A 143,710-nucleotide genomic window follows, 5' to 3' on the forward strand; every position below is an offset into this window, starting at 1 on the left:
GTGCCCATGCAGTCAAAGCACAAATGGCTCTTATGTGTAACATCTAACTATTATGGTTTCTAACACAGGGATGAGGGTAAATACTTCCTTTCTTGTTCTAACCCAGTGTGTTTAATTTGTATTTTTGAAAACAGGCAGTTTCCTTGGTGGGCTGCTGTGTGACTTGCATGTCATGTTGTGAAGAACAAACACGTATGGCAGTCTCAGGTTGTGTGTGGGATTGCTTATCAGTAACATGCAGCAGATCAGTGTGTATATTGATAAGAGGCCAAGGGTGGAAAATGGATTGACCTACATATGTTGATATTGCATAATAAGGTCCTTCAAATATTAATAGGGTAAACAAAGTTCAGGCTTTTTTGGTTTTTTTATAATCACAATATGTATTAATATTATAAATTATTGAAATTAATCATAGGAATGCTGTGTTTCTGTATAGAAATGTATGCCAGTCCTCACATAAATATGCATTGCCTCCTTTTTCCTTTTCTTTTTAAGAGAAATACCAGTCGTCAGACAAAGCCATTGAAAGTACAAGTTATGCATTCATCTATTGTTGCCCATCAGAGCTTTGGTCTCAAGCTCCTAACTTGGCTTGGAAGTGTTATTGGATATTCAGGTGGGCAAACTTGAACTTTTTTGAGTAAGAGAATATTTATGAGACAAGCTGATTTTCTGAAGCAATTTTGTCCACTTAGTGCAGATATGTAATGTATAAGGCAAAGCTATTAATAACTTGTCAGACTCCATTCTATTTTCTCTTGCTGGAGTGCTGTTCTGAATTCTAACTTCCATGTGAAAGTGCTACCAGTCTTAGGTAGTCTTTTCTGTTTAGTTGCTGCTGAACAGAAGCTGAGACTTGCTGTCAGATGCAATATGCCAAAAAGCTATTTTTCGGTCCCCGCATTTTTAAATGAATGCAGTAAGCTGAAAATAACCTGTCTGATTAGATAAAACAAAATTATTCAGAAGTAATTTGATGAATGATGATGAAAGTGATTGCTTCAGATTTTTTGCTAAGTAGAACAACAGAGAAAATGCAAGGATGTGTGGAGGGTTTTGGTAAGTATAGAAACCAACAAAGTATTAATCAGATTTTTGAAAGTTTTCTTAAAGGAATCAAGATGCACTGTATCAGTTCTTATGGAACTGCTCTGTGCTTGTTTTGACTTGGTTCTTCCTTTGTCCTGGTAAATCTTAAGGTTGTGAAGGTATGGGGTATGAGGGGAAATAAAAGGAAAAGTGTCAAACTGCTGATATGTAGAAATGTAGATACAGTCCCCCATGCATTTTATGTTCTATGCATCTGAAAATGTTAGCAAGAAGTATTAGGAAAGCACATGCAGCTGTAATATTGCATATATGTTCTGCGTAGGTGCAAGATTTCTTCAGAGACTATATCTTTTATTAGACTGGTAACTGGAAGGCTAGTCAAGATTTTAGGCACAGGGCCTCTACTATGTTCTTGTTTTTGTAAGATAAGTAGTTTATGTTTGTAGAAGTTAATTTTTAAATATACATAAATCAAACATTTGAGCAAAAGTTATGGTTGCAGTTTGTTAAACTATTTGCCAATGTTGCTGGCAAACAATAGGTATTAAAAGAAAGGAGTTATGAAGATAGTTGATTTCTATGATAAATTTTCCTTTTGGTGAAACATGGAGGCAGGCACTGTCTTTCTAATTTTTTTTAAGCCCAGTTTTGTGCCATGTCATTTGTGCCAAGTGACAGTCACTAATTTTCAGCACTAAGTGATAGTTGCAAAAAAGTAACTTGAATATGTTAATGATGTCTCAAATTACAGAAAAAAGTATTGAATTTAGTTTGACTTGTGCGTGTAGTGTTTCTGAAGTTTGAAGAGTTCACCTCATTAAATGCTGTGTTCTTTATGATGCAGAAGAGCAAAAAGCATGTTTGATGGTAAACAGCACACATACATTCTGTGTGTGACCTGTGCCCTCAAGGACTTGAACCACCTTACACATCTGGGGCCGCAGGCTTGTAGTGTACTCCTGAGCCTGGATTTTTTTTAGCTTTTTAACAAACACACTCAAACAACTAAATTCTGCTCAATCTTCTGTAACATGGGATGATAGAGTTGCACTACTTAAGTCGTTACACTTACATGTCCCTGAACACAGGGCGATAGCAAGTAAGGGGTCTCCTGCTGTGCCACGGAATTAGGTTGGATGATTGCTGTGAAAGGATTCTTGTCATGAAAAAAAGGGAAAAAAACCTTTCTATGGAACTTCATCAGGAGTTTGACTTCTACATCCTTCCTAGCAAATGTCAATTCTTCAGGAATAAGTGTCTGTTTTATAATTGTTGAACAATGAAGTGGTTTCCCTTAATTTGTTATCTTCTATAACACTAGTTGGAATTGAACTCGGTAAGGCAAAAGGGAATAACCCCAAACTGCTCTAGGGGTTCTCAGACTATAGAACTGTACCATGGTATGGTATACACAAGCACTAAGCCACTGCCCACTCTACCTAAGAAGCTGAGAAGGCCAAGCAGCATGTGGAAATAAGGGCTCTGTAAGCAGTGCAAAGCCAGGTTGAACATTCTTAATATGAGCATGTCTGGGTTGTTCTCTGTTGCAGATGCAGGCTCGTCTGCAAGCATATAATAACTTACATGTTTATATAATAACAATTATTACTGCTTTCTGTTAGAAAAAATATGTAGAGAAGGTTTGAAATGATAGCAGCTCCTAAGTGTAAACAAAAACTCATATATGAGTAATTTCATTTATGAATTATATTTTCCTTTTGATAGGGCACTAAACAGGAGAATAAAACCCAGAAAATTAGCCTCCTATATAACTCTTTTTTATATAATAGTAAGTCAACAGCACTTTTAAGGAAACACGTTTTTATTTGATAACTTTGAAACAGATCATTGTGTTTGGCAATTTTCACAATGTTCCTTATGTTCCATAAAAGGCTAGTGTGAAACTTGCAAGGTACGAAATGTTTGTGTGTCTATCAGCAAAATATGAGCGGTGTTATTCACTTGTCAGGAAGAAGAAGGATGTGTGATAACTTCTGTGTTTTATGAAAATTTCAGTATGTCAAAATAACGTATGTTTGTGTTTAAGCTATAACTAACTTGTATCATTTCTCTTCATTAAGATGGCCTTCGTCGAATATTGTGTCAGGTTGGTTTACAAGAAGGGCCAGATGGTGAAAATTCCTCTCTTGTGGATAAGTTGATGCTGTATGATTCTAAACTGTGGAAAGGTGAGTTTTCTCAAACTTCTGGAAAATGCTAAAGATTGCTGTGCATAAGTTTTCCCTTTGCTATATCTGCTAATGTTTAATCAGTTTTACTGGGGTGTATTATAGATAAATTTGCCTGATTTGTTATAATCCATCTGTCCCTTCATGATACACTCCCAAGTATATTTAAGAGAAGAACATAGACCATTTGGAGATGAGGTCGGTTTTAGAGCTAATTTTTCAAAGTGGTCTGAAATGAAGGCTGACTTGAATATGCAGATGACAGTGATAGTTAAGGGAAACTGAGTGAAAAATAGAGCATTTTGGGGTTTGTCTGCCTTATAGGATCTCAGCATCTGTATCGTATCTACCAAAATGCCTCTTTTTAAGAAATAGGGCAGTGGTTTTCTGCTTTGACTTGTGTTTGTGTTCATGAGGTATTTTTAAGTGTTCTGAGAACATTCAGTGAAAACTACTGTGCTGTTATATTAGAGCCCTTGAAAATTTAAAAACCTGACTGATAAAATGGGAGTGGCTAGAAAAGTTGTAATTTTGAGGAAGGGGAGATAGTGAATTTCTTTTTCCTCATGGATTCTGTGTCTGTTTTGGTATGTCTGTCTCGGGAATTTCTTGGAGTAGGAATAAAATAAGTAAAAAGTAAAGTGAGTAGTGTATGTAATACGGAGAAAATTATTATTTTAGGTTTTGTTTCTCTAATCCCTTTGTCTTGAGAATGAATTCCTGACACTGCACATTTTGTGAGTTGAAAGATACTGCTTTTGTGGAGCATTACAACATTTTAAACACAGATTTTGTTAGGATAATGTCTTTCATGGAAGAAGGAGTAACTCTTGCATTTCTATTTCAACATTAGTATTTCTCTACTTTTTCTTGTATTCCATAATTCCTCTGCATTAAGGAAATAGTGTAATAGCTTTTGACTTAAAAGTGACCTACAGAAGGAAATGGTGCATATGTGCGTTTGTATCCATGCTACATACAGACAAATTGCACTCGATAATATTTTCTGGGATTCTGTTCAGACAGACTAGAAATTCAGAGACAGATAAACTGATTATTTTATGGAGATGTTCATAACTAGCAAAATTTATTGCACACTTGTCATAATAGTGTGCTCTTCTTTTCCCTGGGCCGTCCAAATCCCCTGTTTATCCTGAGGAGGAACAAAGTTCTGTTCTTGCTTTGCTGACTTCACTTATATTTGAAGATTTATGTTCCCATTCAACAGTGTTATCTTATACAGGAGTAATAAATAATGCCTCTTGAAGAATTTTGGTTTATGTATTCTTCATCCTTTGCTACCACCTGACAGACTTAATCAAAGCAGCTTCTACTCTGAAATGAACACTTGCCTCATTCTGTAGATGCTTACTTTTCTAAATGTTTCCATAATATGTTGATAGAATATAGTAACATGCAATATTTCATTCACTTTTCTTGACAGGAGCTAGAAGTGTGTATCACCAGTTATTCATGAGCAGTCTGCTTATGGATTTGAAGTACAAGAAACTTTTTGCTATCCGCTTTGCAAGAGTAAGTATCTTTCTTAAAAAGAGCCATTAAATGCCTAAACTGTCCAGTGAAGAGAGTTTAGTTAGCATACAGTATTTCAAATGAACTGTTACCCGGTTTTTTTCCCTTTTTTGGAAGTGAGAAGTTGAAATGAAATGCTGACAACTTTATTTTTGGTCTTCAAAATATTAGTTATAATGGCATCTCATCTCCTGAGAAGGAAGTGAACTTTCAGACTTCCCAATACTAAAGCGGTTTAGATGTTTTTGTCTTCACCATCAACTGTGCAGGCTATCACTTCTTAAGAGCTAATCGCTTCCTAGTGTTTGAGGTGTAAGCTGTTACAGTACTGCTCAGAAACAGTGCTTACATTTAGTTATGCTGATTAGTATTTCTGCAGTAACTAGTATTTGAAATGCTTTAAATCAGCACTGCAAAATTCTGCTCACTCTCCTGCAGACAAATAATTTTTTTGAGCAGAAAATAAAATGCTAGCCTTTACTGTGAAAATGAGAGTGAGTAGATCTCACATGTGAGCAGATTAAGTTGTCATATTCTTTGTACAGAATATCCATATAATAATCCTTAAGAGCTACTCTTCCCTTTATCATGGCATTAGAGTTTCCCAGAGCAGACATTTAAATTTAAAAATCAGGTCAGTGTGGATTAGAGGTGAATCTCCCCTTGTTGTTTAGAATTACCGGCAGTTGCAGAGAGATTATATGGAGGATGATCACGAACGGGCAGTATCGGTGGCTGCTCTGTCTGTCCAACTCTTCACTGTACCTACTCTGGTGAGTAGTGCCTGTCTTTCTTTTAAAAACTGATAGTTGGCACTCCTTGCCTTTTTTTGCCTCCTTCTTAATAGAACTATGAGCGATTGCAGAGTGATTTTATGAAAGATGACCACGACAGAGAGTTCTCAATTGCTGACCTCTCGATACAGATATTCACAGTGCCTTCTCTTGTAAGTACTAAAAGACCAAAAAAGGAAATCTTTATTTATTAAAAGCCACTCAAGGTTCATAAATCAAGGCTTCAGATTTCTTTAATGTTACTGTGGAAATGCAGAGCAGTCAGACTGTTTACATACATTGCTATGGGTTTAGAAGTTAAAGCATTCAGCATTGCAAAGTTTGAGTCTAGCTTCCCAGAGTGAGCTGGGTGGTTTTGGTTTTTCTTTTTATGTTTTACATATTTTAGAAAGGTACTTTCATGTTTATTTAGAAACACACACACATAACATTTCAATTCCTCATCATACTGAGCCACAGTTACTCTTTGTAGAAATCTGTATTGTGGTTTGCATATCATGGTTTCAGAGCACCATTCTGGTGCAGTTTTATAAATGATCCACTTTATGTTTTCCAATCTACACAAGAGCAAGCAAGAATTGTCTCGTGATATTCCCTGCTTCCTTTGGTACTTTGAGACTCAGACAATGCCGCCTTTTAGGTTTCCAGGTAATTTTTGTTGCAGTGCTTCAAGCACTGTGACTTCTCCCAGCTCTGCTGGTCTTTCACCAGCTTAGGCTTGTTTGGGAAGCTTTTTTATTTCCTTGCTCCAGTCTCCAAATAAGTCTGTCTTTGCTTGTATTATGAATTAGACAAATTAAACTGTGGAGCTGTACTGGAAATAAAAGCCTGATTTTCATACCCAGAATTGTTTAAAAAATCAATGCTTCTGAATCCTCCCAAATTTAATCAGCTTAATTGAACTCTAAAATTCAATAGTAGCATGGCAGTCACAATGCTGAGAAAAGTTGTTCTTCAGTCTCCTAGTGGCAGATGTTATTCCTGGGAATTCAATAGGACCTCAGGATTTTGTTCCCATGGTTCAGGGACAATAATATGTTGCCTCTTTTAATGTTGGTGCTTTCAGTAAGAGTTATTCAGACTTAGACTTAACAAACTAGTATTATTCAGATGGTTATTGGTGGTATTTTTTCCTTTGGCAGATGGGGTGGTACAGTATGTGAATAAATAGATATTTTTTAAAAAAGTAGTTTCGAACATTTCCTGAAGCGGAATGATTGCAATGTCCCTTTTACATGAGTTCTATTTTAAAAGATGCAAAAAAAGTAAAGCAAATGGTTTTTTACTCTTTTGCAGAATGACAGAATAGACTGATGAAATGAAAGTAGTTAAGATAAGTTCCTATCATATGAATTAAGTATTATTTTTATATGTTTAGAGCCATTCATTCTTAAGTAAGTTGAAGAATAAACCACCCCACTGCCCTCCAGTAACATGTTCAAAATGGTATTAGTACTTTAACTGAGGTTTTTTGGCTTGAGGGTGGATGGGCAGCTGTGTTGGTGATGACTTTTTTTGGGGAAATGTTAATCACTAGATTTCTTGTTCCCCCTGCAGTAGCATTTTAGAAAGTATTTCCAAGTATTGTTAGCAACTGTAGAACCCAGAAACTCTAGCCAAGAACCGCAGTGTCATTGGGGTAGAACAAAGTGGCCAGTCTTCTACAAGCTACCAGCCAGATCCAAGAATTGCAAGGCTCACCCCATTTAACCTGGAGAACCAACAGAATGGGCGAGTTCTGGAAGTGTTCACAAGTAGGAGCAGGCAGTGCCTACTTAGTGCCCCCTCTGTTGTGGAGTTGGGTTAGTTTAGGCTGGGTGTGGAAGACAATCTTCCTCAGACTTTGCCTGTTGATTTGTTTCATACAACACGTGGAAGTACGGAGTAGCCCTTGAGGGGAATTACAAGTAATTTTGCGTAATTTCCATGTGGAAATTGCACTGTACAGTTCCTTAGCAGTTCAGAAGATGCTCTGTTCACCACAGCTCTTGACAGTTTGTAAACAGAAAACGAAAGAGCTCTCCCTCCCCTAAAGGGCTCATACTTAAATTATATGAGAGGAGACAACGCATACTTAAAGGGAGGTACAAGTTAATTATAAGACACATAATAACATGTGTCATAATTATATGGGTTAACAAGAGCCTTTCCATAGACAACCTTCTGTACAGAAGGGATCTGAAAAAAGATCTGGATTCTGATAATTTTTGGCTAGCTTACTTTTTCTTTTCCTTCTGTGATTCTCTGAAAAGATTGCCTTTAAATGTTCTGGTTTTATTATTGATATAACTATTTTGAATAAAAAATAATATATTTTATAAACTTCATGGTGCAGTGTGAAAATCTTGTTAGCTGTGTCTGTTAATTACAGCAAATTTCAATGTACTTTGACATAGGCTCGAATGCTAATAACAGAAGAAAATCTCATGACCACTATCATCAAAACTTTCATGGACCACTTAAGGCACCGTGACATCCAGGGCAGGTTTCAGTTTGAACGTTACACTGCTCTGCAGGCTTTCAAATTCAGACGTGTTCAGAGCCTTATTTTGGATCTCAAGTAAGTATATTAACTATGTGCTGATTTGATAAATGGAGCTTAAAAAAAAAAAATCTAAAATTAATACTTGCATCTTACTCATCTACCCAGGTATGTGTTGATAAGTAAGCCAACTGAGTGGTCAGATGACTTGAGACGCAAGTTCCTGGAGGGTTTCGATGCCTTCTTAGAATTACTCAAATGTATGCAGGTATGTAAATCTGGGAATTACAAAATTTTGCAAGATTAAAGCAGGAAGTTAGCTATCATGATGTAAAAATGGAAGAAATTTAATATACTTCTCATTTTATATCTTCAGTATAGTATAACTTTTGGAGTCGTCATGTTTTCCTGAAACATAACATCTAACTCACTTTTTAAAATTTAGTTTGTGGTAGAGGGCAATAAAGTGGAAGCGCAGCTCAAAAAGAAGTGTAATTTGGGGCATATTTTGCAGTTGTAGAGGCACAAGGCTTTTAATTGTGTGAGCAAAATCTGGTCCATCTTAACTGTCAGCAGAGTTGCTCCTTATGTATTGAGGAATATATTGTTCAAGACACACAAACAGACCTCTTCACTTTGTTTTTTTTCCACAGCCTTTTCATGTACTTATCTTAGGAGGAGCATTTTAAAAACAATGCAGCTTTTACAAGGGCAAATTGACTGTATGATCAGTAAGGTGTAAGTCAGAATCACTCCCATTTTTCAGTACTTCAGTAGCATACCTTTCTCAGTACTTAGCTTTCATTAGTTGATTTTTGATAGTCAAAAATTTTGTAATCCTCAGATAATGCTGGGTTTTTTTCTTCTTAAGATAAGAGCTGATTATGTATTATAGTACCCAGTATTTAATTAGTACATAATTGCATGTAATAGCACAACCCTAGAAAGTGTATTCAGAAACCAAAATGTGTATGTAAGATATTGTATGTATGCAAACATTGTTGGACTTCTCATAGTACTGAAATCTCTACATTTGTTAACAATAAACACAGCTCATTTCCAAAACCTTTCTTGATATAGTGTTCTACTCTCCCAAATCCCATTTAATATTCTTGTTATTACTTTGATGTGTTTCATTCCCTTTCAGATGGTGTCAAGTTTCTTTTTACCTGTTGCAGAAACAATATGCTTATAAGGGCAGCTAACCACTGTCTCACACTCATGCTAATTTTGTCAACATATTTCAGTTATACATTGTTGAGATGCAGAATTCTTTTTGTTTTAGGGTATGGATCCAATAACTCGTCAAGTAGGACAACACATTGAAATGGAACCAGAGTGGGAAGCAGCCTTTACATTGCAGATGAAATTAACCCTTGTTATTTCAATGATGCAGGACTGGTGTGCATTAGATGTGAGTTCCTTCTGAATTGTTTTTCTGTGTGAAGGGAGATAAAACCTAAATATTAATACACGTAACAATTGAGCTAAACACATAAATTCACCATAAGCCAAGAACATCTTCTCTGAGTGAGTGCAAACCTTTTCTGTATTTAAGCACATCTTTTGTTGCTTGTACTGACCAATTCATGAGAATGTGGTTAAGCCTTTTACAAAATATTTCAGAGAGTTTTGTCACACATCTGATAGTTGTGATCATCACAACACTGTCAGGTTATAATTTTCAGAGAAGGAGGAATAAAGGAGAAGACCCTGGATCTACCACATACTGCGGATTATAGATGATATTTCTACTCCATAAGTGTTTCGAATTTTAGGAGTACAGAACTTGAGCATTGTAAAATATGGCTGTGGAGTAAGTGATTGTAGAATATTTGAACATTCAGGCTGGCTTAATCTCTTACTGTTATTTAATGTATTCGGGTTTTATTAGCCTAGCATTATCATTGCTCGGAAAGTTACCAGAACCCGAACCCAAACAACATACTAGTGGGTATTTTTCTAATCAGACATACCAGTATGAGTTTTACAGTCTGTGCCCCCCTTAATTTGGCTTTTTTGTTGGATTCCTTATCTTAATTTTGCAGGACTGTTGTTATAGGTAAAAACCACCAACCCTTCAGTCTTTTTTATGTTGGCTCTATTATTTTTTGCAGCTCCGCTTTTTTTCATAATCTCTGTAAACTCCAATCTTTCTTTTAGGAAAAAGTGTTGATTGAAGCTTACAAGAAATGCCTGACTGTGTTGATGCAGTGTCATAGTGGGTTTACTGATGGAGAACAGCCTATTGTTCTCAGTATGTGTGGACATTCAGTTGAGACCATCAGATACTGCGTTTCTCAGGAAAAAGTTAGCATTCATCTCCCAGTTTCTCGTTTACTTGCAGGTATGAACTGGTTTAAAAATATTTCAGGAGATAAAAAACATTGTATAAATGTGATTTGTATTTGTGTGTACATGAAGAACCACGCAACTGTTGCTTAAGGCCTGAATAGGCTTCATTTTGGCCATTTTCTAGCTGTTTGGTAGCATCTAGGCCAAATGTTCCCAAGCACTGGAGGCCCTGTTATTGTTTCAGGCCTGGTGGAGATTGTCTTATACCTTTGGATTTGTATTGTAGGCTGCTACTGCTGCTTTTGCCACTTGAGCAATGCAAAAGAACTGCAGCAGAATATGCACTGTGGTTGAATGTTTTGGAATACGTTTAGCTGTTAGAGTGAATAGACTGATCAATATTCTGTTAGAGAATAGATTTATCAAGCAGATGTGTCACCAGAAACTTAAGCTATGCCTTTCTCTTTATATTGTACCTATCTTGTTCAACAGTTGTGTTGAAAAACACGTTATGAATTTTAGTTTACAGAATCAGAAAGCCATATGATAAAACAAAGTTCACAAGTAATGAAGTGAAATAGGTAATTCTTAGATAAAATACTGTGCAGCTCAGGATCAAATAACTTTGAATATTTGAATCTTTGAGCCAAGTCCTTGTAACTTTAAAACAAAGCAAAGCAGAAAACCCTCATATATTTTGTAGGAGCCACATTCTAGTTCCTGAGGTATTTTATGAGGTATTTTATCTAAGAATTGATAAAAAGGATGCAGTATCTGTTGTTGATTGTCCTGATATACCCAGGACTCTTGGCTGAGAGGGTATGACAGAATCAAAAGAAAGGCAAAAATCTTACTTGTACTGCAAGTTTTACACAGTTACAATGGGAAAACTTTAATTATCTCAAAATGTATGCTTTTAACATGTTTCTTCATGAAATAGCTGTGTGGCTCCACGGTGATAAATCTGCAGATTTGTAGGTGTGTCCAGAAAATGGTCTGAGTAAATTAGATGACCTTTTTTGTCCTGTTTGAATTATATAAAATATTGTCTGTAATATTGTATATGTTTTTTTTTCTCATGTATTTATGTAGGTTTGCATGTTTTGCTGAGTAAAACTGAGGTGGCATATAAGTTTCCAGAGCTGCTACCCCTGGTATGTAATTAAATGTAGCATATTCATTAAATATAATTAGTACTTAACGTGAAATTGGTCATGTAAATGTAGGATATTATTAAATAAAACAAAGGATCTTTTTACCATAAATGCTACTCAGATTCTCTTTAGCAGATGAAATTGTCTCTTAAAAGATTAGTATCTAGATATTCTTTTTGTAGTAGAAACTGTTTTTAGGAACTTGAGGCAGGATCTGATTCCTTCTCCTTGGCCTGGGTTCTAATTTTCTTCCCCAGGTGTTTCTTGCTTCCCTCATGTTCTTACTGATATACTGTTTCTTTAGGGGAAGTTTAAAAAAGTAGGATAAAACAGGATAAAACCTAACTGGGAGAAGAATTTCAGTGTCTTTTGAAAGAAGTAGTACTTAACCTTTGAATGAAAGTCAGTGTTGACGTTTTAAAATATGAAACCTGCTGTCTTTAGGAATAAACTAAAGCCCTTGTGTAGTATTTTTGTGGAGCAAAGGGAATGTAAGGGTAACATTTGACTGGAATAGGCTCATCAAATTTTCCTGTTGGATTTGCTTCTCTTTTGTATTGCTGAAATATTTTAATTATCACAAATACCATCCTCCTTCATTTCAGTCCCATTTTCTTTTATTTTCTCTGTATATATCAAAATATTTCATTTTCTTAATGCAGAGTGAGCTTAGCCCGCCTATGTTAATAGAACATCCTCTACGATGCCTAGTCCTATGTGCCCAAGTGCACGCAGGAATGTGGAGAAGGAATGGGTTCTCTCTTGTTAATCAGGTGAGTACATAGTACCTGCAGAATCACTGTTCTCTGGTAAGTCCCCCAGGATGATTTCAGACCTCAAAAGCTTCCCTTTCTGTATTGATTCCAAATGTTACTTATGTAAATCTTACGGCAGTGCGAAGTAGGGGTTTATGTCAGCACGCACATCATTTGAATATTTATGCTTTTAATCTGATCTTTGATTTTCTTTAGTCAGAAGTTGCTTTTTTGTTTCAGGGCTGCTACAGGGCTCAGTGACCTTAGTGCTCTGCATGTAAAGAAGTTTTAGTATAATGCAGTTAATGACTCCTAGCCTTTTTATGGTATGTTGTCCAAAAGCAGTATAAAGTGCAGAATTCGATCTGTGCGTCTTCAGTAGCGCATTCATCACCTCCACATAAAAATGTCTCAGATATAAAAATATGCAGCCTTAAGATATTATGGCTATTTATATTTAAAAAGTAATTGAAATCCTAAGATCCCACAGAAGCATTAGAACCAGTGTAGAACTGAGTGTTTCTTGGCTTCTAGCTCTCATACTTATTTTATACTTCTGGAGACTAGCTTCTTTCATCTCCAAACTTATGTTCTCTGTGTTTGTATGAATTAGATGTTTCAAGCATAACAGCTATAAAATGGGTACTGTGGTGTCAGTACCACCCACCAGGGTGATCGTCTAAAGTGATTTTCTTAGCGAGACTTACATTACAACAGGAACAGGATTTAATTCTGGGAGGTGTTAACTTGATCTATTTGCAAGAAAATTCTTTCAGTCCTACTAGCCCTCATATTCGTTAGATAATTCAGTCTCCTAGTACACATGCACTGCAATTAAGCTGTTCAAACATACTGTATTCTGACACTTCTTGACTCTTAAAGGATCTTCTTAAGGTGATGTCCTTTACTGTCATTATTAAAACAAAAAGAGCTCTAGTTATGTAAAATTATAGCAGTGCCCATATTGCTGAAGACACAGATCAGATCTGGAATTTCAGTGTAGCTTTTGGTGGTAAAATAAGTCACTGTGTTGATTTCCCCTCATTGTCAGTATTTTGAAGTTAAGAACATGGTCTAGTTTAGATAATAAGGTTCCCAGAGTCAGCAAGTCCTTCCTCCTTCCTATGGGTATGAGAGCTTCTTTTGCATATTTTGCCAGACAATAGGAATGGGCATGTCTTTATGTGGATTATTAGGGTGGGGAAGAAAGGGAAGGCATGCCTAGTTGTCTTCCATGTAATTCTGGTGAGAAATGGTGTGTCTGTAGAGGAAAGATTGGCATGGTGAAGATTGCTCCCAGTCCTAGGTAGAAACTTGTCAGCCCTATTTATTTTTCCTCAATTATGGTAGAACTAAACTTTCCCCCATTCCAGTGCCATGCAGTGTTTGCGGTGTGGCTGCTGCTTGGTGCAGTAGTGTTGAGTTCATTCTCAGGGTGGTTTGGGTTAAGTCTAGTTCCATCACAGTATTAATGTTTTGCTGACGCTAGCAATTCCTGAAAGATTGTATCTCAAATAATCAAAGATCAATTCAGGAAATGAAGAAGAAACATTTCTCGAACTGCAAGGGCTTTCTCTCCTGTGAATTTCAAACAATTAATTGCTAAACAAATAGATATATTAATTCATAAGCCAAGGAGGTCAAAAATATTTTCCTTCTAAGTTTATGCAGTCCAGACATTAGATCAATACAATGCAACCAGCAACTATTTTGTGCTATATAAAAAAACTTTTTGCATACAGATACAATTGTATCATTTTTTCAAGTCACAGGTTCATTTTTTGTTTACTAACACTGTATAGCAAAGTTAATTTTTTCAGAATTAAAATCATTTTAGATTAGATATGATCTTTGTTAATGATTCTAGTGTTTGGTTTTGTTTTTCAGATTTATTACTATCATAATGTGAAGTGCAGGAGGGAGATGTTTGACAAGGACATAGTAATGCTTCAGGTAATCACATATACCAGTTTGCATTTTTATCAAGCATTTTCAGGACGTGTGTGTGTTTGTTATTAGCTTCATCAGAACTTTTCAATGACAAGGAAAAAAGTCAATTTTTTGTGGAAAGACTTCAATTTTCTTATTGTAGCTTTATCATTATGGGATAATTTGTAAAGGAAATAACAATTGTTGTAATCCTTGTTTTTTAACTATGCTTTGGAAAGTGCAGAATTTTCTATGTAACACATATATAATGCTACTTCTTCAAGAATGTAATATTTTAACTAATGGGTTGTGCTGTAGTAGCAATTGTGTGAGTCTGCATGTCTTCAGTCATGTACTCAGGGTATGTGTTGGCTCTTTTCTCTCTCTTCAAAGTTGGTGTTTAAAATACTGGGCAGAAAGTGAAACCCCTTTGATTTATTTTTCATCCTTCAGAAGAGATTTTGCAAATCTGCCAGTCTATTTAGCTCTGACGCAGATTCAATACTTCTGCGCTGAGAGCAATGTAAGCTGACATTTGCAGCTCAGGGTGCATAGTTCACATGGGCAGCAAAATATATTCTCAGGAAGTTCCTCAAATCTTACCTAGAGTTAGCAATACCCAGTAGGATACAAATGCCCCAAGTTACTTCTGCTTTCAGACATATTTCACTGAGGCTTGATCTGCCACTATTTTTTAATGATCATCTGCAGCTGCCCATTTGGATAGATATACTTTAGCTGTGTTGGAAATTATTCTGTCTTAAAGATGGTCCCATTAGCAATAGTGAACTAACAACAAATTTTTATAATTGACTAACTTAGATATCTTGTTTAATAAACAGAAAAAACTTTAGCCAGTAGTTTTCAGAAACGGAAGTCAGTGTTTGTGCTGCGTTAAAACATTAATATTTTTCTTTCCAAGAAGGTTTGGGAAGTTTTGCTATAAAATCTTCAGCCATTCTTTTGAGGATTGGAATTTGTTTTTAAAATCTTCAGTGTTATATACTAAGTGATATTATGCCTTAAGTTGAGCCAGCAGGAGCAAGATTGGAGAGAAAAAGCAAACAAGTCTTTCACTGAATTTTATTTAGACTGTTTCAGATAGAAGGAATAACCCTGAGTATTTTACGTGATGCCTTTAAAAGAGCATCGGGAATTACTGATAAAGCATAGGATTCAGCTTGTCAAATGTGCTGACACTTCTTGTTTTGGAGTCCTAAGGGTGTAAATTTAAGTCATTAAGTCTTCATGCCCAAGATTGAGAAAGGAATGAATTTCATAAAGAATATGCTGTGGACATCATATAGAAATATACAAACACGCTATAATAACATGAAATCTATTTTCTGCTTATAATCTTCTTTTCTTTTAATAGACAGGTGTGTCTATGATGGATCCAAATCACTTCTTGATGATAATGCTGAGTCGCTTTGAACTTTATCAGATATTTAGTACTCCAGACTATGGGAAAAGATTTAGCTCAGAAAATACTAACAAGGTATTTTATGTATTACTGCTATAGAAAACTTACACTTTTTTTCAAAGTGTATCAGATGCTGTTGTGCTGAGACTGAGCGATTTCTTGATAAAAAAGCAAAACCTATCCTATTTTAATTTCATTTGGCTAGTTTGAAATATACATAAATATTTTTACCTGTCAAACTGGTAAATGTCAGAAAGTGTTGCATAATTTTTGCACTTACGATTGCAGTTCAGCATAGCTTAATTTGGGAGTGCTAAGGGTGAAAACAAGCAATGTTTTGAATCAGTGAAAAAGTATTTTCAGTATATGGAATAATTCTTTTAATTGAAAATTATAAATTCTTTTTTTGATTGTTTCAGGATGTTGTTCAACAAAATAATACTCTTATAGAAGAGATGCTATACCTCATTATAATGATTGTTGGTAAGTTCAGAATGTATTTAATTAATTTTTTAAATTTAGTCCCTTTAATGGTCTGGAATGAACATTCATCGTTTCCATCTCAAGTTCATTTCTGTTGTGGGCTTCATGTAGTTCTGACTTCTTTCCTAGGAGAAAAGCCTCAAAACTAGCTTAGATTAATGTAATGAATTTTTGAACCCTGGTGTATGAACACAAGATTCTACAGAAGGTGGCCTATTTTCCAGCCTTTAACTTGCAGAAAAAGACAAAAGAAGTTTAAAATCCTGAAAAAAATGAAGTATTTTATTTCTACAGGTGAAAGATTCAGTCCAGGAATAGGACAGGTAAATGCAACAGATGAAATCAAACGAGAGATCATCCATCAGCTGAGCATCAGGCCAATGGCTCACAGTGAATTGGTGAAAGCATTACCTGAAGATGTAAGTAACTTGGCCTGGAGGAGGGAAGCAACTTTACTTTTTAAAGCTGATTGCTGAAAATTTTCCTTACGCAAGTTCATTTCACTTAATGTGGGATGGATGGAATGGGAGCAGCATGATTGTGCTCAGAGCAAGGTTAGCATAAGTACAGAGTAATAATTCTCACGGAGAAGGTAGGAAAGAGATAAGGAAGGAATAACATATGAAAGAGGCAGGAACCTGAGAGCTTCTTCAGCTCCTTTCTCTTTTTAATGCTGTTCCTTATCTGGCCATCTGGCCGGCTGTCTCTGCAGGCTGCTTGTAAACCCTGAATTAGATGTATGGAAGTGGGTTGTTAGAACTATCCAAAAATATAAGCTGTTATATTTTAATGCCTAACAATAAGTGAAAAGACATGGAATCAGACACAGCATTATGACTTGTGTAACATGAATGGTTCATTTGCATGAACAGAAGCACTTATGTGAATTCTATTAGGAGTGCTTCTGTAGGATAGCAAAGCTTCCTTTTTAATATTTTTGAAGCAATCTTTTAAACATGATTTCTGAAGACAGTCAGAATTCAATAGTTTATTTAACTGTACAGATAGATTCTGAAATACTTTTCTTTGTTCTAAATATCTTAAAGAATTTGAAAAGTTAAATTTTAAAATTATTTAAAAATAATTTAAGGTTGGATGAAAGAGCAAACTGGGATTTAATTTAGAGTTCCAAACTGTATTGTCAGTCTTTTTTCCTTTGCATGTTAACTGCTGTGAATATGTATTGCATGAAGGGAATGGGAATAGTAAAAGGCAATTTGTGTATGAAGTAGCGTTACATATTTGAGCTGATGTCTCCTGCTGCCTTTTGTGGTTGTTTTATCATTTTTCAGTAACTTGTTTTTTTAGCTTGCCTATATTTATTTCAGTTTAAAGGCCTAGAAACCAGAAATACTGACTGTGTATTCCAAAGATAAGCTCAGTATGCTAGCTTCAGGTTTTATTTATTTATTTATTTTACATCCAAGTTCATTATGACAGGGAAAAACAATAAAAATTAAGCACTTAGAATGACATGACTTGTTAAAAATGTAAATGCAGAGATGGTATTCCTGACTGTATTTTCATGTTATGTGCTTTAGTGTTCTCTTGGGTGCCAGTAAAATGACTTTGCACTACATTCATTTTGCATGCTTACTGTAGTATTGTATGATATTTGAACGTGTTTAATCCAAGAACTACAGTAACACACTGTCTTGCCTTTTCACTCAATTGTAGGAGAACAGAGAGACAGGAATGGAAAGTGTGATTGAAGAAGTGGCATGTTTCAAGTATGTTTCCCTCTATTCTAATATTTCAGCTTTAGAAATGGAATGGCTAAATTAGTGAAAATGAGAGAATAAAAGAAAGAGGGCTGGGTTGTGGCAGTTTCTCATGGCTTTACTCACATGCAGAATTCTTAATCCTGTTACTTACTTGTTTTCTAGAATGCCTCTTGAGCAGTGGTTTTTAGCTGTTCTACTTAACTGTTTATTCTCAGATGTTAATAACCAATGGACATAAGGTGTTTGGTTTGGTTTTTGGTAGGAAACCTGGATTAACAGGCAGAGGGCTGTATGAGTTAAAACCAGAATGTGCCAAGAACTTCAATCTGTATTTCTATCACTTTTCAAGGGCAGAGCAATCAAAGGTAACTAGTAATTTAATTTTCTGGGGTTTATTTTGTGTCTTTTTTTGTTTGTCTTTTTCCAAAGCTTAGTTCTGGGAAGAAGTGTTATCAGCTATATATTTGAGAACGTTAACAAAATTGCCCAAGATTTTGCTGTGCCGCTGGATCCTGTGCCCTATACAGAGCTATTGAAATCAGTGGGCCTTCAGGAGCTTGTCTGTGGCTTCTCTTACATCTTATGTTACTGAAAGTATTTAAAGCAACCTGTTTTTCCCTTAGATTTATGGAAATTGCCGCTTTAGCTCAGAGTTGTCTTACAATCTTATGCTAGAAAAAGAGTCCAGGCTGGCTCAGGATGAAAGATTAATTTTGAAGCTTCGTGGCCTACTTTACAAGTAGAACATAAATTGAAAAGACATGAAAGCTTTCATGTTTATTTAAGGCTGGGAAAAAAGGGAAAAAAACAGTAACAATGGAGTAAAGCATGAATGCTTTTTTTATTAGTTTTATATTTGTATGGGTTTTGAGTAATGCTGGCATTGTTCTTCTATTTCAGGCAGAGGAAGCACAAAGAAAGCTGAAAAGACAGAACAGAGAAGATACAGGTATTTTTTTTAAGAGAAGATGGTAGAAGAAGGAATCACATATTGAGCTGTGTATTGCCCTGAAACTTAAGACTAACAGCCTGTTCCTGGGCTAGAGTAGAAATTGGTTGAAAATGTAGCAATTTCCCTTATGTCTCCCTGGCTGTAGACGGGGATCTCATCTTTCATGGAACTCGCCTTCTGGAGAGCTTATTCTTTTGGCTTTTCTGTTACATGCAAGCTACATGGAATGTTGTAGCCTGTTATCAGCAATACTCTTTATCAAGCAATTGAGTTCTACCTTAGGATCGTAGAATGGTTTGGGTTGGAAGGAACCTTAAAGATCATGTAGTTCCTACCCCCCTGTCTTGGGTTAAGCTGTTCAGTCAGACATTTTATATGGGTGTTGCAAATCTTGGAGAAATGTCAAACACACAAATTTCCCTTTCAGCACTTCCACCACCAGCTCTTCCTCCTTTCTGCCCACTTTTTGCCAGTCTGGTTAATATTCTGCAGTCTGATGTGATGCTGTGCATTATGGGAACTATACTGCAGTGGGCAGTAGAACACAATGGCTATGCCTGGTCGGAGTCCATGCTGCAAAGGGTATGGGTTTTTTGTTTAAAATAATGCTTATGCTAATGAGGGAATATTTATTTTAGCACTTTAACATGGTTTTATGGATAAAAGTTGTTTACTTGGTATCTGAAATATACAGAATACTCTGAATGAGAAATGGAGGGTGTTTGCTGACATACAGAACTAGGGAAACTCTTCTGGCTCCAATGCAGTTTATTTTTAAAAGTTATTAGAAGGCCCAGGTAAATTTCTAATGTGATGCACACAAGAGGAGAGAATTCTGCTTGAATCAGTTGAAATAGTGTTCATTGTGGTAGAGAACCAGTTAATCTGAGTTATTGCATATTAAGTAGACATTGATTATTTTTTTTTTTTGATGTTCATTTGGTTATTTCAGTTTAAGCTAAATCACTTTAAAAAAAATCATAGAAGTGCACAAAAGAGTTTTCTAACTTGACAATGTATCAGCTTTGGGAAACTTGACTTATTTTTCTCAAGTCAACTGCTCTTGTCTTGGAAGATCATGCAAAGGTTGATATGAGACATCTGCAAGAGGAAATGGCCCATATCCAATGAGACCTTGTTAAATAGATGTGATAGACTGAGGAAAAATTGACTGTGTAATTAAATTTTAAAAACTTCAAGACTCTCATCAGGTTTTACCAGTTTTTCTGTAGATGCTTAGACTGTTGCATTCCAGTTCTGTTAAAAATTTTCAGGTGATTATCCTTTCCTTATGTGGATTTCATTATTGAGTCCAGGCATTCAGTAATGCTTTATGTCTGGAGCATCCTGCCAATTTGCATAGGGTTGCAAAATGGCTGATTCAGCATGACAGAGTTCACCACCAAGATTGAAGTATTTCAGCTTTAAAATACCATTCGGACTGTTAGAGTGCTAAATTGGAATTTCCCCCTTAAAGAACAGAATTTCCCTTACTTTAAGTGCAAGGGGATTGCAGCTTTTCACTGACATAAAAATTAGCATTATTTTAAAATGTGTTTCTAGAGAGAGAATTCTGTTTAAAATGTCTAAGTTTTTGTCAGTAAATTTTGTATGTTTAAAGGATATAAAGTGTGCATCGTGCTTCTGTCCATAGACTTGAGATAATAACAAGCCATTGCCAGGGAGAAAGCTAAGAAGCACTGACTTCTCCCTCACTAGTCAGGACAGCAAACAGAAAGATACAAGTAGTACAATGTGGGTTTTATGTGGTAAAGTTCCAAACAAACACTATTGCTCCTGTGTAGCTTTGGAATTCTGTATATGGAAATAACTGCAAATATATTCTTATTATATAATTGTATTGTATGACTTCCCTGCCTCTTAATTAATTACCCAAACTGTATAACTAGATTATATGAATTATTTAAGGAAAGAACTAAAATTCGTAATTTGTACCTAGGTTTTGCATTTAATTGGAATGGCTTTACAAGAAGAAAAACAGCATCTGGAGAATCTCAGTGAGGAGAACGTTGTAACATTTACCTTCACTCAGAAAATATCAAGTATGCTTTTCTTTTCAAATTTATGGCAAATCTGAAATAACTGAAAATGCCAGGATCTCGTATTTTATTCTTCTGAAACGGCATTTACCAGAAGAGTATATTTATTTATCCATCAAAATTTTACCAAGTTAACTATAGATCCATGCTTTACATATGTGTAGATTCTATGATGGTAGCAATTCTATGATGGTAGAAATCCGGAAGTTGAATAATTCCCACTAAACCTAATTGTTAATATCTTTAAGCAGCATCTCAACAAAGATTGCTGTACAGGATTAGATGCAATTGCAGAAACAATAGTTGCATTCTTAAAGATTCTTTTAATCTTGACTCTCCTTTGTATCTTCTGACTAGAGCCTCTAGTTTTGCTAACGTATGAAAGTTGCTAAGACTCTTCCATTTAAAATAACGGGAAATAAAATATTGGAAATTCTACATAGCAGCTCCCAAGATGAAAACAGCAAGGGAGCACATACAGTGCATTTCTCTTGTAAGAAAATATAGTCTGTAAGCAAGACTTTCAGGATTTAGAGGTTTCCTCTAACTTTTCAGGATTTAGAGGTTATTCGTGAAAATGTTTGCAATGGGGGGAATTAAAAGTTATATTGTGCCTGTTTGCTGAAGGAATTCTTCAGCTACTGAACAAGTGTTGGTGATTTTTGTTTGTAATGTTAATGAATGAATAATTTGTTGAGTAATGGTATAATCAGTTGTCATTGTAATATTTGTCTCAGAACCAGGAGAGGCACCTAGTAATTCCCCTAGCATACTAGCTATGCTAGAAACACTGCAAAATGCACCTCATCTGGAAGTGCACAAGGACATGATCAGATGGATATTGAAGGTAAATGTATTTTATATTACCCCAAAAATTATGGGAGTAAGATTTTTGCAACTTTCCTAATTATATTGTAATGATTTCCTTATTTCCCGTGTTGATTTGTTGTAGCTACATTTTTCCTCCTCTGGAATCCAACATTGCATGTTATCTGGACAGCATTGTATTATACACAGTTATATTCTCATGTCACAAACAAATTAAATGTTGTATTCTTTCTTACAGACTTTTAATACTATTAAAAAGCTAAGAGAAAGCTCTTCTTCGAGTCCCGTGGCCGAAACAGAAGGCAATATTATGGAGGAGGTAAAAGCAAGCTGTAACAGTTAGCTGATCTAGAACATGTCTGGGTTCTGACTAGCAAAGAACTGTATTTCTAATTGTAGCTCTTAATCAAAGGTGGGAAACATCAGTGATTTCTGAAATTCTGTCTCACAGCTCAAACCCATTTGTTTGAAAGGCCTATTGGTAGAGTTCCTGGGCTGTTTTTGTTTGTTTTATATATTGTAGTCTCCAAATCTTCTGCAAGTTTACCCCTTAGAATTGTTTGTATTACTCATCACAGCATGAAATGTTTCTACTCTTCCCATAATCTCAAACTGCATGGAAAGTTGCTAAAAGAAATAGTATCTGTGTACTTTTACCATGCAGGTTATTCTAGGTAAGCTCTGCCCATTTGTTTAGCTCAACATGACACAAAGATGTCTACACAAGATACTACACAAAGACCTTAGTTAGGAGTACAGGTAGTGTGGAGGGAGAGTAATACTAGAGACGAGACCTGTCACTTCCTTACCTTCTTGTCTTATGAATGACTAAAGGGAAGAGAAATACAAAATACAGTTAAATGTTGAGGGGAGGAGGTTACCCTTCTGGATCTGCAGTTCTGCCTGGCACTGAACATGAGCTAAAGAAAAGAGGGCACAAAATAACTCTTTGGTAGACTTTTCTTGTGTCTTTTTATGAGATTTTCATTGTTTGGAGGTTAGTACAAGTTACACATAGCAGTAGCTAAAATTTGGAGGTTAGTCCATTACACCAAGCAGTAACTAAAATAACTTACCTGTTGCAACAAGATTTTAAAAATGGCTGAATGAACAATACAATTTCAGAGTTCACGTGATAAAGACAAAGCTGAAAGGAAGCGAAAAGCTGAGATTGCCAGATTGCGCAGGGAAAAGATCATGGCTCAGATGTCCGAGATGCAGCGGCACTTCATCAATGAAAACAAAGAACTCTTCCAGCAAACTTTGGATGAGCTAGATACATCAACCTCCGGAGTACATGAAAATAGGTAAAGGAATCTCATTTAAATGTTTTCCCCCATTGACTTTAGCATAAAATTGTCCCACTGTTACTGCTTTAAAAAGCTCTTTTTTTCTTTTTGTCTGGATGAAAAACTATTCATAAGTTTTTGAGACAAAAACACAGTAGTAAATAGAATGCTTTCCTCCCCTTCTCTGTCAAGATGGTGGGATAAATATTGATTCCTCCCTTGTCGCATCCTCATAGTGCTCAACATAAACAGGCAAATAATTCTTTGTACAAAATCATCCAGCAAATGATTAATGACACTGAAGAGACTATGCTATTAAACATAGTAAATTGGAAATAGCTGATTATATGTTGGTTGAAGATCTGGAAGAAAATCTGCTTGTAGCTGGAAATATGAACTGAAGTATGCTAATGATTTGTGGGGAAGTGGAAAGTGTTTTCAAAATTCGTGTCAGACACTTAAGGGATGGGGATGACGGAGGACTACACATTTAATTTCTGTGTTACACTGGAGTGGGTTATACTATTGGGAGGGTATGAATTTTTTTCTAGAAAGTATGTGCTATTTCTGGGAACATAGGAATTGTTTTATAAATGCCCAAACTGTTTTTTGTCAGCATTTATCATAAATCTAGAAAACTCATTCATCACACTTAAATCATGATCTGAATTGGAATGTTTTTCAAATAATTTGCTTACTAATATTCTTTCAATATTGTAGCCCTGTAATTTCAGATGCAAAACTCACAGCCTTGGGACCAGAGCAAACTAGAGTAGCTGAACCCAGGCAGGTTGTTATGTGTATATTGTGTCAGGAGGAGCAAGAAGTTAAAGTGGACAGCAGGGCTATGGTCTTGGCAGCATTTATCCAGCGATCAACTGTGTTGTCTAAAAATAGAAACAAAATTACTCCAGACCCTGGTAAGAACTGTTCATAGTTGTCTTTAATGTTAAAGAATGTTGGAGTCAGTGTGACAACCTCACGTGTTCCTTTGAGACAGTGACATAGCCTTCTTATGTTAACTGTGTGTTTGTGGAAGGCTTCTTTGTAATCAGTAGCAAAACTCCCCATCTTTTTAGTGAGGTAGAAATGTGTGTTCTAAACAATGTAAATCACTGCAAAGCATGATCTAAATGTTCTGCCATTCATTTGTGACAAATTATTTATAACTGTTAAAAAACCCTTAAAATCAGAAGTGTTTGTTCTTAAACGATGCCTGTAACATTAGAGAGAGAGGAGGTGTTGATGTAATGCTGTAAAAGCACAAGATGTACGTTTTCTTCCTCTCAGTTATATCCTCTGAAATGCCACTTAGCAATAATAAAAAAATCTTGGATTTAGGTACTTTGTAAAACAGATCACAGTGAGCAATAGAGTTGTTAGAAAGGCTTCTCTGGATTATGTATGTGTAAACACATAGAAAAATCTATGCCCTGAATTGTTTTGCACTCTCGCTCTGAAAATTAATGTTTTTGAACTCATTGTGTGGTGGTACCGAACCACCAAAACTGCAGGTAAATCTTAGGGGTTTTACCAAGGCCTCCAAAAGCTTGGTTTGAATTCTTAAGTACAGCACACACACACACTCAAAACAAAATTTACATGATGCTTGTAAATGATCTAAACAGTTTTAAGCTGTTGTGGATTAGTAATGTGTTCTATGCTTCATCAAATGAGTTACAATTCTGTGATAAAGTTAAATAATAATGTGATTGTGGTAACATCAATTTGCAGTTAAGTCGTTTGATAAATGTTTATTTCAAAGTTGTTTTGTTTTGTTTTGTTTTAAATACAGAAAAGTATGACCCATTATTCATGCACCCAGATCTGTCATGTGGAACACACACGGGTAGCTGTGGGCATATTATGCACGCTCATTGTTGGCAAAGGTAAAAGGCTATATTTAAGTTTTTAGTCCAAATAGCATGTTTGTTATGTTATCAGTTTGCCTAATAGCACTCATTTTAATGGCAAAATTACTACCATGTAGTAAACGTAAAAAGTAATTTCATAAAGTGATTAAAACAGCTTTCTGTTGGAAAAAAGAAGTAGAAATCAAATGCTGTAAATATGTTCAAAATAATTTTCATTTGCTGTCTGTCATCTCGGTAAAGAAGAATCCAAAGCCATACATGGCAGCTTTCATTCCATTTGCTTGTTTATCTCAATGCATAATTCCCTGTGGTGCACATGTATCTGAACACTGAAGCTCAAATTTTTTGCAGTTCACTGATAGACATGTTTTTGCTGCTTCTTTTGCTCTCTACTGGAGTTTTAAATGACAGTGCATCTCTTGCACTCTTAATTCCTCCGACATGTTTAATTTGAAGTAGAAACATCTGCAACCTAGTTCAAGTTCATCTTCAACATAAACTCAGTTTTGTCCTTTGTTCTTAGTTTTTTAATAAAGCTTTTTCTGGTTATTTTTATTCTTTGATTTTTGGAGGTGTATAAACATGCTTCGTTCTGTGTGGGGCCTGTGCCTTGTGACAAATGCAAACCGTTCAAGCCTCTGACTTGGATGAGGCTCTTGCTTTGGTCCTTGGCATGGCTTCTGAAGTGCCTAATTTCAAATTCTGCCTTGTGTGTGAAGAGTGTTCGGAGCTCCCAGAGATTCTGTGGCTATAACCACACACTGGTTTCATTTGTCGTGTTTGATATCACTGCTCACAGTCCTGTGTGGGTTCCATTATCTCCTGGAAACGTCCTTAGAGGCCTGTACAGATCATTTGGGGGTCGTTGGTTGGCATGGTTTAAACCACATCATAGGCTTCTGGAATAGGAGTTGCATTTAGCAAAGCAGTGAATTCAGTTTCTTTTCCATAGAGGATTCAGCCACCAGTTTTTCCAGTTGCTCCTCTGTTTTGGTTGTGGCCTATAATGAAATATGCCCACAGATAATGCTCATGCTCCCTAAACATTTTATGTAAAAATGAGGCTTTTTTTTTTTTCTTTTAATCCTTCAACCTTCTATCTACCTCTTCCTCTGGAAATTGCCAAAGTCTTAAACATGATTTTAACAGCCCGGGGAACTTCAGCACTTTGGGGGATTTTGGCACCCAAAAACTGGGGATAGCTGGAGGTAGTAATACTTAATCAGTCAGAGGGTAGAGCTTTTTCCTTCAGATAATTCTCTTACCTATATCTGGGAAAAGGCAAAACTGTGTCTTCCTGAGAATTCTTGAATTTTTATGTTAAAGTAATGTTTTAATAATTTGCCACTAATGTCTTGCTGTTTTCTAAAGGTATTTTGATGCAGTCCAAGCGAAAGAGCAACGAAGACAGCAAAGATTGCGAGTACACACAAGTTACGATGTAGAAAATGGTGAATTCCTTTGCCCACTTTGTGAATGCTTAAGCAATACTGTTATTCCTCTGCTTCCTCCACCGAGAGTTTTGTTCAACAGGTCTGTTTGCTTTATGAATGTCCTTTAATAAATGTAAAAAACAAGGTCCCAAACAAGCTACACCCCAGAAAACCCTCCTGAATGTTTATTATCCTCTGTTTTGATAAACTCAAATGGATTGCCTGCCTGCTTATTTTGGTTTATGGAATTTACTTTGTTATTGTGTGTTACGGAATTTAGAGCATGAAAGGACAGGAAAGCATAGGACCTGCAGAAAAAGAACTGAATGTAGAAAAATACCTGGGCAGCAGGGAAAAGAGCCTGTTGAGAAACAGAAGAGCATAGAATGCCTCTAAAATTGTAATTCTGTATATAAATTGTTTTTAATTGTTTGTTGGGATTTTTTTTGACAGGTTAGACTTTTCAGGCCAACCAAACCTAACTCAGTGGATCAAAAGAGTATCCCAGCAAATAAAAGCACTGCATTTGCTTCGAAATGAAGACTCTGCAAGTAAGTCAGAAGAAATCTTTATATTTATATGTGAAGACGTTATAATATTCATGGAAAAGAAGCGACCATATCCGTTCTACCAGAATGGAGTTAAGAGATGATGGCATAAGTGGCAAGAACAGCTTGGAATTTCAGTTTCTGATGTTGTGCTTCCTCACCTTTCTATAATGTAAAAATCATGTATAGATGAATAATCAGTGATTTACTACTTTTTGTTTGTACAGGTCATTCTGGTCATTCAGAAAAAATGGATCAGCTACAATTACCTGAAGGATTTAGACCAGATTTCAAACTGAAGTATGTATTTACATCTTAATAAATTATTAAAAATTCATCATGAAATGATAATATGAAAATAGAATGTAACTTCTGTGCTAGGTCTCAATAATTAAGGCAAATATATGATTTTGTTTTAATTAGAAAAATTAATTATATTATTATGATGGTATTGAAGTTCAACCCACAAGTCCAAAGTAATGCAGTAGAATTTGAAGAGATAAATGTGGTAAGTGGTTATGCAGAGAACATGCTGTACTTTTTTTTCTAGCATGAAGGAAGACTATGAAATGGAGAGTATGCTAATATGTAATTTCAGCTGTTATGGTGTGCTTGTATTTGGTTCTACCCTTTCTTGACTTGAAGAGAAAGTTATAAAACTTATTATATGGTACAGACAATTGTCTGCCAGGTGGACACAAAGATGTGAGGCATCTGTCCCTGCTGACAACAGATTTAGCTATCAGTCACACATATTTCTTGTAATTTAGCCTTAACTAAATAATTTTTGAAGACTAAATATACTTAACACTAAAAAATGAGATTGGTTCCAATCAAATAATCAAAATGATAATTAGGAATATATCTGTCACAAAAAAAGAGGTTACTGAATACCAGATCCAAGGAAGGATATTGGAGTTGTCACTTAAATTTTAAAAATCCAGTAGGGGATGAATGCTTATTATTAAAGTACTATGCTGCCAGTGGAGACAATAATGAATTAGTAATATTGTTTTCTTTGTTTCAGGAATCCTTATTCTGAGAGCATAAAAGAGATGCTGACAACTTTTGGCACGGCAACATACAAAGTAGGCTTGAAGGTTCATCCAAATGAAGAAGATCCCCGTGTACCTATAATGTGCTGGGGAAGCTGTGCTTACACGATACAGACTATAGGTACTGATGTATTCATTTTGCTCCTTTCTACGTGATTTTCAGAATTTAGTTAAACTCACAAGATGGAATTTTTTTTTTACAGAACGAATTTTAGCTGATGAAGATAAACCATTATTTGGCCATTTACCTTGTCGACAGGTAAGGATCAAATAGCAATTCCTCTTTGAATCGGAAAAAAGAGGGAATTGTGCTTCACTAGTGAAATTTTAAGTTACAGTTATTTGATAGTTTTATTTGTTGGATCCTACTGTTGAGTCAATCTGTATCTGATTTCTTAATCTATTTAAAAATCAAATCTAGAAAAACTGTTACTTTTTTTCCTATAAACACATAATTTAGTGAGGTTGTGGTTTCTCATGGTAACAGTCAAAATAATAATACTGAAAGGAACTTGTGTGTATCTGCATAAAATAAGTATCTGTCATACACTTACACAGTCCAACTGCTCCCATAAACTACAGTTGAGAAGCCTGAAAAAAATGCAGTAAGTCAAAAGGCCTTTCTTTTCATGTCAAAAGGCCTTTCCTCTTTTCATGAGGAACTTGGTTGACTGTGTCTCTTATTTTTTTGTTTTTAAAGGATGACTGCCTTACGTCGCTAACAAGATTTGCAGCAGCTCACTGGACAGTTTCATCTCTTTCAGCAGTACAGGGTCACTTTTGTACTCTATTAGCATGTAAGTTCACCACCTTATGCTGGTTTTTTTGCAAAGATTCAGATACAGAAAAATGCTTTCAGAACGACTGTTAGTATTGATTAGAAAATTATTTTATGTACTGGTTTTAAGGAACAGACCGAGAGCTGGTATTTCCACCTATACATGTCATACCATGGAAAAAAGAAGAGACATTTCTTTTGGTCTGCAGCTCCAAGATACATTTCAAGGGAAGCATGGATATTTTGCTGTGAAGGATTTCTATTGATTCTTCCTTTTAGAAAGATACCTAGAGCAAAGGAGAAAGAAGTGTGGCCCTTCACGAAAGGGATGCACTGGAAATCTATATTTGAAGAAATTAAGATTAATATAGTGTGGAAAGGAAACAGGAGGTCTGTAATATATCTGCAAAATTTTCTGTCTTTGAAAAGTAGAATCTGTGGGAAGACAGGACTTAGTATGTGATGTCCTATGTTCATTGTGAATTTTAATGAGAACAGCCAAAATGTTCTAAACTTGAAGCATTAGTAGATACAGACGAGCAGTCTGAAGCTCAGCCTAATGCAGTAATTGTCCATGAGAGGAGTATTCTGAAAGGGTATTATGAAATGGGTTAACTTTAATGTTTCCAGTCAGTAGAGCGGGGAAGCTTTTAAAATGCATTCGTATACTGAAAATTACGGGTAGATGGATACCACCTACTTCAGCAAACAGTTGGCAGCTTTATGGGGAAAACTTAATTGCCATCAGTCCGTGGCAGTAATGGTTGAGCCGTTTTCTAAGTGAAGCAGGACAGCAGATGCTGCTAGCTATTTGACTGGAACTTAGTGGTATATGGTGTTCTGCGTGGTTTGGGTACTCTTGAAAACTTGAATCAATGTTTCTTCAAAGCTCTCCTTCCTTCCAACTGACAGAAGCAACTGTACTGCTTTGACTTGTGTGAAGGAAAAAAGTTTCTGCTGTTTTATTTTTCAAGGCTAGGAATAAGGAAAATTATTAGCCTTTGATCTGTCAGTATTCTATAAACTATACATAAAGATGACTTACTGAAAAGAAATTTGGTTTAGTAAATCCCTTGCTCTGGTCACGTTTTTGATAGAAACATTTATTACACTTTTGGGTTGAGTTCTGTGGCTACATGCTTACAAAAGGAAAACATTTAAAATCTGAGTAGTGATGAAATGTTTAGTAATAGAAATAGATTCAAAATGTCACATCTTCAACTAATTAATTTTTTGGCCAGCACAGCAGTAGTCTTCAACTGAAGTATTTTTAAGTTCTTATGATGAGACTATTTTTTACTGTAGTAGTGTTTTTAAACTTGGCAGCTTAATGCTTATAGCTGCATTGTAAAACTATACCCATAGCTGCAATTGAAACTCTTTTATTATAAATCAGATTTTACTGCTTGGAGCAAAGAAGTCTGCAACTGTTCCTTGATTGTTACTTAAAATATGTAGTAACATTTTCAAAACAATTTATATTGTTTGCTTTTAGATGGAGGTGCTTGGAATTTATTGTGTGTGAATTTCTGTTGTCAGCTGGAGTGCTTTAGTTAATAATTTGTGGTTCCTGTGAGTACTACAGAGGTGGAGAGACCAACATCTCACTCTTTCTTAATTAGAGATAAAATAATGTATGTATATTTTTGAGTCCATAAGGCAAATTATTTATGTAGAGCAAGTTCACTGAATCTTGTCAAGTTAAGCAAATTGCACCTTTGAGCAGCTGTCTAGCAACAATTAGTTGTCCTATTTAATCACTAGTGTTTGAGCTTATTTCTGCCTCAGAGCAGCGTTTTAGATACTTATTTTATCTCCCACTGGAAACCCAAGAAATGAAACAAAGTTACTATAGGAGTAGCAAATGGCTACTTTGTTTCATTTCAATAGAGTAAAATAGGCAACAGTCTTTTCCAATAGTGTTGAACAACTCCTGAATTGATTCCTTTCTGTCCAAAACAAGTACATTTGTATTTTTTTAAGCATGTACATGAAGGAGATGGCTCTCATTTTGTAACTGAAGTACACTAAAATATTTTCATATATAAATGTTCAATTAAATTTTTTTTTCCTCTCCAAAATATTTAGCACTGGTGCCTAATGAAAAAAATGGAAATCTTCCTTGCATACTTGATATTGACATGTTTCATTTATTGGTATGTATTCCATAATATGTATTAATAATGTTTTGATCAAGTAGGCACTATGTAAAAATTATTGAAAACTTTTTCTTTAAGTTAGGAACCTTTCAAAATGTTCAGGTTTTTAATATTTTTTCACTACTTAATAAATTTTAAAAATTTCTTTAGTTTAAAGTATTTCTATATATATATATATAAAAGGGGTAGAATGAGGTGGAATGTATGCTCTTTGGCTGTTAAAAAAACCCCCAAAATAAATAAAACCCAACCCCTCCAACAACCCACAAACAAAAAATAGGGGCAAAAAAGACCCCCACCAACAAAACAACAAACCCAAAAAACCCAAACTTATTCAAAACTCTCCTGATAGTTAATCATTGTTCTCTTAAATAATGTCTGTGTAATTAGCTTCAAAATTAGCCTTAAGTCTGCCTTCAAAGGGTAGCTTCATAGTTGCAGCATGAACAAAGAAAAGGGAAAGATTCCAAAGGAGAAGGAATGTACCGGCTTCCTTGTTTTCTTTTACAGGTAAGCTTGGTGCTCTCTTTCCCTGCCATACATTGTCAGGATTTTTCAGGGGTTAGTCTTGGCACTGGAGATCTTCACCTGTTTCATCTTGTCACTATGGCACACATAATACAAATTTTACTTACCTCATCAACAGGTAATGCTACTTTCTTTCAACTTTTATTGAAATGATTCCTCAAATCTGTACTTAGGAAAAAGCTACAATGCTGCTGGTAAATGTGTGCAGTTTATAGTTGCAAAACACAGTTGTTGGTGCTCTGTCTTTCTGTCCACAGAGTGTATATATAAATTGTACTCATGCAAGTTCAGTCATCTTGTCTTTATTGCTCAACACTGGAGGTTTCTTGGAGCATAGCTAGTCATGAATCCTAGCTTTCCAGCCAGTATGTGGAAGTGTTTATGGCAGAGATTTGGCTTAGGCATTACATGATGAATAAGTTGCAGTTAGCAAACTAAGGCATCAATGTATCTTCTGGCAAGAGGAGCTGGATAAGGCATGGTGTGCCAAAACCAAGGAACTCCAAGCAAGTACATTGGGAAACCCAGCCAATCCAAGAAGTAAATCAACACCTCACTGGAGCTGACAATAGCATAAACTTACCACATAGGATGTGCAGCAGAAAACTTTTTTCTAGTACATCCTATTCCATTCCAGTGAAATATTTCACTTAGTTTGGGCATTTTTTATCAAAACTTGAAAAAAATGTATTCTTGTTCTATAATCATGCATATATGAAACAGCTTGCTTATTTATTTATTTCTTCTTCAGAAGAGAATGGCATGGATCAAGAAAACACTAACAGTGAAGAGGAAGTAGCTGTGCTTACACTGTATAAATTTCTTTGCCAGTGTACAGGAAGGTAAAAGAGAAAATTTTGTTATATTTTTCTCCCTCCTCGACTCAACTGAGGAGTTCTGAGTTGAGTTACTGAGTTGAGTTATTACTGACTAAATTCTATGTAATAATGAGGTCAAAGATGACGCTTTTCACTTGGGAGCTCTTGTATCTTGTTTCTTATCCAGTACTTCTAGATTCACTTAAGTAACTATTCCTATAAATTTCTCTGTGATCATGAAGATACATGCTCATGAAGATTGTTCTCTGGAACCATTTTTTCTTTGGTTAGTTTGCAGAATCTGGAATTGGCAGTGTCTGAGTACAGAAAATTTGTTGGGATAGGAATGGCTCCAAAATGGAAGAGAATAGGTTTAGATTAGTGATTAGGAAAAAATTCTTTACTGTGAGGGTGGTGAGGCCCTGGAATAGGTTGCTCAGAGAAGCTGTGGATGCCCATCCTTGGAATTGTTCAAAGCCAGGTTGGATGGAGTTCGGAGCAACCTTGTCTAATGGAAGGTGTCCCTGCCCGTGGCAGTGGAGTTGGAACTAGATAATCTCTATGGTCCCTTCCAACCCCAACCATTTTATGATTCTATGATCTGAAATGTTCATGCAAAATTATCCTTAATGTACTGTCCCTACTGGTTACATTTTTATGGATCTCTAGTTTATTGTTTTTCTTGGAGTTTTCTTTGAAATAAACACTTTGCATAATGATTGTTTCAACTGAAGTCAGCAATTTAATATGCAATATGACTGAAGGCTTACTAAATATAGCTCTCAAACTGAAATGATTAAATATAAGCAAACTTTTTTTTATTGTTTTCTCTTAAGTGCCTTGAAAGAAATTTCCTCAGGCTGGCACCTGTGGAAGAATCTAAAAGCTGGAATCATGCCTTTCCTGAGATGTTCTGCTTTGTTTTTTCATTACTTAAATGGAGTCCCGGCACCCTCAGAAATTCAAGGTACTGTCTGCTTGGTATTAAATCAGCTTTTTAAGACATAAATATTAATGATCAAAATAAAGTACATTTAAACTCTTTTTTCTGAAGGAACCGATTGAATGAATGTGGACTTGTTACCAGTGCAGAATCATATCAGCATAACAAAAAAGACCAAAAAAAAATAATTTGTTTGTTTTAAAAATGTGTTTTTAATATAGAGGTAAACACTGTTCTAGATTACTTAAATCGGAAATTGATGCTCTTCTGTTAATAAGGGAAATTTTGATTATTTCAAAGCTCCTATAGATTACTATTTTCAAATGAGACCACCGTTTCCTTGCATTGATTTCATTCAATCAGCATCCGCTAATAATTAATATCAAGGCCAGGCTGGATGGGAGTTTGAGCAACTTGGTCATCTGGTCTAGTGGAAGGTGTCCCTCTTCTTGACAGGGAGGTTGGAAGTAAATTGTCTTTAAGGTCCCTTCCAACCCAAACCATTCTATGATCTCTCCATAAACACACTGCGTTATGTTACACCCCAGATAATTGATGTTAGTAACATACTTCACTGCCCTCCACATATGGCATGTGTAGGGACAGAATGTAAATCTGAAGATGTTAATAATAAGTAAGTTCACAGCACATCAGGACTGCCATGTTAAAAACAAAGTCTGATACTTGGTGCTGAGCTGACATAAGAATGGTGGTTGTCTCGTCATGGGCGTGTTTGTGATTTGGTACTTTCAGAATGTTTCCTTGACAAGGTGTGTGTAAATTGTAGATTTTTTTATTGTTTTTTGTTTAACAATCACGATACTTCATCAGTTAGGCCAAAAGACAGAAACCTCTTTTCCTGAGGTTTTGTTTTCTGTAAAAAGGTTTCTCAAGTTCATAGTCTGGACCAGTAGAGATCACTTGAGTTCTTTGTTTATGGTTACTTTAAGGTACAAAGTGCAGATGTACTTCCAGGCAGTAGGTCTATGGGCCTTTAAAGAATGTGTTGTAAGAGAGCAAAAAAGAAAGGCTTTACTTCATTTCTGTTTTACAATCCTCAAGCCCCAAGTGCTTGGATGGCCCTGCAGTTTCCCACCACTGCGAGACGTTCTGTTCTGGCAGTGTCCCGTGACACTGGGTGTTTTGTGTTCCTTTCCCACTCCCCTGCTCCGGGATCCACGGATCCCACAACTGGCTTATATTCCTTTTCTCTGGTGTTTTACTGGGGATTGCAAACCAGAAATTACTTGGACATGAGAGAGAAGTGAGTGCAGCTTTTATTCTAATTCTCTTCCCTCCTCTACTCAGAAGCTAAAGAGGCTGTTCCCCAGAAGAGGTACTGGTATGCTTTTTCCTGAAAGTTGGGAGAGCAGAGGCCAGGAGAGTCAAACCAGTAGACTAGTGTGATTAGGGCAGTCTGGGGCTATGTCCTAGATATTTTAGTAAAGTTTGGCATTGCAGGCATTTGCAATTCCTGTATTTCTTCCTGAGGCTGTGGTATGCTGCCTGTCACTGACTGCCTGTCTTGATTCATGTCACAAGAAGCATGAAGTAGCCATTTATTGGGCGACATTGAAACAAAGACATATTAAGTTGTAAAGGCTGTTCAGCTCTCAGTTGTGGTTCTTATATGACTATGCTTGAAACATGCTTAGGGAGGAAATTTTAGGAAAGGTGCTTTTCTTTACTGGCAGTTTTCCAGCATAGCTGTCTGGTGCCTTTAACACTTTCAATCTTCATGCCATGTTTTGGGTGCTGGAGAATACAGTTTTGAAAAAAAGGAAAAGGATAGCTGTTCCATTACTTAGAGCTGTATTTAATTTATTGTAGTTAATGTCATTTTTAAAAACATAGTTATGAGAATTACACTTTTTTCTTTTTCAGTAAATGGAGCAAACCAGTTTGAACACTTATGTAGCTATCTTTCCTTGCCAAACAACCTCACTTGCCTTTTTCAAGAAAACAGTGAGATTCTGAACACTTTAATAGAAAGGTAAGTTGTGTTTTTATGCTTAGTTTAAATATAATGAGTCCCGCACAAGATAGTAGTATAAGTATTCTCCCAGGAATGCATATATGGAAGCAAATTGTAGATTTTGAAAACTGTTTGTGAAATAAGTGTTTTGAAAGAAATAATTTTGGTTGTAGAGTTATTTAATATATGTATTGTGGATTTTTTTCTTACTTGTTTTTTTTATCATCCATTGAAGTTAAAATCCAGTTTTTTTCTTTCTTGTAGTTGGTGCAGTAACAATGAAGTAAAAAGGTATCTGGAAGGCAAGAGACAAGCTATCAGGTAAAAATGGACATATTTCAAGGAGAGACAGGGGAAAAAACTTTAATGTTGCTGTTTTCTTCAAATTTTTTTTGTAAAGGGTGTTTATAACAACACAGTATCGGTTCTGACGAAAATATTTATGGGATAAGCAAAGAGATTGGGAATTTCATGACAAAAGTAAATATTGCTAAAATTAGTAGATTTTAAAGCTGTACTATTTAACTTTGCCTTTGTTTAGAGTGACCCACAGTAATCAGAGGCCATAAAATTTCTTCTCACATTTCCTATTATTTTGTACCTTCCGATTCAAAATATATGCTGTTGCTCTAAGACATATATAATCTTTGTTTAAAAATACAGGCATTGAAGAGGTTTTTAAATTATCTTCTTAAAGAATCCAGTTCCTTCAGTGAAACCAACACTGAGTCAGTTGCTAAAAAGAAAATTCACTCTTCATAAATTTTTTTCTTGCTAAGCAATTATTTTGAATTTAAATCATGTTTATTACTTTGTGGGTGTAGAAAAGCATTTTGGGTGTTGTTCTTTCTGAAGGCTGGGTAAAAATAGTGGTTAACAATTATTCAGGTAGTTATAAATGAATGTGAGGTTCACAGTGCAGTGATTGTAAACATATCCCTGCATTTTAATCTCCTGTGCTAAATACATAAAGTTAATCTTTCAGCATTGTACACAGAATAAGCCTAAGTGACAAAAATAAAAATTAATCACTTCATCTGTTAAACACCAGACTATTAACAGAATCTTATACAATAAGAGTACTGTGGCTGTGTAATTGATTTCCTGCTACTTGTAATTGTTGGGATTTTTTCCATGTTTTACTTTTGCTGATTCTTAACTGCTCTTCCCAAGATTATGTCTGACTTGATAGTGATTTTTTTCCCTCTCAGCACGTTCTTGTACATTGTTTCTGTTACAAACCTCTGTTTATGTTTCATAGTCTAATTTATATTATTCCTAGACTTGAAGATTATTAAAATTAAGTGTATAGTATCTGTTATTTTTAAATATATAACTATTTGGTATTAAATAGATCCTTTTCATTGCATGAATGTTTCATTCTCTGCAAGATAGAAGTTCTCTGAACTTGAGAGTCAGACTATTTTCCATTCAGTATTAGTGACTAAAGAAAAATAGAAAGCAAACTGATAAGGGAGAACAAATATTTAGTTAAACCTGTAGTGACCTCATAATGAGGTTTTGCTGAAAGTATACATGTGACATGTATTTTTCTGATTTTCTGCCTCTTTTTTGTCAAATTAATAAAAAATGTGACAAAACAGGAGGTGGCTTAGTTGAAAGATGTTGTGAGTTCCTTTTTAATGTGTTCCCATTTCACTCTGAATGGCAGAGAAGAGGAAAACTTTAAAAATTTAATTATTCACAGATGCTGTATAGATGGATCAGGAAAACACGAAAGAGTTTGATGAATTCACTTGTGTATTATTCACTTGTGTATTATTCATTGAAATTTGAGTGGTTGATTTGATTGTTTTATTCTAGCTATGCAAGAGAATCCAACAAATTAATAGACCTTCCAGATGACTACAGCTGCCTCATTAACCAAGCATCCAATTTCTCGTAAGTTGAATGCAATTACAGCGAGGACCCTGAAGTCTTCTGCTCCTTTTAATGACCTGGGAAACCTCTAACCTGAAAGTTAATCCTCTCAGAAAGTTGCATGGAGAATCATAAAGTTAATGGCACATAGCATTTGTCAGCAAAACTGCCCTGTATTTCAGTGAAGTAGAAACTTAACTTTTGAATCTTTTTACCATCTAGAGTTAATACATACAGTGAATTTCTTTTTGTTTTGGTTTGGTTTTTTTGCTTAACAAAAGGTGTCCGAAATCAGGTGGTGATAAAAGCAGAGCCCCAACATTGTGCCTTGTGTGTGGGACCATGCTGTGTTCTCAGAGTTATTGCTGTCAGACTGAATTGGAAGGGGAAGATGTTGGAGCCTGTACTGCACATACATACACTTGTGGTTCTGGAGTGGGCATATTCCTTAGGTAAGGAGCTGAATGCCTCTACACATACTGCTGGGTTAGGTGGTGTGTGTAGTCATGAAATTAGGAGTTCTATAAATGTGATTGCAGGGGTGGTTTGTAAAGGTAGTGTTTTGTTAACAATAGGGTTCCCTAAAACTAGAGTGTATTTGTCTTCCTATGCTTTGGTATAAGGTTAAAAGGCTGTTTCTTTGAAGTTAAATTTCATAGAAAATCTGAATTTTATTTTCAAGTGAATTTGTTTTGTCTGTGCATTTATTTCTACTTAAGTATTACAGAATGATGAAGGTAAATACTTTGATTTTGTTATTGCTGCTGCTGCTGCTGTTAAAACCATGAAAATTCACTTTAGCTGTCTTGCTGCATACAAGAAAAGATTAGATAATGTCTATTTTCACTTTGGCAAAGATTAGTGGGAAGTGAAATTGGGTTTTTTTCTTGCTGTGGTTTTGTTGAGTATTTTACACAGACTGCAAATAATGTGACATGGAACTACATTGTTTTTAACCACTATGGAGAAGTTATAACGGGAAGAGAATGAGGTCTTTAGTTTAAAAAAAAAAGTACCGTTAAAAATCTGTACATGCAGATTATACAGAATGAAAGTAGGTAAGAACTGGAAAAGCAGTGTTTATGGAAGTATAGGAAACTAATAATGTAAAAACCAATACCTAAAAACTTCTCTGTGGTTTTTCTCTAGGGTAAGAGAATGTCAGGTGCTATTTTTAGCTGGGAAAACAAAGGGCTGCTTTTATCCTCCTCCTTATCTTGATGACTATGGAGAGACAGACCAGGGACTCAGGTAAATATTAAAAAAATGCATCCTTTAAAGAGAGGAATTTTGAAACTACCTGGTTTCTAAAATACACTTTTTATGTTACCACTTTATTTTAATTATATAGGTAACATATTTTGATGTTCCTGCTGCATCTAATATCTTCAAACATTTTAATGCTGATATATGTTTTTAGGTCCAAAATATTTAATGGAAGACCTTTTCCAGGTTATAAACGGTTGTCCTGAAGTGTAAAAAATTTAAATCTTTTGAGCATCTGTAAAGTTGCCTAGAAACTAAGGCTGAAAATTTGTATCTAGTGCATTTGTGTGGATAACCTGTGTTAATTTAATACCAAGTAAAAATACTATGAGATTGTTTTATTTAATGAGGTAGTTCTCTGTCTTAACTCCCGTCTCTGCTTCCTATGAGAGGATAATTTGGGGACATGATAATGTTAATGCTTGCTACTTTTGAAACTGGTCAAAATCAGAAAATGTGAACTGGTTCAGCCTGGAAAGATTGCTGAAAACATACATTCCGAGGTCTGTGGGCTTTATGGGAGGTTCCCAAAGGCTGGAGGGAACTGTTGAGCTGTAAGGGTGGGGCACCAGACAAGCTAGCGCCACAGTTTACTAATCCAAATATCTGTTGATTTGCTCTGATAAGAGAATGATGTTAAAGGGTTATCTAAATATTGTAGTATTTTAAGGGGTATTATCTAATACTTAATATATCACACCTGAGTGTTTGTGCTTAGCTGCAGTGGTTTATCATTCCTGATAAGTGTTATCTCCTTTTCAGACGTGGGAATCCCTTACATCTGTGCAAAGAGCGATTTAAAAAGATTCAAAAACTCTGGCAGCAGCACAGTATCACAGAGGAAATTGGACATGCACAAGAAGCAAATCAAACACTAGCTGGCATTGATTGGCAGCATTTATAATGGTTATCTGCTGAAGACTGGAACTTTATTAAAGATTTTTGTAATTCAGTAAGCTTTTCAAAGGCGGGATAAGGAAAAAAGTCTGAGGAAAAAAACCCCAACAAGCTCAAACCTGTTATTTAATCTTTGTTTTACAATGTATTTCATAAAGATACCAGTTAACATTAATCAAGTAAACTTCTTTCTATGTAAGCAAGTTTTATTAGTCCTATAATTTGCACTGTGCTTCCTTCACAGAAATGTCTTGGGTTATAAACCTGGGCAAATGAACTTAAGTTTCTGATAAAAAAAGAATGACTCTTTTTGGAAGTCTGACTATGATTTTTCTTATAAAATGCAAGAGAAAAAGACTGCTGAAACAGAAACGAGATAGAGCACAATTATGGATTGTGTTTTGCCCCATGCTAGTAATCTGAGCCGTTTTATTTATTATTCTGCATTTTAATACTTAGCTGTGTGTACATGCAATGGAATGAAGTAAGAAAGCAAATAATGTAGCAAATGGATGTTTCTCTCTGCATCAGTGGATAATTCACTCCTTCACTTGGTGTATCTAAAATGATTTTGTCATTCGTACTCTTGCAGCTTTCTTGCTTCCAGTTGTTTTTTAACTAAAAAAACTAACACTAGCTTTACAAGTAAAATAATTTAAAGCCTTCTCCAGAGCATTGCACTCCTTAGAATTATGTGGGTTTTAATTTGAATTTAGCTGGGAAACCCTTTCACTTTCAATTAGGTGATTGGTTATTGGTATTCAAGGGTTGACATTGTGCTTTAGAAGTTATTTTAAGATAACAACACATAAAAGTCACAAAAGCTAATTTTATGTTAATTTGCAGAATCACAGAGGATATTTTCTTCATTTTTGTTAACAGTCAACTTTTAAGGTGCAAATCCCATCTCCTTTTTGTTGCAGACAAAAGGAATAGTTTCCTCTGGCTTTGAAGGGCCACAATCACACTGCCCACATTTTTGCATTGATTCTTTTTTTTTTTTCTGTTGTCCCATCAAGTATATTTACTTTTGGCTTGATTTAAAGCTCTGTAAAGATGTTTGCATATAGTATATTTTATAAATATATTCTATAACTGCGCAGATTTGCACTTGATATGAGGGTGCCTGAAGGCAGTGAGTTTTCTAGTTGTATGTAATTAGACCTCCAACGTGTCTCTAAAACGTCACATTATGCTTACTGATTTAAAATAAAATTCTCTCTCCTATCTTCTGACAAATTAGTAAAATCTTAATTTACATAGTTCTGTTTCCTTAATAATCTGTGGGGTTTTTAGTTAAGTCTTAATTTCTGACTACGTCTTCTGCCCAGATAAGCAATTCCCTTTACTGTCTGCCAGGTCTTCAGTTACACTTGGTCTGACTGAATTGTTCCTATTTTTACAGATTTAATGCTTCAGATAAATTTTGTATGTTCATGGTGTACAGGACAATTTTTCAAACATTCAGTAACAGTATTGAGTGAAGATGTGAAGTATGAAATAAAGAAACTTGGTGAATGTGGATTTCCTTTTCTTAAAAACAGTACAGACTACTTTTGTCTCTACTACCTGTTGTAGATTGAATCATTTATATATTGCTGTCACTTCTTATGAAGAGACATGGAGCAAAGGATATTAATGCTTTATCTCTGGTTACCCCTACTGAAGCTGGTTGACGTATCAACAGTTTTCTGTGCATGGTACTTAGAAATCCCACTTTTCTGGTGACGTTACTATTCCTTTGCAGAGAGTCTTGCTTTTTGAACTATGTGCCACAGTTTCAAATAATGTGTAACTGCATTGAAAAACTCTTTTCCTGTAAGCATAACATTAAAAAGATAATTGATGATACTGATAATTGATTCTCTGTGCAAAGCAAAATATTGACAGCGAGAAGGATTTTTTTTCCCTCTGGGATCAGAGTTGGAGACTGCAACCACAAATAATTGCAAAGTACACAATTTATGATTTTTTTGCAATTTGGTCATTCTTTACTCAAGACTTCTACTTTCTGATTTATTTTGCATGTATTTATATTAATGTAGAAATGTTTATATATAACATTGTTTCAGTATCAGGGAAATAATATCTGTAATAAATTGGCTATAACTTTAATATTTATGAATTATGTGTACAATCTAGAATGTATTATGTGTTTGGGGGGAGAAAAAAAAAAGAACAGCAAAGCTACACAAAATTCCCAAACATAAAACCATCATAACAGAATACAAAACAAAGCTAAAAGCACCGAGTAAGTGCTTTTCATGTCAGCATTCAATAGGTACTTTCTAAATGTTGTTTTTAGAATTTTGCTGAGCTTGTTCCTTCAAGTGTGCACCTTGTTAATCACAAGCTGACAGAAATACCTGGATGTGCAACATCTGCAATTCCCTGGTTATAAATGTAAGATGATTATATTATTAGTGTCACTTGCTTCAGTCAGCTAAACCTTTCTTGACCTCTACCAAAAAGTCTAATCGTCTTTTTAAAGGATTGTAATTTATATTTTGTAAAGGGGTGAGGGTTGAGGTTCACATCAGTAATGTTTTTTACTCTGTTCGTACTTGAAGATAAACACTTCTTACTCTCCCCAGTCTGCCACAGGAGGCTCTTTCTTACTCTGCTGGAAATACATAACCAAGATAACAAAAACCTGGTGCTGTCTGACTTGTGCCAAGAGCCAGTGCTCCCCACAGTTCTCTAACCACTTCATCTGTAATGTCTCCTGGAGTTTGTTGGCTGAGATTAAGTGCTTGTGGATTCTCAGACTGCTGACATTTACAGCTCTCCTCTGCTTCTCTACAGCTTCCTTCCCTGTCCCTCAAACTGGTCTTCAATGCTGATGACTAAGCAAGTGAATTTCAGGCCTTCCTACTGTAGTCCTGGGAACAACCTGGACTGGAAGGGTTCAACGTGCTCATTGCACTGTACAGTTCAGCTCTTTCCCTGGGACAGTGGACATGGCACATGCAGCCTCACAGACCCTTTTCTGTCCTTTTGTATTCGACATTAGGCCCAACCAGCTCTCATGCTCCAGCCCTGTCATCTTGTGTTAGGTGCATTTTATTTTATACTAAATGACTTGGTGTTTTGTTTAGAAGCTCCAACATTGTGAGAATTTTCCCTATGACCTGAATGTGTAGAGGAGAAACTGGATGCTCGACCTACTGTGCATTAAATCCCTACCTTTAGCATTAAATCTCAGCTGTTTTCCTTTCTGAAAGATTAAATTGCAGAAGGGAAGTTGCATCTCAAATCTCTTGACAGTAGTGTTGTGTTGTGATCAACTGAGTTTGCAATCTGCCTCCATTCTGCCCTGGACTCGTCTCTGCTCCTTTGTAGGAATTGCCTTCAGCAGGAAGCGGTGGCTCTCTATTTCCATACTGCTGTTGAGATTATTGATTTTAGAAGTCAAACATGACTGTCTGGAACAGTTTTGGCTTGAATATCAGCCCGTGGGGAATGCCCTTGTAACTGGTTGGCTTCCAACTGTTCATTGCCACCCTTTGAACCCGAAAATCCAGCCAGGATTCTGTCCACTTTGCAGTTTGCCTAGTTTGCATCTCCCCAAATTGGTTATGAGGATGTTGTCTGAAATCATATTGAAAGTTTTTCTGAAGTAAGACATCTGTACAGAAAAAGTGCTTTACAATAGAAAATATACAGATATACACAGGGAGGCCACCTCTGGTAACAGCAAGAGATCCTGGATTCATCTTTGTAGGGGTTCTATGGGTCTTGTGGTCTTAGTATTTTTGCATTACAATCTGCTTGGCTTTTGATGAGCCAGGACCATTGCCTGGTCAATCCTGCATCATAGTGGGAGTGAGATGGCGCTTTTCAAATCTTAACTCGTGTTAAAGGAAAACTTGCGTAGGGAGGCATCTACTTACATTAGCTGTTCAGTTCCTCAGCTCCTCGCGGTGATTGTCCCAGAGTCCTACTGCATGCTGCACAGAGAAGGTTGTAGAGTTAATAAGAACAACACTGGATTCAGTTATTATCAAGGCTTGCCTTCTGCAGGAATGCTTCCAGGTGCTCAAGGAGTGATGAAAGGCAGGGAGCCTGCCAGCCACACCTCTGTGTGCACAGCTAACACACTGCCATTTATCTGCTTTCTCTAGGTAACTGGTTCAGCTGTATGAAACAGCTTCTGTGTATCCCTGGGGACAGGCACAGAGAAAGGTTGCTTAGCAGTGATGGGAAGTCTTACAAACTGTCTTTAGGAAAATGTCTCTCCTTACCATGTATTTCTTTTTTAATCTTGGGATTTAAATGTTGAGGAATTGGAAAGAGAAGAGTTGGCTTTTCCTTTTGGGCTGTGTTCATGCAAAGGTGGGAAGAGTCTCACAGGAAGAACCTTGCTAATAGGTATTGCTGAAACCAAAACTCCATCTTTTGGTGCCTGATGGAAGCCATGTTGGATGCACGGATGGCACATTTTCATCTCCGGTTGCTGATAACTTCCAGTTACCAGTAAGCAGCTTCACCTTGTTGGGAGTGTCATTTGTTGGTTTGGGGGACCAGCGGTGACTGATGGAGGGGCATCACTGTAAGCCTAGGATAACTAAGTAGCAGCGAGCGTGCACGCCGCAGGCAGCTCCAGAGCGTGGAGTCATGGCCAGGGGGAGCCGGAGCCTCTCTGCCTCTCCTTGCTGCCAGCCAGAGTGCTCATGCAGTCTGGGGTTTTGCTGTCGAGGAAGTTTAAACTGTTGGGTCAGGGACAGGGAAGAACTCCATGTCAGGGGGGTGGTTGGAGATCCCAGGCTTGGCTGAGACTCTTGACCTCTCAGTGCTTTCTCCCAAACCACACTCTGGAAGCTCATCCACTGGAAAACTCTTAGAGGCGAGACTAAAAGTCCTGCAGAGCTGTGCTTTTCAGACAGTTAAGCAGCTTTTTCCAGTAAGGGGAAGAAGGGGTTTCATTATCTATTTTATTCCAAGGCTAAGGGTCAGGAGAAATAGTGTTTCCTGGTTCTGTTCTGGGAGAGTCGTCTCACTGAGGGCTAACTCAGGAATGACTTTTATACAACAGTATTGAGCTTGTTTTGTTAGACAAAATTTTTCATCTTATATTAGTCAATATGTACTTTGTTAAACATGTTACAGGTTGATAGAGGAATATAAACTGCAGTAAAATAGTTCAGGTTTTTACAAAGCAGGGCCCTGTGAATACCACACGTTGGATGTGCACTGTACCCGTCTGATCATGTTGGGAGTGTTTTGATGCTGTTCAGTGCCCCTTCTCACCAGCTGGCCCTGAGAAGTAGCTGAGTATTTATGATAATGTGTGAAAGCTTTGTCCTAAAACATCCCCTCACTTCAGCTTGAGACCCTATAGAAGGACATGGTGATTTCATCATGGTAAGTTCACTGTAACCACCCACATGCTTGATCCCACAGGCACCAAGATGTGTGTGTCCAAGCAGCCTGGCCAGGACTGTGTGCTACAGAGGACAGGAGCAATGGTTGCTGAGTCCTCCCTACATTCTGCTTGCTTGGTGATAGCAAGCTGGCTTTTGGATACCTCTTTTGTACCCTTTGGGATTCAGCAGGACCTGTGGTTCTGTGTTTTGTCTCAGCATCCTGCTTCACCCTTCATAAATCTTAAATAAGGCTGCCTGTTGTCTTTTCCTGGTTTGGGGCACCTTGGCTGATACAACGTGAAGAGGAATGGCACACACCACATTCTCCCTCTTGCTACCAAAGTGCAGGTCTGCTGCTGAGAAGGCAACTGTACCATGGCCATTTGGAGCTCAGGCTTCCTGGGCTGGGTGGAAACAACACAATTCTCAGCATCTTCCCACTTCATTGCTGTCAGTCACATCCCTCTTTATCCATACGTGCTGCTCTTTGCTCAATTATTTCTTCTGCTGTTTTATACATGCATGTTTCTATTCATACTTCATTTGTAGCAGTTTTCACATTTCTTCTACCAATCTTTGTTCCGCATATAAAAACTGCTTTGCATATTCTTATATTGAGGCTTTTGCATATTCATCCTCTATTTTTTCCTGCTCTTCTGCCACCTTTCCCCCTCTCCTGGCATGCAAACAGTAGATGACCAAGTCTTGTACCTTTGATGGAGAGATTTGCCAAATGCTCTTTTGGAGGAAAAAAGAAGAGGGAGAGTATGAGGCATTTCGCAGTGCATCAGGTGTAGGAGCTACGAAATGGCAAGTACTGATCTTGGTCTCCATGACAGCAATGATTAAATGTTACTTTTTCATCAGTTTGTGAATATATATTTTCACAGTCTCTTTTCAGACAGCGTGAGCTCGGAGGTGGTAAGTTTTCCAGCTTGTCCTTTGCGTAGGATCCTGGAAGGAAAGCCAGACTGGGTAGTCAGCCCCGGGCAGGGTGGGACAGCTGAGCTTGGGTTAGGGATGGCATCTGTGCAGACCACTGCGGAATGTTTTAGTGACTTATAAAACCAGGGTGTTGATTTGAAATCAGCCATGTATTTGAAGAACAATGTGTGAAACATATTTCTGTACTTGCAGCATTCTAAATGTGGAGGATGGTAAAGTGTGTTAATGAATTGGAGAAAAGATTATATAAAAATAACAAATGTGAGGGGATCAGCAATATGTTCACTGATGTCATTCACTGGTGTCCTATAACCAGAGATGTCTGCATTAGAGAGGTAGTGTTTGCTTTTGCTCCCCATAAAGACAGCTCCAAGGAGCCTGCATTTTCTTGCAATGATTATAATCAGAGTCCTTTAGAATGAATGCGCAATTCGGCAGAAACTACACTAGAAGAAAAAAAATCTGCAGTAATTGCTGGGCATCTATTTAATGCTGTTGAACTAGTCAGGCACCTCATCTGTGTATAATAAATCTTTCCAGGTCAGGTTTTGGTAATTCATAAAGTGGTCCAGTAGCTGAAAGCTTGGGACACAGCATGAACTCTGAAACAAAATACTTCATGTTGTATTTTCTTTTTCTGTGTACTACTTTGTAATGTAGGCTTTAAACTCTGCTCTGTCTCTGCTGTCAGCTTGAACAGGATGGAACTGAAAATAAGGAATTTTGAGTTGTTTTTTTTAACAGAGTAGTAAATGCTGTACGCTAGCAATGTGTGTCACTTGGAGCATGCAGAAGCCCAGGGTGCTCATCTGGGAGGCTGCGGGTGACTGCTGCTCATGCCAGCCTGTGTGAGACACTTAAACATTTCCGTGTGAGTAGCATTTCAAATTGTTGGGTGGGTGTGCAGTAACAGTTATTCAGGGCGTTGAAAGGTGTCACGTGCAAGGCAGCAAACCCAAGAGCCAGTGTGGTGGCTTCATTGCACTGGAGCAAAGCGGGTGCTCAGGGTGGGCAGCCCTGTTCCAGGCATGGGGAGGGAGGTGCATCTGGTTTCCCAGGGCTGCAGAAGCAGTGGTTGTAGTGAAAGGAGGATGGGATTGAATCCTGCTCTCCAGAGCTTCAGAATCCACTTGTAAGCCTTCACCAGTGACAGAGGCCTAGCTGTGAAATATTTGAGGAGGGTATGTGGCACGGGGAATGTCTCCCTGTGGGAGCAGCACTCCTGGTTGAGTGCCACCTGCAAAGAGGGAGGGGACAGAAAGTTGTTTTATCCCACTGGAGTCAGGGATATGCTGTGGTAGTAATTATTTGTAATCTAGACATACCACTGCGAGTTTTTTCCTGAACAAAATGCTTCTTGAAATGCACTTAATCCATTTTTAACATTACCTAATCTCAAGAATAATCTAAAGTACTCTAAAAAAAAAATTAGACAAATAGAGAAAAATTTTGAATTTTAGGTTCAATTACATTTAAAATTCTGGGATGAAAACAAGAAATGCTGTCATAATTTACTTAAAATATGCCTACAGCAACATTACAGAATCAATTTTACTTCTACTCTTGATTAATTTATGTAATTAATGCAAGATTCATTCATATGAACTTGTGAATTCACCTTGCCCTCATTTGTATTTTCCCCCTGTGGTTGTTTTGTATCTTTAACCTTAGTCTGTTATTTGTGTTTAAGAAAATGCATGTACTAATGGGAAAACTCACATCCATTTGAAAAAGTGTCTAAGGCAGAGCTGTGCTGCCCTCTGAACATTACTTGGGCAGCCAGGAAGGCAGGAGGGGATTTGTGTTTAGGGACTGATGAATGCAGTGAGCATCTCCTTCCAGCTTGTGTATACTGACAGTGCCTGAGGCACACACAGCTGGGAGGGACAGTGGTTCTTGGATGCAGCTGTTAAATTCTGTATTGTCACATATTTCAAAGTGACTTCTATGGGGCTTTTTTCAAGAATTAAACTTCATTATCACCCTGTTAACAAGACGGTCAGTCTGTGGAATTGTGTGCCTCAGACTCAGTGCTTTGGTCTCCTCCTTTCATCGCCCCTCGAGCTGCAGTTGTGCCTTATCACGTTTCACATGCCCAAGTCTCCCCATTTCTGATTTGCGATGCTTGACCCTCCTGCCCGGGAATGTGACGTACAATGCCTGGAGGTTTGGTCGCCTGGTGTGCATCAGTCCGAAGGCAGGCTGCAGACCTGCCCTTTGGTCCTTGTTTTGCTCTTTGACTGGTCCCTCTGATTCCCACACTGCCCTTTGCTCTGGAAAGGTTTGAGAACAAACCATGGAAATGCAGTTCATCATGAACTTAGTAGTTGTTTTATGTTTATAGACTATCCTTCTTTTTACTAGAAACAGGTTAATCAGGCAAGACCAGTTCTACTAGTTCTGTGTGCTTTGGGAGGAGCTGGTGGGGTGGGAAGTGAGAGTCCTGCTCAGCCCTTCATCTGGCACGACATGTGAGGGGAGGACTGCAAAACAGAGGTGTGTTCCTCAGGGAAAGGTGCTGCCAAGATGGTGCAGGTAATGGAGAGCCCACAAAGCTGAGCTCCAGGCCAGCGTTTCCCACCTCACAAATGAGCTTTGGATCCAAATTCAGTAACACCTGTGAAATTACACGAGAACAGCAAATGCATCTGCATTTGTCTACTTCAGTGTTTTAGTCAGTCACTGAACATTATAGGTCTGACATAACTCAGAAAAAGTTCCACATACGCATTACTTCAGATTTGAGATAGCTGCATTGCTGTTGCCAGAAATAAATTTGCCTAAGCCTGTGTCTTCCCCACAGGGGGCTGTTATCACATGGTTCCATTCTATTTTTCTGGCCTTATCTCTTAATTAACTAATCTCTAATAATGCTCTTTCTTTTTTTTTTTTTTTTTTAAATAAGCATTTGTGATCCGTCCCCATTTTCCATTGATTATGCTACAAGAAGTGTCGTCTGTTTTTTACAAACCAACCAAGTCGGGTGTAAATAAGTAACTGTTTTGCTGGGATCCTTTTTTCTTTATATCAGCCTTTAAAATCTCCCCAGGCCATTAGCTAGGAAGTACGTGTGGTGCCTGTGAGCCCGATATAGCATTCCCATGCGCTTTGCTAAGCTGCACACATGTATTTGTGTGGTATTACAAAATGCCCAAGCTCATGTAATGCATGGAGGCTAATCTTATCAATTGTATTAAGGCTACTTAAGAACTAATAGCTTTAAGGAAGCTGTTTATATTTCCTCCTTTAAAGCACTTTAGTCAATGTTCTGTGTCCCTTCAAATAAATGTCACCAGTAAAATAGTGTACTTTTTGTCATTTCTTTAAAAAGTGATGTTTCTTAGGAGTTGACACTTCAAGGCCTTGGGCTGGCTCTCAGATCTGTGTACTTGGATTTAAGCTGGTAATCCATATGGAGGTACCTAAAAAGAAGTGGCCTGGTTTGCATGAATTAAGCTCACATCCTTCTGAAGTTTATTAGTTTGAAAATCAGGGCATGGCTCTGGAAGTCGTCGGATTGCTGCAGGCAGATTTGACTGTGGGAGCTTTAGACTTAAATTTAAAATAAGAACAATGTGTTCTTTTGAATGTTCATTGCAAGTTTGATTTAAATGGGGGGGGCGGGGAAAGAGGCTATAAACCCTGCTTAGCTGATTGTCAAAGATCCTGAGGATGTCAGTGGTTTCACTGGTGGAGCATGACCAGGAGACCATCTCCATGGCTGTGAAGATGTTTTAATTCCTATGTACTGCAAAAGGATGTTATTCAAATAGTACAGCAAATTCGTTTCTAGTAAGAGGCAGGTGATTTAGGAGTCCATTTGCACATCCTGACCTTAGCTGGGTACATGAAAAGAGGAAAGTTTGCTTTCACTTAGAGCATTACATGGAGGCAGGGAAAACCTTCCCACCCACAGGAACACATAAAACAGGTCCAAAAAATGAATTCAGAAGGAAAAAGGCAGTAGTAATGCAAATTAGAGAAATCTGTATTAAACTGTATATATTTAAACATTTTCTTTAAAGAGATCTTTACTTGCCATACAATTTTAATACCTAAATTTACATTTGCAGTCAGCAGAAATATCTTTATCTAGAACAGCATTTGCAGTGTCACAAGAAAGTATATGTAAGATCGGATGAGTGATATATTACATGATATATTTTACAAAGCAGTCGTATAACAGTCTTGTGGTAATCGTGTTACAAAGATCTCCACCAACCAGGAGGCTTTATTTTAGACACTGTTTTTTCCCTGGTTCCAGTACTGTTCATCATAAACCTGTCTCAGATGGTCTCTTTACCTGACTAATACCATTGCTCTGGGAACTGGCTTCTCAATGCGGTGTTGAAAGAATAATTTGACAATTTGTTATGTTGCCGTAGCAGCAAACTGAAAAAAATATAGACCACAAATAACTGGGGAGTCCTGTCTAAATTAATGGCCTAAACCAGATTTCTAGGGCAGCAATAAATCTAGATCTCTTTGAAAAATCAGATGTCTAGTCAAATAACTGGTATAGATCACAGCACGCTGAAGTCTCACAAGGAAAAACTGTAATTAATCCTTGTAACGCAGCTCCTATCCACACGTGACTCCTCTGAAAAGCTCTTCTCTGATACATGTGGGCCACATCGTGTGCCATCCACAGTCCTGCTCTTCTCTAAGGTCCAGCTGGGAGGGGCAGCCGGCCATAGCAACGTCTGACTGAGAAGGGAGGAGTTGCTCTGGTTCGTACGGTTCTGCCATGCAGAGTGTCCCTCAGCAAAACAAGAGATGATAGGCTGTGGTGAGTAGCAAATTGGCTTTTTGTCGGTGCCCATGTTCTAGACAGTCTTATGCACAAAAGAAGAGAGTGACTTTAATTTATTGTAACTAAATTCGTTATCGTAAGTTTAAAGCTTTGGCCAGCTTTGAAAAAGTGAAAGGACACCACAAATACCTGTCAAAATCAAACCTTGCATGCAGATGGCCTGAAACAGCCTGGCCACTGAGATAGAAACTATGGCTTGATGTTCAGACACGTCCTTACCTGTCCTGCCTTGAACTGGTCTGTCCATCCTAGAAGGAGTTTGAACAAAAGCCAGAGAAGCTGAGCACTGCTGGGGCAAGTGCACAAGTGATTAAGAACAAAAACCAGTGGGCTGTGCAATGATTAGGCAGCTGCAAACATGGCTTACTTTGAAGACCAGCCAACGGAAGGGACCTACTGAGAAACCTCTCCGAGGTACACCTTGGAGCAGTAGAGGGTTTTCCCATCCAGAGTAAAAATAAGCATGGTGCCTGGCTTGCAGCAGAGGGACTGAGGTGTCTGCAATAATTTGTGCATGACTGGGGCTTGTTCTCTTGGGTTTCTTTCCCTTTAGCTGAAGTTATCTGGCAGCTGAAGAAAAACTCAAGATGATGCTCTGTTGCCTTACTAGAGGCTGTGCACCACAGCAAACTCTTTCCATGCTTTATTCCAACATGGTATAATGAGAACAGGATCCTCCAGCTATGAGAGTATGTTTAGAGAGATGCAGACTCAAAATGTGCCTTCCCATTGATTTAAAAAATATAATGGCAGGTACCCTATCACCGATAGAAAAGTAAAATTTGCAAAATTTTGCACACTGAGGATTGATTTAAACTTAGTTTTCCCTGGCCTGAAAGTTTGAGGCTTGATGTACTTGTGGATCGATGGTATCCATTTTCCAGGACCCTGAAAAACATTTAAAGTGTGAGTTCCAAGGGGCCATTTTGATTTTGGGTTTCTTTTCTTTTCTTGCCTTAAAAATAGTTGGGCTTGAATATTCTGGAGCAAGCTATGAGGTTACATACTCTGTAAAATGTCCAGAGTAACAGTAACTGGCACATGCTCATAGCACGGATTTGACCCACTACAGAAAGAATCTTCTAAGCTTCTGTGTAGAATTTAAATACAAGGTGCAGCGTAAGTCTACAACACATGCATTCAAGATATACAGCCTGCAGAAAGCCCTGAGAAACAAACCCCATGAATCTTACCTTAATGTTGTTTTCATGATGCTTGGCTGCTTCATTAAATTATGATTTTTTCTTAGTGTATAAATTCTCAGCATAAGTTTGCATTTGTTCTATGTACATCTTAAGAATACAGCAGAAAATACCATTGCTTAGCACATTAACAAAAATCACATTATATGAGAGGTTTGTCAAAATACCTGTATACTAAGTTATATACAATTCTAGAAATCCTCCTTCCTTTCAATTCTAACATGTTACTCTCCAGAAACCCAATCTGTTTGTCTTTAAAAGCTGAAATATAGAAATTGTACTGATAAAACATCTTGAACAAAAAATATTAACTTTTCAAATTTCACTTTTAATTTCAAAATAAGGTGGAATGGATCACTGTGTGATGCCAGCAATTTTTTTTATTTTTTTTATTTTTTTTTTAATTTTTAAACTAACTTTCCCTGATATGAGAACACGTGAATATTGTGAGTCCTAGTTGGGATCATATCCCCAAAAAGATATGGATATGGTGTACTCACATTGCGGATAAGAGTATTATCCCAAGGTGCACTATGTTGTATGCTCCCATATACAAAAAAGAACATGCACAGAAATGTGTATTCTGATGGTTGATACATAACTTTTAAAATGTAGATATTCACAATTCTCAGTTTGTTTTATTTTTCTCTGAGGAAAAAGTCCACATCAATTAGCAGCTCAACTGACCGTTGTGATGGCTGGCGTCTTCCCTCCTTCCTCTCCTTCGGCCCCTTCGGCTCCTGCTTCCACCTGATTGAACTTACCAAGCTTTTTCAAATTCTCCAGTGCAGATTTAAAAGTGTCCTTCAGGCTGTTCTCCAGCACCCACCCTTCACTTTCACATTCAGGGTCTTCGGGGTTTGGAATGCTTTCCAGAGAGGTGTGTAGAAGGCGCAAGCCAATCATCACCGATATCTGTGCCAGGCAATGGAAGACAGAGAGTGTCAGCCAAACATGGATACTCCTCCTCCATCCTCACTGTCCTCTGCTATCAGCAGCCCTGGCTGGTGGTGTGAACCAAATGCCAAAGGAACCAACTTGCCACAGCTTAAGGGCTGTGAGAATCCTCTGAACAAGAGGAGATCCTGAGCAACCTTCCCCCTTGAGATGCCCAGGAGGAAAATGTCCCTTCAAGAGTAGGAAAGAAGGTGGAGTTCTGAAATGGGTGAGCACCACGGGAAGCATGACACTCAGTCAGCAATGAGTGGAGGTATCACCTTATGAAGGAAGTACGTGCTGGCTGCTGTGGAACAGCACCTTTGAAGGGCCATGTGCACAAGGGACCATTCTTCATGGCCCCTCACAGGGTCAGTGCCTCCTGGGAGGTTTCAGTGCAACCCCTGCTCCTCTACACTAGATATCCATAAAGCAGTTTTTATGTGGAACAACGTCCTTTGCCACCATCCACTTAATTTTAACTCTAAATATTTTTACTTTGCATTGACCTTAATATGTTTGGTGAATATATTAAGCTGATCAAGGAAATATTCATGAATCAGCATCTCTGCAGAACAGAGCAGCATTAGGATTTGAGCCATCACTGTCTACTTCAAATTCTGGTTTTGTTTTTATATAGGGATGTGCATATAAGGAAATTAAAGCAGCAGGGGTATCTCTCACTGGTTCCATCTAAAACTCATATCTATTTCAGTTAAATATTACCAAGTCCCAGCAGCCCTGAATAAGGTGGTTTTTTCTACTGTATTTTGCTGGTGTAACACCTCTGACACTGGCAACACCCCACACCTGCCTCCAGAGAGAAAAAGTGGTTTTAACCAGTCTCCTCCTTTCTAACACTGTTCAGAACAATCTGACCTCCACTGTTGTGGTGCTTATGAAGAAAAGTAATCAATCAGATTGAAGCAGAGAAAAAGAAAAGGCAGTACCCAGAAGAGCCAGCCTGGTGACGTGGTAGAGCAGGTGGTCAGGATGGGACAGCAGTAAGATTAGTTTAGTCTTTCACATGCTGGGTAAAGCTAAGATTGAGAACATTTAATGTTGTCCATGACCTCGTAGGATTTGTTCTGTAAGGGAAGTACAATGCCCCCACTACCCTATCCAAATTACCACAGAACTGATTACTTCTGGTCCTCCTAAACCCTAATGGCTAAAGAGGGCAGCAGATTTGAAGTTGGGATTCAGCCACATAGCATGGCCAATGGCAGTATTCACATCTGGCCTTTGGCCTCGAGGGACTGCTCAAGCATGTGCTTCCACGGACCATTCATTAGCCTGTCTACTGTGGTCATCCTACTTGTGTAGAATCAGTGTCTCTAAACTCTTGGAAGACCAAACTACACTTGGTTACTCTCAAAATTTGCAGATGTTCGTATTTCTCTGTCTTCGTTCAAGATCAGAAAGGGAAAAACGTTGGTCAAACAAACAAGCTTCATCAAATACTTCCATATCCAAAGGCAAATTTTCATACTTTCTAACATAATGCATGACTTGCCACACACTGGTCCTCAAGGAAGTTTCTAGTGGCCCTCACTCTGGAAATAATCTTATCTAGCCTATACTATGATGACTTGAATTAGTTGAAGCACTATTCCATAAAAGTCATCAGAATTGACAAATCCCGTCACATTAGTCTTGAGATTTAAAGTCTTTGACATCTTCCTTCCTCTCTGAGTCACAGTTTTCCTGTTCTCAGTCACAGGACTGATATCTTCGAACTTCAATGCTGTTGCCAGTACAAAATAACAGGGCTGGATGCAGAAGGTGGCCTCCATGTTGCTCTCTACTTGTGCTGCCTCACTGCATGTCAGCAGGAGTTTTGTTTTGTGATTGACTTGCCAAGTCCCACTATTTGACAGCTGAAGTAGCTGTTCTTGCAGGCTTCCTGGCTGGCTCTAAGTCACTAAATATGGTCCTGCTTTATAAAGGGAATGTGCCTGTGCAGCAGGGAGCAACTGACCAGCCTTCAGATGAGATTTTGTGACATTTTCTCTCAGTTTAAAACATTGTTTTCTTAAAAATCTTGCTTAGAAAGATTTGGGGTCCCTGAAGCTGAGATTCCTTAAAAGCAGTGCAAAACGTTTGGGCTCTTGTCACCTCCACTGACCCGAGCCTGAGGAGAAGAGAATCCAGGAAGTTTGAGACAAGTATCTGGTAAATTTTTCTGTCTCCTATATGATCACACCAGAGACTTGGACTTGGACTTGGACTTGGACTAACAGTTTTGCTGAAGTCTTGCACCAGGGAAGGCATAACTTGATGCACCAGTATATGCTGGGGGTGACTGGCTGAAAGTAGCTTGGCAGCAAAGGACCTTGGGGTCCCGGGGGACACCAAGTTGTCCATGAGCCAGCAGTGTGCCCTTGTGGCAAGTGGGCAAATGGTATCCTGGGCTGCTTTAGACAAAGAATTGCTAGCAGGATGAGGAATGTGATATTTCTCCTCTACTCAACCCTGGTGAGGCCACAGTTAGACCTCCAGCCTTAACCAGTCTGTGACTCTGAGCTGTAAAGCTGAGCTTAACTGCAATCCAGCAGAGAAGGCCGGGGCATCAGGGCCCCAGCGCTGGTCCAGTCTTGCTGAGTGATGATTTCCCTGGCCAACAGACAAACTGTCATGGAAACTCTTGTCATTTTACATCAACTTTAAAGCAGCAGGAAGAACACAGCCACAGTGTTTCTCCAGGGCTAGGGATGGACAGGGTGAGCTGGTGTATCCCCTGCACCACAGCAGGCTCAGCCCCTCAGTCTGGGCCAACAGAGCGAACTGTGTCCATCTGGAGTGTCCCTGCTGCCCGTGGCCTGGTTTTGAAGATTACCAGTTCACTCTCCAGCACAGGACGTGTAATGTGCCTCCTGCTCGTGTCACTGCTCTCCTGGAGCTCAGTGCTGGGCTCCCTCTGTGGCACCACATGTGAGGTGAATTGCAGGGTCTTGGCCTTTGCAGTAGCTGTGACCTATTGCAACCCATGTGTTTGTACAGGTGAAGGACCTGGAGCATCTCAGGAACGAGCCTCACTCTATTCCTTTTGAAATGCTCTATTCAGGGCACCCTTGAACCCCTCATTTCCTCTTTGCTGGCTGAGGTGGGTCAAGAAGACATCCAGGCTTGCTCTGCTTGACCTTCTGCAGTGAAGCCCATCTGTTTGCCAGGGTTTAGCCTGAGGCGGCTTAGCTAGAGCAGGGTGTGATCTTTTTTTGTCACCCTCATGACCAGTTGTCACTCATGGGAAGCCTACAGCTTTTGTTAGTAAAAGCAGCATCTAGATAATACATTATCATTCTTTTCAAATAGAAGTTTTGATATTCCAAAACAGGTTCATTCTTCCTTGCCCTTAATATAGAAAGGTTAAACGTGAACGGCCTTCCCTGAGATCCCTACACGTTTGGCACATTATGTTTTCCTACAGCTCAAAATAACAGCTGTGATTAGTGTTTCCCTCCACGCTCTGCCCCCTCCCCACACCGCAATACCAACAACCCTGCTGGAGGAGTTCTCTGCGGCCCTCGGAAGGGCTTTGCTGGCTTGAACTCACAGTGGCGCCAGGTACAAAGCAAACCAGGATGCTCCTTTGCTTCTGCACTTTTCTGTAACTTCCCAGAAAGTCAGTCCAAGGGGAAATGAGAAGCACAGAGCCAGCACAATCACTGCCCACTGGACATACCCTGCTCAGATCCAAACTTACCTTGGCCAGGATTTGGGACTTCTGCTGCCCTCCTACTCAGTATAAAATTGTTTCCTATCTTGACTGGAATGTACTAAATTATGTCTGCTTCCTGCTTGGCTTCCTCCCTTCAGTTTGCCTTAAAAGCAGAGGGAGTTTGAGACCCAAATCTGGACCCTTTATGGAGGACTATCAGGCAAGTCATAAATATTTAGGAGAGCAAGTTATTATAACCCAGGATTGTGTTGTTTGTTAAAAGCTTTGCCCTGAGAGTCCTCTGATTGCCTGGAAAAAAGTCTCATCTACTATTTTGAAAAAGATGAAGGAAAGAAGATATCTTATTTCTCATTATGCCACAGGTTGAAAAAAATACCCAGATGTACTTTGAAGAATTACACATAAAATACTGCATTTTTATCACTGCTATTAATGTTAACATATCACTGTCATTAACCTCTTACAAGTCAGCAGAGGTATGTTACAGGTGCCTAATCAAGACTTTTTGCAGCTGGCATTAGTATTTTTGTGCATTTTTCCCCTGAGTTTTTGAATTTCTTCATGATTTTCACATATACCTGAAATACCCTTCTCTTAAAGTACTCTGCCCTTGAATCTGGATTGAAATATGAGCTTCTTTTTTTTTTTTACCAGAATAACAGCATTACAGGGAGGTAGTACAGTTCTCTGCCATTCAGAGTAGTTATTTTTAAAACAACACAACACAGAGTAACTTTATGTTTTTTTTTTTCAATTTACAGATTATCTGGGTAGGTGTTTATTTTCTAAAAAGAATCTCCATTCCTGGAAGGCTGTATCAAAACATAGTGCATCTTTTTTCAATTTGCATGTATCTAAATATTTTAAAAGCCAGCTGAATCATTTAAAATTGGCAATGCCACTTGCAACAGCCATTTCAAGGATTGGAAAGGGTCTGCTGCACTCTGTGTCACACAGTGAGCTGTACCCTCACCTCTGTCCTCTGGTCCTGCCTTACCTCCTCATCCAGCACCTCACATGCCAACTCTTGTGCCACTGCCAGCCCACGCTCCCTGAGTATTAGTATTGATTAAACCCCAGCTAGAAAACTGGCCACCTCCCAGAGGCAGGAGGGCATGTTTTCCTCACACTGAATCAATAGTATTTCAGGAGCAAAGCCGCACTTTGGGTTATGGTGCCCACAGACACCAGCAGTATTGGCAGCTGTTTGCATACGCATAGTGGTTTTGAGAAGCAGAATAAAATAAATTTAATCCACCTGCTCCGCCTAAACCACTTTTTCTGCCCAAAAACCTTGGTGGATCTGATGAAAGACCTTAAACCAAATGCTGCCCTGAAGCTGGACACTGTGCATGGCTTTAGGTCTTATTTTCATCAGCAAGTAAACCTCTTGATTGCACTTTCCGTTCCACAAATTACTGCCAACATTTTGTGTATTTCTCATTCCCCACAAATGATGACACGTGAAATTAATGCATCTGGACAGCAGAGCCCCCACTGTCTCTTCCCTGCTCAGCACCTTATATTTGGCAGAAAATCAGTCCCTTTTTCCCCTCTTGCTGTGGGATGCTTGAGGCTCTGGCCCCTTGCTCTGCAAGGGAGGTATGTAATCCCACACCCACTCTATGCTTCCCAGCTCTGTCTCCAGTCTGAGACCTTTTGGGCCTTATGCAGATGTTCACTATTAGATGTTCACTATTAGAAGTTTTCTCAGCTGGTGATTTATTTTAAATAGATTTGACCTTTAACTGAACAGTCCACGCTGAAAAACACTCTGCTCTGCCAGAGCTGGTGCTTCAGCGAAGTGGGGCTGAGAGGAGAGGGTTACCTCAAAAAGCCAGACGAGGAGGGTGACGGCACCCATGGAGCTCATCATGCCGCTGTAGTAGTTCAGGAGGGCTTCCCGACAGCCACGGTTCCACAGGTTGAGCTCCTCCGTTTGGTAGTCGTAGCTGTAGTGAGCTGAGTTGTTGGTGACCTGGTACTGGATGCAGGGTCTTGGGGAGCTCGGGTTGCAGCAGCTAAAGGGGACGCCGTCCACTAAGTACCTTCCGTCCACGTTGCTTTTGATCCGACTATGGGCAAGGGCAGAAGGAAGCGTGAATACACACATACAACACACACACCATACAAAGATATAGGGGAGCAAACTTGCACGAAGAAGGAAAGCAAAGACAAGGAGAATTTTCCACTGTGCCTCCTGACCATGCCATTCCTTCACATCCGCTGTTCATATGGTGGTGTTTGTCCTGGGTATTTCTCCTCTCTGAAATCCTTTTCTATGTCAAGGCTACACTGAGTCTGTAAATAACTCCTCATGACAGAAACGTGTGTTCTTGGGTCACTTCTTCAAAGAAATTAATTTTTAGCAAAAGTAAATGGCAGAGAGAAACTGTAGTAGGGGCAGTTAGAAAAGAGTGATCACAGCATAGTTAATGTGGAAGGGAGATGCTGGAAGTGACCTGACAGCCTTAGGACCCACCATATCCAGCTAGACCATTGATCCAGCAAAGCTAATAGCTTCTCTTTGATGATAGTAGCTCCAGAGAGGGGTTATGCATTTATTCTTGGCTTGGGAAGACAGCCAGTATTTGAAACATGAAATGTGCTTCAGCAAAAGGACGTTGCAAAATTTCCCAAATTCCTTGCGGGAACTTCCCAGCTACTGTTCATTTGACACTGTGGTTGTTCTCCATAAAGAGTCATTCAGTCTGGTGCCTTACAAGATGTTTAGGTAAGAGATACCTTAGAAGGCAAATAGTTCCACTGGCACTACATAAAAAAACTATAATAAGAGAACTGCAACTCTAACACACACCATTTTCCTTAGAAAATGACAGAATGGAAAGCTGCAGTGATCTAGAAAGGTGAAAAAAAATCTGAGTGTTACTTGTAGCTTTCTATATGGATAATATAAAATTGTGTCAGAGAGAGAGTGATGATTGCAACAGTCCGATAAAGGAAAATTCCACCTTGCAGTCATGACCCAAATATATCCAAACACTTGCAGTTGAAGTTTTATCTCTAGATGGAAAGTGTGCTCTGAATTAGGTCTAATTCACATTCATGTGTAAATGCTCCACCAGTTTCAGAGGGATTGGATCAGGCCTTCACTCTACAAATAATATAAAGATCACATTGTGGGGGACAGACTCCCACCTTCCCTGGAATTAAGGAGCGCTTTGCTATTGATTTCAAAGGGGCGGGACTATCCCACCAGGAATGTGAGCAGAGATTGTGTACCACCACGTAGTACAAATCTTGAATTCACTGACATCCATTTGTAGATTTTTAATGCCCTACTTCCTGCCTCAGTAGTACAAAGAAATTACCTTGAGTCTCAGTTCCAAACAAGGCATCAATTATTAAGGACAGTATAACCTTGTTTTCCCTCTGTGCATTGCCCTTCCACTGCTGCTGGATTAAGTTACAGCTCTCAAATCTCCATATAATGCTGGCAAGTTTTTTTCAAGGAGTTATTTATACCCGTGGGCGTATCTTCACAATGGAAATGCTCCGTTATTAAATAGAGAATGTATTTGTTACAACCCTGCAGTGCAATGGGTTAAGTCTGTAACAGTTTTCACTATGAAGTCCTCCCTCAGAATTGCAAAAACAACCAGACCACCCAACAAGTCAAAACAACATGCAGAGAGACACACAAGTGAAATACCACTTACACAATCAGGCCCGGACCCCAAGAGATACACCAAGCTTTTTTTAAAATTAATTCAGACATTTTTGACACAGGCAGTACATTTAAAAGGCACATTGCTTCCAGTTTACAGGACCCATTGTGCAACCATAGAGTATGAATGTTACAAGTAATGTTCCCAAAGAACCTTGAGTAACCATCTCTTTCTCTGATGCTTAATTTTTTAGAAGGTTGCGGGTATTTATGCCCAATGCTAATTTTTTAATTTCAAAGGTGCATTTTGTTCTTGTGTTTATTTTCTGCTTGAGCTTACTGCACCTAACCTGATTTTGGGATTATAGCCTCTTTGGGCAGTGACATCAAAGCCATTAAGGTGTTTCTGATCAACAATCTGCTCTGGTTTGTATAGAGGAAATAAGCGCTGGTTTCATGTGAGGTTTTAAAAAATTAGGCACAGGAGAGAACTTAAAATGCATTTGGCTACAAGGGCCACTGCGTAAAGCTAGGAACATCAATAGGTGTTGATGCTCAGTATTATCACAGTGCTGAAGCAATCCATCAAATGAATATAAAAACAAAATTCTAAATATTAAGGATCTAAACCACATAAATTATCGGTAAACTGTTACTGCTTCTATTTATTTCCACTAGACTGATTCATTGCCAATATCTTAAGTGGAGTTTTAGAAGTGGTATCAACAGTACATATCCAGGGAATTCTTTTTTTTAGGAAGTTAATAAATCACATCGAAATCTGCCTTAGGACAAGTGAACTTCTGATACTTTCCTATTCATTTTGGGAGTTGGTATGTGTGGCTCAACGTAAAAAGACAGTAAAAAATATTAAGTCTGTTTACATTGAGCTGAGTAAGAATATGCTTTATATTTCATGTTCTGGATAACTTCAGAGGAATTTGTCAGGGGAGGAGGCAATCTAGCTGATCGCTTGGTATGCTTATTATGCAAGAGCAGAGAAAGACCTCATTTCGTACAAATCCCCTTCCAGTCAGTGCCTGGGGGGACATACATTTCTTGAGGATAACACTGATCAAATAACGATGCTATGTGATACAAACCCCACTAAATCACTTACTCTTTCACTTCTTTGGAGCTGAAGTCCAGATATCTGTTGCTGATCCACTGAATTTCGAACCAGTCTTTGTAGCCGTTGTTCCCACAGCATTTGAACTCAATTTGGAGCATGTCGATGGTCTTCTTCATGAAGCATCTTCCAGGGGTGTCTGTGTCCCGGTAGAACTTCATGCCATTCTTGAGCCCTTGGGCCAGTGTGCTGTCCAGAGAGCCCCGCATGAGAAAGCAAATCAGAGCAACGAAGAAAACGAGGATGTTAAAGATGAAGCATAGTGCCAGGTAAGGTTTCAGCATAGGCTTCCACTTGGCAAATTTAGCGGGATCCAGAGAATCGTAACAAATCTTTCCAGCAAAACCATTGAAGGCGCAGGATAATATACCCATCAATATCAAAGAATTGGGCACAAAGTGGCTTTCATTATTGTCCATCACTTCGCTTCGCTTCCGGAGTTCAATTTTGAGGAACAATCCCATGCTAAAAACAAGGATTCCAGCAAACACTGAAAACCAGTTCATGAGCCATAGTCCCTGCGCTAGTTTTACCCGTTTCTTCTGATTGAATTTGACTTTCAGCAGTGCCATCTTTGTAATGGGAGGTGTTGGAAGATTTCACAGCCTGGACCCCTCTTCTCAGCGTAAGCAACTTGAGGAAGAACCATTCAGGCGTTGGAAGAGACCCCAAATGGCACATCAGGAAGCGAGCCACTGCAGAGTCCTTCCATCTTGAACTCCCCTGGTTAGGATTCAAGCAAGTAAAATATTCAAAGGTCCCAATTAACAACTTCACATTAGTGAGAATAATGGGCAATTAGCACCTACAACTATTTCTGGTGGTTTCTTCCAAGTAAAGGAGAAACGGTCTCAAGGTTTCAAATGATTTGATCTGGATCTGCAAGACGTCATTCTAATACCTTTAATCATTTGATCCAATTTGGAGAAATGTCTGTCAACAGATGAGTGGAAGTAATCCCTCATTTTACTATTTAGTAGATTTGTGCTCTCTTACGATAGGCTGGGCAGAATATGAAAACCCAAGATATAAAAAGATCTTTGTTGCCAGAAGAATATGGATCCTTTGAGGAAAGAGGAAGAAGGCTCTGGGTTAAAAAAGAGCCCTTAAAAAAGGCTGCTTGTATACAAACATATACTCCCCCAACATGATCCTGATTTATTCATATCTACAGCCAAAAACAACTTTCTAGTCCTTATCCTTCTGTGTTGACTTGAAATGACATCCTGTGGCTTATGTGTTCTGAAAGCAGATAAGCGTGTAGTTTACGGTGACCTAAAAAAACTAAGCTTGGCATTTTCTTGTACCATCTTGGGTTGTACCATCTCTGGATCTTGGCAGGAGAGGAGGAGAAAGGAAAAGTGCAGAGAAACTCAATAAATAAACCCTGGGCTGAAATCTAGAGGTGCTTTTATAAAAAGTGAGCTGGTACGAGCAGCTTACTGGATAATCACCAGGCCAGGGAGAGGAGCAGGGCTGGCCAAGGAGACCCCCCTGGGAGCTTACACCAGGGAGGAATTCAACTCAGCAGCTGGAGAGACACCTCAGGGGTCCTTGGGGTCTGCTGAGGCACTTGAAGCCTGGCTCCACTTTCATGCTGTAGTGGGCAGAAAAGGATAGGTGCAATCCTCTTCTTTGGCAGTGGCCTTCCTCCTCGTAACACACAGCTGTTTCCAACAAGCTGAGGTGCTGGGCTTTCACTCTCCCATTGCTTGAGGAGTTTTACTCGATTTGAAATATCATCTCCCACTCCCCCCTTGCCCCATAGATGTTCAGAGCTACTGGGAAAATCCTGAGGCTGGCTCACCTCCTGCCACCACAAAGCAAAATTAACCTCAGGCAACCTCCAACAATGGAAAATTAACCTGCAGGTGTGTGAGGACATGGGCGCTAATGCCGCAGGGGAGAAAGGAGCAGCCCAAGAAGGAGGACTGGGAGGTTTTGCTCCAGCCCTTCAACCAGACCTGCTGATGCCACAACCAGGATACCCTGGGGGCATCCTCTAGTGGCTGCCAGCAGTATGGCCACCAGCCTTCAAGAAGAGACAGGGGAAGGGGACCTGCCCAGGAGGAAGGCAAGTGTGAAAAATAATAGTAATAATTAAAAAACTCAAGCACTGAAGAATAGTATTTTGATGTCTGCTGCTGTGTGGTACTATGGGTGCTGCTCAGCTACCACTTGAGATCCTGGAATGCTCAAAGTCCTTTCAACAAGGACAAAAGCTAGGAAGCTGCTACTTCTTCCTATGCTAACAGAAGGTTTTTGTGGTGGACCTTTCCTGGCCCATCCTCGTGCTATTGCTGAGACCTGGAGAGCAGCTGGTAACTGGGATTTTTCTAAAGCAAGCCTGGTTGTTCACATTGCTGCTGCCCTTGCTAGTGAGCGGTGAGCGTGTAAGGGAAAGGAGGAAGGTGATTATCCATTGAGGCTGTTCTCTCTGCTTGCTGTGAAGTGGATAAGTGCTGTTTCTTGAGAGAGCCCATTAAATGTTTTTGAGCAGTAAGCCATAGTGCTGAAATAACATCTCTCCTGACTTCTTGGCAAAACATCCCACAACCATGCAGCACATGTTACGTTTTACTGACTTTTCAGGGCTCAGCTAAGAAACTTGAGGTAGTTGGAATGTGTATCTATCTGACAGCCTAAAGTTAATTCGAGATAAAGGAACTTGAAACCATTTCCTTTCTTGTCAGTGATGACATAATGAAACTGCAATTATAAGTGGAAAGAATTTTCTATCAGGTCTGTGGATCATGAGGATATGCAGTGAAATATGTCCTGCAGGACAAAAAGTATTAAACCTGCCTGCAGCTAATGTAAGCTTGGTGCTGCTCTGGATATGGGTAATTTGGTATTCAGGAGCACAGATGACAGTCTGAATACCCCCTACCTTAATGATTTAACATTCAGATATCCATGATATGTATGATGCAGCAAAGTCATCTAATTGTATCACTATGGTGTTTCCTATTAATTCAAGAATAAAATATTTAAATAGAACATGCAGCATATGCTTCAGGGCTCACTCTTCCCTTTACTCTTCTGCTTTAAACAAAGGTAATGGGAGGGGTCCTAATAAAGCAGTCCTAAATAGTTAGTTAGTGTTATCTGGGAGATGATCAGTAATTCACCTGATGTTTAGGAAGGAACATTCAGGGCTTTAAGACTTCGGGTGGTACCTTTAAAGTCATCACAGAGCAATCACCACAACTAAAACAACCCAGATGAGGAAATGTGCTGTTTATTTAAGTGGTTTCAATAGTCCAATACGAGCTGGAGATTTAGAGTGGCAAAAACTACCCCACCCATCAAGTTAACTCACCGTGCTCGGAAGTTTTAAAGGGGATTGGTGGCAGTAAATCACGTGCAATACTCTGACACTTCGTTCAAAAAATGAAGTTAACACTTTTTAAATTGGGAGTTAATGCTTCCCCCCTATCCCAATCACGGGATAAACCCATGTGCAAGCTTCAGCACAAACCGATCAGCCGAGGGCTGTCTCTGGCAGCACAGCCAACCTAAGACACAGAGAAGGCTACGGGGGATCACGGAGACGAGGTTTGGGCAGTTTAAATAAGAAAACTGCTTTTGCCTTGCATCTCCTTTTTTTACAAAAATTTATCTTGGCTGTGGTTCACCTTTAATTTGGCACTTACTGCTGCTTTCTGCTTCAAACAGAAAATACTGAAACTGATCCATAGCAGATAAAAGCTAATTGCTGTAAGAGTGTTTGAGTTAATGGTCTCCTCAGCGGTAGCCTATTAAACTCAAATGCATAATTCATATCCCATTTTGGAGGAAAAAAAGGTAGAATAAGTTATTTAAATTATTATTGATCTCACCATTACTGTGTTCAAATTCAAAATATTGTTAAAAATTGTAATGTCTATATATAACAATACAATATTGATACCTTTCAAAAAAGCTATGCCTGCTAAAACCTAAATATAAACCACAAATTTATCAGTGAAGAGAGAGGAAAAAGGTGATTTTAATGCAGACAATTTAATCTGGTATTTGTTAAACAGTCTGCTGCCCAATCCCGGGCCAATCTTAATCTTTCCATCTTCAAGAACATGAGATATAAAATATATATATGCTTAAACTATGGATATGCCCTTAGCCGATTAAATAATTTCCTGGCCCAAACTTTCTTTCACACTGCTCTGTGATACAAAACGTGCCTTTCTGAGGCTTTTTTCCCTTTTCTTTCCTTAGGAGTGGTGAGGTTTCACTGCAGGAACAACTATACCTCATTTTACCTATGATGGGAAGCTACTGTGTGCTCATGCAACCTAGCTTATAGTTTTGCTTTCATTCGTAACTATGTGGTGTGTCCAGGGAAACTCCTGAGGAAAAATGTGATAAAATTGATGCACCACACTGTATGACAAACAGGTGGAGAAAAAAAGTCTGATTTATGACTTTTTTTCCCCTCCTTACAGGTAACTTGGTAGGCTCCTGTTTTTGTGGCATATGAGGTAATTGCAGGTTCTGAGGCTGGAAATAGAGGCAAGTTGGTCAATTCACTGCTGGGTCTGTTGTAAACCCTGGGACCAGTGATTTGGCTCACTGGACCCTGTGGCTCCTAAACTTCACTGGGACACACTGTGGAGCTTTTAAGGTGGTTCTGGTCTGGGTAGTTCCCAGCACTTCAGCCATCAATATCCACGTGGTGTGTAACATGTTCAGAAAACACAGCTTTTCTCTGATCTCTGAGTTGTTAATTTTGAGTATTTATTTGTATGATTGTGATGGGCTGTAGTTTTTGCTGCTGAAAGAGTAGGAGTTAGAACTATCAGTTTGTACTTGCAGAAACAGGAAAGAAATATGTTGGGAATTGAAATCTTACAAAAGGCTCATGATTGTCATTACTGTTGGAAAACATCTCAGCATAACAGGTGGGTCCCCAAGTCAGTCAGATAAATCAGATTATGATGTGAATGGAAATGCTGAAATCTGCAGGTTGCAGAGATTCTTTTCTTGGTATTCCTATCTGTCCTTGTATGTGATAAAACTGGCTCTTTAGTAAAACCTGGAGCAATTCCAGGTAAAGTAACTAAGATTTGATCCTTCTCTATATACAGCTATTGCTTAAGTAAGAAGAAACTTAAAAAAAAAATCCAAGCCCTCAGAAATATAATGTATAAAAGTGTGTAAGAAATTGTGTTATGTATGTATATTATACCTGTCTTTTTACACAGTAATTTGGCCAGAGTCCCACCAGAATCTATTTAAATGAAAGAGGGTTGGATAAAGAAAGAAGGCAAATAACTCTGCTTTTGTTCCTGGTATTCAGAGAAGCAGGGGCAGACAGAGGGAAATGCCTGGACTCCAGCAGGGGGTACATATTTAGAACTAGAAATCACATTTAGGTATTTGTCTGACCAAAAAATTTTCAATCTTGCTGTTCTCAGATTGAATATCCTTGTTTCCTGCTGTGCTTGAGACCAAGAGTCAGTTACCTGTTTTGTATTACAAAGTTACCTGTTTTGTATTACAATGATGAATCTTTAAGGGAAAATAATTGTCTGGAACAGTCTGGAGTCATGTTCCTGAAGAGTACTACCTACTAATTTTGGTTTGACAAAAGTTAAGTACTTGGAGGAAAGAAAACATTATGAACTGGGATGTTAATAACTTGACTTCTGAAAAACGTCACCAAGAAAGCCACTTCAGAGCAAAACTGAAGCCTAAACTTCCTTGTTTTGACTCATGCTCTGTTTATTCAGGCAATACCGCATGCTGTGGACCAACAGCTAATTCAGAACCGCACTTACATGCCAGTGTGAACTTCACTGAGAAGCCTCAGTACATCTCTGGTATCAGCCTGGCAGGATCCCTCCACTTCCAGATCTGCCAGTGTCCATCCTCCTAAGCAAGCGTGAATATTTAGAGCTTTGGGCGAGCAGAACAAAAGTGTTACTGTAGTTCTCACAGGCTGACCAATTTGCAATCCCAAGACCAGAGGATGCTAAAGGGATTTATCTGTCACTACCAGGATCTGTGGAGAAGAATGATGGAATACTAAATCAGGTTCTGTACTAGAATGGATGTGTTAAAACCAAGTTCCCTGAGAGCCTCAACTGATCATACCCCTTTAACAAAGGATATTAATTATGTACATTAAAGCAAGACTAAGGGTGTATTCTTTACATCATTTTATGATGTTATCATGCAAAGAACGTAGTAAAGGGACAAGTGAAACAATTCTAAACAAATATATTTGAAATGCAAAACTCAATTCAGTCAAAAAGTATATATTAACAGAAGTAAACAAAACAAAGTTGTGAAGAATATAAAAAAAATCCCTTTCCCCCTCCCCTTTTAAATTAAATATCCTGAAAACAACTTAGATAAAAGTTTTTTCTGCTCAAAACCTGTCAAGTGAAGTTTCAGATATTTCTCATGGCAGCAATGCAGCTTTTGATGGTTCAGCTAGCATTTACTGTCTGTTAGAGGCACATATATGATGGCAGAGCAGCAAAAATATTTTGCAGCTTTAAAATAAAGCTTTATGCAGATTCTAAGGCAAGATAAACAATTATGTCTTGTAAAATGTCACAAGTTAAGGAGGGGTTTCAGAAACATAGAACTGCAGTGTATACTTTATGTATGGAGAGTGGCCACTTCACCACCACTAGCAGGGCACTGTAAAGACATTGTATTCCACAATGCTGCTACCTTTTTATTATTATTTAGCAGGAGTGAAAAATGGGACTTAAGTCACTGTGCACTTTGTGCAAGATAACATGAAATTCTGGAACTGGAATATAGCACCTCTACTTTAGTGATTCCCTGTCACCACTGTACTTGGGCAGTAGCAGAGTGCTGTAAATTAGGATCACAGCACACAAAGCCTTTTGTCTGGTAGACAGATGGAACAACTAGTGGGACATACTTAAACGTCTCTGCCCTTTAGTTTCAGACTGCAGAGGAGCAGTTTACCTAAATTCTGCGATGTTCATCTACACTTGCTGTAAATGACCCTGAAAGCATACTCAAAGACTCACTTCAAGCTGTTTACATAAGAAGCATCCTTTCACATAACATTTTCAGATTGTGAAGGTTTAGTATTTATACAGCCTCTACAGATTTGTTGATTTCAAACAATCATTAATATATCAGGAAAGCATTAAATGTTTATTAGAATGCTTTTTTTCTTTTGGCTTATCTTATTTAAAATAAAAGCCTAAAGACAACTTAGACTTAAAACATATCAAGAGAAACTGGCTCATTGTTATATTACAGTCTAGGATTCATCTCAGTCTGCTTACACTGTGCAGTTACAAACTCCTCCTTTAAATTAACCTTTTGTTCCCATTACCTCATGGAATTATTCTCTTGCACTCTCCATAAGCCATAGTGTACAGTTGTCTGCAACTTGAGAATAACAAAAATATGAAAAATCTGGTTATTTGATCTTTCCATTCCAGGACAGCTTGCACTACTTGCAGCTAATGCAGATTCTGCCTGGTAGAGTGAAAGCAGCACTACAGCTGCAATAGAGGCTCACTGTTGTTTGTGTATCAGCGGCCCTTGCTCCACCTTAATTAGGAAAAACTCAGCAATGAGGTACCGCAGAAGTTGGCAAATCTCACTGTGATATATAAAGATTATAGCAGCAGCTTGTGTAGACAAGTAAACTCTGTTTGATCGGTATTCTTCAATTTAAAAAATCCAGTCATACACTGCAATTCACAACTTAAATACCAAACGGAATCATTTAATGGCATAGCGGAGACCAAGTCCCGCAGTTTGTGAATCCATGCGTTTACACCAGGATCTCTTCCACAGCACAGAGCTGCCTCCGCAGTCAGTCCCAGCAAGTGATTCTTTCCTGCTCGGGGATCAGGCTCCAGTTGGGCGAAGGCTTGTCAGTCGCCAGCCAGTCAAAGTCATCCACCAGGTTCCAGTTGTTACTGTCTCTGTCCAGCCCGGACGACTCGAAATCCTTCTCGATACCCGGGTAGCTCCAGTAGTAAGGGGCGAAGGAGACCTCAGAGCAGCCCTCGATGACGGCCCGGCTGGTCACCTGCACGTAGAAGCGGCAGCCGCGGGTGCGGTGTGTGCGGAGCTGCTGGCAGGCCAGCGTCAGCAGGCAGTCGCTGCAGCCGTCCACCAGCACGGAGGTAGACACGGGCCCGCAGAGCACGGTGCAGCCACGGCAGTCGCGCACTCGCAGCGTGTTGGGGTTGCCGCGGAGCCGCACCCGGCAGCCGCGCAGCTCCGACAACAGCACGTCCCGCTGCCGCAGCTCCGCGGGGCCGAGCTCCAGCTCCGCGTCCTGGGCGCCGCTGAACCCGCACAGCGGCTCCCCGCCCGGCTCCCCCTCGGCCAAGCCGGGCCCGGGCGCGGCGGGGGCCGGCGGGGCGGGCTCGGCGAGGCGCGGGGCGCTGCCCGGGGCCGCTTCTTTCTTGAGGGCACGGAAGGCGAATTTCTTCTTGGGCTGCAGCTGCTGCCTCCGCGCCGCCAAGTCCCCCTGCAGCCGCGCAACGGCCTCCTGCCCCTGCCGCACCTCGTAGGGCGCAAGGAACCGCACGCTGCCCGTCAGCAGCTTCTGCAGCGCCTGCAGTCGGCCGGCCGCCTCCTCCAGCGCCCCCGCCGCCAGCAGCCCCTCCACGGCCTCCCGCTCCCGGGCGAAGGCGGCCAGGAAGAACTCGCTCTGCTCCTCCTTCACCACCTGCGCCTCCTTCTTCTGCCGCTGCCGCTCCACGCCCTGCTGCCGCTCCGCTTCCCGGCGCTGCAACCGCTCCGGCAGCACCACGGCGGCGGAGCCCGCGGCCACCTCGGGCTGCGACGGAGCCCCCACGCCCGCCGCCTCTCCCGGCGCCGCCATCTTGCCCGCTCCCCTCCCCTGCGGTCACTAAGCCACGCACCGATTGGCTACCGGCAGCCCCGGCTGCGTCGCCGCCGCCGATTGGCGGGCCGGGGGGCTCGCGGCGGGAGAGGGCGGGAGGGCCAGGGGGAGGGGTCTCCCGCGGTCTTAAAGGGGCCGCCGCCTCTCCGCGGGATGGGGTGAGTGTTCGTGGCAGGTGCTGCGCGCCGTGGGTTATCCCGCTTCCCAAATTAGCGCCCGGGATATAAATAACCCCATGCCCCGCTCCCTGTCGTGCGAGCGCGTAACTGCCTGCTTCTTCCCGCCCTTCTGCTGCCTTCCCCCCTGGCCGCCTCCTCCCCCCCGCCGCTCTCAGGCCGCGCCCGCGACGGGGAGCGGGGCCGGCCCTGGGCTTGGAGCTCCCGCGGGCGGGGGGGCGCGGGGAAGGGGCGGCTCGGAGCAGGGGCGGGCGGGAGGCGGCAGGGCCCAGCTCAGCGCTCCACCTGCTGCCCTGAGCCGCCCCTGTGCCCTGGAGGCGTCGGGCGGTCCCGGCCCCTGCCCGGGTGGGGTCCCTGGGCAGCTTCACAGGGCCAGCGCCTCGGGGGGGTTGCGTAAACGCAGTGTGTTAACAGACCTTCCCTGTTGTTCCCCCCTCTCGCAGGGAAGGGGCTGTAGAAAAGGCTGCTAATCCTTGCAGGTAACTGCAAAGGTGCTGCCGGGTGCATCGTTTCCTTCTTAGCGGCTTGTTTGTTTTCTGGAGTGTTTTGTTTCAGAAGAGAGTTCAGTTCTTGAGGGGGAACGTGGGAGCAAATGCCTATGGATTACTGTGCTCTCGAGGGAGGACTGTGTGAGTAATCCACAGAGGCCTATATGGAAACACAGGAAGGAAGACTTTGAGTGCCTTTTATAATTGGTAGATGTATTTTAAGTAAATTTGCAGCAGGGACCAGAAATGAAGTACACCTGGCTACAAAGTAAAAACAGTGACCGTCATTCTGCCGTATTCATTTGAGAACTGCTCTTCTATTTACTGGAATGTTAACTTTTGCAAAGAAAGTTAACGCAAAGCACTCTTTTTTAAACATATGAAAAAAAATTTAACTCCTGTCCATTTCTACAAATACCATCTCCCTTCCCTGGTCACTTCAAAGTTAAAAATTAACATAGGACCTAAAACTATCAATTGAAACAAAAAGGTGGTAAACCTAAAGTAGATAATCTGAATTTCAGTTACTGTCCTCTGTTTGGTAATAGCATGAGTTTTTTGCTTAATGTTCTTGTTTGGAAGTATAGGTTGTTATTCCCTTTAAGGTTAGCATTTGGAGGTAGCCTTAGCTTGAAAGTAGACATTTTCTGTTTCCTGAGAAATGTGGTTAAACACAATACTGTTAGAGTGTATGGAGTACCTGAACCTTATATGTGATAGTGTCAGCCCAGTTAGGTGACTGAAGAAAACCAGTGAAATGTCTTTAATCCTTTCAGTGCATGAAGGACTTGCCCTAAAATAGAGAATATTCCTTCCTTAACATTGTTAAAATATAAAATAAGGAGATTGAAAGGAATTGTTGTGTAACAGTAGCACTTTGGAGCAGGTTGGACGGGCAGTAGGATGGGTAACTTTGTGGCCGACGCACTACAGCTCTTACAACATTACACCTGTCACAACACTGCAATGTTAATGGTCCAGAATTTTGCTTAACTTGCAGAAGGAGTATGTTCAATCATGAAAAAGGAAGGGTATCTTGAAATATTGTTGCTTGATTTTTTTTTTTTTTCCTACCAATGTGTTTATATGAAACTTTTAGTAAGTCTTAGGCATTTTTTTCTAATAAAGTCATATCTGCTCCTGCAGTAATTGCAGCAATGTTCCATTAGACAGGCATATGGTGCAGTTAATTCACTGTAATAAAAAAAATAATTCCTTATTTCCATGGTGTTTTGTCAGAAAGATGTGTAAGTTTCCTTTTACCTAGCAGGCTTTTTTTGCCTCTGTGCTCCCATGAGACTAGGTAATACAGGTGGTAACAGTGATGTGCTTATCCCACAGAATATTATTATGATCCCATATAATTAATATTATTATTTACTCCATAAATAAGAATATTGACAGAAAAAGACTTTTGCTGTTTCTCACTATGCATGAATGCTCCTGGAATATGGCTTTGGTATTGTTACACAGATGTGACCCAGTAGATGAAATGCAGCGGGTAAGACAACTTTATATATGGGGAGATTGCAAGCAAACACTGGTGTACACAGCACAAAATAAATGTTAAGTATTTTATGCTGTAGTATAATAACTTATTATTTTACTTGGGCACTTAGAAAGCTAGGCATTCTAAATTGGTCTTTTTATAGGTGATTGGAGGATTAATGAGGACCAGATACCCTTGTAAATAGGAGCTTCTGGGAGCGACTGGAATCTTTTCACCTTACTAGTGTGCACAAAAAACCCCCAGACATAAGAAGGTGAAACATATGACCATAATGAAAAATTAAAAAGGGAGCAGTAACATTCTTCCAACTGCTTCATCTTGATTTTCCAAAATTACTTTCCACACTTACAATTTGAGGTTTTGGTATAATTGATATTGGCATGGATATATCTCTATATATTTTTTGTGGTCATACAAAGACTCAATTTTCTTCCTGACTTTGCTAGCAGTAACTTCTATGTTTTCAGGCTGCATAGTGTGCTCCATTAAAAGCCATAGGGAACAGAAGATTTATACACTTTCCCAAACAGTAACCACGTGAATAAAATGTAAGCCTTGTAGCTCAGGCTTGGACTCATTTGGGTAAGCTGCAACAAGCAGTTTGGCTGTTTGAGGATATTAGATAAAAGTAAGGTACAAAATTCTGTGTTATACTTTTTTCCTATTTTTTTGTCCCCTCTTGTTCCCCTCTGGTTTGCAAGTAGATAGTAGTCATTTCAGTAAGGCTTTTTACCATTGTTTGGACTGTACAGTGTCATTTGTTTTATGTGAAGTTGCAGGTTGCACTTGCTTACTTTGATTTAGCGCTGTGAAACTCCAAAACGTAAGCTCCGTTATGTGTGCTTCCATGTTTAAATCTGTGTCCCATGGTTGTCACTCTTGACTGCTACCTACCTGAAATATTTCGTACTGATTTAATATAGCTCAACAGTATTAACTTACGGCCTTTTCAAGTGAGATGTATTGTGTAGTTCAGGTGAAGGTTCAAGATCTTGTCTTGTTCCATCATTATTTTAAGAAAAGTGGGGAGTAAAAGCAAGATCCGCAAAGGCAACTGGGTGTCTGGCCTCATAATAATGGATTCTTACACCTGAGCTTGTAAAAGTCCAGAATCCCATAGTTGTGGTGTGATCTTGAGATGTGGATTTGGACTCTCTCAAGCAGAGGAAGTCAGTAGAGTTATTCCTTATCACCTGTATGTATTCCCAGCAGGGACGACTTTATTCCAAAGTGTGTAACGCATGTGTGTTGCACTGTTACACACCCAGAAAATGCTATTTTGTCTTTTAGCTGTGTTTTCAAGAAAAGCAGCAGGCTCTGTGCCTTGCATGGAGCTCTTATCTGATAGATGCGATCTCTGCCTGTTAGATTGAGTTTCTGCAGAAGAGATTAGCAGGGTAACGCAATTACTTCTGGCTACAAAGTAGGTACTTCAGCGGCTTGCACAACCACGGTATTCTACTGATGGTTTTAGTAAGGGCGCTTTGAACTTCTCTGGCACTGTGATCAGGCATTAAAGATGTAAGCCATATTATGATTCATTTAAGATACTAGGCTGCACATTTTTCACGGTGGAATAGGGCTTCATTAAAAGTGAATGTTGAGTCACTGTATCTCTGTTCTTTTGGAAAAAAAATAAATTCCTTTAACGTTACGTTTGGCATAATGGTTGTTTCTTAAAAAGCTTTTGTTTGCACACAAATTTTGTGCTTTATATATTTGGCCATGTGGAAAGGCAAGACAATGTAAAATACATGTGTTTTTAAATCACTAATTAGAGAGAGCTAAAACTATAAAACTTATTTGGTGCAACTTAATTGCTGTGAGTAATGCAAAAGCTTTGAAATGTAATCCTTGGGAATGCTTAAGATACTAATTATATTCCGACCAATCAAGGTGCACTTGTTTTGAAACTAGTCTGAGCTGGTCCCTTCTGAGAACCTGGTATTTCCAATGCCAAAGGTAGAGAAACAGTAATTTATACAAAAATGAGTTATCCTTCAAAACCAGGGACAGACTTCAAAGCATAATATTTTATGACAACAGGCACTTCCAGATGAACAAAGCAAGGCCCAAATATGCTAAACACAAGAGCTCGGGAGCAGAAAATCACTTAGGTTTGGTCCAGGCCTAGCTGCTGACTGATATTTAGAATCCTAACTTGCTAATTGACTGTACTTAAATTCTGAAGACCTAGCATGTAAGCTACAGATGCTGTTTTATGGACTCTCCTTTTGGGGCAATTCTATTAGTTATAGAGTTTTTAAGAGATTTTTTTCAGTGCCTCGCTTTACACTTCAGATGCTTTTACAATTATTTCTTTTTAATGCATTTCAAAAAACTAAGATTATTGGAGTAAGCAGTTCAATGGACCACCGAGGTTCAACAGCATATCAAAATTTTCCATTTGGAAATTGTGAATCTTGATTGCAAACATATTCCATTTCTTTTTCTGAACAATTTAAGTAGAATTAACTTCAAGTAATTGTATTCAAATTTTTCTATTAATTCTTCTGTAGTATATTCCTTAATGGATAAAACTAAACTTGTATTCTTTTGTCATTTATTCACCTTACAAAAAAGTCTGTCAGCTATCATTTTGAATGAGGGAATCCCTCCTCCTATTATTAGCATTTGTTCTTCAATCTAAATCTGAGCATAAATTCCAGTCATATTGATACACTTTCTAGTGATAATACAAAGACTACTTTTACATCAGTCTTCATTCGTATCCAAACCTTAGCCAGTTGGTTTCATTGCAGGGACTCAGAAATGTCCAAGTAAAACTATTTTGTCTCAAAAGCTGTGACTTAGGTGGTGCTTTATTCATAATGTCCCTTCTGTTCCTCCTTTTTGTCTTGTCCTTATACAAGAATAGCTTAGCATGTTTGCGTTTCTGTCATGAACACAAATGCTTTTTGGCTCTTCCACTGTGTTTCTGTATCCCTGTAATGCCTCGTATCATGTTTTAGGTATCCCTTTTTTTGCTTAGGTTCCTTCCGTTATTATTTATTTGATTTTTAATTTTTTTTTTTACATCATCTACAATACCTCAGTTGTATCAGGAATGGTTCTTTTGTTACTTTCATTGCTTGGGTGCTGTTTTTAATAACTACTAGTTTTAATTAAAAAAAAAAACCAACCAACCAACCTCGTGCCCATCTATTCGTTAACATACTCCTTCGTATTTCAGTATCCTTACCTGTTTTTTTCCTCATTCATCTATCCTAGCCAAAGTAACTATGAATATTATAGAAGGTTCTCCCAATTTCTGCCATCATTTTTAGTTCAAATTCTTCTAAAAATTTTGGTGGTGTTAGTTGTGGAAGATTATTTCTCCAGGTAAAGATCTCTCTCTAGAGGTGGGGTTTTTTTTCCTGATACTTTTTAATGGCTGAATATCTTCAGATTATTCTAACTTGGAAGTGAAAGCTATTAATCTTTCAAGCTTAACTCTCCTTTTTAAGGTATTCTAAGCTGAAGAATATGATACTCTATTTAAATAACCTAGAGCATGATATAGTTATTCTTGATCTGTTCCAGTAATAATTTTGAATTGCCATTTGTTTCAATGGGAGCTCCAGTCACCATATATTCTGTCATTTTATTTAATTGTCTTCCATATGTCAGATCCCCATTTCAAAGAAGCACAGTTCTCCAAAATCTGTTCTTTAGATTCATCACAGAACAGCCCTGTTGGCCTTCACCCAATCTCCAGTCACTGAAACCTGTCTGTCTTCTGGTGTTGGTGTACATCTCTTGTTCTGAGGTTCATTCTTCGTTACCTCATCTTACTACTTACATATTAAACAATCACCCCTTAAGATACCTATTGGTTACATCTGTCTTTGGTAGGATGATTGATACTGGAGTCATACAGCTTTACAAGTTACATCATGAAATTGTGGCCCAGGTTTTGTAAGTACTGTTTTGTGTTCGCAAGGCATGGTATCAAGCTGAACCTCTTAACGTTTAGATAATTTTTACCGGTGAGTCATCAAAATATTCGTGGCAATTGTTCAAAATTTGCTACAGATGTTGAGCTTAATTTTTCATGTGGATTGTTACATTTATATTCCAAGTTAAAATCCTTCGTGCCACTGTATTTGGGTGCCCTACTTTTCAAGTGTGACCTCTGCATCTCTATTGCGCTTGTACCCTTTAATGATGACCTATTTGTTCCTGTGCCTTCAAGCTTAGAGTTATTTATTCTTATCTAAGTTAGTAATTAATAAAGCAGTATGTAGATAGATAAATGGTGCGACTGGTGATGAGCTGACACAAGACACATGTTAAGGGATGGAGAGATAAAGAAACATGGGAGGAACAAGTGCCATCAATAGAGGTGAAACACTCGGTCTGAGGAAGCAAGGCTGCAGTGGAGTAAATGGTGTTCTTTTCTGTCCAATATACCTCAGAAGGGATGCAGCAAGTATGCATGCAAGAATCTTTGGGATAACTGTGGAATTAATTCCTCTAATGTACTAGCTTAGTTCTTAAATTCTTCATTATGAATCTACTGCTGTTTAATCTTCTTTTGGGGTACTAATTTATGATTGCACAAGAACTGGAATGTGTGTGATGCAGACCTGGAGAAATGGGCTGAATAACAATAAAGTGACTTGATCTAGGAGAAACTTGGAGACAGAATGAATGAGAGTGTTCTGTACCCCCTTATTTACTCCCTCTCAATATCTAAGTGTAGTTTTCACTTCTTCACACTCTATCACTTCAGGGTGATGTATCTCAGATCACTCCAAATGTCATTTGGTGTCTTTATACACCTATGAGAGTGGTATTTGCCAAATAGCATGGTCACAGTTTGACAGCTGATGTCAAAATACAGCCAAATAGTAAGTTGTGTGACGGGTGCACATGACGTTCCTGGTAGCTGCTATTAGACCAACGTCTGTCTTCTAAGATTTCTCTTACTCCTTTTGACACTGGTCTTGCCTTTCTTCTCATGCTTATTTCCCCTTACTCCTTATGAAGCTGCTACAGGAAAACGAATTCATGTGATTGTGGAAGTTATTAAGAGAGAGCAACTGATTGTGCATTATATGTAATTGGAGAATAGGACTCTGGTTGAAGATGACAGTTCTGAGCAGATAGCCTTGGGGCAGAGGAATTTTGATGTATAAGGGTCCCTTCTATTAATGCAGTGAGGCAATGAGAAGAGGGGCAATCTCTTGGGGCAATGACACCCAGTTCAGAAACACCAAATGATCCTCTTAAAGTGTGGTATCTCACACCAAAAAGAGTATTTCTTTACACACAGAGTCTGGAAAAATCTGTAGTACATCAGAAAGGGATAAAATTACAGCTGATGACTGCATTCAGACCTTTTAGTATTAAAGGTGACATTAAGTGCATATTTCAATATGACTGATAAAGTTACATCCATCTCTTTCTACCTAAGCCAATTTTGTATCTGAACAGATATAGCAAATACAGATACACATGCAAATTTACTTTATAGACTGTACAGTGTGTTCTGGTTTGGTTTTGTCCACTCAGGGGCAATGTAAAGGGTTTCCATTCTTTCCATTCACCGACTTGTGTGGATCTGGAGAAAGCTGGTTGCTGTAGGGTGCTTTATTGTATAGATGATATTAGCTCTCCTTCCCTTTTTGTACTGTACCTGCTCAGTAACATTATTGTCAATGCTGCTTTGAAGCATCATTCAACGAAAGTAAGTGTAAACTATGGTACCATCATGGAAAATTTACGTAAGATTCGTTTGTGTTTCTTATGATAAGAGAATGTATTCAAAATCATTTGTCCTCCTTTCTCCAGTTCCTTCTTTGTATCGTATTGCCTACTTCCTGTTGTGGTTTCTGCAGGACTGGGAGAATAATAATAATAACATACTGATCGGATGTTCTGCCAAAGTCCCTTCCTGTAAATCAGATCAGAAGAATGCTTGTGGTGTCCCTCCAGCTCACAAATTCTCACTTGAGCAATATTTCTAAAGGCAGTGATGCTGAGTAGGCTTGAATTCAGGGCAGAGTTTGACCCCTTGAAACACATATGCTGAAGTTAGGGATCTTGAAGTTTGGCTTTTTTGATTTTTCTAATGCTGGTGTCAGGAGTATAGGCTTACAGCTCTTAGAGAGCTCTTTGACATGGGGTGTTTACATCCATATTGTTGGCTATTTGTGTCCTTGCTGTATTTGCGAAAAGGGAAGTTAATACACTGGCTGATGGACTGGGCACTGCCACGTACGTGTTCCGAATGTCTGGGCTGCATAAAGGATCTGTTGGACTCGTGCTAAGACTTGTTTGCTTGGCCCAACCCTTCCATTTAGGGAGTGATTTGCAACTTCGCCTCAGTTTGCTACTGTGGGCATGCATATAAACAAGATTACTTAAAAATATAATATAACCAGATTCTAATTGAAAAACAATACTGAGGTGCTGAGGTGTTTTGTTTTTTTTAATATAAGAAGTTTGGCCAACTTCTTTAAGAAGGTCTACTTAGCACCCCGCCCATAACCATTTTCATATAGTTGTATTTAAAAACTAAAACCTGTGTTTTCTTTGAGCTGTAAAGCTAATAAAGAAGGATGTGCTCCTAAATAAAGTCTTCAAATCCTTGTCTCTAAGGAGTTTTAACAAAGTTACTTAGGAATAAAATAGAAAAGTCCTTCGGAATTATAACTACTAGCAGAAAAAGTGTCTTAAAGACATTTTTTTTTGTTGTTTTAAAAGCATTACCGTACATATCTCTGCACACCAAGAATCTTCAATCAGGATTTTTCTTTAATAAACCAGGCTTCTCTGAATTATCTGAATAAATAATTATTTTTAGAATTATTTAAAGGGTTTTAATGAATGAAGTGAATAGTTTCAATTGAATTAGTTTTCTATAACCAAAAACCTTTGAAAAAAATTATCAATGCTTTTAGATGAAGTAAACTGTTCAACAGCATCAATGAACTCTCAGTGCTATAAACTCTGACTTCAAATTAACATTTTTAGGTTACCTAAAACTTTTTTTTAAGGAGTTGAAATTAACGTAATTTGTTTCCAGCAAGGCTAGTGAGAATGTAGCTAAAAATACTCAAAATATTGCAGCTTGTAAGGGGATCAAATCTTATCTTTTTCAAGGTGACCTTGCGTTTATTTATCTGGGGATCCCCCACCCTTGCATTTATTTTTCTGTGGATCTACCTGCACACCAACGTGTCGAGGTTTACAGCTTTAATATGAAGAAAGTCAACCAACTTGTTTAAATTAATGTTCATTTTAATAGGAGAAAAACTTCACTTTCCTGTAATCCCAAACACCCCCCAACTCTTAACCCAAAGCCAGCAGCTAAGGCTAGGTCGCCAGACCTACGGCTTTCTCAAAAACAAAATAAAAAAAAAAAAAAAAAAAAAAAGAGAGGAGCTAAACTTTTTAAAGGGCCTGTCTGTAAAAACGCGGAGCGAGGATCGCGCTGGAGCCGGGGACTCATCATGCCAGGGCGGCGGTGCGTGTGCCCGGGCGCCGGTCTGCGGCAGTGTCCCGGCGGAGCTGCGCCGTGCCGGGCCCCGCCGGTGCGGTGCTGGGGCCGGGGCTGTTGCCGGTGCGGGTGCGGAGCGGAGCCGAGCGGTGCCGCGCTCTCCTCCCGCTCGCTTTCTCTTTCCCCCTCTCTCGCTCGCTCCCTCTCCCGCTCGCTCTCCCCCCTCCCTCCCTCGCTCTCTCGCTCTCCCTCTCTCTCTCCTACACTGCCAGCCCCTGATGTGATGGCGAAGAAACCCCGTTGACAAGGCACTGCTTTTTCATGACGGTGAGTTTCCCTTTGAGTGTATTATAATTTTGTGATAAAAATTTCAAGGAAAAAAAAAACACACAACCTCCTTCCTCCCTTCCTTCGGGGAGGGAAAAGAGAGGGGGGAAATCTATCTCCAGACAGACAGAAAAGAAAGAGGAGCAAATTAACAACCAGGAGTTGCCAAAACCAGGATATTAGGTTTCAGCCCAGAGAGCTATTGGCTCTGGGGCTATGTATATAAATATATATCTAGAGAGAGAGCGAGCGAGAGGGGAGACGAGGAGGAAGAAGAGGGATATTTTGTGGGTGGCTGTTGTTTGGGCAGATGTGGATTCACATGGAAATGAACTATATATATTATTTTTTTTTTCCGCGAGGCTGGTGGTGGTGACTGCTGAGGGCACTTAAAAAAAAAAGTTGTTTCTTAAAATATAGGCGGCGGGGGGGGGGGGGGGGTTGAAGGGAGAGATAAGGTTTCAGGTCCAGGCTGATAGCTGCAGAGAGGGGAGAGGTTTGGGGTGGGTTTTTTTTTTTTTCTTGCTGATGCCATGCAAATTCAGGAGAGGAGGGAAGAAAAATCTCTTTTAATGACTCATTGATTGAGCCGGTTTAAAATTAGTTGTTGTTGTTGTCTTTTTTTTTTTTTTTTTATTTTCCGCCCCCTTGATGGCCATCAAGAGAGGAATGGAAAGAGGAGAGGAGGGAGAGTGTGTGTGTGTGTGTGTATGTGTGAGTGTGAGAGAGAGAGTGAGAGGGAGAGAGGGGGATAGAGAGAGTATGTGAGGGAGAAAGAAAAATAATCTTTTCAAATCTCCTCCCTCTTTTTTTTCCCCCCTCGTTTCTTTGCTTTTCTCTAAAGCTCTGTGGTCTGTGAAACACTCTTTTCTTCCTCCTCGTCGGGAAAATGGAGACACTTCGTCTCTCTCCTGGCTGTGCAGCTGGGAAGGATTTTTCTTTTCTTTTTTCCTTTTTCACTCACGGCTCGATTTTTTCCTTTACCCCGTCCACTCGCCACCACCCTAATCTTGTCTTTTCTTTGAGCTTGTGTCTCAGATTTGTACCTTCTGGGGATTTATTTTTCAGTCGTTTCCTCGTTTTCGGTGTCGCCATTAGATTTGATTTGATTTGTTTGGTTCTTTATTTGCAATTTCCTCCGAATCTCTCCGTGCCTCCTGCTTTTAACCGAGGAATGGAAACGGTGCCGCTTTTTGTGGGTGCGCGAAATGCTCGGGCGGTAGGTTTGGGCTAATGCGCTTTTTTTTCGCCTTTTCGGGACTAAGTTTTCCGATGTGCCTTGCATTTTTATTTTTTTTTTAATTATTGTTTTCCTTTTGGAGAGAGAATATTTAACTGTAATGCCTCTTTAAAACACAACAATAAAGCGTCTCTTTCTGGAGTGACCCGTTTGGCTTCGCTGTAGAGGGGATGTGAATCCGATCCTCTGTGCTGCTGGGATTATTTTCCGTAAAAGAAACAATGTTTTATAAATAATTTTTTTATTTGTGCCTTAAAGCAGTAGTCGGTCGTGGAGGCGGTTTCCTGAAATGCTCACTGTTCACATTCATTGATTTATGGGCGGGATTCAGTGTGTCAATTGTATTTTGCTTTTGGTATTAATTGCAAAATTCAGTTACAGATGATGGCAGAAAGCAGATGTGGAGGTATTACAAAAACCGGGCAAAATCGAGCGACGTATAGAGGGCACGTTTATATTTACTCAGAGCTGTTCCTAATCACTGTGGGGAGGAAGGAGATATGGAGGCCTTTGCTTTTCCCCATTCTCTCTGCTCCTCGCTCCTTTCCTCCTCGGGGCTCGGCAGCGCGGGATGGGAGAAGGATTGAAGGAGAGAGGGGAGAGCGGCTCCGGAGGCGGCCCGGGCTCGCCGGGCAGCGCATGCGGCGCATTCCCGGGTGCGAGTGGGAGCGGAGGAGTGTGGGGAAGATGGCGCTGCCTGGCTCCCTGCCAGCGTTTGTTGCGCAGTTTCACCCGCTCTCCTCCCCCACGGGCGCCATTTTAAGGTCCTTTCTGCTGTCGCCGCGCCGTGTGGGGCGGTGCCGTCGCGCCCCGCTCGGGCCGTATTTCTGTGTCTGTCTCGGAAGCGTTACTGTCGTGGGCTTTGGGAGCCTCTCCCCCCAATCCTAAAAGCCTTTCTTCCCTCCCTGTACCCACCCCCTTCTTTCTTAGTCCTGTGTCACTGACTTAGGGGGGTTAAACAGGCTTGGTTCACAGGGGCCAGTGCTCTCAGCCGAAAGCCCGTCAACATCCCTTAAAAGCTTGTTTTCTTATCTCTGAAATACGTGTTTCGTGACATTCAGAGTATAGGAAGGAAAAAAGATTTCAAAAACCTCTTTTGAACGATGACCAGAAAAATAAAACATGGCATTAAAAAAAAATGCACCTTTAAAGAAATGCACTAGGGCATTTGGTCGAGGTAATCTTTGAAAAGCCTTCGGTTCCTTTAAAAGTGCTCGCAGAAATACCAGGGCAGGGAACTTATTGTTGGGTGGGTAGGTAACTCATTTTGTTGCTGTTACTGTCTTGGTAATTTTTTTCTGGTGTGGGGACACACTAGCATTTTTTCAAATTTTTATCACTCCTATATGTCTCACAGGAAGCGGTGCTTTTTGCAAATTACTCGATTTAGCAACTGTACTTTAATATACTTTTAAAGTTTTGGCTTGGTGCTGTTTTTAGGGGGAGTGTTGAAAATAGCTTGTTTAAAATTAAAACCACCTTTTGTTTGTTTTACATTTCTGTATAATCTGCGCAGTGCTCGTGAGGCTTGAGTTTAATACGAACAACATCTGTACTCAGGAAGAGCAAGTATGCTGCCAGACCAACTCATGCTGTGCCCACTAAGGAGTGTGGAGTGCTTGTTTAGTTCTTCAGTTTATGTTTTTTGACACATCAGAGGAAGGCTTCCCTATGCTCTTTGTTCATTCCTAAAGGACGTGAGAGATTTTTTTAAATTGTGGATTAATTTTACGGGTGTTTAAATTCTTTGCCTCTTGGCATTGAAGGGTTTTAAACATTTCTGTGAAATACATGCATTCATTGCTTGGAATATACTAAAAGAAGTGTGTGTATATAAATTGTTTTTCTAAAGACTTTCACAACCTTTTTTACATTTTGGCTTTAAAAAAAATAGCTATAAAACTTTGTTTACAAATATTTTGAACGTGGAGTACAGTATCTGTTCACATATTTCAGAAATCTTATTTCATGGAAGTCACTGTTTCTTGAAGTGCTTATTTAACATTTTTTGTTCACAGTAGCCTTGGGATCAAGATAGTGAATTCTTTTTTTAATGGTAGAGTATTTTTATATAATAAAATTTCTTTATTATACCCTAATGTCTGGCAGACTGTGTGTGGTTTCTTTTCATTAATTAGTGAAAATAATGAAGATGTGGCAGGAATGGTGTGATACTTATGTATTTGGCTGTGTTCTTATTTCGTGCATACTTTAAGTGCTTACTTTCTATGTTATACCTGTATTCTTGAGTTGATAACATGCTCAGTATGTGTGTGGACTTAGCTGAGGTCACTGTACTACTGTAGCTAAGTATTTACATCACCTTAGAGAAGTGCAGTTTTCCTGCCCCAGCCCCTCCATGTGTCCTTTTCCAGTGGAGTTCATATATTTAGTTTAATTGTACTGAGGGGAAACCCCCAAAGTTCTGCTAGCATGAAGTGCATTTTCATTTTCTGCCAAGGGCCCTTTTTGTATCTGTAAAGTTTTGCTGTAGTGGTAAGTCCATAGTCTGGAACTGGAGGGGCTCTGGAGACATGGATGCCTAGGTATTCTGCTTGCTGCATTTCCAGAGTTTTGCTGGCATACTTCCACATGTGTTCCAGAAAAGTTGTACCTGTATAACTGCAGTTCGGTTTTACAGTGTGACTCTAATGGTCAATGACTGTGCCTTTTCAAGCTACATTAAGCTTGTGGTAAATCTAATTACAGGTGCTTTTTAGCATGAATGTAGCAGTGAGAGTGTGAAAGTGTGTCATTCCTGTCTGAGTAGTAGCTACAGTCCAGGTGTAAGAGCCTCTTTGGTGATGTAGTTCATGTTGTTCAGAGTTGGCATAATTTCTTACAGTAGTTCTGCTGGAAAAAGCCGCGTCTGTGCTCGAAAGATTTTTTATGGTGACATACCCATGTCTAGCGTAAGACATGGGGTTTGTCTATAAAAACAAGTGTGTTTTGCTTTCTTAGGGTAGAGGAAAAACAGCAAGATTAATAAACTGTTCAAACATTCATTGTGACCTGCCACTGTTTTAGTTTGAAAGTCAGAGTGAACAGTTTCACTAAGGCCCTTGTTGCGCCAACATAAATGCATAAGCACCAACCTGATGTTTTTTCAAGGTCATCACATAGTTAAATTAATATGTGTATCTTTTTTTCGAGTGTTCATTTGCTCCTGCTTTCCTCGTTGAAAAGAAACAACTGCTGTGTCTATATTCTTTTATAAGAATTGTTGAGGTTTTAGACAGAATAAAAATTAACATGATTAACTAGCACAAATAGACTATCAAGGTTTTTAATTGCTTTATTTTCTTGCACTAGTTTTAAAATGTTCTAGAGCTGCTTCCACTGTTACACTGACTTAAGGGAAACCTTACTAAAAGGAATAGAGAGAAAGCAGACAAATCACTGTCAAAATGTAATACAGTATCTTTTGTTTAATTGAAAGTATAAAGAAAGGGTGGTGAAGTGAAGAGAGGGGAGGTCTGGGGAGAAAGTCTTAGCTTCATTGAAAGGGACTCATCATTTCTGTAAGGTTTGATCTTATGCTTCCACTTGATCAGGTGGAACTTGCAGTAGTTTTACTGTGAATTTGATACAAGTGTGGAATTTCAGTATCTGGTGTTGAAGCTTGATTTTATTATGATAAGTCAATTACAGAAAATATCTTGGGCCTCACTGAGATCACATTCAGATGACAAAATCTCCTTCAGAACGGACAGGATTGGTAGCGTGGAGGATTTTCATCCTGGTTTTGGGGGTGTTGATATGGACCACACTGCTGAATTAGTTACACATTTATCAATTCATCATATTCAAATTTCAGTTGATAGCTAGAACATAATAACTAAGAGTAGTATAAATCACTGTTCAGCTTTAATTATTGGTAATTGTTAGCAGACACTAGCTTGTGTGAACCATGCTTGTGGCAAGGTAATTAGTTTTTGGTTTTTTGGATTTTTTTTAAACTAGTATGGACTAGAGTGGCAATGAAAAAGTATTCATTTGGCATTGCTTTATAGATCAATTGAGAAGTGATCGGTTCATAAGGAAATTACATTCTGCAATTGCAAAATTGGTTTTTCAGAATCTTTGAAAACTGTATGCACAGAATGAGAAGTATGATACTCGGTATTCTCTAGTAGAAACAAGGTAGAAGCATCTGAAGAACCGACTCGACATTCCCTGAAGTATCATGTTGCACAAAATAACATATGCTAATAGTCTGCATTATTGCTTAAGAGCATCTAATATCTTTTGGGCAGGCGAATATTTCTTTCCTAAGGAATTGATGAGATTACACCTCCTTCTTTGCCTCTTTTGGGATGAAACCAGGACCTTTCAAAATGTTTTACGAATATTGAAATTCCCGAGGAATTGTGTATGCGGTGGAGCAGCTTGGAAGACAGAGCCCAAACTAGGACATAGCATAGTGTTGAGGATAGTCACTGCTGGGGAAAAGGGCTCAGCCCAGTGTTCAGCCTGGGGAATCCCGTGGGGTAGGTAAGCATCCTGACCTCCAGGCTGAGGTTACTCTGCCTTTTCTCAATGTGATTTAAAAAATCTGTTTCCTGATGAAAGTCTTGTCAAGATTTTCGTGTTGCCAAGAACAGCTGTGGATGCACTAGGAAAAACTTGTGTTGAATAAATTAGAAATTCCATGCTGAACTGTGTGTCTGAGGGAAACCAGATTGTAGACAGCCACACTGAGGGTTCACACGTGTACGTGGTCTGTTGGCTGTAGCTGGATTGGCCTTTACTGTCATACATACTGTTAATTGAAATGCACATTTTTGGTTTTTTCTGAATATAATAAAATATCACTGTAGCATTTTGAAGTTTAAGTTACCACATTTGCCAAACTCAAATCAATAATTTTTTTAATGTTGTATTAAGGTGAAATAGAATATAAGAGTTGGATAAACAGCCTATTTTAGGTTTCTCTGTGCTTTAGTGTGTGGTTTTTACTTGCCCTTCTGTGTGTGGAGCTGGTACTTCACAATTATATAAAGACCCTGCCTGCCCCCTCTTTTACCTGTTCATCTCGTGCCAGGTCTTAGAAACCATAAAGATGCATAGCATTGTACCTGGCACTTTTGTATTCCTTTTCTTGTTGCTGTTTATCTGACTCCTGAATAGTTCCTATTTTTCGACTAGTTTTCACTGGAAAAATTTTGCATCATTCTTCCGAATATTTAAAATTACCAGTTTCTTCTCATGCTCTGTTGCATACAGATAGATATCTTTGAAGCGTTTCAAACACTGTAAGTTCATCTTAAAAGTGCTACTCAGACTTACAATCCTGCAATTAAAACACGTTTCTATATTTAGTAAGTTAATGCTTGCATATTGCACTGTGTTACCAAGTTAGAATCACAGATTTCTTACTTTATTAGCTCTTTTTTAGAGCACAATTCCTGGTAGATTTTGCAGCAGTACAGTAGTTGCTTTTTGTTGATTACTCTGTAAGAAAAAACTCAAAAGGGATAATTCTGTATTGTAGAATATAAGCACAGCTTGGATTACAAGTGAGTAGTTAAATCCTTGTGTTTTACAAAGTACCTTTTAAAATTAATTTTGTGTCCTTAACTCCTGTTGTCCTGTTAACATCCTGAAATGACAGCTATTTGATAGTTATGCCTTTGGAATTTTTAATGAGTAAAATTGAGAGTGAGATTTTAATTTGCAGTGAAGTTTTTCAATATTTACCTCTTTTCCATCGAATACTGTGTCGTTATTCTGCAGCACATAATTTCTTACAGTAATGAGGGGGGAAAGTGGAAATACCTCTTAATATTAACTTTTTTATTCTGTCCATGTAAAAATCAATTTCTTGAAAACAGAGGGCTTGACTTGGTGAGCAGCTCTCAAGTTGATCGTAAGACACAAGCTTGGTTAGTTACAAGAATCTGAAATTGTTCAGTTTGCAAGATAATAGATTGTTTAAAAGTAGTATGGACTTGGAATTTAAGAATAAACTATATGGTAATAAGATTTTGAGTTTATACTCCTTTCTTGCACTCCTGTGTTTCAGAGAATGCAAATGGTTGTTCTTGTATGGGAAAGTTTCCTTCAATGAATCTAAGGCTGCCTGTTCGATAGGAACTTGAGAGAGAGCTGGCAGTGTAAGGCAGGCAGTAGTTACAGCACCTTAGCAACCTGAAGGGCATCCTGCTAAAGTGATACACGTTACCTAATGTGAGATAAAATGGCTTTTTTTCCCTCGGTTCAGAAGCACATTGAGCAAAATACTAGCACTGTGAAAATTAATGAGAGTTGTGGTGGAAATTTGTGTGAGAGAAGGACTTCAATTCTGGGCATTTGACCTCTGCAGTCAGTGTGGAATCACTTAATGCTGCTGCAATCCTTGGATGTAATTTTAACAAGGGATGAATGCTTGTATTGAGTTAATAGAGTTATGTTACATCCATGTTCAGAAAGGTTGTGAGGATGAAAATGCCACAAATTTGATGTTACATACTCAGTTCACTACTATACTGTTCTCTGAAGTGACTTAGAGTTACTGATTTCTTCTGGTTTTGGTGATTATTACTACAGTGATAAGTATTTCTTCAGCTATTTAATAGTGATGTTGCTATTAATGTTGGAATTGTAGATTAAAATTCTGGATGGAGAATGGTAGAGCAACAGAACAATATAGAAGATTTGATAGGTCAGGTTCATTATGAAACAAGGGAGATCTTGTCAGAATTCCTGCTGACAGGATGTGTACAATGTCTTACTGAACTTGTGAGGATTAGTGGGTGTATATCATAACTTAAACAGTAGTTGCTTCAGGTGCTATGTATGTTACTGCACACAAGTTTGATTATCTCCCACTATAAAGGTTTAACTGCAGCAGTCATTACCTTGCTCCAAAGCGCTGATTTCCAAAGGTCAGTGTTCACTCTCAGAAGTCATGTGCTAGCATGCTGCCAGTCAGGAATGGATTCCATGTATTGGCACAAAACCTACAAGTCTGTAGATTTTCCAAACAGTTTTGTAGATCAGTTTATTTATTTACTTGTAGCTCACCAAGTTTTGATGTTGATTGTATCACACTTTTGGAAGTTACTGCTCTAAATGTTGCTTTTCTAAGCTAGCCACTATCTTGGGCTTTTTACAGAGTGTGAAAATAGTATTTTATTGCTTTGTATCTGAAGTGATGTATTATGGTTGCAGGAAATTCTGAATGACTGAGAAAGGGAAGTAATTCTTTTGTGGCAAGCTAGAATATAATTTGAGTGAATTTAAAATCCAGTGTTTACAGCAGTTTAAATACATTTTTTAAGTTACAAAAATCATGTATGGTATATGAAGCATTTGTGAATAGTTGAACCATTTCTGGACAAATCTGGTTTTAATGACACTGCAGATCATAGACCCTACATGAGTTGCATGATGCTGTGGATCGCATAGCATGGTGATTAAAATTTAGGCTGGTAAGGACCACTGGAGCTTACCTGGCCCTGCCCCCTGCTATAAGCAGAACAAGCTTCACTGTTAGGACAGGCTGGTCAGGGCTATTTGAGTTTTGAAAATTTCCAGAGATGGTGATTCCACCCTCTTGCTTGAACATTCTTGTTTGTGAACTTCTTTCTTCCTTGCATTGGGTTGGGATTTTCTATGTTGCATGTTTTGGCTGTTGCCTCATGTCTTGCTGTGTGTTGATGAGCCGAGGCTGTCTTGGCTCATCTGAGTGCCTCTTTTAGCTTGTGGCAGGCTGCAGGTAGCACCTGGGTTTGCCTTCTGTTGTCCAAGCTGAAGAAAAGTGGTTTCCTCATGTGCCTGCAGGATTTTATTTGCACTCTGTTGTACTCCTTCAAGTTGTTTTGTATTCATTTTAAGAGGAGTGTGTGCAGCAAAACTGAACGCAGATTTAAGCTGGGAGCTCACAAATACTGAGTAGAAGGGAATTATCACTTTTGTGGAACTGTTGCCTGCACTGTGGCTGCTGTGAGGGCCGTGGTTGTATTAACATGTGTGGCTGCAGCCCCACAGGTGCTTTAAGCTGACTGAAGCACTGCTGCCTTCTGCCCCTATTGAACTACCTGGCTCCCTCATTCCTATTCGTGTTCCCTTGTGCTGGCACTAGCACTATTGTAGCCCTGTGGCAAGCCAGAACCAAATTAAGAAGCTAATCTAAGTTGAAACAGATTGATGTATTTTATCAGATCAATTTTCTGTTCCGGGTGACAGTTCAAAGCCTTGAGCTGGAAAGTGGGTGAGTGGAGGGCAGGACTGCTCTATTCGTCTTTTATTGGTCTTTTTTGCACTGTAGTAGGTCAGAGTGTTGAAATGAAGGCAGAGGCTTTAAGGCCAAGTAATAACAGTCTCCCAGAGGACTGGCTTTCATAGTTGGAATTTTCTTGTCATTTTTATTACTTTCAACTTTTCTTGTATTCTGTTTGGGAGTGTGCGATAAAGGGCACTCTGGTTATTTCCCAAAACGGATAGGCAGTGCTGCTTGCACAAGTACATGTGACACAAGTTGAAGTATATACTGGATTCACCAGTGCAGTAGCAAAGATATGAAATAAAACAGTAGAGGCCTTGCTAGTAAGCTACAGGGAATATCTATGCTGGGTTATGACTAATTAGTGAGGATTGCCCCTTGTAAATTATTTGGATGCACCCCACTTTGAAGACCACTGGTCTAGAGTACATAACTCTTAATTCCATTAATTGTGTTAAGTTTTATGTTCAAGCTGTCCTGATTTATAATATGGTTTATACCCATTTCATACATCAGTCATTGCTTTGGCCCACTGTATGTTAACAAACAGTGAGGAGGACAGAAAACTTGAAAAGATAGTTGGCAAGAAAAGTGGCAAACTTTTCTACTGCTTGTGCTGTAGAGAATGCGTTTGGAAAATTCCACAGGACAAGCTTGCTTTTATTAACACACTTTTAAATGATCATCTGTGTCAAGGTCATGTGTTGCTCAAATTTCTAAGTAGACCAAATAACTAGTTGGTTTTAGGTGTGCAGGTACTCTGTCTGATTGTTCACCTCCGCTGTTGCTCTCCTGAAATTACCAGGACACTAATCGTTTGCTAATCGTTGTTGAAAATAGGCATCACTTAAAAAGATTTAAACCTGCAGTGTCCTGGTTTCGGCTGGGATAAAGTTGATTTTCATCCTAGTGGCTGGTACAGTGCTGTGTTTTGGATTTAGGATGAGAATAATGTTGATAACAGATGATGTTTTAGTTGTTCCTGAGCAGTGCTTGCACTAAGCCAAGGACTTTTCACCTTCTCATACTGCCCCGCCAGCAAGGGAACTGATTTGTATTTGCAAGAAGTAACAAATACTGTCACCAGGACTGGAAGGACCCTGCCTCCAGCCAGGTGGAGGAAGGGGGACTACCCGGTTTATTGGACTGTGTGGATTTGGTGGTCTGGCACATCAAAGCCATAGGAGATAACACTGTGGTGGGCAGTGGTGCACAGTGTACCCTTAATGCCATCAAGTTACAAAGGGACAGAACCTATCTGTATCCATCTGGAGTGACACTGAAGAACATCAGCCGGCAGGTACAACAGGCTGCTAAGACTGAAGTGGCTCAGGTCGATCTGCACTGGCCATGTAAGGGTGAATTATTTATAGCTTGGTGAGCCCATGACAGCTTAGGCCAGCAAGTAAGAGATGCAACATAGAGGTGGGCTTGTGATCTCGGGGTGAACCTGACCACGGATACTACTGCACAGGTTATCCATGAATGTGACACATGGACTGCAGTCAAGCAAGCCAAGTGGCTAAAGCCCCTCTGGCGTGGAGGACAGTGGCTGAAATAGGCAAAGCGCATGGCACTGAGTTGAGTGTATCACTTCCCTGTCCTGCATGAGCCTCTGGGAAAACCAAATGATACAATGGACAGTTAAAGGTCACATTGAGAGCAGGGGGTACTGGGACATTCAAACATTTTGATACACGTTTAGCAAAAGCCATCTGATTAGTTTACACTAGGGGGTTTGCTAATTGGGCTGGCCCTGCCCAATCAGAACTTCTGCGTACTGTAGAAGGGGATAAAGTTCCTATAGTGCACACAGAAAAATATGCTGGGGAAGCCAGTCTGGGTTATTCCTGTTTCAGGCAAAGGCAAACCCATCCATGGGATTGCATTTACTCAGGGTCCTGGGTTCACTTAGTGGTTAATGCAGAAGGATGGGGAAGGCCTGTATGAACCTCAAGGGGATTTGTTTTTTTGTGAGAACAACCAGTGATTTGAATTGTATGATTTAGGATGAGAATGATGTTGATAACACACTGATGTTTTAGTTGTTGCTGGGCAGTGACTGCTCCTAAGCCAAGGACTTTGCACCTTCTCACATCACCCCACCAGTGAGGAGACTGGAGGTGGGCAAGAAGCTGGGAGGGGACACAGCCGGCAGAGCTGACCCCAACTGACCAAAAGAATATCCTGTTCCATGTGGCATCATGCAGAACAATAAAACTGAAGGGAATTGGCTGGTGGGTGATGGCCTGCTGCTTAGATTGAGCTGGACATCAGTCAGCAGGTGGTGAGCATTGTGCATCCCTTGTTTTGCATATTCTTTTATCATTGCTATTATTTTTTTTTCTGTCATATTAAGCTGTTTTTGTCTCAACTCCTGAGTATGACCTTTTTTTCCCTGATTCCCTCCCCCATTCTGTTTTTGGGAAGCAAGCAAGGTGGCTGTGTGGTGCTTAGCTGCGTGCCAGGTTAAACCACAATATGCAGTTCCATGGTTTATGTCGATTTTGGGTATGTGTGGTGAAATAGGAACAGAATTTAGTCTAAATAAGTAGGTTTCTGGCTTGGCTGGGATCTTGATTTTTCTTTCAGAGACCACATACCCCTGTGAGTGCTGTTCAAATTGCATGTTGGTCCTGTGGTACTTCACAAAAGCACTGCCATGCAGCACCTTGTTAGTGCCATGATTTGTGGGGATAGCAAGATGGTAGTGATCTATCTGTGCTTTATTTGCAGTTTTCGAGGTGTGGGAGCATGTAGCCCCTCGTGCAGTGAGTGCTGATTGGAATGACTTCTGAATGTAGCAAGAGCTGTGTATGATAAGTGGCTCTGTGATGTACAGTGATCAGCTGTATGAAAACTTGGAGATGGTTTTATACAGGTTAGCCCATTGGTAAACTAGCCTTAAAAATGAAAAGGTGACATATTTCTTTTTCATGTGTGACAGAATTCTGCTAGTGATGACAAGAATGTTGTTAAAGCTTGTTAGGAAGTTGCACTTCAGGAGGGAACTGGTTTTGATTCTTGGTGTTTATAAAAAAAGCAGCTGTTTTCTTTGGGGCTTATTGTCCATCATAAACTGGTAGGCTTTTAGAGTATGTTGGATAATCTTTCTTGTATCATGTTTGTCTAATAAAGCCAACTGTATGTTCAGCTAAAGGGGGTAATAGTGAAGAATATGTATTACCATTAAGATCTTCTCTAATCAGTGCTTTTCATGCATTTTATTTTCCTTCTGATCATTATATGTGAGTTTTGAAGAATTCAGTGAAATTACCAAATTTCTCTGAATTTGTGTTAGTTGTTTTAATACCCACAGGAGTATCGATTGAACAAAGTTCGATGTTGTCACTTTTGCTAATGGTGAACCCTTATTATAATATAATCACAGAGAATATTTAGTTAGGTAAAGCAAAGTCATTTTATTGTATTTAAATAATGCTGCCAGTATTGCCATAGACACATGGGATGGAATATTCAAAAGCAGTGTGAAAACGAAGATAATTTTGACTTTTGAATTTTGGTTAGCTAGGAGTCTTTGGAACCTTGCTCTTGAGAGATGGGTATGCTTTCAGCTGTTAGAGGAAATAACAGCTTTCTGTAAGCAGTACAGTTAAAGCAGAATGCTAATCACTTAATGCTATTCGCTTATTAATTTGTTCTTAGTAATGCATATTTACATTAAAATTTGTGACATCGTACAATGTCATGCAATTTGCTGAGAATTAAATTGCAAGATCAGTGCTCAAGCTGGTGGCTGTATGCAATAGTAAGCAGATGTAATACTGACTCATGGGAGAAATTACTTTTCTTAAGATGCATAATCACCTCATGAATGCTGATTTTTGTCAGCATTTGACGTAGTTTTCTGTAGCCATGCTTTGTTTTCCTGTTCTCCCAGAGAGGTGATACCGAATGATCCTTATAGTGACATGTGCTCTGTTTCTGCTTCACCCTCACTGTAAGCGTAAAACACAGCTAAAGAAAAAACCCAAATAAGGCTATAGAGTATAGAGGACACAGTACCCTCTGCTAGTCTACAGCATAAACTATTTTCAGAATCAGTGGAGTTGAGAAAAATTTCAGGAAAGAGGTTGCAGAATCACGGGACAGCTGAGGTGGGAAAGGATGTCTGCAAATAACCTCATCCCCTGTCCTGCTCACAGCAGGTTCAGCCAGAGCAGACAGGTCAAGGCTGTGGTCCAGCTGGGTTCTGTGTATCTCCAAGGATACAGTCTCCATAACCTTGCTGGAAAACCTGAGCCTAGTATTTGACTACCCTCAGAGTTTTTAAAAGAAATAGAAGTTTTTTATTTTGTTTAAGTAGACTTTTTTGGTTTATATTTTTTCAATTTGTGCCCCTTGCCTCTTGTTTGTTCACTGGATGCCAGTAAGAAGAGTTTGGCTCAATACTCTTAACATCTTTCCACCAGGTATTTACACACACAGCTAAGATCTTCCCATAGCCTTCTGTTACTCAGGCAGAATGGTCCTGGTGCTCTCACCCTCTTGTATAGTGGGTTCTCCAGCCCCTTCATTGTCCGAATCCCTATGGAGATCTGTATGAGAGACGGCCTGAAGAACGATTCACATGAATCTCTGGTCAGGGACAGTAAGCTTCTGTTTGGCAAGAAGTAAGAGAGAGCAAAATGAATTAAAGCCAAAACTGTATTGATACATTTTGGTGATCAGTATGATAGCAGAATTTTTAAGGGAAGTTTAGAAAAAAACAAGCATGGAATGCACTGATCAACTTGAGGTGATTTAAAAATACTGTAAAGATGAGATAGGAGAGCTTAGGTGGAAACCAGGGTACCAAGAGGTTTTGGAAACATTAGCATCGGTTGATAATTGAACTGGTGGGTTAGATGGGATGGTCTTGAGAGTTACTGACAAGAACAAAGGAGAAGGTATAGTCTCAGATGATATTCCGAGAGTTACGGTGAACGGGAGACCCCAGGATAATCAAACAGAAGCTTGAAGGAACAGCGATCGGAGGAGAGAATTATGGAATATGTTTGGTACAGGCAGCACCTGATGGAGTCAGCAGTGCATAAGAGGGTTGGTGGTCACGATACGGTGAAGCTAAAAATGCTCTGCACACAGTATGGGGATAGTTGCCCTCAGATTGGCTCGTGCCAATGAATTCCCTCCCCACCCGTTGTTAGAAGGACTGTCAGAACGCTGTATTGTTAATCACAAGTTCCTTGAAGTACACTTCGGAATATTGCTGCAGAGAAACTGGAAGTGGCCACAGTGTCATTTAGCTATTGCTAAGAAAGGTCTGTTAGAAAATAGTGTTCTTTTTAATGTTTTGTCATGTCTCGGCTGTAGTTTTGGTTCTAGACTATAGCAGCCCCCTCATGAAACTGCCCTTAATTTGTTTACCTTTTTGTCTGCTCAGTATTATAGCCACCAATTGTAACAGCCTTTGTAGTTTCTGTAGTGTTTGGTTATTCCCTCACTGGTATTAGCTGGGAATAAAAAGTCCTATAGAAGCATTTTAACTGGAGTCTTAGATTGCATTCAGTGTCAATGTTTTTACTGCCTTAAGTCACAGAAGTTCTGTTTAATCAGTTTGGTGAATCATTTGTCTTTCGCTGGTTTAAAATTATAAAAATCCCCTGGAGGGTAAAACATTGCATGGGATTTTGTAAATCTTTGCATGTTACTGAATTTGATTTTGAGATAAATCAGCAGATGTCTGTAGAAAGTGCAAATTTATTTAAGAACTTTGCCAGTAGTAAACAACTGTCAGCTTCATTGTTTTATAAAAAATAGTAAGATATTCTAAATTGGTTTTGTTGTTGAAAGCAAACTGTTATGTGATACATATCAAATATCCATCCTCTCCTTCTTTGTTCTAGTTGTCATGGATGATGACGATGATGAATCCTGTCTCCTTGATCTTATTGGGTAAGTTTTCCGTAAGCAATTATTGCAGAAAAGTTGGAAATAATAATTTTGCAAAATCATCTTTTAGAAGGTGATTATATCTCAGTATTGTCTAAGGATGAGGTGACTGGCAAATAAAATGGGCAGATATGATTCACTTCTTCCATGTGGAGATCTGTGTATCACAAAGCCTTCAATCCCAGTGCATACTAGCTAACACTTCACTTGCTGACATTCTCCTCAGGAGGGGCTAGGGAATGTGTCCTCATGGAGTTTGGATTCTCTTCTCAGCTACTGGTAATGTTAGATCAGGGTTGAAGTACATTACTAGGGATGTTGTTACAAACTTCATTGCAAATAACTAGTTTTTTTAAATGAAAATCTAAAGATCTCAGTTTTTTTTGAGTAGTGGAACTAGGTATTTTATTAATACTATGCTTGTGTTCTAAAGGGAAAGGTGAAATGATTTTTTTCGTACTTATAAATACACATTTGTATGCAAATGTTAGAAAAAAAAGAATTACTCCCTGTACTTTAAAGTATTCACAACGAACAAGAATTTATCAACATTTTGCTCAAAGATACTTGATTTTAGTAAAATTGAGGATTTTAAGTGGTCCTCTGGGTTGGTGGTTTTTTTCCCCTGTGTGTGGTCTCCCCCTACCCCCCCATTATATCCCTAACAGATTTATTTGGAGTTTTATAATTCTATATGGGAATCTAAAAAAATAATTAAGATAGCTGAGTCTTGAGCAAGTTTTTTGTGGATTTTCTATGTGACAAGTTACCTTCCTTTAGCTACCATGCACGTCAGTACTCAGGAACAGATAATATGCTATAATACATAGCAGAAGATAATTGAGCTTTTCATACGTGATATTTTGTTCAAACTCTACCAGAAGTTACTCTGACATCAGTCTTGTAGCAGTTGCTAAATGATCATTTCCAGCTCATTCAAGAAGTTTTTTACTGTTTTAAGTGTAGTAATTTAATAGGCTTTTTACCTTTCTTACACACGGAAAACTTCCAGTGAAACCAGTGAGAGCTTTAACTTCAGAAAAAACAAAAATCCATCGCGGTGGCTGCTGTAATTTGAGGGTTGCTCTGTTGAGGGTTGCTCTGTGGATGCTGTTGCAAAAGCACCGCTGTGCAGTGTACTGTTGCACAAGGTTACTGATTGTGGCAGTATGAAAACACTTCCTGCTTGAAACATAAAGATGATCCTGGGATAATTAAGTGCTCTGGCACGAGGGTGAATTGTGAGGATCCTGGTACAAGATCACAGGTGGTCCAGAGAATGAAGTGCTCTCTATACAGATGAGTGTTTGTGTGAAAAATTACAGTGTTCTTCCTGCTGCTGGCAGAAATAATTGTCTTAAGCACCTAGAAGAATGGAAAACACATTTTCTTTTTTCCGTCTGATCTATGATTTGGTAAGTGCCTTTTAAAATTCCTTCCTTACTAAAAACAATATTTAAGGTGATGAAGTGTTCTTAATTTTTAATTGCATTTTTCATGATTGAAAGACAGTGAGGGTAATTAGTACTAAATGGCCTGGTTATTTTACTGATAAAACATGTAATCATGATAGAGCCCCATATGAGACCATGAGTTCTGTGCTGCTTAATTCTTGAAATTCAGTGTAATCTACTGTGAAAATGACATTTCCATTTTAAAATATGTGTAACCACTTCAATGTTGTAAGCATAATATACCATAAGGTCCCTACCAAGTACTGTCTAATACGTCTTTTGTAAACAACTTTTGTGAAAAAAGAGGAGTAAATGTATGTTTTGCTTTTAGAAGAGTAGTTGTAAACCTGAAAGATCTTTAACTTGTTCCCTCTTTATTTTCTAGGATGATCAAGCAAGAAGGAGATGCTTTCAGTGCTTCTAAAAAATGTTGTATTATTATGTGTTAATCAATAAACACGTTTTAAAATAAAAAACCTGTCAATTTAGTCTTTATGCTAATGGACATGTAGGAAATACCATATAATTGTTGCGTTAGAATAATCCCATGTAACACAGCCTTTCACTGTTTTTACTTGGTCTATATATGTCTATTAATGTATTTTTTATTTGTTTGAATTCCCAGTACTCATTCTGTCCGACCAGAATTTTCATCGGAGTTTTAATCAGCGGTAGTGCTAAGTTAATGAAATACACTGAAAGTCATAATATTTAGCTGGTTATTTCTGTGGTTGATTTCGCTTGGAAAAGGTGCCACATTTTCTCCGTGAGAGGACTGTTACTCTGGCCATCATAAGTTTTTATTAATATATGTTAAGGGCAGCAGAAAACGTGTCAAAGATTCAGGTTTCTAAATACCCCATTATTAGATATGAGCTAAACAAGGCATTGTAGTTTAGCTGTAGAAAAGGTGGTACCTGTTTTAGTTCTCGTGTTATTTGGTGGTAGTACATTCCTTAGGTTTTGTACTGTGTCTTGTCATAAAATACCATGTTTTAAGAGCGTATGAGTAATCCTTATAAAGGGAAGTAGAGTGCAACTAAGATTTTGTGATCAGCGTAGCTTATTACTTGAAATGCCTTGTTACAGTGGCAGCAAATACAATTAACATCTGAAAATTGTGCTGATGCAGAAACAGAAATCCTCAGATGATATAAAGTTTCAACTTTGCATTGGATTCAGTGAAAGAAGTGTATTTTTACTATAAACCTGATTTATATGAATACAGCATGTGCCTTTGTTAAATTAGTCTCATTAGTAGAACTTCCAAAAAGTGCTAACTTCTTTATTGTTTTTCCCCCTTAAGGGACCCACAGGCGCTGAATTATTTTCTACATGGACCTAGTAGTAAATCTGTAAGTAGCATTCCTGTGTGTTAGATACAGAAAGCTTCACTGAGTGTATTATTTCTAAAGTTATTTCTGTCTTTTACCAGAGCAATGAAGACTTGACTAATGCAGAATATTCTGTAGCCAACTCAAATTCAATTTTCGCCAACTCCAATGTAAGTGGTCAGAAGAGAAATTATATTTATTGAGATTGCATGCTTCTGTGTGGCTTTGCTTGGCCTTTGTAAAACTGAATGAAGTAGATGTGGGTTTTGACCCTTTTCCTATGAAAATTCTGAATGCTAACATAGAACTGCCCCCCCCCCCATGCTGTTAGTGTTTTAAGTATTTTGGTGGGGAATTAATTAAAAATACTGCGCTGTTGGGACATGTTTTGTAAATATGTAAACCAGCTTGCTGAGCAGTGAAAATGCTCTCTGGTGTAGCTCCCTCCAGTAAACTGACCTTGCAACTTTAGTGATTGTAGATTTAGTAGTGCTCAAATATAGACCTTAAGAGTTAGTCATGCATACATTTCCTGTGTATATTAGGATGGGTTTTTTTCTTATTTTAAGTAGAATCTGAACTGGCAATTTTTTTAAATTAATGATTATTTTTTCCCTTTTTTTTTTATTTTGGACTGAATAGCTAGCTTGGGTTGTTTCCTTCCTGTAACTTCTGTGTTAGGGAAGTCACTTTAAATTCATTAGGTGTTGCAAGGAGTCTTCAATGTTCTTTCTTGCCAGGAATCTATTGCAGCCCTGGACCAAGTGTCACACAATGAGGTTGTGGAATCCCAATCCTTGGTGATAAAGCCAAGGCTGATCTGCTCTAGTGTTGACAGAGTCCTGCTTTGTGTAGAAGTTTGGACTGGATGACTTAGGGAGATTCCTTCTGACCCACATTTCTTTGATTTCATTGCTGTGGCTTTAAAAAAAAACAACTGAGTTCTTAATCCCACAATTAAGTTATTTGAATACATAGAGTAGGATTTTCTTGGTAATTCCTCTTTCTGTTGTATTGTTATCTTGACTCCTGTGTGTTTGTCCCATGTTCATAACAGATACATGGATATACTTGTGGGTGTGTAGGGACCTTAAATAATTGGCATAAGTAAATTCTAAAAACTGTGTTTCTGTGTGTGGAGAATTAGTGACTTTCCTGTAGGTACAGTATTGGAACGTGAAGTGTTTGCTCTGTTCTTCCCCTTTCAACATCATTATTAAATATTGTAAAAGAAGTATACGTTGAGTGACAGTTCTTTCTCCAGATGAGCTGGTTGAGATAATGGTCATGGAGTAGAATACCATCTGTAATAGGGTGTGCCCAATTTTCAGTTCACCAGGAGCTGTGGTTTCAACTTGGTACCAGGCTTGCCATTAGCAGACAGCAGCTCCCTGTAGGCATCATTGGCAGAGGGGGTTTTGAGGACTCATCCTAAGAAAAACAAGGTTTCAGGAGAAGAGGGTGACATATGACATGCATTTGTCATAGCCTAGACTTCCTACTTCTTTGTAGACATTCATCTGATAAGCATGTGTGGGTGTGCAGAAGTCAGGTGTTTCTGGTGTATTTTCGGAAAGTGAGAGGAAGTGGGAGATTCCGCATAAGGTGAATTTGTTGCATAGGGAGTAGCAGTTGGAGGAAACAAAAGTATTTGGTGAAAGCCAAGAGCTTTCTGGTATATGAAATTAGGGGAGTAGGTAATCTAGAAAGCAGGTAGTCAGAGGAGCAGGGATTCCTAGTGTATGTTCCTAGGATGACACACTGCATTTTCATTCTTGGCACTTGTTCTTCTCCTGCTCTGTCCTCATCCTTTTATATGTTCGTAATGAACACCAATGCCATCTTCTCTTCCCTCCTTCCTGTGAGAACCCTGTGCTGACCTAAGTGATGAACAATTTGATTACAAATAGAGATTCTTACAAATTCCAAATAGAGAGTGCCTTGTGAAGGAACAAGTGTTATCTAAAATATAAATATAAACAGACTTTACAGTCCTTGCTCATCATATGGGATACCCAAAAAGTTAAAGGCTTCTGAATTTTTTTGTCATTAAAGTTTTTGCAGATACTGAAAGTTCTGTCTTTGTATATATTCAGAATTGCTACCATGAAGTAGGATTGACTGTCTTGATGCCCGTCTCATGCCTTTCAGTGGCAGAGTTTACAAATTCAGTATCAAGGGTTCAGTGCCTCAGCGGGTAAGCATGCTCAGCCAACACCTAACACAAGCAAGATTCAGTTCCTTCTGCCTGAAGGACAAGAAAGCACTGTCCACTCTTCCCACACCCTTACACTACCCCCACCCCCATCCTCTCCTTCCCCAAGTTGAACGATTCCATACCAGCTCTGCTGATTCCAGGTTGGTTTCCTGTGGCGGTTGGCAGTGTCCGTTACAACGCTCCTGAGAGGGTTCCTTAGCCATTGCCCTATTACCTGGGTTGTACTGGGTGACTGCTTCTGTTATCCTATTACAGTATAGTAGGACAGCATAAGAGAGCAGAATATTCATGGAGACAGTGAGAATAAGACTCTTGTTGGTAAGCAGATTCATGAAGTTGCTTGATTTCTTGCTGCAATTAGCCTGGTGTTCTACATGGCTTTTCTGAATCTGGACAGCAAGTGATTCAGATACTAACTTTGAACGGCTCTTGTTCCAGTTTATGCACATAAAATTGGTTTTGGACGTTAAACAGTTGTGGGTGCAGGAAATGAAACTTGGGAGTCTATTCCAATGGGAGAGTTTCAAGCTACTGATCTTGATTGCATGTAATGTTATTTATTATTGTTATTATTGGTAGTAGTAATAATTGTATTGTTAATACAACTAACTGGAACTTTTTAAGTTACACGGTCATTAAAGATTTCAGATCGGTCATTGTACCTGCAGACAAATTACAGATACAATAGGGAATTCTCCTGAAGAACCTGACAGTTAAGAGTCTTAGTAATTCCCTAGTGATTCCTTTTTTGCTTTGCCCGATGGTAGCTGGGTACAGTTGAGGATCTGAGCTTTAGGTGTTCATGAGATGCAGGCATCGAGACATTTAAGCACTAGTTTAATTCCTCTGGTAGTTTTATAGTTGTAATCTGAAAATATTTAATCTTAATAACAATCCTTTAATATTTCAAAACATGACCTAAGTGTCAAAAAACACACAGGCTGTTTTAGAAACAGATTGGGGTAAAATTCTGAATAAATATGCTTGGGGAACTGAAGTTAGGGTGGGGACGTTGTTGCATGTGATAATTATGGCTTGCAGCATCTTCACACTGTTTACATGAGGTGAGAACAAGTGTCTGTGACCTTCAAGGAGTGAAGGCTCAGAGTATGAACGTGACTGATAATTGCACACCCACGGTTTACATTTATCCTGACCTAAAAAGCCACTGGATGTTGTTTTTGAACAGCTGAGATATAATTATGCAATGTAGAAAGATGTACTCTGCCTAACTTGAAACTACTGCAAGTATTATTATGCGTTTAAATTGTCATTCCATCTGCAGGAACCTGATACTCGTGTTGTCTAGAGTTTCTGGACAGAATTTTGTTTTAGGAAAATCTTAGACACAGTTGTGCTGGTTTAAAGGTAAACCGGCAGGAGAAATGAACCCAACTCAAAAGAGATTGTAAGTCAGAGTTACAATTTAATAAAAAATAATACAATAGTACAATTATACGGACAAACAATTGGTTTTAACCCCCAAAACCCAGATGTATAACCCAGCACTCTGGGACGTGAACAGAGTGGTGTTCTCTGGCTCCTGTGCTGAGCCCCACATGGTCCCTCTGAGTCCAAAGTAAAAGGGGAGGAAAACCTGTTGGTGAGAGTGCTGGTCGCAGTCTGGTCAAGAGTGGTGGCTGCAGTCTGGTTGAAGTTCTGATCCTCCTCTGGATCTGACGAGTGGTACCAGAAGTCCCAAGACCTCAAAATTATATACACTCATGTTAGAGTGGGAATGCCCAGTACCTTCCCTAGGGCGGGGAACAATTGTGAGTTGTGGGATATTTTTGGAATTCTTGTTGGCCATTTAGCAGACAGGACCCCTCAGGCTGGGTGTGGAGGTGCTAATGACTCCCCAGAGAGGTGTTATCACACCTTAGTCATTGGTGTGAGGATAGGAATATCTTCCTATCTCACAGGCTTTTTAACACCCGGCTTATAGCCTGAGGGGTCAGGTGTGCTCTGGGCAGCTGCTGCGAATGGTCTGTTGTTAACAGTTCCTGGGAAATGTCAGAGAGGGTGTAGAATACAGAGCTTGGGTTACACCCACACAGTGATGAACTGGTTCTGACTGCTCTAACTAGGACAACAGTAGACAAGAGTCAATAGGGTTCTCATTTTCTTTAGCACAGTGTTTATGGATGTAGATTTGAAGGATTTTTTTCATTAAAGCCACTTAATATTTGTGGTAGTTTCAAAGTTTATAGTTCTCAGTAATCTTTTTAGTAGCATAAACCACAAAGTCTGTAGCATTACTTTTCTTACTGCTTTGTTTCTAAAATTTTTCTTAAAGAATTAGAATAATTCCTTCTTAACTTTATGAAATGGTCACAAGTTTACACTAAGTGATTATAGGAATGCTGATAGGATTTTAGAGAGGGATGTCATTTGCTAGCAGTCAGCTTTCTCCTTCCTTTTCCCTGCTACTACTGCTGCTACTGAAGCCTTGCCCGAAATTGCATTACAGTGGAGGTGTTTTCACTCCTCCTTTCTTTTATCCTTTTGCCTGTCCAGTGCTCAGATTGAGGAAGGGAAACTGGTACTTAAAGAGCGTTTCAAATCCTCTTGAAACAGTGCAGCTGCAGAGCTAGATGGTGTGGAACTGGGAGATTTGAGATGGGAAATGAAAGTAGTGCTCCAGCAGTCTGTTTGAGGGCACGAGTGAGATGTCAGTGATATATGTGTTTGTGCTGGCCCACTGTATGGGGTGAATGTCGCCTTATATGTGCAGTGTGAAGAGTGGAATTTTGTGTAGAAAATTTGCTTGCATGAAGAAAAATGAGAAAACAAGGTAGATGTTGAAGTTTATGAAAATTATTTCTTGTTTTGCATTTCAGAGCACTGATCCTAAGTCGTCTGTAAAAGGTGTAAGCGGTCAGCTTGGAGAGGGGCCTAGTGATGGACTGCAGCTGTCCAGTAGCCTTCAGTTTCTTGAAGATGAACTTGTATCGTCTCCTTTGCCTGATCTTACTGAGGATCAGCCTTTTGATATTCTTCAGAAGTCCTTGCAGGAGGCCAATATTACTGAACAGACTTTGGCAGAAGAGGCATATTTGGATGCCAGCGTAGGTTCTAGCCAACAGTTTGCACAAGCTCAGCTTCATCCTTCTTCATCAGCATCCTTTACTCAGGCTTCTAATGTTTCTAATTACTCAGGTCAGACGTTGCAACCTATAGGAGTTACTCAAGTGGTACAGCAACCTGTTGGAGCATCTTTTGCAAGCAATACAGTCGGTGTGCAACATGGCTTTATGCAACATGTCGGAATTAGTGTTCCCAGCCAGCATTTGTCTAATAGCAGCCAGATCAGTGGTTCTGGGCAGATACAGCTAATTGGTTCATTTAGTAATCAACCTTCCATGATGACCATTAATAACCTCGATGGATCTCAGATAATATTGAAAGGCAATGGTCAGCAAACACCTGCAAACATGAGTAGTGGGCTCTTGGTTCACAGACAAACTCCAAATGGGAACTCGCTGTTCAGTAACTCAAATTCAAGTCCAGTAGCACAACCTGTAACTGTTCCATTTAACAGCACAAATTTTCAGACTTCATTACCTGTCCATAATATCATCATTCAAAGGGGTTTGGCACCAAACTCTAACAAAGTTCCTATTAATATCCAACCAAAGCCGATTCAGATGGGTCAGCAGACTGCTTACAATGTGAATAACTTGGGAATACAGCAACATCATGTACAGCAAGGGATTCCCTTTGCTTCTGCAAACTCACCTCAGAGTTCAGTAGTTGGTCCTCATATGTCTGTTAATATTGTTAATCAACAAAATACAAGAAAATCAGTTACACCTCAGACAGTTAGCAATGCTGGAGGTAGTATTGTTATCCATTCTCCTATGGGACAGCCTCACGCATCTCAAAACCAGTTTCTCATACCTACAAGTTTGTCTGTTAATTCTAATTCAGTTCATCATGTCCAGGCCATAAATGGACAGCTTCTTCAGACTCAGCCTTCCCAGCTGGTCCCTGGCCAAGTGTCTGCTGAGCATGTAATGCTCAACAGGAACTCTACAAACATGCTAAGAGCCAACCAGTCGTATTCAGGACAGATGCTGAATAATCAGAACACAGCTGTTCAGCTTGTTTCTGGCCAGACATTCACAGCTCCTGGAAACCAAGTTATAGTAAACCATGGAACTTCACAAATTGTTGGTGGGCAGGTGCCAATGCAGCAGGCGTCACCAACGGTGTTGCATTTGTCACCCAGTCAAGCTAATGTTTCTCAAGGTAGATCGAGTTTCTCTGCGATGTCACCCGGGCAGTCCACAGTCTCAAATATGTCAGCTTCTAACAGATTTGCTGTTGCAAGTTCTTCTGGTTCAGTACATCCTAGCTTGGGACCATCAGTTCAGTCTGTCGCATCAGGAGGAAACTTTACAGGAGATCAGCTCATACAGAACAGAACTCAAGTTTCTGTCAGTGCATCGCATCGTCTTCCAGCGTCCTCTTCCAAATCCGTCAGCACCTTCAGTCACACATCTGGTGGAGTAACACAACAGCAGTTTGCCTTTGGTCAGGTATGAAAGCTGCTTGAGAGTGTAGCCAAAGAAATGCTTCTAAGCTGTGCTGAAAGCTGGTTAGCAAAGTTTAATGTTGCTGCTAATACAGAGAACATTAATTTTGCTGGTTTGTATTGTTCCAGATATTGTGGAACTGCTGAAAACTACTGTAACCCAGAGACATCCTTTCACTTGGTATTTTCTAAATCTGTCACTGAGTGAATGACTCTGTCAGTTTGATTAATTCAGAAGACTTGGTGATTTGTAGTAATATTTTCAGAAGTGCTTAGCATTGATCTGTTTCTGCTCCTGTTTAAAGGAATGGGCACTGTAGGTTTATACAACTGTGAGCTCTTCTGAAAACCTTACCATAGGCTACATGTAAAGGCTCGGGTATATTCTTAGCACTTAAAAGTCGTTTGACCTCACTAAAACCTATGTGCTTTTCAAGGTATGACCTCTTCAAGTTAGAGATGAAAAGGTGTCTTGGGCTTTTTTTTTTTTTTTTTTTTTTTTTGCTGTATTGGCATTTTGCCCACTGTGTCCTGTGTCTGGAGCAGTTAGAAGCTTTCAAATTTGAAGCAAAGACAAGAAGTGGTTCTGAGAATCCTGGAAAAAAAAATCTTTTAAAGCAGTTTGTAAAAGCATAACATTAAAAAAAATTGCTTTAAGAAGTCTAGTTAGTAATAATTAAAAAAAAAAATCTGAATTTACTTTTAGGGTGAGAAGTTGTCTGCTTTTTTCCAGTAGATACAGCTGCGATATATATTCAACTCAAATTCATGTGTCTTCATAAGAGAGCTTCCAAACTGTCAAAAGTTTAAAAACAAAAAAAGAAAAAGATTCTAAAGTCAGCTGCCAGTATTTAACTCAGAGACTTCTCACACGATTAGCAATGAGTTATTCCACCTCTGTCCTTTTTTTTTTTGATTTTGTTTGTTTGTTCTTGATCATTTAAAATTCTGATAACTGTCTGAGAATGCATTTGCACTGTTTTACTTCTTTTTCTTTTTCCAAAGGTCTAATAGTTCTTTTTTTAAACAAACTCAAAATTTGCAATGAAATAATGTCTTAGAAAATACTGTGTATTTAAAAAATAAGGACAAACATGTTGTAGAACCGCATTTGTAGTCTTTGCCAAAACTGCTAGTGCAGGTTGTTACATTTTGTAGTTTGAGTAATTTGAGGCCTCTCTGACTTTCTTTTCATGTGTCTACATCTTCTTGTTTGTAGGTTATGTGCTGGGTCAGTGAATTTCAGCAGTTATAAAAGCATAATATTTCTTATTGCTAAAAAGTTCACCGTGCTGAAATTTCAGAGCTGAAAATGGGAACTACAGAGAACAAATGCCACTGTTTGCCAGAATCTTTTTAGTTTGTTTGTACTTCCATTTTAAACATTGTACTGTATGATAAACCATTTATCATTTTAGTTGCTGAACAGTGGATGGTTTGTTCCACTGTGTGTTTTTTTTTGTTGTGAAAGCAACTTTGTCATCTTGCAGTTTTGGGACTCTTGTAGTGGCAAATCAGACGTCTTGTAGAATGTAACTGGTATATATTTGTACTGTTAGTGTAATTTCTATTCCTCTTTGATTTACTTTATAAAATTCTTGATCTTGGAGAAATTGAGATGTCTGAAATTTCACCACTGATGAGTTTGAGGTTAAAAAAGTATACACAGAGATGAATTTTAAATACCTTTTCCTTCTGTTTCTTAAAGCTTCCAGTAAATATTTCACTGTGATTTTTTAAATATTTTTTAATTTATTTTATGTATGTGGCACAGAAGAAGGCTGTGAACCAGACATCACCGGTTTCTGCATCGAAGACACAGGATAATTTGAGACAGCCTCAACTAACAAGTCTTCTGAGCAACACACTATCAGGTCAACTAAGGTCTTTTTAACATAATTTTCTTAATTTTCTCCAGCAAGAGAGTGTGTCAAACTTACACTGATGGATCATGCTGATAGGGTCCTAAAGGTTGTCGGAATTTAATTTTTAGAAGAATGCAAGCTATTTTTTTTCAATATTGAATGTTGCCTTTGATTTTTTTCCCAACCATGGTACTTCATTTCCTAGAGTGAAAAGTTGAATCTCCGCAATTAGCAATTATTTCTCCCCTCTATAAAATCCAAAATTGTACCTTCTTTTGTTTTTCTTTTTTTTCAGCTTAGGAAAGTAGAAATAAGTAATTTTCAAAACACAGACATCTGCTAAAATTCCCTGAAACTTCTAGATTCTCTGTTGTGATGGCTGTTTCAGATACGGAGGGAAGAAAAACAGTGATTACATTTTGTGCAGGCTGTCATCACTCACTTTGTTTTTTAATGTGCCACTTGCGTTAGAATAGTTAATGCATTGTCCATGGCAAAATACTGGGCTTTTCAAGCAGCACCATGCTACTAAAAGAACAATACCAGTATATTCAAGTCAAATAGAAAAATTCAGTAACCTTCCTGTTCTCTTTGTACATATATAACTCTTTTGAATAAGGTCCTATACTCTACCTTGCTTTTTTTCTTTTGCTTGTGTACTGTAATGTGTAAGCTGCCCAGCAGTTCTTTACAATTACCACGGTATGGGGTATGACTGATAAGCATGACTGATAAGATACTGTTTGAGTTATGGAGAAAGGCAGTTGGAGGAAGTCTGCCTACCTAAAAAATGTAGGGGGGGAAAATAAGCTTGCTGTTTAAATACTTTCATGAGCTCTAGAAAAATTTGGTTTATATGCTTGAGGGAGGGTTAGTATTGAAAATATTGATAAAATTTACTGTATAATTTTCAGTAAATTGTTGGGACACTAAACTTAGGATACTTGAATTTCTTCTTACTTTGTGGTACTATGGTAGGGGGTGATTTATGTCTGAGGATTTTTGTAGTTTGCAGCACAAAATATCAGTCCTGTTTCATTTGTGTGAGCCGGTTTCTCCACAGGTTAGTTGCACTAATGCTTTTAGTCATGTAAGACATATCCTTCCTAAAAACTCAAAATTATCAGGATAGGTACATGAAGTTATTCTCTTCTTGCTTAGGGTGACAGAGTCTTTTTAACATTTTATTATAGGACAGGACTCTGGAGGAAAAATCGTACCGCAATCTCTAGGAACAGCACAGCCACAAGAAAAAGTGATAGGATCAACATCAGTTCAACAGAGTATACAGGTAGAGAATACTTTTATTTATGTGTTTCCCTGTCTGTCCTGATCTCAACTGGGATAGAGTTAATTTTCTTCTTAGTAGTGGGTATAGTGCTGTGTTTTGGATTTAGGATGAGAATAGTGTTGATAACACACCGATGTTTTGTTTGTTGGGCAGTGCTTACTCAATAAGTCAAGGAATTTTCAGTGTCCCTGTGCGGTGCCAGTGAGGAGGTGCACAAGAAGCTGGGAGGGTGCAGAGGCAGGACAACCGACCCAAACTAGCCAAAGGGATATTCCATGCTGTAGAACATCATGTTCAATATAAAAATGAGGGAATTGGCTGTGAGCCACCAATCACTGCTTGGGGGCAGGATGGACATCAGTGAGAGAGTGCTGAGCAGTTGTATTGTGCATCACTTGTTTCTCCTGGGTTTAATTCCCCTCTCTTTCTCTTTTTCATTACAATTTAATAGTAATTATTATTTTCCATTATTAAACTGTTCTTCTCAACCCACAAGGTTTACTTTTTTCTAACTCTTCTCCCCACTGGGGTGGGGGGAGGGAGCAAGCAAACAAGCTGGGAATCTTTGCAGGGTTTTTTTTGGAGTATATGAATATCGTCTTGTGAGAAATGCAGAGACAGTTCATGAGAGCAAATTTATTTGGAAAAGTTTTTAGTTGTACCTTTCCTCCTTTTCATCTGCTAAATTTGGTAATCTCTTTCCTAGGAAACATATATATGCACTACAGTGGTATTTGCCTACAAACAGCATTTCAGACCTTTGATTTATGTGACTTCCCTCTTTTGTTGATACAGCATCCTATTAGAAGAGGAGATAGTTGAAAGTGTTTATACTTCTGTGCTGGTTACAGATAGTGTTGGTGATAAGTGACAGAAACAAATACTGATAGGCTTTGCAAAGGAGGGGATATGTTGTAATTTGTCTTTTATTTTGAACTTAGGTGGATGGTCATTTAGTTGGACAGAAAAGGCCTGCTGCTAAACAGTTAACTAAAGGAGCTTTGTAAGTCATTCTTCCTTTATAATTTTATTGTAGAAACCTAAATTTTTTAGTTTCTGTCAGCATAAAAACTTTCGTACAGTACTTGTTAATTATATATCATTAATTTTTGTTGTAGTATTCTACAACAATTACAGAAGGATCAGGTACATGCTGTGACACCAGATAAAAGTCGGTTCAGATCATTAAATGATGCAGTTCAAAGACTCCTTTCATACCATGTGTGCCAGGGATCACTGCCAACAGAGGAGGACTTAAGAAAAGGTAATTTTCTCTTTAAAAATTGGCAGTAAGTTTGTAATCAGTGTATTGAGAGGATTCTTAATGTATGTCAGACCAATAAGAAAAGGAATATTTTAAAATTTGTGCAGGTTACTGAAGAACAGTGTTTGAAAGTATACTTTGTCTTTCTAGTGGACAGTGAATTTGAATCCGTAGCCACACAGCTTCTGAAGAGGACACAGGCTATGCTGAACAAATACAGATGTTTGCTGATAGAAGATGCAATGGTAAGGTGTATAACCCAGGTACACATCATGTTTATTGGATGTAATCCAGTTTGTTAAAAAAATATACACCTACAGGAAGGTGAGAACTGATATTACAATTTGTTCTGTTGATACTGTTTATCACCTTATGAAGATGATAAATATTGTAAAGGTTTTGGAGGTGCACGTTTAGCCAGTGTACTTATTATTGCACCAGCAAGCTCAGTGGAGCCAACCTGCCTTTTTCAGTGTCTGCACACATCTTAAAGTCAGTGAAATGGGTTGAGTTTGTATTTCAGATACTCCCTAAGCAAGGGTGCTGTTAACTGGTAAGTTCCATAGGCATTGAAGGCACATGAGCTTCTGCTCTCTGCTTCTGCTTTGCTTTTGCACTGAACAGACAGTGATAGTCAGGAAGGTGATTTCTGTGCGTTTTTGTCGCTGTTGGAGTGTGAAATAATGTTGAAAATGTCTATTTAGAGGCCTCCAGGCATGTTATAATTGGAGCCAAATCATATCCCAATTTAGGAAATCATTATTTGTCCTTAGAAGCTAGATGGAATCTCATATTTTCATCATAAATGCTTCTGATTCAAGTGCTTTCACAATCCCAGATATGAGGTAAAATAAAATGCACAAAGTTACTTTAAGAATGTATTTTACAAGGACCAGGAAATGTCATTGTGGCCTCGGATATGCTAGTTTTCGAGCCTGGAAAAGTTTTGAGTTTAATAGACATATCACTCTGCTTTAGAGTCAGGAATACAGACTATAAGTGTTAGAATAAGTACGGTTTTGGAATCTATCAGTTCCTTAAAAAAGTTCCTAACCATCAAACATTTGCAGGTGCAAAGAGGGGAAGGAGTTTGAAATTTGTTCTTTTAGCATCTGGTATGTTGTATGGCAAATACCGTTCAGTAATTTTGAAGAGGTTATTTCACATATCATTCAGGTTTGAAACTAGTTGCCTATGCTGTGACTTAGGGCAGTGAGCTTTCTTCCATGAGAGGTGGATCCAACTGGCTTGAAGACACTGTCAGGAAAACGAAACCCAACACCAACTAGTTATAAGGATGGAAGAGAAGTGTAGAGAAGATGATAGGGTGGTCCCATTGCAGATTTTTGCTGATTGTCTCTCTAAAAGAGAAAGATACTGTATGATGTAAAAAAAATTGTGGTATACAGTAGTAAATGCACTCAGTGCTGAAAAAGTACAGTTTTTGTGATTGAAATAGTAATTCCCTGGTTTAAAATCTTTACCAAATAAAATTTGCCGTAAAATGTGAGTAATACTTTATGATTAAGTTTCGGTAGTGGTTGGGTCAGAGTGAAGATTGTTGAATTGTGAATATTCATCAGAAATATCTAATGAAAGAAATTTCTTTTTCTCTGAAGAGTAACTGTAATAGATGTTTTGATTTGGTACCAACATATGAGTCACTACAGAGATGTATTTTTTTTTTCCTTTTCCTGCAGCGGATAAATCCCTCTGCAGAAATGGTTATGATTGATAGGATGTTTAACCAGGAGGAAAGGGCATCTCTGACCCGGGATAAGCGTCTTGCACTTGTGGATCCTGGTAAGTAATGCTTAACTTCTAAATTAAGTGTGGAGTGTTTAAAAATAGTTGTGGCCACAGTGGGGCACTGATTGCTGTGGATTGCAGTAATCAAAATACTGAATAAGCAGTTGCAAGATAACTTTTCATAACTCCAGAATCTAACAATTTAGAGACACTGTAAGGTTGAAGCAGTTATTTTTGGAAAAAAAAAATATATTTGACCTGTTGGGCAGAAATATTTCTGAGTTTCTTTTGAAAATAGTCATGACTTCTGCATGATGTGAGTTCTAGCAGGGAAGAATCTGCGAGTTTCTTGCTGCCAGAAAGAACACCACTCTATGAAGCATGGATGCTCTCGTTCATCTTAATGAAGTGTTGCTTTTGGAGTATCATGGCCACTTAAATGGCAGCCTTTTTTAACCAGAATGTTGTCGAATGTAGCACCTAGAAACACATTATTTGTGTAAGATAACAGCTACTATTTGTTTCAAAGTTCTGCATATTTTAAAAGATATTCACAGGATGTATTGTAGAAAGTATTAGTCTTCCAGAGACCATATTTGCATATTGAGAATGCTGGGAAGAGCCCTTAATCTGGTTTTAAAGTGCACATACGTGCCTAGTATGCTGATTAATTTAGTGATTAATTTAGTGATAATCTCTTGCACTGTATGCAGCAGAACACTTAAGTGTATGAACGTCTCCTGAAGACCCAAGTCTGTAGGCTGTGGATGTTATTTGAATTTTAATACTCAGAAGCTATATTGGAATGTCAGTTATTTTTATGTGTAGGTAATTTTAGTAAAATGTTGCTACTTAATTTTCAGATGGTTATCAGGCCGATTTTTGTTGTTCTGCCAAACAACTTGAGAAAACAGCTGAAGAAGCACAGACCAGCAAAAGTGACCATCAGTCTAGCAAAACGTTACCTTCTCGAAGTCAGAGTACCAAAACCCAAGCAAGAGATCGACCAAAATCCAGCTCAGCAGAGTCCACAAATCACAGTAAAATTCCTCTAGTGCCTAACAACATTCTGACCCCACAAGAAGGAAAAGCTTCTACTAAAAAATCAGAGAGCCTCACTAAAGCTTTAAAGTTTGAAAAAGCTAATTGTTCTTCTGAGAGCCAATACGTGGCCCTTTCTGAAGAAAGGATGACTGGGAAAGATCTTGCCAAGTCCACTGAGAATTCTTCGAGTTCTGAAGACTTGTCAAAAGCTGTGTCAAGAGGCAGTCATGGGACACAGAATAAGATATCAAGGAACACAATTCAGTCTTTCTCAAAGGTAACGTGTAATAATTCTCTTCAAGACAAAACTCTGAGGAGCTCTCCAAAGAATGAGGTTTTGCATCCTGATAACAGGAAAGGCTCTGGTGAAACCCAGCAAGACTTACTGCTCAGTAAGAGTTTAGAAACTACATTTAAAAACATCTTGGAACTTAAAAAAGCCGGGAGACAGCCACAAAACGAGGCGGCAAGTAGCGGCTCTGTTGAATTAGAATTTCCCAGTTTTTCACCTATTGCTTCACAAGAGAACTGCCTGGAAAAATTTATTCCAGACCACAGTGAAAGTGTTGTAGAAACTGACTCTATTTTAGAAGCAGCTGTAAATAGTATCTTAGAGTGTTAATAGTTACAGTACCATGGACAAGTTATGTTTCTCTTAGCAGAAGCAAATGTGAATGACACCACAAGTACAGCCTGACATGCATTTAAGGTTAACCTTTCTAAACTAGATTCTGTTCTGTGTTTGAGAGCAATACTCATTGTGGTTACAGTGAGATATCCAAGTAAAGTTAATCCTTGTTAGAATGCAGTCTGTTAGGGCCTTACTGTTTCAAGTATTATTATGATAGCGCTTTTAATTGAGCAGTGCTGCAACATAAAACAAGGTTGCAGGTTGTTAGGCCCTATATAATACGGTAATATACTGACAATCACAGTCATTTGAAAGGATATATTTATTAAGAAAATGTTTTTAAAGAGTGATGGAAGCAACAATTCTCCCCTACCCTTTCTTCCACAAATCATCAAATTTTTAGTTTTTCTGGAAAACCCACTGTACCTCTATTCAGAAGTGATTATTTGCTTTGTTGATGAATCTGTGTTCTAGGATTCTTGAGTTGGAAGGAAATCATCAGTGTGTTTACAAGGCTTCATAATTTAAACTTTTAAGTGCTTTTCTATTGCTTTCTGAGCAGAAACTAGTACTTGATGATATATTTGTAGTGGGTAACTTTAGTCTGTGGGATGATATTATATGATCTTAGTCACAGTGGCATGATATGAAGTAATAAATGCTTGACTAAGGAAGGTAGAATGGAAGCCAGTAAATGGCAAAGTGTACAGGATGAGGCCATGAGAGAGCCATGAATTTATATATATAATACATATATATGTTAACTCTTGAGAAAAAGATTTTGCATTTTATAATTGGATGTAGTCAGCCTTGAGTCTTTCTGAAGTGGTATAAATGTTTCTTTTTTTTTTTTATTTGTTGTTTGTTTTTTTTAGACCAAGTGTCAAAAGCACTTTTATTTGAAAACTGTATTTGTAGCTTATATTTTAAGAGGACGTTAGCCTTACTCTGATTAAATTTAAAGGCCAGTGTTTATTTTTGATTTTTTTGCTATTTTGCTGTCAGAGAATGTTAAATCATCCACCGTAGCAGTCATAATTATCAAGATATGTACAGACCAAAGTTGATCAGCAATCCCATTGTTTAAACATATCAAAAAATGTGTAATTATTAATTCATATTGTAGAGCCAATTGAAACCATTGCATGGTTTGTATCTGGCTTGCTGTCATGTTATTAAGATAGAATCTTATTATTTTATTTATTTATTTTAATCTATGACTTTTTTTTGGGTTTTTTTTTTTTTTTTTGCTGCCCATGCTGCTTTGTCCTAGTTTACTTTGGTCATGAGTGCTTTTATGCACATAAGCGCGCTGACATTCGTCACGTGCGTGCAGTACATATGTCTGCTCAGGAGGATATAGCTTTTGTGGTTTTTAAGGTATGCTCATGTTCTTCCCCAGAACTTCTCCACAGTTTCTTAGAAAAATTACCAACCATTTTTCAGACTTGCTGATTATGATTTTCATGAGATAAGAGGCTCGTTGTGACAAGCTGTGGTTGTCAGTCAGATTGCCAGGAGAGAAAACAAAAGGTTTTGCTGTCGTGTAATTCAGTCCTTCTGAATAGCACAGAAGAAAGCAGAATTAGATCCTTGGGATAGTAGAAGATTACAGCGCAACTCAGTATTGAACTACAGTCCACTGTCTGACCACTAAAGGAAACCAAATCTAGAAAGCAATGTGAGAAAGATGAACTTCCCTAAAATTCATTTCCCCTTCAACATGAATGGAAATACTGATTTTTGTATGTTACTAATTGCCATTTAAAAAAATTGTGCCAATTATAAAGTACCTGTTTGTAAAAACCCAACATTCCCAAGTGTTGTATAACAGTCAATATAATAAGAAGTATTGCCAGTTTTAAATTTTTAGTTGGGTGTCCATAGAATAGACTCTCAAGCAGTTAGTTGTTTTCTTATTGGCAAAACTGACAATATAGTCTTCACCTTTTGCCTTTTTAGATTTAATAATATGCTCATGGCTGTGTATCCTGATGCATATTTTATTTTATCATTTTGGAAATTTAACCATTCTAAACTATCTTGGAAGGAGAGCAGTAAGTTTCACAGCTGTATGTTAACCAGTTAAATTTTTCTTTTATAGAGAAGAAAAAAAAGTGAAGTTGCACATTCATTAATCCCCTTGCTTTTTGTACCACCTCAAAATGGATGCGGGGTTTCCAGCCTCTCTACAGCAAATACATAATTGAAGTATCAGGCTATGTGTCTTCTATTGGATCTCATTTGGGGAGGGGGGGAAATGGTATATAAAAAATGGCAAATTACAAAAGGTAATCGTGATTGATTTGGTCAGACACATTTCTCTGAACTGCTTGTGAGAGGAACCCATTGAACAATCCTAACAAGATTGATCTTAGTTTGCTAATGTCCTGTTGTTCCCTCCTTTGAATTCAATTCTAAAGGAATTCTGGTACGTGATGAAGCAGTAAATGAAAGAATTGTATTTTTGTGGTGCTTAAAAAAGTTTATTAATCATATGGGCTCAAGTCCAGCAAAGTATTGTGAATGTGCATGACTTTAAACATGTTTTCATTATTTTGCTGGATCAGCATTGTGATTTCAATGTTATTTAATACTGCCTAATAGTAAAACAAATTTTAAACTGGCAATTAAGAAAACTATGTTCATTTTGAAGATTTTAGTATAATTTATCTGTTAGAGTAGGGAGGCCTTACAGACTGACTTCACTTAAAGAGGATGTGTCACTTATTGTCAGTGTGGTATGGACTTTATTTGCTTAAATACCTTCATTTGTAAAGTATGTCTCACTTGAAATTGCTTTGTATACATTTTGTAAAAATATTTATAAAATGTTTTGTAAAAAAAAAAAGTATAACAAATTGCAGTTTATTTTGTTATGTTGGATAAATACTGTTAAAAGACACAAGTCAGTAAATATATTGTTAATCCATGGATAGGAAATGTTTAGTTGGAGATTACAAATTGAAACAACCATTGCAATACAGCCAAAGATTTGGGAAAAAATGTCTATCTGTGATTGTCTTGATTTAACCAAGTTGAGTATTTACATTTGCAAAAGAGAATTGTTCTCAGTTTTAAGTAACACGATTGCAAAATATTCTTATTCCTCTGCTTTTTATAATGCAAATTATAAAATACTCAATAGGCCAACTTTCCATACTCCTTATGCTTCTTTCTGAACATACACTATTAGGATTTGTTTCTTGTAGCATTATAACTGCATACAGTAATGTTAATCTTCAAATTACAAGAGACCCAATGGTCTTGCCTTGTTAGAACTCTTGCCCTGGTGAGGTTGTTGAGACATCCTCTCCTTCTCTGCTGTTTTTTCACAAGGCAGACACATGATTTTCCTGATACCTCAGGGAGACAGAAGAAAGGAGTGGGCTTTTGTTAGTCAGCCACTGCATCCGTGCTACAGGATTTAGAGTTGAGTACCTTGTATTTCGTTATAGGTACTTGTGTTGCAATATTTCCAGTTCCTTCCTTTTGGCTGTGAGAAGATACTGCAATTGCAGGTGATACAATGAATCTTCCTACTGGTTTTTTAGAGGGGTGATAAACCTTTTCTTACTGTGATTGAAGTTTTCAGAAATCATGCTGAGATTCTGATGTAGTAAAGCTCTTATGCCTTGAACTTCAGCACTTTATTTTTGGAGGCTATGGAAACAGAACATTGGTGAAGTGCACTGCCTCTCAGCTTGGAGTAGGGCCTGCAGTGTTGAAAGGTAGAAGTCTTCATGGTTAGTATTTGTTATTTTGCCAATGAGACAAAATAAACGTGCCTTTTGAATACTTCCCACATTGATTCGGACAGTAACAAAATTAATAAAATCACTTATATATTATTTTAATCTCTATTTGGGTTAGGATGGCTAAGCATCTTTTTTTTTTTCTTTTTGTCATATCCCTGTAGAATTACCAGGCAAATTTTTTGTGTTGGTGAACATTTTATATACAGTTTACTGTGCAGCTGTCTTCACTTTAGAACATTATTTTTGTTACAGGAACATGGTGTATTTTTTTAATTGCCTTTCAGTAGCATTTTTATGGTAGGATTTGTTATGTTTATTCCAGCTTTCCTGGCAGAATTTCTGAAGATTTGGGTACGTGTGTTAATGCGCAGCTTATTTGAGAAAGTCAGAACACCTTTCATTTTGAGGATCTGAACAAAGAAAAAGAATTTCCAGAATAAGCTTGGCAAATAAGTAATTTTAAACCTTAGAGAAATCCCTTTCGTCTTCAGGAAGTGTTGAACCATTTGAATTTTTCCTTTAAAATTATACGCTCTTTTTCTTGGCATTTTCACACCAATGCATTTGTTGGACAGCTTCAAGAAATGCAAGAAGTCTTCATGACAACCTGGGGGGAGTCAGCTGTGACTTTGGTTAAAGAAAGTCATTGCCAAAAGTAAGTTCCAGTGAAGACCTGATCAGCAGGGGAGCTGCTGCACAGATGCAATGCACTGTGTGTATTTTGTCTCCGTGTGATACTAGTCTTGCAACTGGTCATTGTATAGGAAATGGAAAAAAATGTATAAATAATAACGAGTTGCAATAGGTAAACACCAAGCAAGCTTGAGGGAGCTTCCTGTACGAGGGAAGAAAATCATCAAAGGACACAAAGTATTCAGCTAAACCAATATTTTTGTTGTAAAAGCAAAAACCTCTTAAGTTGCCCTGTTGTGTGCTGAGCATAAACCCCTGTTTTATTTTTTTCTGGACTTTATATCATATTAGTTTGTGGGAAAAATGTTTTAGAAATGGAGGAACAGGCTAAATCAGAATTTAAAGCTCTTTTGTATTATTTATGTATGGCTGGGGGTCGGCCTCTTCTCCCAGGCAACTAGTGACAGGAGGAGAGGATGTGGCCTCAAGCTGTGCCAGGGAAGGTTCAAGCTGGACAGTAGGAGGAAGTTCTTCACAGAAGGGGTTGTTAAACACTGGAGTAGACTGTCCAGGACATGGAGTCACTGGCAGTGGAAACGTGCTGTGGTTCATCTCACTGTGTGATATTGCTGGGTGTATCTGAGGCTGACAAATGGCCTACAGGATGAAAATGGATGTGGTTAATATTAGTGAGGTTGGACAGTTGAATTTCACCTTACTTGCATGGGAAAATTAATCAGGGATTTTGAAGGCCCCTGTTAACAAGGGCAAAGAGCAGACTATAGTCTGCTGTGTCTGTGGAAGGCTGGATGCCGAGTGCTCAGGAACAGGGACTTGGAAAGCTTTGTGTATGGAGAAGGAAATTCAGATGAGGCTGAGGGAGATGAGGCTCCAGAGTTTGGAAGGGATGAGCGGGAAGGTGGGTAGGTGTGTGTTTGGGATGGATTTTGTGGGGACCTTTGAGATTTAAACGACTGAAACTTGATTTTGAAAACATAGGATGTATTGTACACACAGGGAGTTGTATACTAGTGTATCCATTTATGTAGTAGATGACATGAATAACATACTTTAAAATATTAAACATACTGCCTTTTTTTCCCCCTTGCATCTCTGTGAAAATACTTGGATGTCACTGGGCGAAGAATGAATTTAGTGAATATTGTATTCAGATGGGGATTTGTATGTCTAAATAGTTGCAAGGATGGGCTCAGCACACAGTTTGAAAGCTGTTTGTGAAAGAACACACCAAATATGCAAGGTCTGATTTTAAATTGAGCAAGAACATTACTAAAAACTGTGAGTCAATTCCAAAATTTTGTGGAACTGGGGAGGTGTTTTCATGATACTGAATGAACACCATTGACAACATAGTCTTTGGGAGGTTTGGAATCTATTTGCTACTACACTGTTTTTTTCTGAGGTTAAATTTTCCCCATTGATTAGAGTATATTTTGAGTTTTTAATGAAAACATGTACAACTTTATGACACCTCTAGTAATTAGTATTCCCTTTATGAAAATGGATTATGTTACTCTCATCTATTGAGAGCAATTTTAATTCTGTGACAGCCACTCTGAGAGTTAAAACTTACCTCCCAGAGAGTTGAAGACTTACGTTTTTTAAAAGTTGAATTATACCACATTTGATTTTGTTGAAGCCAGAAGGGAGATGCCACCCCACTCTGATTTTGTTTTCTTTCATTTCATTTTAGCAATAGATTTGAAGATCCTAAATAAGTAATAAAGCATTCTCAGATACTTCTAGCCTTAAGTCACTTTGACATGCTTCTGCAGCACTGTCAGAGGCTGCCTGGTTTGTTTCAGAGCCATTGTGATCAAGCAGGATCCTAGAAATAATCATCACTTTTTATCTGTGCTCCCATTTTCCATAAGTGAGATGTATTAACTTTTGGGGGATTTCAGGTTTATGTTTTCAATTTGTAAACTCTCTAGCTAAGACCCCCTCTGCTATTTTCATGCAGATGCTATTTGCAGCATCTACCCCAAGAGAAGTGAAGGTATTTTCTTTCTTACCTGGTTAGCTTAGTAGAAATAAATACTAGTCTAGATATCAGGGTGAAATGATGGGTGACAGAGAAAACTGGATTTATTTCCTTTTTTTTTTCCATCTGCCATGCTCTTTCAGTCCAAAAAGTTAGTTAATAGTAGTTTTATGGTTCTGATACCAGGGTCCAGGCATTGAAAGAATTTGAGACTGAGGGTTGGAGTAAACCATGCCACAGATGGTGTGACTGGGTTAAAGAAGCCTCAAAACCTTGTGCTCCAATACAGATCTGTTTGTTTGTGCTGCAATCTGAAGGCAATATTTGACTCAAAATCCAGTTTTGTCATGTGTACGGGAGAGGAAGAGGAGAAGCAGCAGACGTAAGTTGTTAAAGGTCCATTATTTTTTAGAACAGCAAAAAAAAAAAAAAGGATTTTCGTTTGCTTCCTCCTCCCCTTTATTTATTTAACAAGGCTACAAAAGCTTTGGCGTTAGTGAGTTGGCAATCTTCTGTAAAAGCTTTATAAAAAGAAAAAGGAGGGTGGAAAGCAGAATATGCAGCTCTATTTGTCTGTTCCAGAGGTAGCTCAGTAACATCAGGTTCTGTGCAAATAAACAGTAGGTTTCAATTATCTGCTGCTAATTATCACCCAAATTTGATTTGCACGCTCTTCAAAGGGACTCATATCTTTCCATTTAGTTATTTGTTTCAGTGCGATGAATCTTTAATTCAAACCAAACGTGGGTCAATTTCCAACTGGAGAAAAAATGCAAGGAATGTGTTTATCCACAGTCATATCAGTTTAATTTTAGTTTCGTGTATGTGTTGATTCATAGCCTCACTGGGGAGGTGAATTTTTGTCAATCTGTGAATTGGCTTTGCCTGTCTGGCGAGTTTGTAAAGGACTTCGTCAGTTGTAAAAGGTCTTAAATAATTGTGCCAAATGGGATGGTTCTGGTGGGCTTTGAGTAATGAGGGGCAGTTTTAACATTATACAGATGTAACCAAATCCCATTGTGAAGAATTTTTTCCCCCCAGATATTGTTTTCCTTACACAACATCAGGTCAGTCCTTCGCTCAGACGTTTGTTCTATTCCAGTAATTATCCTTTTAATCTTTATATGCAGACTATATTTGCTGTCTGCATCTGTGGTGATGCAGCTTATGGTCTCTGAGGGCCTTGAAATAATGATCTCATGCCTTTCCTCAACCAAAAGCATCTACTAAAAACTCCTATAATGAAGAGATAAGGCAATTTGAGATGTCTGATGGAGTGATTGTCTAAGTAGATGTCAAGCACTGCCCTGGATATTCTGCAGTACTGTGTCATGTGGACAGTGTCCTGGGAAACCTGCTCTAGGTGACCCTGCTTGAGCAGGGACCTTAAACCTTCAACCTTCAGAGGTCTCTTCCATCCTTAATGATTCTGTGCTAGTAATATTCAATAGACGTTGTGTAGAAAGGTTATTTAAGTGTGCAGTCCTGAAAGTAACTTTGGTTTCACTGACTGCACTTTTGAATTGAACTTTTTGGGGTCACACAGGTGATGGGGTGTATTGAAAAATACATGAATTTCAGTTCTTCATGACCTAGAAAGAGAATATAATCAGAAACATGTTAAGAGATTGTTACCAATCAAATGGTTAGTGTTTTAGAGAAAAACAGAATTGCAGGTGCAATAGCAATTTGGACTATTTATCCTGCTTAAGGGAGCATATTTTTAATTTTTGTGCTCTTACAGGTTAAGTGCTGAGAACATGTTAACGCTGCTGCGTGCACATGGTCATACAGTGCATTCATGTGTTTACACACATTCACCACATTCTGACCTTCTGGACCTGTGATTATCCTTGACTATTTAATTACTTTAATTACTTGACTTTTTAATTACGCGACTGCCTGCTCTTCCATGGACGCCTCTCTCCATACACAGCACAGGTATCTTGTACTTTAGTCAGGTATATCTGAAGGCTTATCTGTGTGCTGTATAAAGTTTCACCAAGCCTGATGAGACAGAAGCCCCATCTGAACAGCATCTGCCTTTCTTAGGTAAGAGTCTGTCCCCTAGGAAAAAGCATCAATTCCTACTTCCTCAACCTCCTCCAAAAGCCAAATTTCCTCCTCTGACTCTGCTGGGAAGAGAGCACCCACCTCCCAGATTCCTGGGCACTCCCAGTACCAGTCTTTGTGAAGCCAAAATAACAACTGTCAGTAAAGTAGGTGTCATCTTTAGCAGAGCCATCTCTTAAATATTTACCAAATACCAACAGCTACTGATCCTCTGTTGGGAAGTGTCCTGTGTTCTGTGGCTTGTAACTCCAGGCAGTCATTCATAAGGTGCTCATTGGATGCAGTGAATGCTCTTCATTTTAACAGGCCTTGTCTCTTTTCACCATTAGAAATACTCTCTGTCTGTCCTCATCCACAATCTCTGTTAAATTGTCTGTTATCCACTGCAGTAGCTGGCAGCTCCTGCCTTGAGAACACTCTTGATCTATTCCTTCAGCTCATGGTGAAAGCGGTGCTGGCAACTGCTCTCTGAGCACAGATGGCAAACTTAGATGGGCCTTATTCAGACATTTGAGCCTCTGCTTTTTCTCTACCTTGAAATCAGTCTTTGCGGCAAAAACATTATTATTTGTTTAGTGCCTTTGTGCTCTGATGGAACCAGCCAAGGAGCCATCTGCCATCCGGCTGGCCAGGCACTTAACAGCCACAGCAGGGAAAAGGGTAAATCCGATCGGGGAACTGCTGCCTGTAGAGGTGGTAGTGAAGTTGTCAGCTAGCCCTGCTAATTGGTAACAGCTATTTTCAGTGGCATTTAGTTTTGGTACAGATTATTGCAAAAAAATTGTATTCAGGATTGTGCGGTCCTGTTTCCTCTTTTACTCATAGGAACGTATAGAACCTCCAGGGTCAGGATCCTCACTAATCAGGGGGGTGTGGCACCAGCTGGGGGAGGATGTTAGAGCTGCCTTAGCTGTTGGGATGCATGACTGCACTGAGCCTGTGCAAGGGTCTGGCCTCCTTTGCCCTTAGCCAGGTGACTGTGTTTAGGCTGAAGTACCTCGTACCTCTGGCTAACGAGTTTTTTAGGAGTGTGGATTTTTTTTTTTTTTTTTTGGTTGGGTTCTTTTAAACTTTTGTTTTCCCAAGAGAAGGAAGAAGGAACTGGGGGCAGGTAAACACTAGAGTCTGGGTAAAAGCTGAAATTTGCTCTGCAGGGCGTTTTAATCCTGCATTTTGATGACTTTTCAGAAAGAAATAGCATGTATAGATTCTCTAAGCAGACAGACACAATAGTACTGCAAAGTGTGAATTTCTCCCAGCTGTCTTAATGGAGTGTTGATTTTAAAACCTAATTTCACTGCTGCTTTCTATGCAATTAGCACACAGTTAATACATTTGGTTAGTTCAGCTGTGTGGTACAATACTTCGTGTTGGGGTGGGTGTCAATACCGACACTTCAATCAAAACATCCATATAAGGTAAGTTAGCAGTCAAATAGCAGACAAAATCTGAGGCTATGGAAGCAAGAATAAACCAGGAAAACTTGTTAATATTGTAATTCTATTAAAATTACTTTGAATGAAGTGTTAATTTCTGCTATGCAAAACTCCCAAACAAAGACAAACAAACAAACCAACCCCCCCAAAACCAGCAAAGAAAACAAAACCAAAAAGCAACATAGCAAAAAGAAAGTTGAGAGACAGGAAATTCTAAACCCACAGGAACATTTTTTAAAGGTACCAGGTAAAGTGGAACCTGACGAAACAGTAGCTGATGAAGAGAAGATAAATCCAATACTGTCATGTAAACTTGATAGGAGAACAAGACAGCTGATGAAACAAAGATAAGCATCAAGTGAGGTAAAACCACTTTTATTAAGAATATAACTGTTGTAGAATAGTAACAGAGTTATTGTCTTGTGTAATAACAATGGTATTTACTGGTACAAATTCTTGAAACCTAGAGAGAAGTGAGATGAAAAAAACCCACCTTTTTTGGGTGATTGATTGAGGAGACTGTCCCTACTTTTTAATGATAAAACAATTTATAAATGTTTTAACTTACAAGGTAGTTTAAGATCTGATCATTCCTTCTCCGTAGTGATCTCTAGGTTGCTTCTCTGAATCTCTTGTTTATTTAATGACATTCTATACTAATAAAACAGAAGGAAGTTTTTTAAGCACTTATGATAGACCAGATGGAATGGTAAATTATTTCCAAAAATTCAGAGCTTTCTGAGCTGGGGAAGGGGTATTTTCTGGATTTAAATGTTCTGTATTTTATCAGTTCTTGATGGCTGCATTTGCAGATCAGTTTCCTGATTCTCCACGAGGTGGAGGAAGCAGCTTATGCTTCGGGCTGCGGCGTGGGGAAGGGGCTGCGGGGCAGCCTGCGGGGTTCCTGCTGCCCTGCTTTCCCCACGCCAGCCCCTGCACCCTCGGACTGCATGGAGGGAGTCCGCAAAAACAGGCTCTGAAGCGTTTCTTGCTGGTTTGCTCCTTTTAAGAACGACAGTGGAGATTTCAATATTATTATTCATCAGAAGGTCTTTAAGGGCTGCATAAAATAATAGAAGTTGGAGGCGACCCACAAGGATCATTGAGTCCAACTCCTGGCCCTGCACAGGACAGCCCCAAGAATCACACCATGTTCCTGAGAGCATTGTCCAAGCATGAAGGATGCTGACGTGATCGTGTCTACTTCTCCATTGGAGAAGCGTAGTCCCACAGCTGTGTGCTGCCTGTCCTGTGGTCATACTGCAAGGGGCTGGCAGATAAACCTGGTTCTCTGAGATTCAGTGTGCCTGCAGTGTATTCAGTTTATTTCACTATAAAACTGGTATTCTTTATAGAACAGCTAGTGTCTGTACTTAAAAATATTATAATTTGTCTTAGATTGCTGCTAAGGATTCGGATTTGTGAACAGTGTTTCAGGTTTTCTGTTGACTGTGGTGGGATTTGGAATGACTTACCTTGCAAAATTATCCCTAAGCTTGTCTGTCTCAGAGTCCTCCGTTTTTAGTCTTTGCAGCTCCTAAAAATCAAACCCCATTTAATTTGCAATTTCCTTTCCTTGTCTTAAACCCTATCACCTGATTGATTTTTATTTTTGCCTGTGCTGAAGCAGGCCAGCCCAAAATAGAAAATAGTTTTGACGTTCAATTCAGTGCATTTCTGTTAAAAAAATGAAATCTATGTTAATACTCATATGAATTACACAATGCCGCTTCTGTTTTAGCTGACTGTCTTAAGGCAGATCATGTGAGTTACTTTTCAAGGTGTTAAAGTGTGTTTGCAGGAGTGCTAAGGTTGTTTCAGCATTGCACAGGGCTAATTCAGTTGTATCAAGATAAAAAGCCATTGGAATGGGTTGTTAGTAAGGTGATTTTCAATAAGTGAACACAGGAGTAGAACTGAAGACTGAAATAGTGAATTGCTTGGAAAGAAGGCTGGACAGACATTTTGAGGAGCCATTTCATCCTCAGTACGTGATCTTCTGTGCCTATACTGTTCTTGGCAGAAGTCTGTCCTAGTTTGCCATTGTAAGCTTACACAAAAGGTTGTTTTGCTTCTCTTTAGCCCGAACATTTTGTGTGAGCTGCTTGTTTCTGTTCCCACAAGCATCATGTTGCAATAAATGAAACATCTATGAGCTGCAGTGTGAGGTTAAAAAGAAGTGGGAGGTGAGGAAGGTGCAGACTTCATAAATGGTGTTGCATCAGAAAAAATGTCCATGAATGTGTTCTAAAATGTACAAAGGAGTGTATTTTACTGTGTCCCCAAAGCTTTTATTTTCTGGGGGCAGGGGCAGATGTTTGATTAGTTTAGTTGATGCTTGCTTCTTGTTTTTTTTTTTTTTTTTTTTTTTTTTTTTTTTTTGTGTGTGTGTGTGTGTTCTCCCTTTATTGGTATTATTTGTGCCAGTTCCTTTTCCCTACCCATGGCAGGGGAATTGGAACTATATCATCCTTAAGGTCCCTTCCAACCTTGAACATTCTATGATAACAGTATTTTTTTGGCCAAAATACATGAGGGCTGCTTCCAGCATAGCTTCATCAGTTAAAGCCATAATTTCTTCTTGCTTCTGAGAGATATACCTATAATAGTAGCTCATCTAGCTCATAGCCAGGACTTTGAAATTTCTAACAGCTTGGATAGGTGATCTGTACTTCAGGTGAGGTTTGGTCTCTCCTCCTTTACATATTTTAGCTTGGTACAAGCTAAATAACGTTAACATAAACTTTTCTGAAACAGGTTACAGGAGTCAAGCTTTGCCAGCTTCTGTGACAGCTAAAAGAATATATTCAGTTGATTAGTGGCAATCTGTTAGTGCGGTAAATCAATCAGATGACCAAGCCCGAATTCCTGGAGAGGCTTAAAATTCAGGTGACCATAGGTATGATTAATAGAATCTTAGCTTTAACAGAAATAATTCTGCTTTGGTAATATGGGAATGTGCTTTCTCTGGGTGGAGGGGTAAGTATATGGGAACACCCTCCAAACTACTTGAAGAAAAACACATTTATTCTGAAGTATGTAACTTGGCCAGAGATAGTTTATCTCTGGAGCTGTGCTAAATTATGTGAGTTATCTGTCCTCAAAGCAGCAAAACTTACCTCCAGAGTCCTGAAAGCATACGTTGGCTTTGCTGTTTTATTATTGATACAGGACTCAGGAATACCTATATGGGAGGCAGGTCACATTTAGCAAGGTGGGACAGCAGTCTCCTTAAAGCTTCACTTTGTTTTCTGTCTGGGTGAGAAGGAGAGGGACTGCCTCAAATTCTCTGGCAATATCAAGTTCAGAGCAAAACCCAGTGGAGAGCTGCAAAAGACAGCTGTGTGGTTTCCCTGCTCAGACCAGAGCAAGGACCAGACCCACGGGCTCTCTTTGGATGGGGATGGCCCCTTGCTGATCCATGCCTAGGGCTGGGAACACCAACAGTCTCTCTCAGTAGGTGCCCTTGATGCTTCTTACAACTGCCCAGCAGCCTCCAGCATGAATGGCCCAGGATGCTGCTCTCTCCCCCAGACCTGCATGGGAGAGGTGTTACCTTCTCTGCTGCACTAATGACCATCCCTACATCCCTGTTGTCATGGAAGATCGCTATACAATGAGGCAATAATAATCTATAGGAATCAAATTTTACTGTCGTAGTTCATAACTCCAGCAGATAAAAGTGGGTGTGAAATGAACACTGTCTCCTCCTTTTGGAGTAATGGCTTTTACAGCTCAGACTGGGACCTGTCTCCTGATACAGGGAGATCTGTGTCTTAAAGTTTGAAATGGCATTTTTTTTCCTGTGGAATTCATTAACCTGATTTCTAGTTCCTTTCATCACAAAGATTCTGTAATTTCTAATACTTTAAAAATCTTTATCAACCTCCTTCTATTTGCCAGTGGCTCAAGCTGACTGAAAAAAAAAAAATCTATAAAACATGTGGTGAAGTGAAAAATACACCAAAATTTCACTTCAGTGCTCTGGCCAAATCTGTCTTATGGGAGTTGCTACTCTAGCCTGCTCTGTGCTGCAGAGACATTTTTCTCATCTTCACTTGTGCTGCAGAATTGTGCTTTCTCTTATGCTGAGGCCAAACACATCCTGAGAAAAAACTGCTTGGTTTGCCAAACATGCAGCTGATGACACGTGTATTTATGCTCCCTGGCAAACTAAGTTAAACAAACAGGGACTAAGTTGGGCAGATGTTATAGGAGGTAATACTTCATTATAACTTGACTGTGAGCCGCTTATTCTTCTCTCCAATTATGGCATCCCTATGCATCACTTTCCCAAGAGAGGAGTATTTTGGGGAAAAACAAATTACGACATATAAAGCCTTGAAAGCACAGTAACTGCACAGAAAGGGACAGTAGCTAGAGTGAAGGGTCTGAGCCTATGTAGATTTGTCTCGTTTTGTTAAAAGCATGGTTGTTTCTACCTCAGATATTAAACTGTTAAATTAATTCCTGAAAACTCAGTCACTTGGTTCACAGTTGTGCCTGAGTTCAAGCCATGTTTCAGTAACATCAGGTTCCGTGCAAATAAACAGTAGGTTTCAATTGTCTGCTGCTAATTATCACCCAAATTTGATTTGCACGCTCTTCAAAGGGACTCATATCTTTCCATTTAGTTATTTGTTTCAGTGCGATGAATCTTTAATTCAAACCAAACGTGGGTCAATTTCCAACTGGAAAAAAAATGCAAGGAATGTGTTTATCCATGGTCATATCAGTGTCTCTCTTTAGTTTAATATATGTGGTGATTCAAGGCCTCACTGGGGAGGTGAGGTTTTGTCAATCCGTGAATTGGCTTTGCCTGTTCGGAAAGTTTGTAAAGTCAGTTGTAGAAGATATTAAATAATTTCGCCTAATGGAATGGTTCTGGTGGGCTTTAGAATAAGGAGTGCAAGTTTGAAGTTACACAGGCACAGAAAAATCTTGTTACACTTTGATTCCCATCCTACCTATAAAAAGACATCTCTGTGAGGATGAAATGGAGAGATGGGATGACACGATCTAGACTCTTTTCTGCTGCTGAACATGTATGTTATATTTTACACAGGCTCCTTGGTTGTCACCTTGACCCTCTGCCATGTGCACAGCCATGAAATTTCAGTCACAGAACTGAAAAATTCTGGACATTTTTCTTTTTAAAATAAACAGAAAGCACCAAATGCAAGCAGGAGGGCTACAGCAACAAGAAAATTTCATTGTAATAAATACCACATGTGATCACGATTTACGAAGCAGACAATAAAGACTAATTTAAAAGGAGAAATCCTTCTATTCTCTTTCATGTGGCTAAAGGCAGCATAATTTCTGTCTGTCTTTACTGGAGATTTATTCGGAGATTTAACACCCCCTTCTGTTTTTCTTCTCCTGGAAGCTCAGAGGAGGATACTTTATTAACTTGCTATTCTTGAGATTCACATCTGACCTCTATTTTCTTTTAAAATGGAGTTAGTTGGTAGGAGTTTTTAATTTTTTTTTTTATTTAAAGAAGACTTTCAAGATACTTCTGTAATATTTCGTAGCATTTCTTGTATTTCTAAATTTTTTTTCTAGTGACTGGAGTAAATAACCATATTTTAGATAAGTCCATGAATACTGAAAAACCCCTTCTCAAATTCTCTGTGTTGTCTTTTGATACTTTAAAGATAGGCTATGTAACATCTCAGCAAAAGAAGAACATATTTTGATTTGGTGCTCAAACAGTTGGCTAAGACTGGTTACAGTTAAGTTACAGGTTAAGTCTGGCTAAGACAGTTACACTGTCTGGTGGCAGTGTAAAAATGTTTGCTGCCTGCAGTGGAGGAAAGAGTTTGACTTTATGGCAAGTATTTCTTACACCTCCCTGTTTTGGTCTTCTGTCAGTCACAGTTAAAATCAGGGTCCTTCTGAAGTGGAGCTGTAATTACAAAATGAATATCATATGTGTTTTTACTGTAGCTGTATCTATAAGGTACATCTCAACAAGGTTGGATACAGGGAATTATTCTTCGTCAAATGGAAACTTTTCTGACTGGATCAGTGTTTCTGGATTTTAGTGCTGTGTGACTGGTTAATCTCTGTAGTATTTTTATAGTTTATTTTCAGTCCTGCCAAATCCAATCCAAATAGTTTTATGTTTTCTTCCTACAATGGAGGTAGAATTGGTACAGCATGCAAGACACGTTAGGATTTATAGGACAGATGTTTTATGTTTGGGTTGTCTCAACATTTGTTGACAAAGGTGGGGAATCTTATATAACAAAACCAAAACTAACAATCGACTTGGGAAAAAGTACTTGCCTGTCACAATAGGAGTAGGATAAATCTTCAGGTAGGGAGACTTAGATTCATAGATGTATTTAATGTAAATTCAGTGTGTCTTTTGTGAGGTTTGGTTGTGATGTATGTAGGCACCTCTTGCTTCCTAATATCTGTGGCTGTTCTGCCTCAGTGATTATCAGCAACATGAGAAAGGCTTTGCCTTTCCATGTTTTGGGGGCTTTCAGATAATATATTAAAATTATTTATCTCTTTTAAAGTGAAACCCTGAAGAAATGATCACCTCTGTGCAGAGATTTTGAGAGTGAATGGTAGTGGGCTCTGTTAAGTTCTTCAGTGGTTTAACTATAATTTTTGTAGAGTTGGAGCTCACTTCAGTAGAATCTGACCGTTCACCTTTTTAAGGAGCTTCTATCTGCAGGCTTGCTGCCTGGAACAATGTTTACACCATATGAAGCATGATGCCATTGCTAAAATATCTTGGAATCATGCTGTTTTGTGGGATGTTCTCTGTTCCCATTCTCAGTCCTCCAAAGACTCCAGGCTGAGACTCCGGGAACTTGTGAATATGATTGATACTGTTTAACATCACTGATTTTGGATGAACACATTTGCTTTCTCTTGAGCCATTGTGTAGTAATAACTGGTATCCTTCAGGATTTGCCTTATACACTCTTGTTTCACAGTTCTCTGTGTCTAGAATTTCCCTTTGAATTGAACATTCCAAGAAAAAGGACTTGAAAATGGGCTCCAACTCATATTCCTTTCAAGGCAAGGGAAAAAACATGGGAGAACCCCCTAATCATGATTTTCTGACTTTCAGATCGTCTTTTTGCTGTGTATATGGCTCTATGTGCAACCATTTCTGTAGGAACAATTAGGAACCTTGGTTTTTCATTTTTCTTCTTTCCAAGAGGAGGAGAGTGACCAAAAGTTCCCTTCTAGCCAAGTAGTATAGAGTAAATGGCTTTTAAAGTAAAGATACATTTTTGAAGATATGATTACTTTACAAATATCTTGCTTCAGAAAGAAGTTGTTTGTATTTTTTTTTCAAGATACCAAACTGCTTGAATTTTCCTTATGGTTGCTGTTTGTAATATCACGGAGAAGGAATTTTTCCCACTCCTTAATCTTTCACTCTTTCTGTCAGTCTGTCTCGCTAGATAGCTTCTCACCTTCTCTGACCCCTTTCTCTTAGAAAGCTTTTTAACTGAAGTGGTCTTTGATGTCTAGTTTTTTCACCAGCTTTGTTTCTTTGGCCAGGAGCCTTATGTTGTTGACTCATCACTTACGAAGAAGATACTTAGCTGCAAACACCCTAATGCATTCTTGGTAATTCAGCACAGAGCTTGTTATTTACATAGATCAGTTCAGTCACAGAGGAAATTGTTATAGTTTTCCAGAGTGAACAGGAAACTAAAATTATTATTTGCTTTGCATATCTAGTAACTTCACTTCATTGACTAGTTTGCTCAAGAATAGTTTGCATCCTGACTGCATGTTATTTCTCATAAGTTGGTAACAGAGAGAGTCTGTGAGTGCCAGAGCTTGTGTCCCCAACTTTGTTCTGGATGTTTGTACCTGGACTATCAGAGACTCAAATTACCTTTATGTGTGTAGTAATCTACTCACCAGTATTTGTTTATTTCTGCTTTTGATCCAGCAAACCTGTTGGAACCAAGGGAAGCATTTAGATTCTTCTCCAACCCTAAATTAGTTTGAATTGTTTGTGTGATTACAGTCAGAAAGTAAGTAACACAATAAGAAATGTGGAGAAAATCAGCTCAACTATATATGACTTTAAATAGGTTTTAAAAAAGTAGTAGTTGATAGAGCTCAGTCCTGAATTGAGAATGTGGAGAAATTAATTGACTAAACCTTCAGTGAGGCACGGCAGAAATATGTTCTATGGAGAACAAAGACATTTTAGCCACTAAAATTTCTCCAGTATATCCTAGCTAATCTTCATACCTGAGGATTTTTGAGGCTGATGTGACCCCACAGGCTGCTTTCACACCTAGGTAACTTCATTAATTTCGTCAGGGGGAGGTCAGGAAATGCCCAAAGCACAGACCAGGTCCATAATCAATCTTTTATGAGGGCTCCAAGATTAGTGGTGTCAAGGGCCTAAAAACACTTTGAGAAAAGTCTTTGACAAAATGTCCATGTCTTTTCCCCCTTATGTTACTATAAAGAAAAAGGGGCCTTTTATGTCCGGTGGAGGAACCTTGTCACAGTTATCCATGCCTTTGACACCTTGACGCTGGATTATGTTTATCACCACACACTGCATATGGAGTTGTGTGCTGAGACCTTTGGAAACTGGAGCTGGTGCACAATGTGGAGCTCCATGCCAAGAACACTTTAGATCAGCTCTGCTGGTTGTTAATATGTTCCTGGGCAGAATTCAAGGTGTTAGTTTGAACCCATAAAGCCCCAAATGCTTACCCAGGAGGCTGCTTCCCTTCCTGCAGCACAGCACTTGTAACTGGGATCAGCCAGAGACACTCAACCTCAGCTTTGGAATTGACTTCCCAAATCCATCCACCTGGGCTGGCGTCTGGCAGAAGTTAGTGTGTGCTGCGAGCTCAGCTTGTCATGCCTGATTACCTGGTGGGGGATTGTGTGATGTACTGGGGGTTTGCTTTATGCTGGGGATGGTGTGTAATTTTACCTCTTGGTGAGTGGTGTTTTTTTTTTTCTTTATGCTAGAAAGAACAGTATATTGTTTTGTGAAATGAAACTATAGCTACAGTTTATACCAGCAATCATGTGGCTGGAACCAAGGCATTGCCAACTGCCTTTTAATTAATTACATTTCTGGTTCCACTGAAATCAGTGGGCGTATGCAACTCATTCTGTGGTACTAGGATTTATTTCCCCGAGCAAAACATTTGAGATCAGATAAGAATCTGTAAAGGAGTTCTGTACAAAGATAGATGAGATCAGGAAACCCTGACTGATAACAGGGCTTCTCTTTAAATCTGAGATCAGTGATGGTCCGTTATAGAGCAGAAATGTCAGCTGGAGAAAGCAAAGCAAAGACAAGCAACAGTAAAAGGGGAGACAAAATCTGTGTTGGTGTTTGTCATGAAATCTTAGCTCATTCAATGAGTTGTTTTAGTCTTAGCTCATTCAATGAGGTGCAGAAGAGGGGAAGCTGCAAGAGGATGGGATGTGCTTGACCTTGACTTCTGATGAAGAGAGGTAGGACATACAGTTACAGTTCTGCAGTGCAGAAAACACAATGTGCAAGCTTAGCTGACTCTTGTTCAGAGCAGATTGTATGAGGTGCCACGATGTGGTCTCACATGGTGCATTAGGGAAATTAAATGGGAAACCAAACCTGGGATGCTTGGGTATCTAAGTAATTCTGCATGGCTGCACTGTGTCTTTTGAGAAAGTGCCTGTAACAACATTTTGGGATCTATAATAGTGTAGTTCATGAAGAGGAAGAAATGATGACAAATTAATTTGGTGTGTTTAGCAACAGAAATAATAATACAAATAATAATATATAGCTGTTTTAAATGGAGAAGTCCAGTAACTTGATGAGAGAAAGATCTGTTGCTTCTCTATTTCACCTGGAACTGTCAGGAGAGGGAGGATAAAGTGTTAGAAAGCTGAGAGTATATATAAATCCAAAGGCTGAAGTGTTTTATTCACCAGTGGCTCATCCCTAATATTGTTTGGCTATAGACCAAAGTTCCTATCTGACAAGACAGGATGTAAAACTGTGAGTAATCCATCAACCAAACAGCACAAGCCAGATTTTTTCCGATTTTGTATGTATAAACAGTTTGTCCCGGCATTTTTATTCCCATTTGTTTAGACAGATCCCAAATTTAGGTGTTGCACTATGTGGTTATCCACAGGTGAGAGGCACTGTATCCCCAGTGAACTCTGTGGGCCTCCCACCCACAGACCCCCAAAAGCACCAGGTCCCAGTGCAGCACATTCCTTCATAGAGAAAATATGTCAGCTGCTTGATCAGCCCAAAGTTAATCCTTTTCTGCTTTCAGCCTCCCAACTATGGGGATATAGCTGTTTTAGGCAACCTTGAAACCTGCCTCTCCTTGTTAAAACTGCTAAATATTCACAGCGTGAACGAGTCTCACACATCTGTCATGACAAAACGCTTTTCTTCAGAGGTTGAGCCATCCCTATGTAATCACGACTTTTCTAAATTGTGCATTCATTGCTAATTAAGAATTTTTTTTCCCTAGGAAAAGACCATGTCCCAGCTCTAGTAAGTTTATTTGTAAGTCTGACTGACATATGATGGGACAAAGTTAGACTGACAGTGAGTGTTTCATTGATGTGAAATTTTACACCGTATCTGGACATAGTATATACTTGGTTTATGATCCAGCTGGGCATGCTTGTTAGTTATTGTTGAGGTCAATCAAAGTGTAATTGTAACATAGGGAAAGACGGTCCCAGGGCTACAAAGATTTGCTTCCAACAGCTGCTATTCATTATTCATTAAACTCTACCTTCTGTTTTTGAAATTAATAACCCTTGGCCTTCTAACAAGGCATCAGACTTGAAGAATATAGACTTAAAAATCAAAGATGCACTGGTTTCATCCCCAAACAAGTGAGAGCATGAAGCACTTTAGCTAGCAATAGTTGTTGGAAGCAGAACTTAGTATTTCTGTTTGTGGAAAACCAGATGTGAGTTAATTAACCTGACATTTTTAGGCACTGTATGCTGGATGTGAGAGACCGGTGTACAATAAACCCTAAACTTATGGAAGTCAGGGGGAACACTCAAAACTTCAGTTAAATAAAATTTCATAAAAATTAAGGCAAAGTACAGTATCACAAGTCTACAATGGGGGAATATCAGACGAAACAGAGTTCATTCAAATTGGCACTTGCACTTCCATTAAATCAGCTATTTTCCAACATCCATTCACCAGTTTGTTTGAGCTGTAGCCCAGGCTTTGGCTCAGGACCATGGCTGAAGGAGGCATGTGATGTTTCTGTCCCATGAATCCCATTCCTGCATCCCTGTGAATGTTGCTCGACTGAGATGGCAGATGGAAAAGGTCTCAGGAGAACTTTGGAGCATGACTGGGGACAGGGACTGCTTCACTGCTGAGTGCTTCAAGTACTGCCTAGCTCCCAAGCAGCTTTGTGTGTTGCTGCTGAAGAGCAGCTACAGGGAATCTGGAAATTGTGAATGCAGTCCTACTGAGCTTATTTGACAAACAGTGTTATTTTTCTGTAGCTGGGTGAGGGTTGTGTGTTTTGGTTCCATGAACCACAGAAATTAAATAACGGTATTGGTGACTAATTTGTTTGAATGAAAGCTGTAATTTTTGATTTGCAATATTAATTGTTTTATTCATGGCAAATTTCTAAACTGCAGCAGTTAGTAACTACTACTTCCACTGCTCTCAGAACAAAGCAGTCAAATGTATAGCTACCAGTGGCATTATGGGATTAAAAAAAAAATTTGTGTAATTAACCACAAGGAAACTTTGTGACAGGCCTATACCCACGTTTGCAAAGAATTTACCTAAAAAAGAAGTGTCACTTTCAGTAGAAATATTTCAGCCTTTCTGTGGTGTGAGTGCCAGTGTGGGATCCAGCACCCTAAAAACAAGTCAAAGAGGGGAAGACATCTCTTTGAATTCTATTGTACCAAACCTTAACTGGAACAGACATCTTCTAGAGTCCACTACTAGATCCCACCATCTCTGTTGAGAAATCTACTGATGTGAGACACACACTTGCTTGAAGAATGATGCTCTTCCACTGTCACATCCCTCTTATGGATTGGTGGTGGTGACTGTGGTAGGACTCATTATGCTCTCTGAGGTGTCCTGGCTTCCAGACGTGTTGCATACCATCACTGCATAGTGGAGTTTTAAATCTGCACATAGGAATGGGCCCTTTGTCTCTTTCTCCAAAACTTTGGACTGTTCTGTATGGGCATGAAACAAACTTGCGACACCTACAATTCCTCTCCAACAAGTTAGTACAGGTTTTAACAAGTTCTGAAAGTGAGCACCTTGAATTGTGCTTGTGTTTCTTCTAAAGTTTTATGTCAAAATCTCTTTCAATTGACTTCAGAGGACACTGGGTCTATCCCAGGCAGGTCCAGGCACATTTTTCCCATTTCATAGTTTTGTCATCACAAAGGGCTAATACACTGTGGTGAGAATATGTACAAGATATTGTCCTGAGGCTGTGTCTCAGTGCAAGCCATCTATGGGAAATATGATTAACTGTGATGCATGATCATAAGACCAGTAACTATGGTATCATAAAGTTAATTAAAATTGGTCTAAGGGTGTAAACAAGCTATCTTCTCTACTCTCCGAATCAGTCTTTGATATCCTTCTCTTTCCTGTGTAAATTCCACTATTTATTCACATGGGGTGCTTTAAACCATCGCTAAATGTTACATTTATGACATGTGTCTAAGTAAACAGTGGAATATCCATTGCCCATGAGCATGTTTCCTCAGCTCTGCTGGCCTTGTTGGGCAGCTTAGCTACTGTTCTCCCTACGTCTGACCTTTCATGTTTAGTTACTTTAAAGACACTAGAAAACCAACTATCTACTCAATTTCCTTGTAGCTTGGGGGTAAGGTTAAAATACCATGTAGCTACTGTACGCTTGACATTACACAGCCACAAGTGATAAGCAAATATTTTCTTTTTAAATACACAGTACATTTTGCAAGAGTACATAACAAGCATTCTCATTCTTACTCTTTGTCCTGGAGAAGGCCTAATGTTGTTAAATATAAAAAATTGCCACTGGTGTTTATCTTGCTAAATCTGCTCACATCAATTGGTTCTGCCTACCCCATATTTCAAAGCAAAATGATGGGGAAAGGTCATATAGATTGCCCTTCTCTTCACTTCTCAGCTTAAGGGTGTCCTGTTTGTAATTAAGGAACAATTTCTTTTGTGTAGTCAAGAAATCTTTTTTTCTTTTCCCTCTTTCTCATTTTTTCACCAAATATTTGGCAAAGTATGTGAAAGCCAGAGAACAGTTAATGCAGTTGGAAGATTTGTCATCACAGAGGTAATTTGCTTTACTTTTTTTCTGAAAAACATCTGAAACAGCTTCTATATTGTGTATTCAAATTCAAATCCAAAGACTATCAGCAGTGAATCTGGAGGTGACAGGCTGAATGGGAAGGTTTTGATTGCAAGGCCATCTGGCATTGTTATGAGGAATGTTCTTGAATGCTTAAAAGAAACCTAAACCACGTTGCTCAGTAGGTGCTGACTCCAATGAAATTGAACCATCTTAATGCAGGTTTGCTGTCTGAGTGTTGGGGAGACTGTGGGAAAATCAGCTATTTCTATACTGATGAAGTGGCTGTGGCTGAGAATCATGACTTTAAGGGAAAAAATCTGAAATGGAATGTCTGGCATGTTCAAGCAAAATGTTTTAAAATTGTAACTATTTTTTCTTTAACTTCCTGCAAGACTCATGCAAGAAATACCTTTTTAGAAGGCCAGAAGAGATAATGAATATATTGTTGCTTTAGTCTGGTCTTAGAGAGAGAGAGAGACTGAAGAAAGACAAAATCTATTTACTGTCACAGAATGGTCTGAAAGTGTTGGAGCAATACAGAAAAATATGCTTCTGGAGAATATGGAGACTATTACTTGGGTTGGTTTCCTTAGGTTTCTGTGAAACTTGATTTGTTTGGCTGCTTTTCTTAAAAGTTCGTGTGCTGTGTTTTCCTACAAGCTTCACTGCTTGGATGGAACCAAAGGGATTAGAGATGGGATGTAAGGGCTTTTCAATCTAGGTCAGATTGGATTTAGCACTGACTGAAAATGACACCGGTTGTTTAGTGTTCTGGATCAAATGTACAGTGACCAGATTCATAGCAGGCTGGGTCATCTGAGGTCATAGTGCAGCTAAAGTTGAGAAAACATAGCCAAAGCTGAAGCAGCATTTTAAGACTGCTAAGCAGGGCAAAACAGCACCAACTATTCCCACACAGTGTTTCCTTAGTATGTATTTCCTCTTCATTTTTGAGGCCGAACACTTTATTCCTAGATGCCACATGTAATGCATTTATGAGCTAGGAAAGCCTGCATCAGGCCAGGCATAAATCTAGTACATTATTTTTAGTTTGAATTCCTGAGTCTGAAATACTTTGTCACTACTATGAATCAAAAATCTGTTCCTGAGCCTGTCAGCAGGTTCAAAAGGTGCTCCTTCAGCATTTGAGAGGGGAGAAGATACTCTTTGTTTTTCACTTTGTACAAGATTTTTTTCAAAATAGAACAGTTAGGAATGAAAAGTCTAAATATCCCATTCAAAATGTGGATATAGAGAGCCTTGATCACTTCAAATTACTTTATTTCACCTTTAACTCTGTGAGTTCAATTCCACAGACAGTGTCAGTTTTAGTGGCAAGCAGGTTCCCTGGACTTTACACAATTTGCTGCTGAAGCTCCTGCCACAAGCTTGTCCACCTGAGGGGCTGTGGTGCCAGCAAACAAAAAAAAAAGATAGGGAAGATGGAGTCAATGACGCAGTAATCTTCTTTGTGAGTGTTTCTACCCTTTCCTTTGCTCAGTGGACAAAGGAATGGGAAAGTTAAAAGGAACTGGTTTCTGCTTTGGCACTGAAGACCTGCCTGCACAGCAATCTGGTGGCTTGTGAAAGGCAAACAAACACTGTTTGCCCAGGTCTCCTTATGGCCAAGCTGGGTTACTTCTGTTATGCCTGCGGGAGGAGGTTCAAGCTGGAATGCACTGGGTGACAGCAAATGGCCAAAAATCAAAAGAATGAGGGTTTAAATTTTGTTACCTGCCTTCTGCATACCAAGCCCGGGGTATCCACCATGCTTGTTGCTGTGGCATCTAAGAAATGCAATTCATTTATTGTTTGCAGTAGTGGAGCCCTGGTTCAAGACCTTAGTGAACTGGTGAAACAGTTCAGACATGTAAAAATTAGACTCCTAAGATACATAAATTTGCCAAAGTGTGGGACCCTCTCTGTAACTGAGATCTTTCTCATGTCAGTGGGCGGTGAGCTCCAGTGACTTTGCAGTTGCAGACACTTGGAACTGTGTTGGTAGAATATTTCATGTTTTAGGCACGCAAGATGTTGTAAATCTTCATTCTCTATGTGATAAATTGTGTGTTAATGAAGATAGACCTTGCTTTGATAAGAAACCAGGTTAAAATTCTTCTGATGAGACAAATCCAGAGATAGCGAAAATAGAAAATTAGGATACAGGAGAAATGATGGATCCTGAAGAGGAATTTTTGTGTGCACAATGACAAGTTCTGTACAGTTATACTTGAATATTTTTAACATTTGAGTTAAGATCTCAATAGTGCATTTACAAACTACTAGAACAGATAATTACTGAAAAATTTGGTGCTGAGTTTTGGGCGCAAGATGTATTTCGCTATGAGCACACCTCCTCTGTTCCCATAAAACACAGCCTGTCTCTGTATGTATAGTTCATCTTGCCTTATTCCACAAAAAGGGTCTGCGAATGAGTCACTAAATGGCAGAAGGGATAATTAGCCCAAAATACTGTCTGAAGGGTTTGCTTTGATGCTTTCACATATCTCACGTGCAGCATGTCAGGAAATGAACCCTCGCATGGGTTGATTGGTTTTTCCTTGGTTTGACTCACCGCTGCATTATTCCAGTTTTATATTGATGTATCACCGTGGAAGTGACCTCTGAGCTTTTTATCTCTGTGTCTCATCAAGGCATTTATTAAGCATACTTAACTGAGTGCCTTTCAGTCCTGTGCATAAGGCTGGCAACTCTAAAAAGGGCAGAGTGTGCGTTGCTACTGTATATCTACTATGTCTTCAGGACAAAATCACTCAGAACTTGGTGGTACACAGAAAAATCTCTTGATACCTGCAGGTGTCCTAGCACAAAGCATGCTGAAATCACTAGGGACTTTACTACAGACTAAAAGGTCACCTTCAATAACAATTATTCCTTTTTTACAGCTCACCTTCGGTCAGAATCAGGCTGCACATTTTTGTGTTGCTTTCCTTTCTCCCACTGATATTGGATGTTTTAAGGAAGCAAACTCTGGCCTCGTCTATCATTCTGTCAAATGCTGAACATCAGACCTGTACTTGAATTATCAGTTGCATGTGGATTATGTTACCTGTCTCTGTTCTGATCCGTTTCTGTTTTCCATATGATACAGCTGGTGTAGGGTTTTTTATCATAGAAAAGCTATAACCTGGAAGAAGCAACGTTAATTTCCTCTGGAGCCTTATGAAAAGTATCAAGGGTGCGCCTGACTTGTGGTGACAGAGCTTTTCAGCATACTCTGAGAAAGAACTGCTTCTGGGCACACATGGCAGCCAGATATAACTTACACACACAACGGCGTACACATAGTACTAGTTAATTAGCTTTCCATCCATGACTGTGCTAACCAGATACTTTACTAGCACTTTTAATGTACCATCACATGTCTGGGATCAGATACTAGTGACACCCAGCTGCAGATCAGGTTGAGTTTCCATAAGACCACAAACAGTAGTGATAAGGTGAAAGCTTAATACCTTTAGAGTCTTACGAACCCTCTATCTCATATATTACATCAGACATTCATGAAAGGACAGACAGAATAAATTAGTCAATGTAAAGTGTATCTGAAAGCCGGAGATAATCCTATAATTCCCAGTATTATCCTTAATAATGTGACCGGAGAATCAGTGATGAAATGGAGCAACGAGGTCATTGCATGTCAGGGTCCAGATAAGATCTTCTTTGGATTCTTTCCTGTAAGAACTAAGCAAAGAAGTTGAAAGTAATTTAAAAAGAGCTCTTTAAAGTAGTCTTTACTCTGAAGGGATTAGGAGCCCACAGATGAATATGATGTTCCTCAATCTCCCTGGAAAAAAAAAACCCTTTGCTAGGACAGCCTCAAATCACTGCAAAGAAATTGTTAGAATTCAGAACTCAACTCTCAGACCCAATGAAGCATATATTTGGTATGATTAAGGAATGGTACAAGGGTACTTTAAATGGATCCTACATGGGCAGCTGATTGAAAAAGCTTCTGGAAGGGTCATGTTTCTGGGAGAAGGAGAGCAGCTTTTGGAGTTACTCATCTGCTCAGAGTTGCAGCAGAGGCAATAAAGGTGTGTGGTGGTTCTCAGGGAAGGGATCACAGCCATGCAGTGGTCCTTGGCTGGAGCAACCTGACCTGTGTCACCTGCTTGTGACTGCTGTGTCCTCTGGCCCGTGTGGTGTCAGCTCTGCAGTGGTGGCTTCTTGATGACTGCACTGTCTTTTTGGTTTTGTGTTGGACAGGTACCCACCAGCAGGAGCTGATGGATGAAAAGGGATCGGGGGAAGTGGTTGATGTGAAGGCTCAGGTGACATTTGACCAGTCCTGTGCCCACAGCTGCGTATTGAGACTATGGGTGCCTGTGGCCCTCTGGTTGTTGGGACGGCAGTAGCAGAGGTGCCATCAGCTGGGACAAGAACATCTGATGAACAGGTCACCAAAAGTGCAGTGGTGCATATCCTGAGCTGAGAGGGGAGTCTGAAACAAAGAAAAAACTTGTTTGCTTTTCTTTTTGCAGAGAAAAGGTAGAATGTAACTGATTCCAAGACATCTGCTTATAAATTAGTGGTGCTGGTGATGTCTGGGGCTTAGTACCACATAGCTTCTTAAAACCACTCCCTGTTCATTCTTCCCATAGGATCCTAGGAGAAAGGGTAAGCAAGAATTTCTTGTTCCCACTGGAGTAGACTATGAATGCAGGATGACTTTCCATGATTTTCTTGGGAAAGGAATTGTGGTTGGAACATATGGTCTTCTAATTTGGAAAAATCTTATATTTTCCAGGGTGCTTGCCATAAGTCAGGGAGAGCTTGGGCTCACAGCAAAGGCGGGTGGGTGGAAAAACTTTTTTTTATTATTTTATTTTTTTTATTTCTCCAGTTTGGGCTCTGCAACAGAATGTTTCACTCTGTTGTTTGAGATTTTGCCACTAAAACCTTGGGAAGAAAGGAACCTTCTTCCCCATTGCAAGGCTGGTATTGTTTGGGATACCCTGCTGGGCTTCTGAAGAGAAGTGATGACAGACACCCTGCAACAGACATAAAAACCAGCTCTGGAATCTGAACAGCAAATCAAGCATGTGAGCAAAAGCTACTCTGACTTGTGTGTGTCTTCATCATCGCCTGCCAGTCTCAAAACAGGCTGTATCAGTGTAGCACTTTAAATGCTTCTTGGGAGAACTGACTGCTTTGAATAACCAAAAAGAAACGTGAAAGTTAACTTACAACTGTGAAATGTATAGTGCAGTTTCTGGAGAAACAATGCAATGTAGGAATATGGAGATCTGAGTTGTAAAAGCCTCTAAGTCAGATAAACCACCAGGGATTCACTTGTACAAGACTGAGAAGATTCCTAGTCCTCAGTACAGATGTGAGACATCTACGCTCAATGAGAAAGAGCTGAGCCCCTCAAACAATTATAATTGGATCGTTAAATTGAAATGTCAGACTGTATCTTTATATTGCAACAATAAAAGTGTAGTGAGAACCTCCAGTAAAAGAGTCAGATGATGTGCTATTTCCAACCTGTGTTTCCCATGGATCATGGGTAAATGTGCAGCCAACACACAGCATAGTTCCCATGTGAACAGATCTGAAATAGGCACAAGACTTTCAACGAGGCGAGCTCTAGTCCAGTTCGGATTGACGGCAGAAAGTGATTCCTGGGGCAGAAAGTGATTCCTGCGCATAAACATGTCCACTGCTGCGGGGTCCGAGGGTGTCATGCGCTGATCTTACCTCACCCGAGAGAAAAAGGATGAAGATGAACAAATAGCTACATTCATGGTGACAGAAGAGTGGGAGCAGAGAAAGCGTAGGCTGACGTGGTTAACCCAGGCTTGGTTAGTCAAGGGCTGTCTGGGGTATAGAGACAGCTTCCAGCCAGGGAGGGTGGCAGTAGCAGCTTTCACTCCCCATAGCAAATGTAGCTGTGTCTGCTAGATATATCCATACTGAAGCAAGAGGAACCTTAGGCTAGTAGTATACCTCTTCAGGTCAAACAGCAAAATCAGTCACTTGGCACACCTGAAATTGCTTGTTGAAATGTTTTTTTCCTGTTTTCCTGCTTCTATGTTGATAACCATATATACTTGCAGACTTATAAATTTTACAGGGGTTAATTCATTGGGACTACCTTGGGGATAGAAATATTTGGAAACACTGGAATTCCTGTTTCTCCAAGTGTGAGTGGATGTTATCTGTTCATGTCTGACTGTGTCTTTGATATCTTCAGATGGAAGGTGATGGTGACGCCCCAAGCCATTTCATGCCAGCCATATATCACCGTTCTGGCACCAGTCCTCCTTTGACATCTGACCTGAGTACTATCAGTTGCAGAACATTCAGTTGCCTACAAAAGACAGCTTTTGCTGTAGGGAATAGCATTTCCTGTAGCTCCTGGCAGACCTGAGAGGCCAGAGAAATCAGTGTGCAGGGCTCTTTCCTCAAGACTGTCCAAAATGCCTGTTTCCACTGTAGAAGAGGCCCTCTCTACCCATACATACCTTGCACCTTAGAGGATTGCTTAACCTTGTACAGAGGACAGGATAGATAGCACTCACTACATGAATGAACAGTTATTCAGCATCTCACTTCATTATTCCATGTTTTTTGCCGGATCTTTTGGGTCATGTGTGTTTCCAAAGTATTCTTTTTTTATAAAACTCTCTTTTTGTGGACATTTCTACAGTGCTGATAGTGAAGTTACCTGAGACTTTGATATCAGTGCATTAATTTTTACTCTGCCCCTGTGAGGTGTGGAAATGACCCAAACCAGTGGTAGAGGGGGGCAACAGGGGTGTTGAGAGTCTCCAATAATTTCAGCTGGTTTTATGAGAGATTACGACTGTAGACAAATGTGGTTCAGACTTTCATCCCAAGGTGAGACACCCAGAACTGGTGACATGTTTGGGGAGCTGGCAGTACCCAAGCTGCCTAGAGCCACCTGAAAGCATTGCCCACTGCAAGAGTAAACTTGAATTGCTGAGAGCAGCTTTCATGTGCAGGAGCCATGAAAGTGGCTCTCCCTGCACTCACTTTGCACCTTCCAGTCTTCCCAGAAAAAAGGCAGAATGAGGAAAAAAGGAACAGAGGTGTAAAAATCTGTGAATGGTAAACAGATAGTTTATCTCTGTGGGTTTTATTTATTTATTTATTGTTCGTCTGTTTGTTTGTTTTTAAATCTCCCCCAGCGGTGTTGATATTCAACAGAATCCCTGTATCAAACCTACTGACCAAATCCAGGTAATTTTGTTCACCAAAACACTCTGAGTGCTCCAGTTGAGAGCCTTAATGCTCTGCCTTTTTTTTTTTTTTTCAATGGATACTGTTTTTAGTGTGAGTCCTGGGAATCTTTGCACAAAATCCTTCTCCCTAAGCACGTATAAGACTTCCACGTGATCAGTTAGTAGGTCTGAACTGTTGAAGCCAAGCACAAGCCTAACTCGTGGGAGAATGTTGCTGTCAGACTAACCATAGTCTTTCTGGAAACCTGGCAGAGACTCCCTGAGAGCACCAAACTGGGAGAAAAGTCAGTACAGGAGATTCCATCAATAGCTGTAGCTGAATATTTCCTTTTGCCAATGGACTTCCCAGTTAAATGGAAACAGAGGAGGGCTTGTAACTCCTAGCTTGTAACTCTTAGTGCCATAGGAGAGAGGGATATTTCTTTCAATGTGATTCTGACAATAACATCTACTAAGCTCCATTTGGCAAGATTCCCAAAATAACCTCTGCCAGTTGATATCACCTGGACCACTGAATTTTTTTCCCTACATTTTATAATTAAATATTCACTGTATTTTTTCATTTTTGAAAATTGTAGAATTATTCTAGTTTTGTTCATACTAAGGATTATAAAGCCATAAGGACAACTTTGCTTTTTTTCCCTGAAATTTAATCTTTCCAGTTATTTAATGCAAATAGTTTTGTCTATCTGAGAACAACACTTCCACCAAGGTCTAGTAACTGAATTCTGACTTTGCTTTTAAGCTGTGTGTCATCTGCTGTTGGGAGGGAGCATACTCCTTTCCTGCTCTGTAGTTAGAGCTCATAAAGAAGAAAGACCAAGCTTTTCTTGCTGACAGAGTACTTTGGAAATTTAGGTTT

At 39.0% G+C, this 143,710-nt stretch overlaps 4 protein-coding genes across 10 annotated transcripts in view; 2 read left to right on the forward strand and 2 right to left on the reverse strand.

Annotated features, from left to right (window-relative positions):
• UBR2 (ubiquitin protein ligase E3 component n-recognin 2) overlaps positions 1 to 40,622 on the forward strand; it is a 57,469-nt gene extending 16,847 nt beyond the window's left edge. The window contains exons 8-47 of one of the 4 annotated variants that reach the window (XM_027750278.2): positions 499 to 619; positions 3,135 to 3,242; positions 4,687 to 4,775; positions 5,623 to 5,721; positions 7,966 to 8,129; positions 8,220 to 8,319; positions 9,337 to 9,465; positions 10,215 to 10,398; positions 11,439 to 11,500; positions 12,163 to 12,273; positions 14,143 to 14,208; positions 15,560 to 15,682; positions 16,027 to 16,090; positions 16,385 to 16,509; positions 17,768 to 17,820; positions 18,077 to 18,179; positions 18,715 to 18,763; positions 19,194 to 19,348; positions 20,727 to 20,829; positions 21,564 to 21,673; positions 21,893 to 21,973; positions 22,780 to 22,961; positions 23,664 to 23,863; positions 24,739 to 24,832; positions 26,189 to 26,350; positions 26,704 to 26,801; positions 27,026 to 27,098; positions 27,826 to 27,974; positions 28,057 to 28,112; positions 28,554 to 28,650; positions 30,720 to 30,787; positions 31,301 to 31,436; positions 32,070 to 32,160; positions 32,973 to 33,103; positions 34,964 to 35,072; positions 35,319 to 35,375; positions 36,879 to 36,956; positions 37,217 to 37,387; positions 38,085 to 38,186; positions 38,964 to 40,622. In XM_027750278.2, the coding sequence (XP_027606079.1) occupies positions 499 to 619; positions 3,135 to 3,242; positions 4,687 to 4,775; positions 5,623 to 5,721; positions 7,966 to 8,129; positions 8,220 to 8,319; positions 9,337 to 9,465; positions 10,215 to 10,398; positions 11,439 to 11,500; positions 12,163 to 12,273; positions 14,143 to 14,208; positions 15,560 to 15,682; positions 16,027 to 16,090; positions 16,385 to 16,509; positions 17,768 to 17,820; positions 18,077 to 18,179; positions 18,715 to 18,763; positions 19,194 to 19,348; positions 20,727 to 20,829; positions 21,564 to 21,673; positions 21,893 to 21,973; positions 22,780 to 22,961; positions 23,664 to 23,863; positions 24,739 to 24,832; positions 26,189 to 26,350; positions 26,704 to 26,801; positions 27,026 to 27,098; positions 27,826 to 27,974; positions 28,057 to 28,112; positions 28,554 to 28,650; positions 30,720 to 30,787; positions 31,301 to 31,436; positions 32,070 to 32,160; positions 32,973 to 33,103; positions 34,964 to 35,072; positions 35,319 to 35,375; positions 36,879 to 36,956; positions 37,217 to 37,387; positions 38,085 to 38,186; positions 38,964 to 39,105 (4,395 nt within the window). In that variant the 3' untranslated portion in view covers positions 39,106 to 40,622. The other 3 variants (XM_027750279.2, XM_039386962.1, XM_027750280.2) reach the window with 3 other exon arrangements.
• An 8,779-nt stretch (positions 40,623 to 49,401) lies between these two features.
• On the reverse strand, positions 49,402 to 62,353 carry PRPH2 (peripherin 2). The gene is made up of 3 exons (XM_027750314.2): positions 60,791 to 62,353; positions 57,871 to 58,117; positions 49,402 to 52,339 (listed from the first exon to the last, which is right to left on the reverse strand). The coding sequence occupies exons 1-3, from the start codon at positions 61,369 to 61,371 to the stop codon at positions 52,103 to 52,105; spliced, it is 1,065 nt and encodes a 354-aa protein (XP_027606115.1). The 5' UTR covers positions 61,372 to 62,353; the 3' UTR covers positions 49,402 to 52,102.
• Positions 62,354 to 67,003: 4,650 nt separating this feature from the next.
• Positions 67,004 to 69,666, reverse strand: TBCC (tubulin folding cofactor C). Its single transcript, XM_027750315.2, has one exon. The coding sequence runs from the start codon at positions 69,636 to 69,638 to the stop codon at positions 68,616 to 68,618; it is 1,023 nt and encodes a 340-aa protein (XP_027606116.1). The 5' UTR covers positions 69,639 to 69,666; the 3' UTR covers positions 67,004 to 68,615.
• Positions 69,667 to 69,804: 138 nt separating this feature from the next.
• Positions 69,805 to 113,622, forward strand: BICRAL (BRD4 interacting chromatin remodeling complex associated protein like). 4 transcript variants are annotated; one of them, XM_039386954.1, is made up of 12 exons: positions 69,805 to 69,817; positions 94,942 to 94,990; positions 97,748 to 97,796; positions 97,877 to 97,945; positions 102,834 to 104,534; positions 106,305 to 106,404; positions 107,589 to 107,686; positions 108,628 to 108,689; positions 108,805 to 108,950; positions 109,101 to 109,195; positions 110,651 to 110,753; positions 111,563 to 113,622. In XM_039386954.1, the coding sequence occupies exons 2-12, from the start codon at positions 94,947 to 94,949 to the stop codon at positions 112,363 to 112,365; spliced, it is 3,270 nt and encodes a 1,089-aa protein (XP_039242888.1). In that variant the 5' UTR covers positions 69,805 to 69,817; positions 94,942 to 94,946; the 3' UTR covers positions 112,366 to 113,622. The 4 variants fall into 4 exon arrangements, with proteins under 4 accessions (XP_039242888.1, XP_027606113.1, XP_039242887.1 ...); XM_027750312.2 differs by lacking the exon at positions 69,805 to 69,817 and adding an exon at positions 79,316 to 79,607; XM_039386953.1 differs by lacking the exon at positions 69,805 to 69,817 and adding an exon at positions 80,386 to 80,826.
• The last annotated feature ends 30,088 nt before the right edge of the window (positions 113,623 to 143,710 follow it).

This window comes from Pipra filicauda, unplaced genomic scaffold (genome assembly GCF_003945595.2).
Source record: "Pipra filicauda isolate LSUMZ 115617 unplaced genomic scaffold, ASM394559v2 scaffold51_size4534324_pilon, whole genome shotgun sequence".
In the NCBI taxonomy this organism is placed as follows: Eukaryota; Metazoa; Chordata; class Aves; order Passeriformes; family Pipridae; genus Pipra; species Pipra filicauda.

Excerpts from the sequence above, each read along its gene's own strand:
- PRPH2 (XM_027750314.2), bottom strand. The coding sequence starts at position 61,371 with ATGGCACTGCTGAAAGTCAAATTCAATCAGAAGAAACGGGTAAAACTA. Across the intron at positions 58,118-60,790 it reads AGCTCCAAAGAAGTGAAAGA|TCGGATCAAAAGCAACGTGG; the intron begins GTAAGTGATTTA and ends CCTTGCCCATAG. Across the intron at positions 52,340-57,870 it reads TCCTCGTCTGGCTTTTTGAG|ATATCGGTGATGATTGGCTT; the intron begins GTAACCCTCTCC and ends TGCCTGGCACAG.
- BICRAL (XM_039386954.1), top strand. The coding sequence starts at position 94,947 with ATGGATGATGACGATGATGAATCCTGTCTCCTTGATCTTATTGG. Across the intron at positions 97,797-97,876 it reads ATGGACCTAGTAGTAAATCT|AGCAATGAAGACTTGACTAA; the intron begins GTAAGTAGCATT and ends GTCTTTTACCAG. Across the intron at positions 109,196-110,650 it reads TGCTGATAGAAGATGCAATG|CGGATAAATCCCTCTGCAGA; the intron begins GTAAGGTGTATA and ends CTTTTCCTGCAG.
- TBCC (XM_027750315.2), bottom strand. The coding sequence starts at position 69,638 with ATGGCGGCGCCGGGAGAGGCGGCGGGCGTGGGGGCTCCGTCGCAGCCC.